The sequence below is a fragment of the Melitaea cinxia genome, chromosome 2 (assembly GCF_905220565.1).
Source record: "Melitaea cinxia chromosome 2, ilMelCinx1.1, whole genome shotgun sequence".
NCBI lineage: Eukaryota > Metazoa > Arthropoda > Insecta > Lepidoptera > Nymphalidae > Melitaea > Melitaea cinxia.
The window spans coordinates 3,803,816-3,947,994 of NC_059395.1; the positions used below are offsets into that span (position 1 = coordinate 3,803,816).

Here is a 144,179-nt window from a genome sequence, read left to right on the forward strand (position 1 = left end):
GTCCATCCCTCCCCCCTGGTGACATGTCGTGAGATTTTATTCAACCCCCTCCCCCCTACCTAATCTCACGTGAGATTTTTCAAAATATAGGTTTCTTACGTAAACGCGTCAAATTGTTGTTGTAAAAAGTAAAAAAATGCTTCGTGCTTTTATTTACGACTAGTTAAGACTAGTAATCAACATTTCTGAGAGTTTAATTATAAGTGTAATAAAAATTTAACAATATAATACTTAAATCGTTACTAATATCTACTCTAATTCACTCCATGGTCTCAAGAGAGACTATTGGAACCAACATGTCCATATGATTTTCAGTAAAATCATCTGCTCCTTCAACTTCGTTCTGATCTAGCCACTCGCCGTAAGCCGTTGGCGTTTGCATACAGTAACTCATTAGCTCGTCTTGTGACATCCGTGAGGGTCGCACTTTGCGAAACATACGCGCTTGCTTAGCTGGTGCAATGTGGGCTGCTCGCTTGTGCTCTGCAGCTCTAGTGCTAGATGCAAAGTAAATACCGCATGTACTGTAGCATCTTTTCTCTAAATCATCACGTACACTTGAGCAATAGAGATTATAAGGCGTGCTGATGAAGGCATTCAGCGGTTGAATCGGTAGGCAGTGGCGTATTAGCAATGGAGCAAATGACTTTCCGTCATGTTCTTTAAAGTCCGGAATTTTCAAATGTCCATCAACCTGAGTGATAGGGTATGGAGGTGGCAGAAAACGGCGCGAAAACTAAGGACGGGTTACACTGTACCGTAAATTCAGATTAAATTGAGCTATTTGGCATAAACGCCGCTTTGGCGCAACGGTTACAGCCATGGATTGTACCTGTTGCGTTGGCGGTTGCGAGTTCGATCCCCGCTCATGAAAAACATTGTATTGGCCATACAGGTGTTTGCCATGGTCTGGGTGTTTGTGCATTCCTTGTGGGTCTCCCCAGCGTGCGTCGGAGAGCACGTTAAGCCGTCGGTTCCGGTTGTTATCATGTACACCTGATAGCGATCGTTACTCGTAGTAGGGAATATATCCGCCAACCCACATTGGTGGATTAAGCTCTGATCCTTCTCCTAAATGGGGAAAGAGGCATATGCCCAGTACTGGGATATTACAGGCTGAAGCGAATCTGGTATAAAACAAATATGGAGGTTTGACAGTCAGTAGGTGTATAACGTCGAAGTATGAATGAAATTATTTTCTTTCGAACGAATTAGTGAATGATCTTAATCGTATTACGATTATGCATAAGATTAAATCTTCAGCATGTACAATCTGGATTAAATGGACCAAAATAGAATAATCTTTTTTTTTTGTTTCAATCAGAAAAAAATTGCGTGATATTTTACGACCCTCTCTCCAACGTAAGATTAGATGAGATTTGACTCGCCCCCCTTAAACATCTCACGTATTCTATGAACACCCCCTTACAAAATACTGTTTGATGGATACATATGGTAATGCTCCGGATTAAAATATTTTGTAAACCTGCAAGTATTTTGTCTTATTTTAAACAAAGTTAAAATGAGGAACAAAGTAAGTTTTCATTGTAGTATGTGATAGAGTTAAGTCTGGAGTTAAGTATATGCATGCAGAAATATATTTTCTGTTTGTTTGTGATAAAGTTTTTCTCTGATTTATGATTTAGTACAGAATATTATTAATGTCTTTCAATTTATTGATGTCTTCATGTTAATTTGTTGCGATAAGTTACTGATTTTCTTTTATAATAAAGAATGCAGAAAAATTGTGATTTTATTCTATACCCTTTATATATATATAACCTTTAATACATTACTTGTATTTATCAGATAATTAAAAACAGGTTAAAGTGACAAATATATTCGATAGATTGATAGGTCGACCAATTTGTAACATCCCTATATGAAAGCTATTTTTAAGGGTCAACAAGTCGACGGCGCGAACTCGTTGGTAGGCGAGGCCTAAATGAATGCTATTTCACCTGACATAGTGTGCGAACGGGAAAGACTCCGAGAAGAGCAGTGAGAAAATATCGCGCGCGTGCATGTGACAAGCTAGCAAATGCGTTTACGATCTCATTGACGACCTCCGTAGCGCGGTGGCTAAACCGCCACCACTATGAGTCTCGTGAGTTCCGAGTCTGGGAATCCTATCTGGGATCCATCTGATATGTAGATTTTTTATTATTATTAGTAACTATATAACTGAAAAAAAAAATTGCGTGTACATACATTTTGGCATTTCATTTTTATTTATATAAAGATATCATAATATAAATAAATGAAATGAAATAAATTAGTACGTATTATCATAGAGAAATAAATAATCAATACCTAATAATAACATTACTGGAATAATCTCAATTCAATCTCAAAAAACATCAAACAACCAGTCACATTATTAGCATTAAATCGCTACATGGTAACCCATAACAAGACTGCTTACTTTAGATGTTTTTTTTTTATTTTATTTTTTGAACACCAATGACAATAAAATAAAAAACATAAAATAAATAATTTGGGGCGCAACGGTAGGTATACCTATATGTAAGTATAAAGCGCGCGTCGGCATCGGCGCGGCTCATTTTTTAGATTACTTACTTACCTATTTCTTTTCAAGATATTTTTGAGATATGAGCTATCACTTTCACAGTATACAACAAAGTCGCTTCGCGCTCTCTGTTTGTCCCTATGTATACTTAGACCTTTAAAACTACGCAACGGATTTTGATGCGATTTTTTTTACTACATAGGATGATTCAAGAGGATGGTTTATGTGTATAATACATGCATAATATAGTAGAGAAACACTGATAATTTTAGAGGTTTCTAATGTGATGTCGTTAATAAACACATTTTTTTGCGCTTACATTGCAAACGCTCGCGCTGGCTGAAGAACCCTACGAGATGGATCAAAATATTGTACTACAGTATTGTAGATCTTAAAAAGATCTACAAAAAAGTCCGCGATGGTATATGTCTATCTCTTAGGGATAACCCACAATAAACCATTTTTTATCCTTTACTTTTTACGAGAAATAATGTCTTATTTACGAAGCAATTTTAAGCAATACAGCATTAATTCTTGTCCCATTAAGTATCTTCAATACACTGTGCATTTAATATAGATCAATATAGCTCTTTACAGCATGTAATTTAAATGAATATTTTCGAAGATATTACAAATTTAAATTGCAAGGACATAACGGTTGCGGCGGTACTACGGCCGGACAGCCGGCGGCGCGTGCCTAAATAAGTAATAATAAAAACAATAGCAAAGACATTCTGTAGTACATTTAGTATCAGCATTGCACCCGTGCGAAGCCGGGGCGGGTCGCTAGTAATGTATAAAATATTACTTACCTACTAATTGGTGATAGTTGAAGTTGATTTATATGATTTGAGGAGTAGGAAAAAACAAAGGAAATAATTTTTGTACAACGTAATCTGTATTAGTATTATTTATCTTTATTGGTCTTATCCTGTCCTGTATATTATCTGTTTTACTTAGTTTGCAATAAAGATTAATTGTATTGTAGGTATTGTATTTGTCAGATCTGATAGGTAGATTTCGAGATTTCAGTTCCAGCCGAACTACTGATATTATGCTATACTTGTACCAAGTATAGTATAATATTATGAAGATATTCCTGTGCTTCATTTAGTCTCAAAGTGTCAAAATTTTCGGAAGTAGTGAGACTACTAACTATACTAAAATAAAGAATAACCTCCCCAAACAATCACACTAACTAAAAGCAAAGGCTTGTGTTATGTTACCATGTACCTAGTGAACTAGGGGTGATCCTAGAATATTCATACATAAATACATACACACCTAGACTCGGAATATACATACTGGACGGTCCATAATCTAAAGTTGTTAGCCTAAATTTTTTTTTGTTGCGCCGTGCGGGATCGAACCTGTGGCTTCACGAGTCCCTCAGCTGGCGACATAGCCACCGCGCTACGGAGGTTGTCAGATGTATGTAGCTAGTAAATAAATTAAAGCTACATAGGTACGCTGCGGTAGGTACGCATTGTCTACAGGATCCTACAAGGATTACAAATTAGGTACAACTAAAGGGAAAGATAATTTACCGCAATTGTAAACTATTTTCTATAAATCACGATAAAAACAAAATTTCGATTAAATTGTTTTTTTTTTTTCGTAGTATTAGGGAAAGCGATGATTTATATAAAACCCTAAATCTCATTTTCCCAAGTGCCCCAAAGATATCATTTAGGTAAATAGTATAACTAATAAATATAGTTTTTAGAATAATTAACTTCAGATTACTTTCTAGTTTATTTCCTTGTAGAACGCAATAATAATAAAAAACACAAAATATTTTTCACACTACTTATAAATTTCGCGCTAACACGAACAATCAACCGTTGCAATGAATAAGAGTATTTATGTTTACGTAAATACGTCTGTCTACCTTTGATGTACCTACTGCCGCGACACGCGACAACGACGCGCCTATTTCTTGTCAAAAAAATATTGTGAACGGTTTAGCAAGGACCACCAATTGTCAGCGTATACCTATATCAGATTCGCATTCGAGGCTATGTTCACAGAATTCATAAAAATTTGCGAGTCTTTTAAACCTATTTAGTTATTGTGTAAAATGTTGCTGGCAGGTTACTAAGAACTTAGTAATCGACTAAAAAAGGTACTTTACTTATTGACAACATTGATAAATAATTGTGTTTGCTCGCAAACGAAAAAAAAAACCGACTTCAATTACATCGACGAGTAATACAACGTAGATCGACGAAAAAATAGTCAAGTAACTATGCGTAATCAAAGATCAGTAGTTATCAGATCTCGATAAAATTTATATGTGACCACATGATAAACATCGGCTTTCGATTAAATTAAAAATTATCAAAATCGGTACATCCAGTATAAAGTTATGCGGATTTTTGAGAGTTTCCCTCGGTTTCTCTGGGATCCCATCATCAGATCCTGGTTTCCTTACCATGGTACCAAACTAAGAATATCCCCTTTCCAACAAAAAAAAAATTATCAAAATCGGTACATTCAGTAGAAAGTTATACGGTATAATACAACGTAGGTCGACGAAAAAAGCATCAAGTAAAAACGCATTATTAGATATAAGTCGAAAAGTAGTTGTTAGATCTCAAATAAATTTAAATGGGACCAATTGACACACACCACCTTTCGATTAAAAAAAAATTGTCGAAATCGGTCCACCCGGTCAAAAGTTCTGATGTAAAATACATAAAAAAAATACAGTCGAATTGAAAACCTCCTCCTTTTTTGGAAGTCGGTTAAAAACTATAGATCAATGATTGACAAGCATTAATTCCGCCGATAATCTGTCACGCAGTTTGGTGGATTATAAAATTGTACTGTATTTGGTCAAATAAAGAATTTATTATAATAATAATAATAATTATTATTATTGATTGTTTTATAGAGAAACAATATACAAGTCACTTCCCTTCACTGTACTAATAATAGCGATTAGCGAGACAAAGTCAAAATTCAAACGCAACGTATGTTTCACTCAAAATGGGAATTCAAAGTAATAATAAGACAGGCAGCAGAACAAGACATTGTTTAATAATAATGTAAAGCCGCGCGCGCGGATGGCGCGGCGCTTGCCTTCCCTCCCACTCCCCGCGCGTAGGTTGAAAGGCACATAGATTCATAACTAAAACGACCGCGTAAAAAAATGTGAATAGACTTTTAGCATAACAGTTATTATAGAAAAACTACTAGATGTATCTTTTCGAAATAAATTTATTTCCGCTTTTGAATAACTAAACTATATCGGTATGGGCTTTATTTTAGAGTTTTCTTTCTCCGTATACTATTTATTTTCGCCCAAAGTTGGGCTAAAATCAGTGTTGAAATACGAAAGTTTAGAACCTTGTATTTTTTAAATGTACACTTTTTTTACGGTTTTGAGTACATACATACATAGATAATGACGAGATCAATTAATATTATCCTTAATTTTGAATGGTCAACGTCGAACATTGTAGTAGTTACTGTTATACGTTTGTATGGAAAGACGAGCGACTTGTTTAACCTTAAGCTTTATTTTTAATAACAATGTGAACATGAGTACCTATACGTCTTAAAAATGTATCCAATTAAATACGAGTTTAGTATAAATATGCGATCATGTTTGATTGTTTGCCTTGTAACTTGTAAAAAAAAATTTTTAACCATAGTCGAGTTTGTTTAATAAGATTATAGGCATGTTATATAAAAACGTGGTCTTCAATGCTGTTTAGCGTTTAACTGACGTTAAAATAGCAATATGATCTTCAGCATCATCATTTCAGCCTATTGCAGTCCACTGCTGGACATAGGCCTCAACGAGTTCGCGCCAAAAACGGCGTGAACTCATGTGTGTTGCCCATAGTCACCACGCTGGGCAGGCGGGTTGGTGACAATGGTGGAATATAATCTTATATAATACAAATTATGTTTGAAAATAATCACGCAATACTGTCTGTAAATTCTATTGCTAGGCAGAGTCCATACTCCTAAAAATCCATGTTGCCAATACCGGTCGTGATTTAAACATACCGTGCATTTAGCAAGCAAACCACACGTTCTGTTCATCATATCTCTGCTCGTGCAAATTATTTCGATAAACCGCTTCATTTTTATAGGTATAAACATAATCATCAATTAAAATTTAAGTAGAAAATAATAAACGAAAGTTAAAAGTAATAATTATTTATTTAGTCAACATAGTGGTACAGGTGGTTATAACATTACTCGTTAGTCACAAGGCTCCCGCACATCATCTTGACTGATTAACAATAGAAAAAGTAATTTCAATATTATAAAAATAGCTTTGCGTCTTTTTATACAATTTATAAAGTTAAATACTACACTTATTACAATACACGACATTGCATGCGTTTGAATAATGAAAGCATTAGCTTAGTAAACGTTTCATTTTAACAAACATTAATGAATAAAATGACATTTCTGTGAATGATGAAAAGAAATGCAAATGAAAAATACTCAAATAGGTATTTTGAAATAGTATAAATGCATTTATTTCAATCAAGACTACAGAAAAGTAGAACCGATGTATTATAAATAGAATTTGTTCTGCTTAAAATCTCCTGCCTATCACGACTTGTAGACTTAACAAAATATCTATAATAAGCGATATAAATAAACAATACCAACTAATTACCCACATTATCAATTATACGAAGACGCGCACTATTACTTACACGATAAACGATGCTTATATTGCTTGTTACAGTGATTAATGAGTGAATTATTTCTTTATAGGTACATGTATGTTCACCCTACACGTTACACTTAAATAATACATCAAAACCTAAGGCAGTTACTGATTGTCGAACGTAAGACTTAGTCTAAATCACAAAGTAGGTACTTCAAACGAAAGTAACATCTCACATCTTACTTGCTATCTTTTAGAATCACCTTTTGTTATCCTCAGTCAGTCATTTATGGAGTACTATGTACACATATACAAAATACTATATTAATATACAAAATAACGAAACGAATTATTATTTAGTAATATAAATAAATGTCAACTTATGAAATAAGATAATTATGTGATTAAGAATATAACTATTTTAAAGTATTATGAAGGTAGTAACGTAATGATTAATGATTTTTTATTAGTTTTATCTTTATTGTTAATATTATTGCTTTTTTATATGCATAAAATAAGTGCAAGTAACACAACAAGAAAGTTTTGTTTTGAGCAACGTAGAATTACAATAATTTTATTTGGCAATCGTATTTTTTTAAATAATATTTATCTGTGTACTTTAAACACAAACGACTTTTAAATGTTCTTTTTACAATTTAACTACGATAGTACTGATAAATAGAAGTAATAATAAATAGCACGGGTAAATTATCTAAAGCTGCCACGTAGGTACTACACTTTACGTGTTGCATCTATGAGATGTCTGAAGTGACTTTGTATGACGTGACGTTGTAATAATATGACGTGACACTGCGTGTGTCCGATCAATCTGTCTCTCTTGTCCGATATCGACCTTTTGAACAAGACAGAGACAAGCAAATGTTGTTTTTTAACTGGGTATAAGTAGACTTTTGTTTTTTTTTTCTTCTTCATTAAAGTCTACCTTTTGGGCGTATTGTTAGGCTGAACAGAAATCTCTATTATACACGCGTCGATTCTTATTCAATAGATGTATTCATTTTTTTTTCTGTTTACGAAACAACAGAACATTTAAGGCATTTTACAAATGACTTTTTTTAAATATCTTATAACCTGATTGTTTGTGTTATATTTTTAAGTATTTTTATTTACTTAGTCATAAAAAAAAAATGCTGACGACAACCTAGTAAATTTAATAATCGTTTATAGAACGTAACATAAGCCCTATGCACAGAAATAATACATAAGTCTGGACATAATGTTACCTCACCACACTGTTATATATGGCAACACAGAAATTTTGGTCCCGTATGGAAAGGGTTACACAGATTACAAATAAAATATATTGTGGGCGAGTACGGAAAACCTGCCAGCTTCAAATAACTTACCAACAATGATATTTAATAATCAAAATGTTTTTATCACATGTATACTAAATGAATCAGAATATTTTTTAAATAATTTGTGAGGCTAGTGATAACGTGTTTATTAATTTACAACTATTATAGGCACATATTCTTGTAACCTTTTCTAATGGTTAAGGAACAACTTATTGCATGAATACATTTTTTAACGTGTATGGATGTGTTCAATTTAAAGTAAAATTGATTTTGAGCATTTGTTATAAAACATTTGTAATCGCTCTGTACTTTTTAAAGAAAATACGTTTTGAATTTATTAAGCCATTATAGTAATGCGAATCGAGTATTATGATTAAAAAATCATAAATAATAATAGAATGATACTTAACAACTTTAGTAAACACACTTGTAATTAATTAAATAATGTTTTGTACTCGTTTTTTAGTCTTAGTTATGTTGCAACGTTGGAAAGGCTCGCTAGCGTGACATTTCTACATTGGACAGGTTCAAACATCTTTTTGTGCATTAAATAGTTCATAATTTTTTCATCGGTGTTATATAAGTATGAATTTGTAGTATAATTTTTATTAGATTAATATTAAAATGTACTCGAATCGCATAGCTATAACATTTGTCTCCACGGCTAAACGCGATGACGCCACATGACCAAATTTTGCCGTATCGTTATACAAAGTAACGTAAACTACAAATCTTTGTTTAGAACAGTCGACATATATAAAAAACAGAATGTTCACGTTTTTGATCATACTCCTCTTTCAATTTTTCAGACATTTGAATTTTCCTAGTTAGTGTAAGACTAAATTCGCGGTCGTTTGTCGTGTATATTGTCGTGCTTAGGTAAAAGACACTAAACATCGAAATCTAAATAAAAAGTTAGCTCCAAGTTTTTTTATAATCTGAATCGAAAAAGAAATGTGATGCCTTGAAATTTTTTACACAAGCCGTGAAAAACGGTTACCGCATACCTAAGCACGGCAGACACGTCCGACTAAGTAAAACCGACTCCGCTGCGGATCGCGTGCGCGTGTAAGACCGAGTAAGGCCGGGTGGCAGCCCGCATGTGTGTGCGACACGTTCGGTCGAGTGCCCGCTGCGCATGTGTGTGTGTGTGTGTGTGTGCGCTAGTCGTCCCACTCGCCGTCGCTGGTTGTGTGTGTGTGTGTGTGTGTGTTTGTGTGTGTGTGTGTGTGTGTGCGCGCGCTAGTCGTCCCACTCGCCGTCGCTAGTTGTGTGTGTGTGTGTGTGTGTGTGTGTGCGCTAGTCGTCCCACTCGCCGTCGCTGGTTGTGTGTGTGTGTGTGTTTGTGTGTGTGTGTGTGTGTGTGTGTGTGTGTGTGTGTGTGTGTGCGCGCGCTAGTCGTCCCACTCGCCGTCGCTAGTTGTGTGTGTGTGTGTGTGTGTGCGCGCTAGTCGTCCCACTCGCCGTCGCTAGTTGTGTGTGTGTGTGTGTGTGTGCGCGCGCTAGTCGTCCCACTCGCCGTCGCTAGTTGTGTGTGTGTGTGTGCGCGCTAGTCGTCCCACTCGCCGTCGCTGGTTGTGTGTGTGTGTGCGCGCGCTAGTCGTCCCACTCGCCGTCGCTGGTGTCGCCGCTGCCCTCGGAGTCGGAGGACTGTATGGCGCGCGCGCGCTCCTGCAGCGCCCGCGCCAGCGCGCCCGCCAGCCCGCTGGCGCCGTCGCCCGCCGCGCCGCGCTCCTCGCCCGAGCTGCTGGAGCGCTGCACCTGCGGGGTCGGGCCGTTTTTATTTATTTTTTTATTTATTTACACTTTATTGTACACCAAATAAAATAAACGAGGAACATTAAAAATAATTTGTAGAATAAAAATGTACAAAAGGCGGCCTTATTGCTTAGAAGCAATCTCTTCCAGACAATCTAGGGCAAAGGAGATGATATATTGACGGTGTAGGTGTACAGTTTAATTTTATAAACAATAATCATGATATACCTTTTTAAAATCCTTGTATTGTGCCCTTCAATTTGATACCCATATTGTAGTATTCGAGAAAAAAATTTTTTTTTAATGTCACCTATCTAAGAACACTTGGGCAGCTAAGACGAACCTAACGATACCTCAATTATGTAAATCCATTCAGTGGTTCTGGAAATAAGAGGTAGTAAAAAATATTACATACAAACATACATACATACAAGATACGCGCGAAAAACATAACCCTTCCTTGGCAGTCGGGTAATAATAGGAAACACCTCAATAAACAGACACACACACACACACACACACACACACACACACACACACGCACACACGAACGCACGCACACACGCACGAACGCACGCACGCACGCACGAACGCACGCACGCACGCACGTACGCACGCACGAACGCACGCACGCACGCACGCACGCACACACACACACACACACCTAAGTTCTTCTACATAAATAAGAAGTTTTTAAACAAGATTAATAGTGACAGAAGAAGATAATCATAAGACTGGAAACCTAAAGCAAAGGATTAAATCCCATTCATTTTAAGTAAGTCTTGTTTAACAGATTTCTTAAAAATGGGAAGAGATTGAGAACGTCTAATTCACAAGGGCAAAGAATTCCAAAGTCGAGCAGCTTGTACGGTGTAGAAAATAGAGGAATGAAAAGGAATTTCAAGAAGTAGATTGTTGTTCGACCGTAAACTACTTTCATGTAAATCATTTAGATATTTAAACCGCTCTTTTAGGTAAGATGGAGTTGCCGGATTAAACATAATGCAGTATAATAGCCTGAGAATGTGAGTATTCCTGTGAAGGCGAATTGGGAGCCACTTGAGTTTTTTGCGAAAATCGGAAATGTGATCATATTCGCGGAGACCAAATATGAATCGGATACATAAATTTTGAATGCGCTAAAACTTATTCGATTGCTCCTTGATCAAGATAGCAAGTGTCGGCATAGTCATAGATAGGTAAGAGAAGACTATGTACGAGCGCAATTTTGGTGGACGTAGGAAGGAAATTTTGCAACATGCGAAGAGATCCCACGGCAGAAAAGACTTTTCGACTTATCTCACTAACCTGTGGACATCAAGAGAGGTTTTGATCAAATATGATTCCAAATTACAAGAGATAATTGTGTCCTATTTACGCGAGGAATAAGTTAGAGCTTTCAATAATGATAGCTTGTGTTTTTCTTGGATTCATTGTTAAGCCAAAAGATTTACTCCATTTAGAAATGGCTAGTAGGTCTTCGTTAATACGAGAAACAGACTCTGGTAGTTCTGTAATGGTACAGTGGGTGTAAATTGATCGTCAGCATAGAGATGATAGTTTGATGATATAACGTTAGTGACTCAGTTAATAAAGATAGAGAATAAAAGAGGAGACAATATGCCACCTTGAGGTACACCAGCACTGATCTCGGTGCAATTGGAATGGGAGTCATTAGCTCTAACTCGCTGCCGACGACCTTGCAAATAGTCGGTACACCAGTCAGTAGCCTTAGGAGATGTGTTAAAGGTACGCAGTGTGTCGATTAACAAATCAAAGTCCACGGTATTGAACGCATTATTAAAATCTAGCAGTGTCAACACCGTAACCTTCTGATTGTCCATATTAGATCGGATGTCATCAGTGATTTTGATCCGTGCAGTAGTAGTACTTATGACCTGGACGAAAACCGGATTGAAAAGGATTGACGAGATTATATCTAAAAAGAAAACGGCTAAGTTGCTGATGTATGAGACGCTCAAGAGCTTTAGAGAGAAATGGGAGAATGGAAATAAGACGGTACTCGGATATAGAACAGGGATTACTTTTTTTAGGAAGTGGAATTACATCAGCATCTTTCCATGCTGACGGGAAAGAACTAGTGGAGATGGAGAAGTTAAAAATAAATGTTATAATGGGACATAGGATATCAATAAGAGGGATAATCATAGTACGACTAATGCTATCTGATCCAATCGAATTGGACTTAACCACGAGAATCTTTCTCTTAACTTCACTTTCAGTAAACTGACCAAAGAAGACAGCAGGAGTATCAGGGATTTGCAAAAAAGAAAGCTGGTTTTTCGTATTTAGTTTGGTTGTACTATCAATTACAACCGAAGAGGAAAAATGGTGATTTAGTGCATTAAGATCAAAATTTTGGAAATTAATTTGACGAGTTTTACCAACTCCTAGCGATTTGAGAAAATTTCAGACTTCACTGGAATCTTTCTATAAATCTTTGTTTTGCATCTCTACAAGATTTATTGCATCGGTTGCGAACCTTTACATACTTTACTCTGTTGGCTTCACTAGGATCTTTTCTATATTTTGCCTTAGCTCGGTTCTTTTTCTCCTGCAATATCTTAATTTTAGGTGAAATCCATGGTGCAGGGAGATGCTTCATTTTTACGAGCCGAACAGGAGCATGGACATCATAGCTGGCCAGTAGTGAAACAAAAATAGCTACCCGATTATCAATTGTACTCGCACAATACACCGGAGATCAATCAATTTTTGATGCATCCTCTTGCAGACGTTCAAAATTTATCAAACCAAAATTTCGCTGCAAAAGAATTTTTGATTTTGTTTTAGGAGGCCTAAGTTTATAGGATAGATATGGTAGGTCGTGATAGGAAAATGCCTCTGGTGGCATTTGACCGTGTTTAGTAACATGGTCAGTTGAAGAGACAATAATTAAGCCGATAGTGAAGGAGAACAGTTAGGAAAAATATGAATAGCAGACACAGGTAAAATATGCAAATCCACTGCTTTGACAACAGAATTAAAACGGGAGGACCGGTGGTCATTTTTTAGCAAGCAGGTGTTAAGATCGCCCATGATCACTGTGTGGCTGTATGTGGCTGTATGTAGGAGTAATATTATGTAACAATATTTCAAAGGACGTGAAATAGTCAACAGAAACACATGGACTATAAAAAACACCGAGAAGCAGTTTGGTATGTGAAAAACCTACCTCAATAAAAAGATGAGAGTCTGAGGTTGCGAAAAGTCAATAATATTGTATGGAAAGTGTGACCAAAGGTAGATCGCAACGCCTCCACCTGATCGACCAACGCGGTCATTGCGGATTAGACCCGGACCCGATAGAGAAAAAGAAGTAGAAGATAGACAAAGCCTAAGCCAAGATTCAGAAATTAAAATAGCCTGAGATAATGCAGTATAATAGCCTGAGATACAGGTCCATATGACAATATGTCTATTTTACCACGACCTACCAACTGTTTAGACATCAAAGCTGGAATATTTAGTATAATAACTATAAAGAAATAACTAGAACGAATGAGACTAGTAAGACTCAGTTTTCGTCCCGCTTTCACGGACAACTTCGAGTGTTTCCAGAGACACGCAATGTTTATTATTTATCTTTTATTATTTTTTTATTAAAACTTTAACACTGTCCAGCCTTTAACAGTCTACCCGGTTCTGCGCCCTCTGAATCCAGCGGCTTCTCGGTGCCATCTTTTGCCGAGACATGTTCGCCATTCGAGAACCTTCCTTTCCCATTGGTTATCGGTTATCCTTCCAATATGGCCTGCCCATTACCTCTTCAGCAAATTTAATGAAACGCTACTTTTCGACAGTAATTGAGGTATTCTATGCAGTCACCTATATCAGCTCTTATAAAAACGAATGAACTAAATGTATGTGCTTACGGATTTTAAGTTGACTCCCTGTCGTATCTCGCTGAGCAGGTTGCTCCTACTGTCGTCGTTCAGTGATGTCTTCGACCCGACCTCCACGTGCTGGATGAAAATTATTTCATTTTATTAAATACCCAGCAATAGTACTTTTTAGGGCAGTATTTTTTTAACATAATTATACTAGTTGCGTCACATGGTTTCATCCGTGTTATTTCCGATACTGAAGGAATATCCGGATAAAAAATAGCCTATATGTTATTCTAAACATCTAGCTATCTACGTACCAAGTTTCATTAAAGTCGGTCCAGTAGTTTTGGCGTGCAAAAGTAATAAACATACATACATGCATCCATTCTCACAAACTTTCGAACTTAAAATATTAGTAGGATAATTATCTGACATACGAAAAACGAATTAAAAAAATGTTGGAAAATTACGATATTGCAAAAAAAAAAAACGGTTTTTACGAATAGTAAATGGAAAAAATGTTTCAAATTTAGGTACCTACTATTTTTTTTACAATTGGCAGCAAAAACCCACTACAGTTCAAATTTTCCTAACGTGTACATTAAAATATTACAATGGTCACAAACAGTTCTACTCCTCTTATTAAAAGCAAGTTTTAAATTTTATACTACGACGTGACATAATTCTGTCGCATTTGACACATAATACATCACATATTCCACAAACGCGGACAACAGCTGTGTGTGTAGAAGTTCACTGACCCGGAGCGTCTTGTTTCCACTGCGGATGCTCTCCATGAGCGCGGAGCGCGGGTCGGGCGCGCAGTCGGCGGGCGGGGGCGGCGGCGGCGGCGGGGCGGGCGGCGCGGCGTGGGCGGGCGGAGCGGCTGGGGCGGGCGGCGGCGGCGGCGCCATGGGCGGGGGCGGGGGCGGCGGCACTGATGGCGGCGCGGCGGCCGGTGCTGGGGAACGACATACGTTCCAAATTCAAATTTAATGTTGTCTGGATCGCTATTTTAAGGAATTGTTGCTTTTGTGTGTGTGTGTTGGCGTAAATGCCACATTAAGTATATACATGTCGAAGACTCTTATAATTTGTGAAAATTACTAAAATAAAGATTATGGCATTAACAACGCTGTTTCTTTGCTCGATTATCCCGCTATTTGCCTTAATGATGTCTGCCGATACTTAAAATAAGTGTCTTCGCATCTATATTAAAATTATCAATAATCTTTTAAGATAATTAGTAAGCCGTCTGTATATATTCAATACAAATGACTTAACCCAATTAAGCGAGTTTAAGGGCTAAATAAGAGACTCATAGAATCGTGGGATCATGGGTAAACACAGGCGTGTATTTACCCCAGGGCCAAAAGTGCCATGGCCCCGGGCGGCAGGCTGCGAGTGGTGGCGCAAGCCGAGCATAACTACACTGCTTTTGCTTTTTTTTCGTTAATTTATGTTATAGGTTAAACTGCAATAGAACGTGGTGGATTTAGCCAAAGACTTTCGCCTACATGGAGAAAGACACTTATATTCAGAAGTGGGATGTTATAGTCTGAATGGTGATTTTGAAACTTTATAGACCCAGGACGGTAAATCTTTAAATACACCACTGGAAAAACAACTCGGTAGATAGAAGAAGATAAGTTAATTAATATAAATAGTAGTCACGTTGCATGGTCCTGGGCAGCGGCGAGGGCGGCGCAAGCCGAGCATACTTACGTTGATTTTGCCTCCGTTAACTTATGGAGCGGTAAACTTTAGAGGCCCGAAACTGAGCAGCTAGATGGGAGAAGATAAGTTAGATAATGTATGTCCAGTACCTAAAGGTTATCTGGAAGAAATCGCTATTTAGCAATAAGATCGCCTTTGTACATCTTGTATTGTATCTTTCTTTATATGTCTGTATTTTGGTGTATATTAAGAATAAATAAATAAATAACTAAGTAACGGTCCTGTCCTTGAGCGCTCGATATGCGGAGGCTTTGTAGGCCACAAAGGCGGGCCTACCGTCGGGGCGTCACAGTTGCATGCTTTAGCGATCCCGTGACGCCCCACTATAACGATACTGGCACCGTTGGCTTTTAGCGGGTAGTCCGTACTCCTTCTGGCTGCACCGGAAGCCCCAGAGCCCCGTCGCCTCCTGGCGGCGAGGATAGTGCGTAAATGCATTTCTCAGCGCTAAAAAAAAGTATTAACGGTCCTCACGTTGCAGGGGCCGGGGCGGCGGCGGGTTGCGGGGCGCGGGGCCGACGGGCGGCGCGGCGCGCGCGGGCGGCGGCGGCGGCGCGCGGGACGCTGCGGGCGCCGGAGGTTATGTTAGGGCCGGTGTTACAAAGGTTTTAAGGCAAACATATTACTACGCATTTATAATATATATGTGGGATTAAATCAAAAAATCCACAGTCGTTAAAATGCTGGTTTAATCAAATGCACAGAGAAATAAAATTATACACGTCTTGCCGTCTTCACTCTCTTAGCGCCACACCCCCACTCTCTGTCACACGTTCGTCTGTCAATGTCAATCATCCTTCACATCATGCATACTCACTCTTACATTCCCTTTCATGCATTCGTCTTTAAAATTACACATCCTACATATATATATATATATATATACATTTATTCCAATCTTAAATTACGCCTCAGCTGGCCGCACTTATGAGACCCCTCCTACCTAGTGTGACGTCACATTTTTACAGTTCTGCACCTACGTTTCGATACTTTTTTTTATTTTCATTTAATTTATTTTTCGATAAAATCAAAAATAATAATCAAATTTTATAAATCAGCCCCTAATACTCGTACAGCGAGTGTCGATTCGCCAAGCAAATAATTTAAACTTTATTTTCCTGTCCAAGTTAATGATTAACGTCCTACTTATTATGCCTTTGTACTTTAAATATCATATAAAAATTCATACAAAACTTTGAACCCCTTCCAATGTGACACTTCGTCGCCCCTAACCCCCGTAACCTAAGTATAAAAAAAATATAGAAGCATAGTAATAAAATAAAATTATAGGTGGGTATACACAATCCAATTATGATGAAGACTCAAAAATTGTCGCCATATAAATAGCGGCAGTGCGAATTTATCATTAAAAAAAACCCCATTAATGTGTGACGTAATTTATACACAGCCCAACTACGAAACATTTAGCTGCTCCATTATAATTGCAAAGATTATAACAAATAATATTAATAAATAATCATTCATTGACATCAGTACATTTTTTTTTTATGTCACTAGGTCGGCAAACAAGCGTACGGCTCACCTGATGGTAAGCGATTACCGTAGCTTATAGACACTTGCAACACCAGAAGCATCGCAAGCGCGTTGCCGACCCAATCCCCAATCCCCCCAGGAGCTCTGATCACCTTACTCACCAACAGGAACACAATACTGCTTGAAAACAGTATTATTTAGCTGTGGTATTCTGTAAGGTCGAGGTGCTACCCCAGTCGGGCTGCTCCATATATTGAGCAGGAAATTCCTGCTGTGCCCTACCTCAGTTAATTTCCTTGTCAGTAACATTTTTTTCTTAAACTATATGTGCGTGTGTGTGTACTCACGCGGCGCGGGCGGCGCGGCGTGCGGCGCGCGGGAGGGCACGGGGGGCGCGGGGGGCGCGGGCGGCGCGGGGGGAGGCGCCGGCCCGCGGCCGCTCTCTGCGGGCAGGTCGCACCATATAACACAGGGCGCTATACGCTTTATTTATTTCTGAAACACTCAGAAACGGCTTATCTGATTTAGATATGGTTTTCTCTACTATATTGTGGTAAGCTTCACATTTAGTGTTGGTTTCATGTCAATCGGTTCATTAATAAAAAATTTATGCCAATTTAAAGAATCACGTTGAACATGTAATCGTATCGTTTGGGTATCCAAACGACGGTGTTTATAATTCAAAATAAACCAAGAGATACATCCAAAAATGTTGTCTATATATATATATATATATATATATATATATATATATATATATCGTTTGGTATCTCTTCTCGTTGAACAGACTTTAGTCACTATTCCACGAGGACGAAGTCGTGGGCATAACTAGTACTTAAATATAAATAGTTCTTTAGTGTCTGTGTCACAGATATTTTTCTAAATTGACCGATTTTGATTTAAACTTTTGTATGGTATGTGCTTCAGTTAGACTTTTGGACGGTTTCAAATTACAATCGGAACTGATAGACGGCGCTGTAATAGCTTTCTAAAACTTTTTTCTGGTAGAACAACATCTCGTTTTTTTTCTGTTTTGATTCCATTTCATTGGATTTGGAAGAGTGCCATTATATAGTTTTAGTCATCTCTCCCTCAGACCTGCTTCTTCTCAATTCCACGATTCGTCTTTGGCCATCCGTCCCTGACTAAAACGTATAGCTTACACAAACTATAACTTTTAGCCGTACCTTTAACCTTGGGCGAGTCGTGTAACTCTTCCTTGACAGCCTCAGCGCCGCCGTGGCTCGAGATAAAGTCGTATATAAACTGTCGAGTGGCATGGTCCTGCAGCTGAGTGTCCGTGATTCCGGCTTTCACTAGGAACGACCTCATCGCCTCCTCAGGCAGGTCAACGTCGAAACCTAACATTTATATCATAATTATTCACCTAAACTAAACTCGATTAAGCTAGCTTCAACCTGTAACATCCCACTGCTGGGCATAGGCATGTTTCTCCATTTAGGAAAATGATTGGGGCTTAATCCACGATGCTGCTGCATTGCGGGTTGGCTGATATGTTCCCTACTATGAGTAGCGCGGTTTATTAGATATTTATAATAACAACAGGGACCGACAGCTTAACATGCTCTTACCGTGCCCGGTGGGAAAGCCCACAAGGCAGACATCCAAACCGGAAAGAAATAATTGTACATGTACAAATATCTATATCGAGCGGGAATCGAACCCGCAAACCGTCGGTGTTTTAGGCGTTGCTCGTTTCGAATATATTTTGATGGAATCATTCAGAGCTCAATATATTTGTCAAAGCCGAAATCAGAGAGCCCACAAATAAACTAAAACATTATAAATATTTGTCTATAGAACGCAAAATATTGCTTTTGAGTGTGATCTATATGTACTTAGACAATATAAACTGGAGTTCGTAGATCGTCGATCGAGAGTTAGTAGTTAAAACATTTTATATTACCAGATATTTATAGGAACTACAGCATTGTGTCACATGCCCTAGTTTTTATATAGAGCTTTGAGCGTATTCATCCATACATTTGGATGAATTCTCATAGTGCCACAGATATTATCGCAGATATCGCGTAGAAAATTTGACAGCAATTGAAATTATTTTTTTATTTAATTACCAGTCTTATGAAATTGTCACGGAAAAATGTACAAAATATCCAGGATATGTAATGACATATGCCAACATGGCAACTTGTCAAAATTAATATTGTTTATTATATAATATACAGATTAAAAAGGATTTAGGAAGAACAATGTTTTACCTTTGTTCGCGTCCCATCCCACATGCGATACGTGTACGAAATTCTTCGGCATACCAATGTCTGCTTTCGTCAATTTTCGTGTTTTCGGCTTTTTGTTCGAGCTCTTCAATGTGTAATCTAGAAATAAAATACCATTAATAATTAACCTACTAAAATTCACTGACACAAAGTTCTTTTGATTAAAAAGCAATGGTCTAAAATTATGAAGGTGTAATAAAAATTCAACTATAACACAAGCATTAAGTTGCTTACTTTAGGAACAGACGACCATGTGTGTATTGTGTATATATTTATTTATTTATTAAATTTTGATCATTTGTGAGGAAATAATAAACTACTCTCTCATTTATCATTAATGATACTCACTAGTTTTCATTTTTATTATTATACTAGCTGACCCCGCAAACATTGTTTTGCCATATATTTAATTAACCTTCTCAATCCCCCCCCCCCATAACTTAGAAGAATGAAAAATAGATATGTACGATTTTATTTTTGTGTTAGATCGAAATTTTTGATATGATGATTTTTATTTTCGGTTTAAGCGATCCGTGGCGTGGTACATCGTTCCATAGCTTAATTGGCTAGAGCACCGACACGGTCAGTCGGAGACGCGGGTTCGAACCCCGCTGGAGTGGTCAATTTTTGATATTATATTCAAAAATGTTTATGAAAAATAGATGTTGGCCGATTCTCAGACCTACCCGATATGCACACAAAATTTCATAATATTTTATTAACCCTCTTACCCCCCCCCCCCCCCTATAGCTTAGGAGTATGAAAAATAGATGTTCGATTCTCAGACCTACCTGATATGCACACAAAATTTCATGAGAATCTGTCAAGCCGTTTCGGAGGAGTTTAACTACAAACACCGCGACACGAGAATTTTATATACTAGATCGTTCAATAAGTCCCGAGACTAACCTGGAAATGGCGCATATATTAAAAACTCTTTTGATTCTTAAAAAGTACTGGCTATCAATACAAGAATATGTGTCAAATTTTTAAAAATGGAACAATAAAATTATTGATTTTGAAACATTTAAGTGACGCTACGGTTGTAATTTCGATACAATGGAAAAAAACGAGTTTCGCGTGTTGATAAAACATTGTTTTTTAATGGGAAAAAATACCGTTGAAGCACAGCAATGGCTTATAAAATGTTATGCAGGATCAGCTCCCTCTAAAGCAACCATTTGTCGGTGGTATGCCGACTTCAAACGCGGTCGCATGGACACCAATGATGGGGAACGCTCAGGTCGTCCAAATGAAGCAGTGACTCAACAAAATATTAACCAAGTCCTCAAAATCGTATTGGAAGATCGGAAGGTAAAAGTGCGAGAGATAGCCGAGATAGTGAAGATTTCAGCTGGTAGTGTTTTCACTATTTTACATAAAAATTTGGCCATGAAAAAGCTTTTTTCTAAGTGGGTGCCGCGTTCGCTTACAACTAATCAAAAGGAACAACGTATCAATGATTCAGAGCGATGTTTGGCCTGATGAATCATAATAAAAAGGATTTTTTACGTCGGTATGTAACAATGGATGAAACCTGAATATACCATTTCACTCCGGAATCCAATCGGCAGGCAGCGGAGTGGAGAGCGGCTGGTGAAAGCCGCCCGAAGCGTCCAAAGACTCAGAAATCGGCCGGTAAGGTTATGGCGTCTATATTTTGGGATGCGCATGGAATACTTTTCATCGATTACCTTGAAAAGGGGCAAAATATAAATAGTGACTATTACATGTGCTTATTGGAGCGATTGAAGTACGAAATTGTGGATAAACGGCCTCACATGAACAAAAAGAAAGTGGTGTTTCACCAGGACAACGCGCCTTGTCACAAGTCCGTGAGAACGATGGCCAAAATTAACGAATTGGGCTTCGAATTGCTTCCTCATCCCCCTTATTCGCCAGACTTGGCCCCCAGCGATTACTGGCTGTTTGCAGACCTCAAAAAAATGCTTCAGGGTAAGAAATTTGACTCAAATAGTGAAGCTATCGCAGCAACGGAGGCTTATTTTGAAGCCAAAGACAAATCGTTCTACACACATGGGATAGAAAAGTTAGAAAAGCGTTGGAGGGACTGTATCGCTCTTGGAGGAGACTATGTTGATGAATAAAAATTAATTTTATAAAAAAGACCTTTTTTTAGTACTTAGTCTCGGGACTTATTGAACCACGTGTTAGAAGATGGGCAACCCATGCCATTTGTATAACATAAAATATTTGTTTGATTATCGGTGTGTGTTTGTTACAAGTTTAACTTCAGCACATGCACTTATAATCATATACCAGATACTCACTAGTTGAGGTGTTCGACTTAGAGGCGAGGGGCGCGGCGGGCGCGGCGGGGGCGGGCGCGGGGGCGGGCGGCGCGGGCGGGGGCGGCGCGCCGTTCATGCGCCGCGACCCCGACACGTCGGAGCCGTACGACGACGCACTGTTGGCGCGCGTCGCGAGCTCAGAGCGGTGCCGTCGCTCTGAAATACGATACAGTATAACACACCACGACACAATATATAATGGCTTAAAACATACTTATTTTTATGTTTAAGTAATTTCATTCATAAATAACCACAATTTGTTCGGGAATGCCTGTCCTTTTCATTAATTTAAGTGTAATTGTGTTTGGTCCAAACTAAAAAAAAACTTCAATTTTCATATCCGTTTTTTTTTTTAATAATAAAATAATAAATTTGGTCCAAACTAAAAAAAAACTTCAATTTTCATATCCAAGTAAAACAACGTACTTCCACATTTAAAATAAAAACGTGGCGTCAAGGAAAATAACAATATACTAACTTAAAAAAGGTGCAAAGGCGCTAATAAGGATATCATACAGACAACCGCTATCTATAATGATTGTGTTTGTTCGCAAACGAAAAAAAAAAACCGACTTCAATTACATCGACCGTAATACAATGTAGGTAGACAAAAATATAGTGAATTAAATACGTAGTGATAGCTCAAAAAGTCAGAAGTCAGAAGTAGTGATAAATCAAATTTAAATGGAACCACACGACAAGCGCCAGCTTTTCATATAAAAAAAAAGAATCATCCAAATCGGTACACCCAGTAAAAAGTTATACGCAGTTGCGCAAATAAAAGAATAGAATCGAATCGTGAACCTCCGCCTTTTTTGTCTGTCGGTTATCTATTGTTACCAGGAAAAGAGAAGATATGAAATCGAACGAAACATTAGTGAATTCGAATTCCAAAATATCACCAAAATAAAATTTTCGAAACATCTTTAACATTCAGAATTAGATCTATCACAGTATACTACTGTATTATAAATATATTATGAAGATTATTTTACAATCGTTCAAAAAACAATATTCCATTCACCCCGTAATGACAACAAATGCGTTTTGATGACACATTAAGAAAAACATTCAAGTAAAAAATTTACAAACAAGTGTATTGTTGTCAGTTGTTTTGACTTTTCTTTATTTATTATAAGAATAAATGACAACATGCTATCAATAGGATACATTGAATGAAATACATATGAGGTTGGTTACGATTATTTTCTAACGACCTGGTCGAGGCAAGAGCATAAAAACTTTAATTATTTGATTAGATACGTGTAATATCCCAGTGCTGGGCATAGGCCTCTTTCTTTATGTAGGAAAATGGTAGGAGTTTTATCTACCATGCTGTTCTACTGCGCCTTGACGAATATATTCCCTACTACGAGTAACGACCTTAACGTGCTCACCGAGGCACAGTAAGGAGACCCATATACAAAAATAATATAACATTCAACCAGACCAGAAACAAGTATTTGTACCAGTACAAATATCCGAACAGAGCGGGAATAGCGAAAGCGGGAATGAAATTGAATCTGCCACGACCGACATTAAAACAATTGAAACTAAAATATCTAAATAATATAATAAAACTGTGTACTTCAAATTGTTTCATACACTCTTAGAAGGAAACATAAAAAATCATATAAATTTAATTGATAGACAAGCAGACGGAACCTTTAATAAAAAAAATTATATAAAATCCGTTCACAGATCCGGCGAATGAGGAACGACGCAACATCGTTAACTATTTAAGTGATTAAGTAAACAATTAACAAGTCGAAAAACTAGTTTTCTTTAAATATTATATAATTAAATTAAAAACGAATAGTATTAATGACTGAGAAACTGTCTGTCGGCGGTGTTATTGAATTTGAAATCTGTATACATATTTATTTATTTGATACTTTATTTCTCATAAAATTTCACTAAGAAAAATAACAATATTTTAACTCAAAAAAGTACAAAGGCGGTCTGGTCTTATCACCACTAGCGATCTCTTACATAATTTTGTCTGTATTCAAACAACAAAACGGGCTTCATTATAAACTGACAAATAACTCGTTAGAACTCGTTCAAATTTAAATGGGATCATATCTTTTTTTTTCGAAAACTGAATTACAAAACGAAAAAAAAAACCGACTTCAATTACATCATAGTAATACAACGTAGATCGACGAAAAAATAGTCAAGTAACTACGCGTTATCAAAGATTACTCAAAAAGTAGTTATCAGATCTCGATAAAATTTATATGTGACCACATGATAAACATCAGCTTTCGATTAAATTAAAAATTATCAAAGTCGGTGCACCCAGTAAAAAGTTATTGCGGATTTTCGAGTTTCCCTCGATTACTCTGGGATTCTATCATCAGATTCAGATCCTTTCCAACTAGGTAGTACCAAACTAGGGATATCTACTTTCTAACGAAAAAAGAATTTTCAAAATCGGTACATCCAGTAGAAAGTTATGCGGTATAAATACAACGTATGTCGACGAGAAAAGCGTCAAGTAAAAACGCATTATTAGATATAACTCGAAAAGTAGTTGTTAGATCTCAAATAAATTTAAATGGGACCAAATGACACATACTACCTTTCGATTAAAAAAAAATGTCGAAATCGGTCCACCCAGTCAAAAGTTCTGAAGTAACTTAAAAAAAAATTGAAAAACTCCTTTTTTGGAAGTCGGTTAAAAAATGTATATACGCGTATAATTTCTGAACGACTGCCCCCAAACTGTATAACTTATTTTTAAAGGACTTCGAAAAAAAGTCGTTTTTTTTTTCTTGATAATTTTTGATATTGATAATTTTTTCGTCGATCTACGTTGTATTATACAGCGTAACTTTTTACTTGTTGGACCGATTTCGATAATTCTTTTTTTAATCGAAAGGCGGTGCTTGTCATGTCTCATTTAAATTGAGATGTGACACGTACTTTTTGAGTTAGCTTTAATAAAGCGTATTTACTCAACTAATTTTTCTTCTACCTATTTTGTATTACTTGTCTATGTAATTGTAGTAGGGTTTTTTTAGTTTGCGAACAAACAATTATCGTGTTCATTATTGCTAGCACCAGATGAGTATTAAAGAAAATTTTATTAAAGCAATCGATGTATTAAAAAAAAAGTAGAATTTAATCATCATCATCATCATCATTACAGCCTATACAGTCCACTGCTGGACATAGGCCTCCACAAGTTTACGCCAAAAATAACGTGAACTCATGTGTTTTGCCCATAGTCACCACGCTGGGCAGGCGGGTTGGTGACCGCAGTACTGGCTTTGTCGCACCGAAGACGCTGCTGCCCGTCTTCGGCCTGTGTATTTCAAAGCCAGCAGTTGGATGGATATCCCGCCATCGGTCGGCTTCTTAAGTTCCAAGATGGTTGTGGAACCTTGTTATCCCTTAGTCGCCTCTTACGACACCCACGGGAAGAGAGAGGGTGGCTAAATTATTTAGTGCCGTAGCCACACAGCACAGAATTTAATATAATAATTTAATTAGTTATGGAAATAGATTAAATGATATAATTAAGTACATATAGTAAGTTCTATTTGAGACGGATTCAGTACTCGTTTAATATTTTTGTACGTAGTGTTTGTTTGTGAAAGCCGTCCTATTATGACATGAAGAACAAGTAATGAAAGCATTCAAGAGTCATCTCAGTGACTTACATTAAGGCTTGATAGTTATTTTTAACCGACTTCAAAAAACGAGAACGTTTTAAACTTGACTCTTTTTTATGTATTACTTTATGACTTTTAACTGGATGTACAGATTTTAATGATACTTTTTATTGCGATGAGAAATTATTTTCTACTCAAACAAGTATGTATCGCTTCGCTCCAGCCTGCCCACTGCTGGGCATAGCCCTCTTTCCCCATGTTAGAGAAGGATCAGAGCTTAATCATCTGGCGTTATCCAAGTGTATATAGACAATACTTATGTCAAGGAACAAAACTACTTCTGAGTCATATTGATGACGAATTTATAACACTTAAGTTGTATGACGTCATTAGCTTAACATTTATTTAAATAAATAAAATATTCTTAGGACCTGTTTCATCGGTTGTGGGCAGTCGTAGCGAGGGGGCAACATGCCCCAGGCACTACTCATAAAAGGACGCCAAATATAAATGGTTCTCGAATGGGGAGGGGCGCTAAAAAGGTATTGTGCCCCGGGCGCGAATTAAGCTCTCTAGGTCACTGGGTGTGGGTAACGTTTATCCAGCACATAAGTTATGAATAAAAATTAACAGAATGAGGTAGAATAGGCCATTAGCGAATATTTTCACATTTGCGAATGGAACATTGCCATAAATATAATGGAACTCGATGGTGAACAATAATAATATATCAGAAAGTTTGTGGATAATGTCATCCGTCAAAACAAGTCCTTAGTATAACCCTAATTACAAGTTTATGGTACCAAGTAGTTAAATCTACACAAACCTGCCCTTCTCCGTTTTCGTAATTCAATTTTTTCAATGAGTATATTTCGTAGCGTCCTCGCTTCATCTTCATTCGCAAAATTAAATGCTGTCATGTATTCCTGTAATATTGAAATATTACATTAACGAAAATAGTTACAAAATATTTTCAAGCACGCAATAACTAATTAAATTAATTTTGCTATGAACGATTTTTAGGACGATTTCCAATTTTCATTAATTAAGATTCATTTTCGGTATATACATCTGTGCGATTGCGATTCATGCGATTCACGAAAAGAGGTGAATTATAGGAAGTAGTCATGAAAGGGAAAAGTATTTTCTTATCTATATTAATATTAATATTACTAGCGTACGTCTTAACTGATGGTAAGAGATTACCGTAGCTTATAGACGCCTGCAACGCGAGAAGCATCGCAAGCGCATTGACGACCCTATCCCCAACCACCCCAGAAGCTCTGGTCACCTTACTCACCACAGGGACACAACTCTACTTGAGAGGAGTTATTATTTAGCTCTGGTCTTCTGTAAGGTCGAGGTAATTCCCTAGTCGGACTGGTCCAAATTTTAGGCAGGATATTTCCTCTTGTGCCCGTACTTCGGTTACTTTCAACGCGCTAAACTACTTTTATTTTGGAGAGCTCGTTTATAGAATAGGCTATAGTCATAAAAACACGTTACGTCCAATATGAGCGGAGCATCAGCGAAAATTTGCAAAAACGGCGACAATTTATTCCTTTTGATAGAATAATATTTCAAAGTTCTATGTGAACGAAGTTACGGACAATAGCTAGTCACTTATAAAATAATAAAAAATATATATTATACATAATTATAATATTACCTCAGCCTCGAATGTATGTAAGTACGGGCGTGGACTCTTGTAATCTATTTGCAAATAGACCTCGTGTTCCCATATCATGGCTTTCCTGTAAAGGCAGTAGATTCGGAAGAAGTATGATCGCTTGCTGTTGTCCTTGATGAGGCAGAGCACGCCCGTGTCTTTCTTCTTCCATTCTGAATGTGCCGGCCCTTCTGTTGTGAATAATTGTACTACTGCTGTCGCTAAGCTCTGTAATTTCAATATTATTTTATTAATATCGACAAACCTGTGTTATTTATCTACTTAATTATTTAACTTAACGTTGTGCTAAGGACGGACTTAAAGCTTATCTAGCCTTATCTACTATTAGTTACATTTTTATCAAAAAAAAAAAAAAATTCTAGAAACATTTCTCTAATCAAGTAAATTATATTTGAAGCTATTTGGTTGATTGGTTCAAAGGCTTTCAGTTATGCCATTGAAGTTTAGTTGATTCCGCCAATGTCACTTAAACTAGAGAAACACTTGAACCTATGTATTTAAATCAGTGTACTAAGTAAATAAAGGTATCATTTTAAAAATCAAGGAATCAAAAAAAAATACAATCATTTATAGGTATCGGCACGAATATTGAGCGCTCGGCTACAGAATCTCTTTGAAAAAAAAAAATCGCTTTCGAGCATCACGAGCGCAATCAGAAAATAGTTTTGTTCAGTACATAATTAAAATGTAAATATTTATTAGTACTAAAACAATACCTACATACATATTTTATTTAAAACGCTATCAGTATTGGTGGTAGTCATTTCGTCATAAGTAAATTCATTTAAATATTAAAAAAGGATTTTAAAGTAAAAATTCTTTACGCACGCTTGACTTGGCGAGTAAGCTGGTGAATCCGTGACGAAAGCGTTACGAAAAGTGTTATCGGGCGAGTAGATATCGAGATAATATCAAATTACTACATATGTAAAAATTTGTTTAGTAAAAAAACAAACGAGTGCTTTAGACCACACAACAGAAGTAAACTTCTGCACAATAGGTCTGCACTATGTTTTAGATATACGAAACGTAGCTGGCTATGAGAGAAAGAAAATGTGTACTCGGACCTCTCTCTTGCTCTGTTCGCGTCGCCCGATCACACTTTTCATAACGCTATCGTTACGCATTCACCAGCTTACTACTTACTGTGTAAAGAAATTTTACTTCAAAATGACTAATAAGTACCAAAGTATTAGCGCCCCTAAAGCAAGAGAAAGGAACCAATTATTAGTGGCAGTTTTGGCGCGAAATGCGACTGACCAATCATTGTACGATAATATGATTATCTCGCCCCTGTGTCTCAGTTTTATCACCAAAAAGACCCAAAATTTCATCCGTGCCGGTAACAAAAATCAAATTATCCAAAAACGACTTTCCTCAAGCACTTTAAATAAATTCAAACAAAAATTTAATATTTGTTGCATGTGGCTGTTTGTCCCAGTTCTATTGATCTCAAAAATAGATATGTTGTGGGCTCAATTAAAACATTATTCTATAAAAGGATCTGTATGCAGAACTGCATTTTGATTAAGTTGATAGTTGACACTTGTACGTACGGTACACAAAACAAGTTAAGGATTATTACTTTCACCTCCTTATAATACAAAGGATTGATCTATACAGGCTATGTTTCCTGTCTTACCCTATTTAGATTATAAAATTATTTACAAACACGGTCTATGTATCATGATGTTTATATCCTGTAGTGCAAATAAAAACCTCAAATAATTATTTATTTTTTAATTAAATTTGGTAATACAATCCTTAATAATTGATATTTAGACAAAATCGAAATTATAAATTTGATTATTTTTAAAAATTACATTTTTACAACAAAATAAAATTTCTCGAAATAGTAATAACATAAAATTAATCAAAATTAATATATTAAAAGTAATTTTACCAAAAAATAAAAACTTCAAAGTTAATAATATTTAGAAAACAAAGCACTTTATGTAATGTAGAGAAAATGCTGACCAAGATTTCTATTTTCATTATGCAATGATCGTGGCAGACAAGGAATAATTCATTGTCTCTATGTAGCACCAGTTATGTGATACTCACATGTGACTTAACAAGCTACATAACTTAAATAATTTTCCAACTAACAATGTGGTCGGAATGCACAATGAGCTTTATATTTTTTCTTTTATAATTTTGATCTTGAGTATTATTGTCGATTAAGTAAAAAAATTGGATGAGCATATTTCGTTTATATACTTAATTTTTATTAATGTTTTCTCTATTGATAGGGGTTGTTTACAAGTGATCTCTTTCTTTGACTTCAGGCTTTGCCACTTTGTTTTATTAGAATATTGTTATTTTCTATAATATAATGTTAAAATGTGTAATAAAGTATGAAATAAATAAATAATAAATTATATTGAACCCTAGCTGAGCCCTATAAAAGGTTAAAAATGGTAGATGTGATGTAAAACAAGTTTGATATTATTTCTCTACAATAGTCTTTAGAATATTAACTCAAGTTCTTGACGGTGTATTAAGACAAAACCTACACCAGATTTTTAGTTACATCTCGATGAACACTCATTCAATTTCGTGTAGCAAAATTTGTGATACTAAAACAGACATACAGACAGCCAGCAAGAAAATTTTAAAAGTAATTATTGTGATTTCTATTGCTCCCATAATAAACTTTCCATTTTATGTTTTTCCCCTAATGACACTTATCACAGATATTAAGGGGTTACTGTTTTGTTAAATCTATAGATTTTCTTAATGTTAAATAATTTTAAAAAATTTTTTTGTCCTATATCATAATTAGAGTTTAAGTTCTTGCTACTTGTTTTTATTTTATCAGATAGGTATGAAAGATAATTCATATGTTAGTTCATGTGCTTTTTCTGATAATGGCATAAATAAGTTGCAATGACATAAATAGTAGATATTAGTCATACAAAATTTTGTATGACTAATATCTATGATAATAAAAAAAAAGTATGTTAATTTAATTCTCATTTAGTTATAGTTACCACTGTAAATAATTTTTTTAATTTTTATTTTTAATTTCTTTTAGTATTAATTTTTTTTTTTTGATTATTTAAAAACTTGTTTTTATTTTATTTTTAATTTTGTAGTATTTTGAGGTTTGGCCCTTTGAATATGAATGAAATATATCTTAAAAATCTTACATGTGATCTGGATCTACGCATATTTTGCGCTTTTCTTCAACTTATTAATTAAAGAAAAAGAAATTTATATTCATTACAAATATCTAAAATACATAGAAATTTATATATATCAAGTAAGAAACAGCTATTTTGGCACACTTGTAAGGAGCAGTTATTTTCACACTTCAATTCAAATATATCGGAACGAATTAACATTCTCATAATAAATGTACCAGTTAATTGCTAAATTGTTGATTGCTAAATTTCAATTCTATAAGATTTAGCGCGAGTGATTAAAAATTATCCATTTTTTAAATGAAATCCTAAATGTACAATAAGTATTGAATAATTGATGAGATGATTGAGTAAATAGATAAAAATTATACTTTTATTCTTGTCTTAAACATTTTTAAGCAATTTTATCCTAAATTGTTATTTGCATCCCTGAAATGGTGTCTCTTTATGCCAAAATCATAATATTGGTTCAAAATCCTATTTTACTTAATTTTTTTAACTTCTTTAAGATGGTATAGTTAATTTTTAACAGCATGAGAAACAAAATTTAATAAATTGAATATAGTTCTCTTGTTCATCTGTCTGTTGTGGCACAACCATGTACTAACACTAAATCGAACAGAGTCATTTTGAAAGTAATCACAATTATTTAAGTAAAGGTTTTATGTTATTTAAACTATTGCATTACTTTTTTACGTTATATAAGTACTTAAGCAGCTTAATTTGTATTTAGTTCTAGATATTATATGTATTTCTTCTAACTTATCTTTAATGTAAAGATTCCGCATATTGTATCACCATGAAAATGTCGGAAATTGATGAAAAATCTTTTCGATTAATGAGAAATAAATAACATTTCGACTTATATAACAACAATTAGGTTATTAAACGTAAGCAAAGGTGATACTTGTTAATTTTATTTACATTGTTTTTATATATATTTCTTAAGAAAATGTATGTATTAAAGAAAAGACTGGTAAGTTAAAACTACATTTATTGAAGACACATTAGCGTAGCAGTCACTGCACTGGTTTGTGAATGCTGCACTCACAGTTGTGGGTTCTATCTCTGAAAATCGCAAACATTTGTATTAGCCATACAGATGTTTGCTGCGCTCGGGCATTTATGCTTGTGTATGTTTCCGGAAATTATGCCGTTAAATGTGAGGCATATACATTTTTTTTAAAAGACCTTATACTTATTTATTTAAGAAATTTAATTTAATTAGTAAAAAATATATATTTTTGTTAAATTCTAATCTTAAGTATTTAGTTTTATACTACAAGGGTAAATTATATTCATCTTTGTATTTTAAAAAGCTATCAGCAGGCCATATAAGAACAACTATTTGAATATAAATGGTACATTGTTCGACGGTTGGTTACATCATTTATTTATAACCCACCAGGTCCATATAACTGGATGAGTACATAAGATCATACAATAAGAAATTCATACAGCTTTTTCTTCAACTTAAGTATATTGACCTACATATTTTGGAGGAAAAATATTAAATAATAATTTATTTTCCCTTTTATACTTGTAACTATATTATAATTAAAAAGATATAAAGGCATTTCATAATAAATCTAACAGGTTACCGATAAAATTTTAGAAAAAATTCAAATTTATCAAACCTATGTCATTCAGACGATTTATCAGTTAAACAAAACTGATAAAGCACCGATACACTGATATCCTTAATCTGCTGAACACGAATTTCATCGAAGGCCAACGAGCGCTCGAGGGTAACTCACCTGGCACTTCGGCCCGATGAGACTGAACACCTGGTCATTCTCATCTCGAGACAACAGGACGCTCGTTCTATTTTCTCCCCTCGGCATCCTGTTCAACTTGCACAAAAACACTCATAAAATCACTTTAAATAAGCACGAATTGATGTGTCAGTCATCACCATTTCTAGACATTCTAATGCACTAAGTTTACTTTTTTGGCACTTGCGATTAAACAACAGCGACGACACGAGCATTTCTCACAACACGATGGTGTTTATTCGACCATTGGGCGAGAACAAATTAGTAAAAATATAAAATTACTTTCTCTACACCCGTGCATGAAACATCAATCATCAGACTAGTGTTGCTAGTGATATAAATATGTAGATTCTAGTTGTCAGTTTACTTTTTTTGCTGTTGACGTCATTATTTTGGCACACAAGTAAAAACGGTTTTTATTTAAAAACTAATTCAATGTTATAATAATTATTGAGATAACAATAAACGAAGTAAAACTTATATATTAAATTTATTTTTCCTTGACATTAAAGATAAAATTCTTAGTTTTGAAAATGATTGCTTTACATATCTATATATCTTGTATAGCAGTCAATCCTATTTATTTATTTATTTTTAAGTCGAAGTTTGCCGATTCTCTTTCGAATGGTCGATGTGCATCATTTATTAACGGATACTGTTCTTATTTAGATGAAAATGATGATGTTTGTTATTGTTGACCAATTTATTTAAAATTAAATTTAGTAGTAAACAATTTACTCTTGTGAATAATTTGTTATCCACAAATTTTAATAACAATAATTTACTTTAAAAAATCATCACAACAATACTTTGCTTTTTTTTCTTATACACTTGCGTTTTTATTTATTGACATGTAATTCAAAAGATTAAAATAAAACAAAACTCAAATAGTTTATTTTTTTATTTAAATTCAATACATATTTACACAGCCAAAAAACGAAAACAATTATAGTGAACATACAAAGTGGGAAGATTTACAAATATATTAAACGTTCTACTGTTAAAGTTCAAGTGAATAAATCAACAATACTTTAAGATGTCTCATCGATATTGCACCAATTTAAAGATATTTTAATATTTATTAAAAGAAATAAAAATTTTCATTTACTATTATTTAAAACAAGTGCTTGGTAAAAGAATATGAAATATCTATAAATCAATTTTTACCCAAAATATCTATTTCAGCGGGAAAATATATTCAGTTAAAAGACAAAACTAACAGATCAATACTTATTGAATTTGATTACAAAAAAAAAGTCTAATATGCTCATATTTGGAGTCATTTTTTAAACAATAAAATTAAATTAACAAAAGTACATAATATAAAAAAATAGGATCCAGTAGGATTTTCTCCTGTGTCTGGGGTCCGGAATCACACACAATACACAAGCACAAACGCCCAGACCACGACAAATATCTAACAGGCCAATACAAATATCTGTCGTGAGCGGGGAGCGAACCTGCGACCGCCAGCGCAACAGTCAGCTGTGACCGCTGCGCCAACGTCAAGAAAAAAAAATGTGCGTTGTCAATACAAAAATATTTATATATAGTATGTTTTTTAAGTACGAATTCGATAATAAAATTGTTCTTAATAATTTGCATGATAAAGGGGATATTTATCAAGTTTGTTGTTTATTTTGAGTTATTTGAGTCGACACTATTACGAATACCGTGTGATGTGTGCCATGGATGCACCATTGGTTATTAAAAGCACAATGATTTTGGGTCTGTAATATTAGAGATGCTATGGTAATGGTGAACTTGTGTCTCGTTAAATATTCCGTTTTACACATAAATCATAGTGACTGAAATTTTGAAAACATATTTTTAATAATAATTGTACACATCCTAAGCATTTATTACCGCCATTATATAAACGTACAAAATTTGTATTCTACTAAAATTGTAAATTACATTACAAATAGATCTATTCTACATACAGCTTTTGTTAAGATGATACATTCAATTTGAAAATTTCTAAACATTTTGCTTCACATTTTATTTAACAAATTACAGTCAAAATGAGTCTATTTGCCTTGTGAAAATAGTGATTTATCACTGTCACTTAGCGTGCAAGCCCCCATGATCTATTAATACATAGTAAATTTGAACGAGTTGTCAAATTGACCAATTTAAGTAAACCATCCTTACAGGCGTTATCAAGGTTCAAGGGTCGAGGCTACGCTAATTGACAGCTATGATTCACTATTTTCTTAACGCGATAGTCTATAATATTAAATATATATTAAATAATTAAAAATATTGTCACAAGTAACAAGTATTTAATTATTGCATTAAAAATCGTATTAATTTAAATAAATTTTCAATTAATTAAACGCGATTAAACTACATAATTTTAATTAATAATTTACGTATTTGAATACAGTCGAAAAGTCTAAATAAAGGGATACATCGAAATAGGAAACGTTGATGAGAATTCGATGTTCGTAAGATTTCAAGGCAATTAATTATTTTTTTAAGACGAAGATAAAAGTTTGTTCTATGTCTTATCTAATCATAAGATATAATAGTTCTAATGGCTACAATTGTCTAAATTTATTATTACGCTAATACATTTATTACTATAATTTACTGTATCAATTTCGTCAAATGTAAATAAAAAAAATTTTGAACATTATCACGAACCAAGAACAGTAAATCAATTTTGATTTAAAACCGATATTTCTAGTTGTATGTAGATATGTGAGTTTTTAAAATTGTACATATTGTTAATTTTAAAAATTAATAATTGCTGGTGTAAAAAACACAATGTCAAAGATTAATAAAAGGATAGTGTTTGATAGTAGTAAGGCATGTAAAAATATCAACTGCATATTTATCATCTAATTAAGTAAATTGGCAAAGAAATTGTATGTATGTAGTATTAGTAGATTTGAAACATGTTACAAAATTGTATTGATATAGTTTACATAATTATAGTAATAATTTTCATTTTATATATAGGTACTAATTGAACTCAAACTATTCTATACATTGTGTGGTAAAACATATTTTGTGCAAAACACATAGTTGACAACTAAAGTTAAGAATTTTAAAGATTTTTTTTTCCTATGATTTCAATCTTCTTTAAATACAAAAACTAACTCAATGTTAGAAAAATTATCTCACACGAAAATCACAAATAAATTGTACTTGTTAGATTAAAAAAATATTATTAAAAATTGTTTACAATTGGCGAGGCGTGCAGTTTAGTAATATTCAAATTATCTAAAATATCTACTTTACCTAGTCGATAAAAAAAATAACTACAGCAAAATTGACTTTTAAAATTGCACATATCAAAAAAGTCCAGTCAGTATACCATAAGCTTCTTGTCAACGATTTGTAACCAATAACTTTGTATGCTATACTCGTATATTTGACAGTTGCCATTGTCAAGTTATAAGCAATCAAATTGTTAGTCAATTGCTTTTAACATTTTGACGTCTCCAAGGAATACTAAGCAAATTCGATTCATTTTAAGATATACAGAGGTTGAGATATTTATATAGGACCTAGATAAACAATTTCAATAATTAATCTACATCACTCAGGCAGTTTTAGTAATAATATAGATGTTTAGTAACATAATAATAGTACAGACATAATATTAACACGTTTTTGACTACTTTTCGCTTAAATCAGAGAATATACTTATTCCTTGGAAATGTCAATTCGATAAAAGATTCCGGTCATTTTTTTTCGGGCTGATATAACTCGCGTCATGTAAAAAGAACGCTGAAAGAAACTGGAGCGAAAGAAAATATTAGAAATACCTGTGCGAATAATTCGCACTAAATAAGTATACTAATTATCACTTTACATAATTACATTTTTTTAAACAAAAGCAATAACAAATTTTTAGTTATTGAAATGTCATATTCAAAAATATTAATAATCTGTACTCTCGATATTTATATTTTTTATGTGTTTAAAATGGTTAATTGATATTTGTTTTTAGTAAAATAAATAAGTAAATGGAGTTTTACAAATGTCCGTAAGCTAATGTGTTGTGAAAGTGAGTGATAAATGCGGAAAAATCATGAACTACGACTGACAGGGGTTTGTTTACCAAATAAGACTTCCAAAAAAGTGGACAGCAGGGAAAAGTTTTTTCCAGAGTTGGCAACACTGTACCTTTGCGCATCTTGACAGCCAGCGTTGTTTTAACATGACGCGAATTATACGTTATAAATATATATTTTTTCACTTCTCTATGTAAAACTATTTCGTATTTTAAAACTTTTGTGCGCGATAGTATTATTACTTTAGTGCGTAATAGCACACCGGCAAGCATGCGGCGCGTGATATACACGCCCCGCGCCCTACCTCATACCACCAAATAGACCGAACAATCGCCTTAGCGCAGCTTGAAGGCCAGCATTCTTTTTACATGACGCGAACTATACGCACACATAAAACGCTGAATATTGACAATTGAAATTATATAAATTTTATTTCAAAACCAAACAAAATTTTTGTATTATTGATATATTTATTATTTTACACACAAAGCAAAAAAAAAAAATACTTACACAATTTTTTAATTAAAAAATCTAACTACCTACTAAGGTTGGCTAAGATAGCATAATCTACTATGTTTGTGCGTTATAAGAGTATATATACCGAAGAGTATATATACAAATATATCTTTTTCAAGTGCCATAACTTTACGCCAGTACAATTCCAGTAATATGTAATTATAAACATCACATGTTTATTTACTGCTAAGTAAATAACATACGTATTAACATATACTAGATATATAACAAATTAAATAAATTACTAGCAATGTCTTGTGTCACATTGGAATAATGGATAAGAAAAAAATATACATTTTCCATTATTACTTCATAATTCCATTTATGTGTTAATTGATATTAATAGCTATGTCTAACGAAATTTATTATTACAAAGAGTAATTCCACTTTGAAAATACATAATTACAGTAGTTTAAATGGATAAATAATAACACTGTTAGTTCATTTGCTCATCCTAATCACAAACATGTTCTAATACATTTGTAAAATTTTGTCCACTAGCTATACCAACAATCGTTTTTACAAACCCATTAAAAACACACAAATTATTATGCAATTAAAAATAATAAAAATTACTGCAAAACCCTTAATAGAGAAAGCTTTCAAACGGTTACAGTGTTCAAGACAAAACAAATAAATTCGACAAAGCCCGGTCTCACAAAAAAACGTATAGTACGAAACATACTGTCGGACGCGATTTAGAGTTGCGACTACTTTACTAAAGTTACTAACAGACGTGATTTTGGAAACTTTAACAGGTCATGAGCAAAACAAATGGTATTTTTTAAATATAGTAAACGACTTGACTAATATTTGCACGCCGTTTGGACAGTTTTATGATGATGTATTGCTCAAGGTCACATTCTCGATTAACCGTTGTCCATTTCTTACGCAATATTATTGCTCATAATCTTCAGAGGACGACGTCATTGCATTACGTGGTTGAAAATAAGTTTCACAAAGCCGCAGTGACTAACATCTATCACATGTTATTCTATCAAATATTCATACGATTTTAAAACGCCTAGCCAGTTGTTGAACACACCCTATCTGTTACTACAAATTTTATTGTCCCGATCACAAAATTTACCACACATTTACCACACATTTAAGACATTTTTTCAACAATCATCTCTAGTGTTTGTTGAGTCACCCCTATAAAGTTTCTACTGTGGGAAACGCGTCAAAACGTCGCAGCTATCGCGTCCGATAGTGTGTTACAATCTTAATTCTATCGTATAATATATCTACATTCTCGGACAGGGCATTAGAGCTATACACGAACGCACCTAGGCGTGTCCTACTCAGTGCTTAATAATACTATGATACCTGATTGAGATTACGTTAGCTTTGGGCAAGTGTCCGCGGGGACGTTGAGCAGCTCAACTGCAGCTGTCCTTTTTCCCCGTCTCGTCCGCTTTGTTCGGATCTAGTTCAGTTTTCGACGTTCCCGGCTGTGGGTTGTCTGGATCTGGAAATTATTTATTTATATCTCAGATACACCATAAACATGTACACATATCACTTCTCACTTCAGCCTAATACAGTCCATTGCTGGATATAGGCCTCGATAAATTCGCGCTAAAAATGACGAGAACTCATGTGTTTTGCCCATAGTCACCACGCTACACATATATAAAACTATATTTACGATTCGCGTGTGTGTCAATCTTCCTAGCAGACCCGAGGGCCTTTCTGGGTATGGGCATAGAGGATATTCCTCACTACCCTGGCTTTCCTCACCGGGGCACGTTATCTCCGGGAACACTCTATACAGGCTCGATGTACCATGGTCCTGTGACCTTTGAAGGGGAGATTAGGATCCGCAATGACACAAAATTTTAAAACTTTAAATCTTAGTATAAAATCTGATGTAGGTACCAATACCACGCTAAAAAAAAAACACCATCTATGAAAAACATCTATTTGGCAAATGCAAATATTTGTTATGAACATTGAACCAGCGAGTGCTATCACAACAACCAGGTGCTGGAACCACTGCTTAATGCTAAAGGCAATCTCTATCAGCCAACTTTAGGACGCACAAGAATGGACTTTAAATGTTTGCCAAAATCAGTACCTAAAGTAACATTTACAAAATAAAAAAGACGAGCAATAAGTACCTAAAGTATACACATATAAGTACATAGATAATCGCATATAATATATTATATGCAATATATATTTAGCATTTTTGTCATCATCGATTGAGAATCGCACGTTATCTGACATCGTCACCGCATAAATTGACGTAAGAAGCTTAGCTTATCATTAAAATTAAGTACATATTTCTTCCAGCACAAGAGCAGACGACGTACGTTTTATTTCTAGTATCTATTATGAGTCTTATTTCCGAAGTCATAAAATCTATTTAGAGTAATGTATTAGGAAGAGATAATCAACATAGAGGTGATAAAAATAATGATTAACTTTCAAGTCATAATGGAATCATTCGTTGCTAGGTACAAGCTTGTTAACTGGACTTCGTCTGCTTGTTTTTTGTTTTTGAGTGATATTTCCACTTTTAGATTTACACATCGTTAGTGTTACCGAGGTGTTGAATTTTAAGCGTTTATATATTAATGTTTACCTGAATTGTTTTGTCAATATTTTTATCATCATCCTTTATCTTAAGTGTATTTATTAAGCCATAAAATAAAATCACATAACGTGTAAGTTTAATGATAAATAATAATAATAAACGCTTCACACTCAACGATCCCCAGTACAATTATCTCCTGTGTCGGGGGTTCGGAAACACAAGCACAAACGCCCAGACCACGAAAAACTTCCGTATGACCAATACAAATGATTGTCATGTACCCGCGACCACTAGCGCAACAACCAGCGATGTGACCGCTGCGCCAACGCGTCGCCAAAAATTTCGTTAATTGAATTAAAGTAGACTACATAAACATTATGTACTTCTTATTATTACCATTCCATTATGCATAGTTAGTTACTGTTACATTACTGTACAATAAACATTTTACTAAAACACATAAAAAAGTATTTATTGGTCTTTGTTTGTATAAAGTGTATATACATTTTTACAAATTACGAAATTGTGCTTATTTCATCTATACACATCTAATAGCCGAAAATGTGCGGATATCCGGATTGTATTGACGCAGACATAGAGAAGGAAAACACCGAGTTAGTCATATGGAAAAAAAGTTGACGAGCTTCAAACATTCCACTATTTGCTTTAGTACACCGAGAAAATATAACAAACCATTTATTTAGTAACTGGCTGACCCTGCAAACGTTGCTTTGCCATATATATTATTAAACCCCATAATCCCCCCCCTTAACACTTAGGGGTATGAAAAACAGATGTTGGCCGATTCTCAGACCTATCCGATATGCACACAAAATTTCATAAAAATCAGTCCAGCCGTTTTGGAGGAATTTGGTGACTAGCATTGTGACACGAGAATTTTATATATAAGAAGATTACATAATATACTACAAGCGAAATAGAAACTTTATTAATTATAAGATCAAAAATAAAAGCTAATTTTCTGCTAAATGTTATTCAATTTATTTAATAAATAACGTCAATTATTATAGGTTTAGCAAGTAAAATGATCAGGAAATTGAAAAATAGGAGATATACAAAGCTATCAAAAACACACTAAGTTCTAGATAAAATTATTTTGCTAATACGTAGGTCAAATAATTGCTTACTCGCAAGCGAAAAAAAAACCGACTTCAATTATTACATCGACAAGTACAACAATATAGTAGTAAGTAGGCGAAAAATAGTCAAGTAAATACACGTCATCAAAGATTACTCAAAAAGTAGTCATCAGATCTCGATCCAATTTAAATGAGACTACATGACAATAAAGTTTCGATTAAAGTAAGAATCACTAAAATTGGTAAACCCAGTGAAAAGTTATGCAGTATAATAACAAGGTAGGTCGAAAAAAATGATAATATTCAAGTATTACGCATTATTAAATATTACTCATATAACTTTGACGACGCGTTGGCGCCGCGGTCACAGCATTGGCTGTTGCGCTGGCGGTCGCGGGTTCGATCCCCGCTCACGACAGATATTTGTATTGGCCATATAGATGTTTGTCGTGGTCTGGGCGTTTGTGCTTGTGTATTGTGTGTGTTTCCGGACCCCTGTCACAAGAGATAATCCTACTGGGGGCTGTTGAGTGTGAAGCCTTTATTTATTTATTTGCTAGCTGCCCAGACAGACTTAGTTCTGTCAAAAGTTGTAACTAAAAATTGTTTAAAAAAACTTGTTATCTCAATTAACAAAATTTAAACAAGTGTATTAAAAATCAAATTCTAAATTTTAGGAGAATTAAGGAATAAGTTCCTACTTTTTTTTTACTAGGTCGGCAAACAAGCGTACGGCTCACCTTGATGGTAAGCGATTATCGTAGCTTAGACACCTGCAACACCAGAAGCATCGAAAGCGCGTCGCCGACCCAATCCCCAATCCCCCCAGGAGCTCTGGTCACCTTACTCACCAACAGGAACACAATAATGCTTGAAAACAGTATTATTTTGCTGTGATCTTCTGTAAGGTCGAGGTACTACCCCAGTCGGGCTGCTCCATATTTTGAGCAGGAAATTCCTGCTGTGCCCTACCTCAGTTAAAACTTTATTACGGCAACGATGCAAGAATACATGTTAAAACTTTAGTTTTGTTGCAGTTGACTAAAACTAGATTGAGTTTTTAGACAGATTTGCAAAAACCCGTAAATTTTTGCAGGAAAATTGACACTTTATACTTAATTTAGATTAGGGTATTCCACTATGTTTGAAAAAGTACTTCAAAATGTTGATTTTACAATATAAAGCCCAAAAAATATATTTCGGCGAAATAAACACGCTTTCATGAAATAAAATTAAACTACATTTTAAACCTATTTTATTTCCGCGAAAACGCTATCAGCCATTTTGGTGACGTAATATGTTTAATAGCAACAGTCGTGTATGACGTATGTAAGACATGTAAGAGAAAAGTATAATATATATAATATATATTACTAGCCGACCCGTGTCAACTTCGTTGGGTTTAATTATCATTATATTAACCAAATAACATACATACTTTAAAGAACAAATAGCACTTAAATAAATAATATGTAGCTCCCGTGTATTTATTATTTTAAATTACAGAACCAAATAACATACTTTAAAGAACAAATTTTATAGCACTTAAATAAATAATATGTTGCTCCAACGCCATCTATCAAAAATCGAGAAAACGTCGTCGATAGACTAAAATAAGACTAAATTAATAATGACAAAAGACTAATAAATTGTTTTTTAATAGCGATAGATGGCGCTAGTTTATTTACCATTTTGGTATTATATTTTAATCTTTTTCTTATTTACTGAATTTTTTATTCAATTACAATAAAATATAGCCTATATCACTCCTGAATAGTGTAGCTTTCTGTTAGTGAAAGAATTTTCATGATCGGATCAGTATTTGCGAAGATTACCCCCTACATACAAACACAGTTATAAAATTTACCTCTTTATAATATTAGTATAGATATATATAAGTAATACTTACAAAGATGTTTTAATATTCCGAAATTCGACAGAACAGAAGTCTGGGTAACATGCAAAAAACTTCATTGAATCAATTTCTGGCAAATTCTTACTATCTACTTTTACAAAACCTTTTTGCATTTTATAATAAATAAATAGCTTTATGAAATGCACTAACGAAAGAGCACAACTATTACTCCTTGAAGTTAAAGTTGATAGATAATTATATACCTAGCTGTTTACAGCACTAACAGAATTGTGTTTTTGTCCGTATGACGTCATACCATGGCAGGTCGTGTTTTAGGTCACGTGATATACAGATTAAAATAGACGACTTTTAACTTCAATATAATAAAACAATAATGTGCTTTTATGATGCCAAATCAGAATATTGAAGTGTATTTCTACATAAATTTTAATTTTTATCAAATTTTATTATTTATTTCTCACTACCGAAAGTACCCTATTGACATCTACGGCTTATCTTCTATCTCGTGATCAATAATCATTTATCAGTTATCACATGAAAAGGGTGAGACACTTTCCTAGAAATCAAACTTCAAAATTTTATAAATTTTGAAGTACAATAAAACCTTAATCCGAATATTGGGTGTAAAAATTAATTTGGTGCGTTTTTAAAATATGGCTTTGGCTGTAATGTATATTGTTTAGTGATAGTATATAATATCACTATATATATTTTAAAAATAACACTTTTTTACACCCAAACAAACGGATATATTCTGCTTAGTGGGTATTTATCTGATTTCAGACATAGCTATATGACATAAGTATATCTATATTCAAAAGATTAAAAATTCATGACATATTTTACTTTTTTGTCTTCAAAATTCACTGTCTCCGTAATATATTTCATACGAAACCTGTTAATTCAAAGGTTGTAGATTATTAGATGAGGAAACATGTTCTAACGGCCTGATTACCTCCTAATTATGTACATTAATGCATTATGTACAAGACCAAATTTATCAGCACCCGGTAAAACAGGTTATTGTCTTTCGCTTTCATATACCTACATGAGAATTGGAATAGTTGTCTCAGAAAGCCGAAACTCTATTTTACTTATTTTAAGAAATTTTAGAGCAAACGGGAACGCATCTAAAAATCAATACCCAACGAAAACAAACCAATCGTACCTACAACATACTTAAACGTAAAACAAAATGTAATCACATTACGAACTTACCATAGTAGGCTGTTAACCAACTTTTAATGTCAGCAGTTTATGTATTAATTTTCATTTACAAGCATCATATTACTGTAATAATCGGCTTATTACCTATTAGTAATCAGATTTGTGTCATCATACGACGTCAAAGAGATAACAAATGAATGAACCTAGCACATCACTGGCGTCATAATAGCACGTTGTCAGCGACCGACACTAATCATACTTCGTAAATTTACATGCGAAATTGGACCTTAGACATATGTATTGAGTTCCAAAATTGATTGTACATGTTTATATTAATAGTTTGGCTATGCATGCCGAAGTAGCAAATTGGATTAAGATAAGAGATCGTTGCTACAGAGATATATCATAGGACGTGTCTGCTTTGGAATGCTTGATGTGTAGCATTATTTATTACGGTTCAAAACCACACGCGGTCGCCGCCACGAGCAATGCCCTTGATTGACATACGACGTGTTTCCGAGATACCAATACATAAAACAATGATACCTAATATGTTTATAATATCTTTGTTGTGGATGTATGGGTATGGATGGATGAGTAGATGAAAACGATATTAATTTATTTCAGACGTTTTCTATTGGAATATTTGGAGGTAGTTGGGAGTCTTATAAAACAGAAAATCTATTTACCGATGGAAGCTATATCTAGGTCTTACAATAGTTGAAAGAAACGCATGATAACTGCGCGTCGTATGTTATGATAAAGCGAGAAAATAGTAAAACGAGACGTTTTGTATATAGTAAAATTGCAGTAAAATTTAAATAACACTTTTCTTGTATTCATTTGTAATACAAGTACGTTTACTATGCAAGTATTCTACAAGTCTTGTTATTCACTTGGTATCCTATAAAATATTTAAATTACAATAAAACAGATTCTTAATAAACATACTTAAATCCTTCTAGAAATCGTTTATTTATGGACGTAGTTGTTGACAACACATCGACGAAAAAATGCGTAGGCATTTAATAGGGGTAAGCCCTTATTGAGCTATGTTGACGCTTTAAGCTCTTTACGTGACGTTGGTCTTGGGATTGCTCGCCCTATTTTCCGTATATTACGATTTTCTTTACGTACAAAAAGAAAAAAAAAATGTAGTGCTGATTAGAAAAAGTATTTTAAAAGAAATTGATTTTTTTGGGAGAGTAGTGGTTTTTGAAAACATAATATGAAAATATAACAATGGATAGATATCTTTCATTCTGTTAGTAAAAATAATTAGGACTTTTTCACATTTCTTCGATAAATTTATTTCGAACCGGAGCACTGGCTACGTTACCACAGGAACAAAACATTTGAATATTACAATAATATTTAGCTGTGATCTTTTGAAAGATTGAGGTACCATGTTGTTAAATATAAGAAATCGCATATATATCTATCTATCTATAATATCTATAATATATATAAACGCGAAAGGTCACTCATCACGAAATCTCCAAAACTATAACACCTAAAAACTTGAAATTTGGCAGGTAGGCTCCTTATAAGACGTAGGCATCCGCTAAGAACGGATTTTATGAGAAACGACCCCTAAGGGGGTAAAACGGGGGTTGGAAGTTTGTATAAAAGTCCTATTTTTTTGAAGTAAGAGACTTGAAATTTCAAATGTAAGCTCTATAGATGGTGAAAAGGTCTCCAAATAATGTATCTTTAGAAATCAATCCCTATTTGGAGTTAAAACGGGGGATAGTAGGTTGGCTCACTGATCACGAAATCTCAGAAACTATAACAGTTACAAACTTGAAATTTGGTAGAAAGGCTCCTTATAGGGCGTAGACATCCGATAAGAACGGATTTTGCGATATTCCACCGCTGAGAGGGTTTAATTGGGGTCGAGAGTTTTACTGGAAGTTTACCGGGAAAACGTTGTGACACACTGATTTCAACGCGGGCGAAGCCGCGGGCACTGCTAGTAGTAGTATATGCGTGTGTGTGTGTCAAATACACGGTAGTGTGTGTAATGTTTTTTTTTTTATTGCTTTAATGTAGTTTTTATGCATAATTAAAAAAAAACCTAGTTTTCTGCACTCCTTCTCTATATAAACTATGTGTGCGACATTTCACACTTCTACGTCCGCGCAATTTTCGTAAAAAAGGGGTACAAATTTTTTGCTTCACGTATTAATATTATTACTCGTTTTAAAGTAACTCACCCGTAGTGACGAGTTGCTGCAGCCTGGAGGGCAAGTCGGCCGTGGTCACCTCCGCGCCCTGCGGGTGCAGTATGTCGGGCATCGCGTTCCGGCGCCCTGTCCGCCCTGTCTCTAAGAACTCCCTCGGTACATCCTCACTGTTCCTGTCCTGCATTATTGCCATCATTCTCAGCACTGTAACGATAAATTTATATTTTATAGTTGTTTTTTTTTTTAAATTAAAACTTCTTTGACTTGGGGAGTAAGTGTGAGATGAAGTGATCGGGCGACGTTCGTCTCGCAGCAAGAGACAGAGAGGGTGCGAGCACACTTTTTCTTTCTCTTTTTCTCTCATAGCCAGTTAGTTACGTTTCGTATATCTAAAGCTGGCCATTGACGATCAGTTTTTTTGCGTCAGTTAAACTGATCAGTTTTTTGCGTCAGATAAACTGATCAGTTTTACGCGTCAGTTAAACTGATCAGTTTTTCGCGTCAGTTGAAATATTTTGACTGGCGTCACTCCGGCTCTTCAGTTTTCAACCGACCGGGCTGTTTATAGGACGTGTAGGAACTACCTATTGTTGTTGCAAAAAAAAAAAAAGAATTCTGATTCCGAAGAAGAAACATTAATTCCTAAAGCGGGTACTGTTTGTTGCCATATACTGGTCTACAATGGCCTATAATTCTATATGAACAGTTTTTATTATTAGTTGTACCTCATCTGTAATAAGTATGACAATGGTCAATCGATCATGCACAGTGTCGTTAATGCCATTAATAATAAATGTAAGTGTGCCATTAATAATAATAGTAAGTATTCTTTATATGTATTATTTCTTTATATGTATTTATAAATAAAAAAATTACCTATATCAGCCGGCAGTTACCTATAGCACAACCATTACATTGCATACTGTAAGAAAAGACGACTGTGTGTATATGTTATAAATATAAAATAATAATAAAAATAAGTAGTGTAAAATAAAACTTTTTGTCGGTGCTGTTTAATTTTATATTTTTTGTCCGTTACTTTCCACGGTCTGATTTTTATATTTTTCAATAAATTTTGTCATTATGACACGTATATGGGACACCGACGCTGACATTTTAAAAACAAAAACTAAATTTTAGTGCACTCTCAATCACCACGGACGCTGCGAGCAAAATGACGCGATTGGTTGGAACGACGATTACACACACACACAAACACACGGGCAGTTCAGCGCGACGCGCCGCGTTGGATTTTCGTAGCGCGTCGTCAGTTAAAACTCTGGAGCGATGGTTCGACACTCACGATCAAATTTTGGAGAGCGCAAAAAACTGATCAGTTAAACTGACGCGAAAAACTGAACGTCAATGCCCAGCTTAAGAAACAGTGCAGGCCTTTTGCTAAAGAAGTTTACTCAGCCGTGTGGAATCTTGATATCTACTATATAGTATTGTTTTGCCCATAGTCACCACGCTGGGTAGGCAGGTTGGTGACCACAGGGCTGGATTTATCGCACCGAAGACGCTGCTGCCCGTCTTCGGCCTGTGTATTTCAAACCCAGCAGTAAGATGGTTATCCCGCCATCGGTCGGCTTTTTAAGTTAAAAGGTGGTAGTAGAACGGTGGTATCCCTTAGTCGCCTCTTACGACACCCACGGGAAGAGAGGGGGTGGCTATATTCTCAATGCGGTAATCACCCATCAATCTCGTAATATAGTTAAACTTTTTTAAAGCATATTAAAATCATCGAATAGCTACATAAATACATAACTTTTCTTTTCAATGTGATTTTAAACGATGTACAGATTATATCAAAGCATAAAAACGTCAGACCACATGTAAACCATATCATAATAATTACGATACGATGAAATAATCCGTCGGTAAATCTCCCAGTACCCCTGTAGATAGAACTACGTCAGCTAATCAGTTAATTCGCAATTATAATATCCAATACTCTATTGATTATCGGTTTTATCGACACTGTTATCATATTGCTTTGTAATACCAATAACTTTAAGCTTGGGCGGGAAAACGATCTGTCATACATATACATGTGCTCATACAGTAATGGCATCCAAACATAGAATAAAATTTTTCCATTGTTTTGGATTCCTAGCATAGTATTCATTAAAAAATTCTCTAGACAAAATGTAAGATATTATAAATAAATAAATACGTTAATAAAAGGAGAATAAAAAATTGCATGATTTAGCAAGTAATTAGTCTTTGTTTAATCTTGTACCGATATAAATGTAATTCGTGCTAAGCCTTACTTTTGTTCCGTCTTACTTTACATTAATACTTTACTAGTGAGTAATATAAACATCAGCACGTTTGTTTCAGATTTTGTGAGTTTGCTTGTGATTTTGCTTCTGTTGTTAAATATTGAAGAAAAACGTTATAAAGTTTTCTTAAACATGTGAGATTCAAAAAGTACTCTAAAATGTGTTCTAAATTTGGAGAAAAGGCTCAACGGCCCCCAGTAGAATTATCTCCTGTGTCAGGGGTCCGGAAACATAGATAAAACACAAGCACAAACGCCCAGACCATGGTAAACATCTATATGGCCAATAAAAACGTTTGCCATGTTCAAGGATCGACCCCACAAACGCCAACCGTCACTAGCCAGTGCTGTGACCGTTGCGCCAACGCGTCGTCAAGAGACATAAGCAAAGGCTAATCTTAGGCTGTACTTAAATGTTGTGTACTACAATAATAATACATAATTTACAAATTATTACTGTACAGTTACATCGCACAATCGAGTATCAATTTCTATAGTTTAATATCCACTACATTTGTTTACATAGTTCGTATAAACATAGTATCAACGAGTAGTTTTGATATTAATTGGCTTCCTACGCTGATTAATTCGTTAGCACTTATCGGATATAATATCAACGTTAGTTCAACTGGAACTGTCTAAGGGTATCCATTTTGCTAAAGTTAAATTAATAGTCTCCTATTGTTCTGCTATGTCATAAGAGGCCATGTCACTACTGAATAATGTAGCTTTCTAATGGTGATAGAATTATTCAGGTTCCGTGTTCAAATAGTGTCAATAGGATGCGTCACAATATATTTTGGACTGTAATATGAAAACAGTGGAAATTTTCTTAGCTGACTATTAGTATATCAATAAGAACTAACAAATTAAAAAGGTTCACCACTAGTAATAGATAACAAATGTTTTATGTGTTCGAGTTTTGTTAGAATAATTGTGTTTGCTGGCAAACGAAAAAAAAAACCGACTTCAATTAGATCGACAAGTAATACAACGCAGGTAGACGAAAAAATAGTCAAGTAAATACGCATTATTAAAGATTACTCCAAAAGTTATCCTATCCTCCTATCATATCTCGATGAAATTTAAATGTGACCACATGATAAACATTGGCCTTCGATTAAATTAAAATTTCCAACAAAAAAAAGAATTATTAAAATCGGTTCATAAAAGACGAAGTTATCTCCGAACATACATAAAAAAAATATATATACATATTTATATACGGTCGAATTGAGTAACCTCCTCCTTTTTTGAAGTCGTTTAAAAAATATATAAAAAGTGTCATAGTAAACAACGCGTGTACAAACCGTCTTAGGGCCCCACATAAATTGCGGATAGGATTTTTCAGTACGAGGTAAAATAAGTCTTTAGGCCTGTTTCGTCTCTACCAATAAACTAACACTTTTCGATGTATAGGTTATTAATAGAAATATCCAACAGATAAAATTGAGTTCGATGGAAAAAATGTGTACCCACAAAATGCTATCCCTTGGATACAATTAGACGTTATACATATATTTTTATCAACAGTGAAACGTGCCCTTACTGTATTAATTGGTGCACTAGGCTGGTTATTTTAATTATATTTCTTCCATAGTTTTGACAAATAAAAAATTTATATTATAAAAGTGGCTTTAAAAACCCCCTAAGAATTGCAAATGACAGTTATTTCCCAGAAAGAAAAAAAACTGTATCATTATTTCTTATAACCAGACTCTCAATGTCCTACAGGGCAATAGCCCTTTGAAATCGATAACAAATTAAATAATAATTCGTTACTACAGTAAAACATTGAAATAACTGAACGACCCTTTAGCCATAATTGAAAATTCCAGAAGGTACGAATTGGTCTCAGTTTGTATTGTGATACTTCTAAATATACTTTTACTTTTTTAAACATCTCGAATGAAATGGAAAGGCATACGAAGGTTGAAAATAATAATGTTGGCACAGGCGGACACGAGAAATTTCCAGTCATAACAAAATTATTATAATTAAATTTATCAGTCCTTGCAGAAACTACGTAAGCCCGAGAATAGAACTCGTAACCGCAAATGGTTAGCGATCAACGCAATCGAAGCAAAGATTACTAACAACTCGTTTATGACCTCGAAATTGCCATAGCTAGTTCTTATGGCATAGGGAAGGGTTGACGCAGTCTATAAAAAAGGCTAGGCCAGTATCACAACAACAAAACATTTGATAGTAGTTTTATTACGAATTGAAATTTACGAAATGGGCGTCACCAAGTACAACGAAAGTTGTTGAATTTTTCTTCGTATTTGTTTCATTTTGGTACAAATTAAAACATACTTGCCACCATCATAAATTTACGAGAAATTAATTTTAAAGAACTATATTTAGATACTTTGGAAATGATAAAAACCACTTACATACTTTCTAAAAAATGTTATACAAGTTATAATTACTTATATTAAACACTTATGACACTGTCTATTGACAATAATTATTTTTAAAATGAAATATTATTAGAAAATAATGAGTAAGACGCTCACAGTCAAGCAGCCGTCATAATTGCTAGAGTAAGCCGTGATTGTTATGCTAATGGGGCACTGTTTCAAAGCATTAAACCAAGTTTCCTTTCACGTCCGAGATAATAGCCACCTAGAGGCATTTGAACAATTGACGTAACATTTTCGTATCGCAAGATTTACCTGACTTAGATTGTTAGTTGAGTTATGACCAATAAAACTTTCATTTTCCCGTTCGAATGATATAAAGTCCATGCAAAAATACCACGTGCATGAAAAAAATAGATACAACGATTAAGAGCATGCTCAACAAAATAAAATTATTTCAAGTATCAAAATTAGTAAATCCACATACATCATAATCATATTACATATACAACAAATATGTTCATTAGTACTTATAGAATAAATCTCAATCTAAAGAACTTAAACATTGTTTTGTTATTTTAATTTAACATAGAAAACCAATTGTCTCCTAAGTTATGATGCTTGAAATAATTTATGTAAATTAAAACTAGAATTAGGATTCATAAGACCGATTTAATTTTTAAAGCAATAAAATTAGTTTTCACTCAAGACTGTATGAAAAAAATCTTGAACATGATAAATTTTCTTCATATCTAAATAAATCATAAATCTAAATATTATATAACTTCAAAATGATATCTAAAAAAGTGCATATTGCATGTAATTTTACCACAGATTTTTTTTCTAACTTATCTAATTTTGGTCTAAAATAAACTAATAATATAAATAAAAAGCATTTTATCTCACCTTACAAAACATTAATTTTGACATCCACAAAAAAAGTGTATCATGTCCATGGCCAAAACATTTAAAAAATAAATAATAATACAGATTAAAAAAATAAATCTAGTTGATATAGATAAAAGAAAAGTTAAAAGAATGGTTCTGTACCATTTCATTCCAAAGATCTTCGTCCTTGTAACCTTGTGTCTTCATGAAGGTTATGTGATCATCACTTTATTCTCATCATGCACCTTAATTTCCTGGATCAATGTAATTTAATGTTAGTATAAAACAACCAAAATCACTTGTTAAACATCTTAAAGTGATATGTTACTTGTATGAAAGTTTAATAGAATTTTTATTTGCTGCCTTCAGTTTATAGCATGATTAGATATATTTAATTTATTAAAGGAAACTAAATATTTACATTAAGAGTAGATTATTATATATATTTGATTTTATTAGTTTAGTTTATTTTTCGTGATTTAAGCATTCAAACTTACATAAATGAACAAATTTAGTTCTAATGTGTACCGATTTTTTAGCTTATATAAACTGAGATAAAAACAAATGTTTTGATTGTACATTCATCTAAGTTATATAATTAACTGTTTTTTTTTTTTTTTGTATACTACAAACTTCAGAACTATCTACCAAAGTTTTAATAACTCATTAATTTTTCCTTTAATTCTATTACCAGGTATATTAAAATTACAAACTTTTAAGAAGAGCAAAAAAAATGTATACTAAAACAGCCGGGTTATATTGAGTTACTGTTATTTTATTACAAGCAAAAACAAGTCAGATAAATCTGAGCAAAAATAGTGCAAATTTTCTAGAAAATTTGTAAAAATATAAAAAAATATTAAAATATCAATACTAATATTCAATTTTCTAAAATTTGTGCATAATAAATTATATACCATACAAAATGTTCTCAGATCAGAAGGTAGTTGAACCAAAAGATGTGTTAATTCACATAAGGATTTTTAGAGCCTATACTGGATAAAAAGTTTGAACTCACTTTTTTCCTTTTTTTTCTACTATATACCTATTTCATATACAGCAGCAACAGAAAATGATGTTGTCATGATGATTTCTACTAAACTAACAATGTCAATTTGTAAAGATATAGTTATGACAATAATATGGGTTACAACTTACAATAAACTTTGTGACTTTTTTAAGATCTAGGAAAATTTATTTTATTAAATATATGGAAACCTATAGTTTGTAGACGGTAATTATACTTTATAGTTTTTGGTGGTTAAACATTGACTTTAAAAGAATGTTTATTTCTACGTGGTGACACTGGCAAAATCGACAGTGCCCTCTGGCACAACTGAAAGCCGTTAATCCCAATAATAATAATAATTAATACTTACAAATATTATTCAAGAACCTGACTCAATAAATTACTCTTAATAAAATTGGCAACTTCAATTGGTCAAAAGTTATTTTTCAGTTTTGGGAATAATAGCCATGGTGTGCATTTAACAAGAGAGACAACAAAAATCTTAATTTGAATATCAATTATTACATTTATGACAAGAAACTCATTTTGTTGGTTTTTTAATAATCGTTGAACAGTCAAAATTATTATTTCATCTAATAAACTTTGGCAGCAAATAAATGTGAATAAGGAGCCCAATAACGATATATGTATCATTCAAGCACTACTCTATCAAAAGCAAGCGTAGATCATGTTCACAGTCTTGGCAGCGGCGGCGAAGCCGCGAAGCACCGATATGCAAGCTTTCTATTACCTGATCTAGTCTTAACGCGGTGCCCTCTTCGGCGCTTAGGTACGCGGCCGGCGCGCACTCCAGTCATTTTAAACCAGGAAAGATGTCACTAAACAATTACCATTCAATGAAAAAAATAGATTGTTTCTTCAGCTCGTACAAACGAAGTATATTTTTCTATTATTACGAAAATTGCTAGTTATAATTTACTATTTATACACAGCAACGTAGAATTATTTTCACTTTCACAAGGTGCACAGAAATCACTTTAACACGGCAGATGAGACTTGGATGTGACTTGGACGAGACAAAGACGTTTAAAGCGAAAGTTTAAAGAAAATATGTGACAAATACGACGTTGCGAAGTGACATTGACGTGCAAAATACCCACCCATCTCGGCCATCTCTTCGTTTAATTTAATTGTATAATTTTGTAACTTTACATTTAAAATTATAATTTTAAGTTTTGAGTAAGTTATCATTAAACAAACTTATATGTAACAGAAATTGAAAAAAAATATATACAAGAATGTTTAAGGGTTTACTGTTCGTGCTTTCGTAGTATCCGAATAAATTACATAATGTCATATCAACTGTCATTAGAAGTCACTCGAGCAGCTGATCTTCGAAAAATTTAGTTACAAATTGTTTTTATTTATGTAACTAATTCGATTATTATATCTCTTCAGAGGTAAACATTTTAAAAAGTTAATATATTATCCATGTATTTATTGATTTCGTTTTCCTGTACTTGTCTACTATAAGTATTATCTTGTTTTAAATTATAGATGATTCGTAAAGTTGTTATTGGATCTGGGTTAGTGGCGTTGGTGCCAAGTGTTAGTGCTGCAACACCTGTACCACCATCTGATGAACCGGTCCGCCCTCCGCCTATGAAACCTTCTGAATTACCCATATATGAAGCCCCTCATGCTGAATATGGAGAGTATGTGTTTTTATCATTATCATTAAGAAATAATTGATAAGTAAATTTGTGTTATCAAATCTAACTGGTTAACTTCAGTCAGTTTTATTTTGATTTTCATGTTGCATATGCACTACATTCTCAGGTATTTACAGTCAAAAGCAAATGAACAGAAGAGTTCATACTTAAGATCAGTGCTCCTCCCACCAGTACAAGCAGTGCGAGAAAAAGTTCAAATCGGATGGGCTCACACCGAGTCACTTACAAATACTGTCAAAGATAATTACTCAGAGCTACACGATAAAACTGAGTGTAGGTATTCCTCAATATGAAATATTAAGGAATAAAGCAGTCAAGTATTAATTTAATGTAAAAAAGTTTAATTAATTATTATTATGAGCTAATTTATTATTAATTATATAACATCAATATTTCTTTGATTAAAAATAAAATATCAAAATTAATGATTATTTTGTCCCATTAAAAAGATATAAATGAGTCTTGACTACACTGTGATCAATGAAGAAACTTAGTATTCAGTTACTCTAAAGTCAACTAACTATATTTATTTTAACTTTTTTATATTACAATTGTATTATCGGTTTAGGGATTGTGCAATATTTAAGAGAAGAGGAGAACAAACAGATTAGGTATGGGGCGGTAGCTATGGGTGGTCTCACTGGCTTCATATTTGGCCTTCGAGGAGGACTTATCAGGGTATGATTGATTAAATCAAAAAAATTACCTCGTATAAAAATAAAGCTAAATTAAAAACTATAAAAATGTTAAGAATACTTTAATATATTTTTTAAAGAATAATTGTAGTTTGAAGTCTTTTAAGTAAAATTGTTGATAAAGATCACAGAATCGTAGTTAGTAAGTTATTACTATATTTATTTTTTTAGAGATTATTCTATGCTGGACTAGGAACAACGGGTATGGGCTACATTTGTTTCCCTGAAGAGACTAAACAGATTATGAATGACAATGGAGTCTTTGTAAAACAATATATTAATATTGCTTACAACTTCTTGTATGGAGGTATGTTTCTAGTTTTCTTCATTCTCTATACATTTTATAACAACCACTCTGGTTTAGTGGTGTGTGTAGACGCCTATAACACCGACAGTTTGTGGGTTCGATTCCCCCTCGGGATGGATATAAGTATATATAAATGATAGCTATTGTTACTCATAGTAGGAAGTATATCTGCTACCCTACAGGGGAACAGTGTGGTGAATTAAGTTCTAATCCAGCTCCCGTATAGAGAAAGAGGCCTATGCCCAGCCCTGGGATATTACAGGTTGAATCCTATACATTTTATAAAATTTGATTTAAAATTTTTAAATTGGTGGAAACTGCTGGATTTGTTACTATTCATTTGTGTTAATGTATTTCGGATTCGGATTAGGTCTATGTTAGATTAAAACTAACATTATTTAATGTTATATAGTTAAACCTGGAGACCCACAGCTGGAGGTGAAATTCCCTGAGTTATCTTTTCCCAAAGATTTCTCAGAATTTCTTGACTTAACAGTATCTTTGGCTTCATCTGTCAAACAAGCTGTTATGCCCCCGCCTTCTAAAGAGTCAGACACTAAACCATCTGAACATAAAGAATAGGTATTTTTGAAATGATTTATGCATGTGTGGTGTGCTTTTGTTTTATGTCTCTTCTTCCATAAATTGTGTTACAATGTGCTTGATTTTTTAAAATGTTTCTTATGCTTATGGTACTTTTATCTATTACAAACATATAATTTTCATATTTTGGTTATCCTTTGAAACACCATTTTCAAAACAATATTCTTATTGTGCATTTTGGCCTGAAATGTTTATATCAAAATACAAGTTTTTAAACCTTACTGGTCACTAACATTATGATATATGGTTCCAATGGGATATTTATTTGTTCTTGGTCATTTAAATTTTTCGCCGCTAACTACATTTTGATTTAATGTATTCCTCCAGATATATCAGAGAACCATAGTCTAATAATACAGATTTTTAAGAACAAAAATAATTTTGGTTTATTTCATTGATTGCTTTGGGGCATGTAAAAATATATTACAATATTATGTTTACTTGTGCACGTAGTGCTAAGCATGCTATAGTTAATGCTTTAACCATTACATATACACTGTAATGTAAATATTAAGCTATAATATTACAATATGTCTAAAGTGTATATTCTGTTTTACAGATTATTTAAATGATGATGAGCTAGATCAATAAACAACTAACAAGTGAGTATTGTTAAATATAGTCATTTTGATATTAAACTCTTTCCATAAATGTAAAGAAAAAATGTGCTATTCATATTCTATATTCGACTAGACATATCTACCAGATTCATTGATATCGGTGTCTGCCTTATTCCTATGAATTGAAGAGATTTTTTATGTGCATATTCTGGATATCCAAACCTTATTTTGTGAAAAATTAATTTAATTATTTTAGCAATTTTAGTTTACCATTTATAAAAATAGAAATAAATCTATTTTTTACCGATTTAAAAAAAAAGAGATTCTCAATTCGATTGTTTTGTTATGTGTACCTCATAACTTTTTACTGGGTGGACCGATTTCGATGATTCTTTTTTTAATCGGAAGTTGGTGCTTGTCATAAGGTCCGACTTAAACTTGACTGAAAATTGATGAGTACTTTTTGAGTTATCTCTAATAATGTGTATTTATTGACTATTTTTTCGTGGTATTATTTGTCAATGTATTTGAAGTCGGTTTTTTTTCCATTATTTAAAAGTAAACTTTCTCTTTTCTTCTTAGTCTTAAGTTCACTTTCTTTTTTTTCAGCGTAAATGAATGGTGATTCAAGGAAACATCAAATATAAATAATTTTCAGAAGTATACAAATGTACGTATATTTATTGGAATAACAGTGTAATTTATTCTATAATTGGTAAATAAAAAAATATTATAGTTAACATGAGGCTTTTATTTCCATTCCTAACACAAATATAATTAAGCAAAGATCATTTCTTCTCTTCGTTTCTTTGTAACGACTGTACCAGGTTTATGTTGTGCCTCTGGATGGTTCATTAATTCTGGTGGACACGTAGATACAGAACTTGCCAGTAGAACTTGTTTAAGATCGTAGTATATAGCGGAATCTTCTTTAGTGACAAATGATATAGCTTTACCAGTTTTACCTGCACGACCAGTACGACCAATACGATGCGTGTAATCCTCAATTGATTTAGCCATATCGTAGTTAATAACTATACTGACATCTTTAATATCAATACCACGACCAGCGACGTCCGTCGCGACGAGTATGTCCTTGGAACCATTCTTGAGAGAGGCCAAAGCAAAGTCACGTTGTTCCTGCCCTTTACCACCGTGCAAAGTGCACGCGTTGAAACTAAGTTTCTCCAAACCTTTGGCAAGAACGTCTGCTCCTTTCTTTTGATTAACGAATATAATGATTGGCGGTTCAACACCGCGTTGTAAAATTTCAGTAAGCTTTCTACGTTTTTCATTTTCGCCTATCATGTATACAATTTGTTCTGTCCTGTCAACTGGCTTACCAACCGATCCTATGTACACTATGGCTGGTCGACGCAAATAGCTACGAGCAAGTCTTTCTACTGCTGGAGGCATAGTAGCTGTAAACATCACAGTTTGCCTGTATTTCTTTTTCGTATTGTAATTAGCAAGTAATACAGACGCATCTTCTGCTGCATCTGTATCTGGTTTTATATTAGAAACAGGCATATATTCAAGAATTTTTTGTACATCAGGTTCAAAACCCATATCAATCATACGATCTGCTTCATCAAGTACAACGTAAGTACAGCGATTCAAAACTAAATATCTGTTTTCTAAAACATCGATAAGACGTCCAGGTGTTGCGATTACGATTTCACAACCCAATCGCAGCTTAAATCCTTGTTCTTCTCTTGAAAGACCACCGACAACCACAACAGAAGTAATGCCAAGAGGAATACCAAATTTATTTGTTTCTTCCTCAATCTGTTGAGCCAATTCTCGAGTAGGAGCTAGAATTATAGCATATGGACCTTGATCAGCGTCTTCCATCCGCTCACTCTTTGGTAGTGATTGAATCCATGTCAGTAAAGGAATAAGAAAAGCAAGAGTTTTACCGGACCCAGTTTCAGCTACACCAATAATATCTCTATTTTGGAGACCAATTGGAATAGCCTGTCTTTGGATGGGTGTTGGGCTTTTATAACCAACTTTGTTAATGATTTCCATAATATCCTGATGGAAGCCTGCTTCCTTCCAAGACCGAATGGGATTTGGTATTTTTCCTCCTTTTATAGTGATATTGTAGTCTTCTCTGAAAATTCGCCAGTCCCTTTCTGTCATTTCTTCGTGATCCTTTTCTGACCAGTGTCTGTCATCCCACTTTTGTTTATCTTCCTTCTTTTTAACTTTCTTCAGACGTAACTTCTCTTGTTCCTTTTCTAATTCAGTTCTACGCTTCTCCAATAAGTTTCCGTAGAATTTGCTGTAATCTTTCTTTTGGGATTTAATGTCAATGCCAGCAATGTGTCCTCTACCAAAAAATTGAACTTGATGTCTCTCTTTGTACAGAGTATTGTAATCGTTTGAAGTATCTTCAGAAGCATCCCAATCAAATACAAACTTCCTATCGTTCAACCTTCTAACTCTACGCTTTTTCTTTACTATTCCTAAATATCTGGCTTTGATAGCTTCCTCCTCCCTTTCTTTGTCTTTAGTCTTACTGTGTTCTTCATTTCTGTCTTTTTTATCTTCCCTATTGCGATCCCCTCCAGATTTTCTTTCCTCATACTTGCGTTCCCTCTCTTTTTCTCTTTCACGGTCTCTTTCTCTTTCCCTGTCCTCCCTATATTTTTTCTCATCATCTTTTTTAGATGTTCCTGTTAGATCTATTGTGGCCATCGTAGGTTTTTCAACATTAGCTCTCATTGCTTCTACTTGTTCCCGACGTCTCTCTAATGCAAGAGCGGCTCTCTGTTCTTTAGTTAAGAAAACTGGTTTACTACGTGCTTCCTCTTCAGCTTTCTTCTTTGCAAGTAATTCTTCTAAAGATAACGGTTCTCTTTTTACCGGTTTTGGAGGTTCATCTTCCATTTTTGTTTGTTCATCATCCTGTTTATCTTCTTCTTTTTTGTACCTACTTTTATCTTTGTCATCAAGACGACGCTCCTTATTACTGTCGCGTTTTTTCGGACTCCTGGATCGACCACGGTCTTTTCGGCTAGGACTTCTTGATCGTTCTCTATCCTTTCTAGGGCTACGAGAGCGCAGATCATCTTTTCTTGTGGGACTGCGAGATCTTTCGCGTTCTTTCCTCGGACTTCTTGATCGATCTCGACGCTTTACTTTATCTCTATGACTTTCTCGATCATCGTATCTTTCACGGTCTCTTTCGTGTCGTTCCCGGGATCGTGACCTGCGACGTTCCACACCTCTCTCACCAGCCATACTTCACAACTTCTGTCTTAACATAAAAATTAGTAATCCTTTCGAAAAACTAAAGATTATTGTTTTTCGCCAGATTTACGGCGTTTACTATGAATTACGCGATATTAATTGTCAGTTTTGTCACTAGGTCACTAATCAATCGCACAATATGACACAGATGAAAAATACTGTAGTGTCTATGATAAACAACCACAAAAGTGACAAAAGCGTAGATTGTCTGGGCAACCTCTTATAGTTTTTCATTATAATTATATGTATGTATATATTTAAATTTGTTATGTTTCTGTCAATGATACACACAAATAAAATTAAAATGCTACACAATTTATTTATAACTTATGTTTTTCACTTATTTCATATTTCCTTTATTACAAAAAATATTTTCACATTAAAGGTTCCTTTTATTATTTATGTATGACTATGTTTATCAAGTATTATTTACGAGCACTTTATAGCACATTAGCTTATCGTTAGTTATAGCATATTCATAACAGTAAGGTCGATTAATCGGTTGTAAATGTTGTAATGAACATTCATAACTTAGCTTCTAATCAGTTTATCACATCTCAAAACTTAACTCATTTTATTTTTCGTGACTAAAACTAAGTCACTGTACCCCCTCGGCATTAGTTATAGTTTTTTATTAATTGATTGATTGGTTTAATGGGTAGTTCTTTATACATAATTATCTCTACGTGACATTGGCGGAATCAAACCCCCCCGCCCCCCCCCGGCACAACAGAAAGCCAGTTCAGTTCTTTGCTTGAAATGGCTTTTAGTAGCGTCAGTTTAACACATACCATTTCGCCAATGTCACGTGGGATAGAGAACACCAGTAAATCAATCAATACGTCATAACAATGTAAAGAGAAACAAGGACTGATTTTGGTTATTGCAACAATAAGTTTTAGCTTGTATACCTTTATACTAAATTTACTGTAACATACTAAAAACATGAACTCCTTATTGAAATTAAATATAATAAATTTTATCTCTACTGTTGCTTAAAAAGCGATTACAATTACATCGACAAGTAATACGACGACGTAGGTAGTCGATAAAACCAAAGGATAAAACAGTCTTTTACTTAAAGAGCAATACGGGGGGGAGTAGCCATAGCGTTTTTTATCCATACCACTCTCTGTCATTTTTTTGCGGGGGGAAATCACTGACACGCACACTTTATTTAATTCCCACACAAAAACAATTGTCTCACATTGGGCAATTTACAATATTGTATACATCAAAAGATATAGGAGTTTGAAATTATTGATAAATTAATATTTTTCAACGACTTTTTTGATTTTTAAATTAATAATTTAAGGTGGGCAATTTAAAAGGACAACGTAGTTGAATTGAGCTATTGAAAATCGATCGATTAGTATTTTTTTTATTACAAATATCATCATTTTGCAGGCTGGGGTAGGGTAGGTTATCTACTTTCGTTAGCCAGACTATTTGGTCCTACATTGTACCGTACAGATTATTAATTATCTTGTTCATAGGACTAGTCTATGGTTTGAGGTTAACGAAATGTCAGTTTAAATTTAAAATTACCGTTTCCAAGTGCAAAATAGCCGACTTGTTTGTTTACAAGAAAGACACTAGATTTATAAATAAACTTGTTATATTTTAATTAGCTATATTTTTGGATACTTGCGTTAAATTACCTTATATAAACACAAAACATGACCAATACGAAGCAGTTGAAAATAACCAAATTGTTTAAAAAAGGCGGTTAGTATTAATGATAACAATTTTTATATTCTTGTTTTTCAATTTTAAGATGAACACTTTATTCTAAAAGTATATATTTGCTTATACTGTATACAGAAATAGTTAATTGTGATAAACAATCCCCGAAATTATTAAATTGATTTTGTAAATATTGGTTAACAAAATTTTTTTATTACGTTACTGTATTATAACTAATCATACAATAATTGAAATCAGTAAAGTTTCCAATAAGTTGATTTGTAAAATGATGATTCAATTGTAGTTTTGAAGCCTACTTAATAATTTTTAATTTTGTCGTCGTTATCAAGAAATATTATAGATAATAATGATAATAAAAACTTTATTGTACACCACGAGTGCGCAAAATTACAAAAATAAACACAGGATATAAGTACAAAAAGCGGCGTTATCGCTAATGAGCGATTCCTTCCAGGCATCCTTTGGGCAGAGGAAATGGTATATATGTAGATGATTTAGGTATACAGTTTTATCTAAACACATACAATAATTTAAACAAATACATAATGTAAAAAAAAATAAAAATAAAGTAGATGTACAAAAGTACGTACATGGCATATATAAATGTACAGATTATAGGCTTTAAAATATTACTCTACATCTAAACTTTCATGTATTATTATTGAACAGCTACAAAAGTTCCTGATGACAATGAAGAACTTCAAGATGAGATAAATGAGCTAGAAAATAAACTGAAAGAGAAACAAAATGAACTGTTTCAAATCCAAAGAAACAAATACAGGAAAAAAGCTTCTCCGATTGGTAACAAAGAGGAAATATTTGTTAGGCCACAGGTATGCTAATAATATAAAAAAGAAAGTTATACAACAATCTAATATATATATCTATCTGCTAATCTTATTTATAAGTAATTTCCCAAAAGTAATAAATTGAAGGCTTAAGCTGAGTGATGATTTTTACATATACAAGCAATTGTCTGTTTAGTAGGCAACTTAATATTTGTGTTTCAGCATATTTTTATATACATTTAAATGTACATTATATGATATACATAAATATAAATAAACAATCTTTGTTAGTTAGTCAATATGAAATGTAGTAGATATACTATAATATATATATAAATATTTTTTGTTTTTAAGAAAATAATCCTAACCAACTCAATAGAAAGATTAAAACGGAGCTTAGAACTGATGTCAATGCTGACTGGTATGGAAGTACAGTCCTATGTCACCGATGATCACTGCTGTATTGTCTATCACATGCAACACAATTCTGGGCATATAGTCAAACATGGACTCAGGATTGATATGAACTCAGGTAGGTGGAAACATTTTGAAAATGTTTATTTTATTTATGCAAGGGTGTTTGCGCTGGTAAACCCTTGCGTATAGCATATCTGTATAGGTCATAGAGATGTAAGTTGTCGTCAGAGGGTTTTTTTTGTGTCTTCTTACTCCTGACAGCATTCCTATCTTATTAAGCGGTAGTGTGAGGAATTTATTTATTATTACAAAATAAACGTTTGGATTATATATCTATTTGTAACAAATATAATTTAATTTTTAAATTGTTAGTTTTATAAAGCTTTTAGTCATTCATTAGAATTACTTTTACTAATGCTATAGTGCAGACAATTTTACTAAAGAGGTGACATATATGGTTGAAGTAACAGTCGCAATAGAATTTTGAGAATTTATTGAAGTTTATTAAATGGTGCAATTACAGGTGGTAACATGATATCAAAATCATCACTACCCGTTGGGTTTAACCTAAAGGTTGTGTTGGATAGCTACGATAATGTCATGGTGCCGGAGTGTCTTTGTGCTATCAGGAAGGCTCTGGTTGCTTATTATGATAGATTACAGCAATTTGAAGCTTTAAAGGTGATTACAAAAGTGGATTTATGTCTATTGAATATAAATTGATATTAATTATTTAGTGCTTATTGATTTGTAAATCTTTTCATGGTAGTGCAAATATTTATTATTACAAACTGTTCAATTTCAAACATCACATATTTGTAATTTTTGAAATTGATTGGTTTGTGAGCGAAACTAAGGTTTTTTTTTTATAAAGATTGTGTAAGTTTGTACTGCCTATTCTTTCAGTTTTTTTATTTCAAATCATCAAATGAGTAATGTGATCCATTAAAGTTTATATATTTTTTATAGAAACTCCTTAACATTGAAGCAGATATGTTTAAAATACTAGATGGGTCACACATGGAGATATCGTTCTATTCACAAAATCAAGAAGAAGATGAAGAGCCGTTTAATATTACCCTAATGCTGGATTATAGGGTCTACGACATAAGGCCAAAAACGTACAGTTTTAAAGAAATTGGTAAGCATTCGTAGATGATTAAATGTATTTTTTTTTTATAGTGATAAATTCTTTTTTTATATATTTTTTAATCATTACATTACTATACAAATGAGTATAATACACATATGCCTAGATAAAAAATTTGTTATATTAAATCCATATAAATAGTAATGTTTTTTTACTTTTGTTGCAAATGGATGTGACTGAATTCCATAGTACAATCTAAATATCATCTCAGAAATATTTTATATTGCAGATTTACCAGAGGACGCTTCAGAAGTTCTAAAAGATCAGTGTTTAATTTTTAAAAAGAAGCCATTGCATAAAGCTTTCAAAGACGCATTTATGAATGACATTGGAATCTACAAACTTGTACAACAGGTAAGTGAACTCATACGCATTACCTTCAACTTAGCTAGGGCACAGCAGGGTAATATCCTGCTCAAAATCTGGAGCAGCCTGACTGGGCAAGTACTTCAACCTTACAGAAGATCCAGCTAAATAATACTGCTTTGGAGCTGTGTTTATATTCCTGTGGTGAGTAATTCAGGTATTGCAGGTGTCTAGAGGCTATAGATAATCTTTTACCATCAGGTGAGCCGTATGCTTGCTTGCCGACCTGTTGGTGTCTTAGCTTTTGTCATTTATATTGTATGCTTTTTGGACTTCAGACATCGGATTCACATTCCTATTAGGGGCTGTTTGTGGAAAGTATTTATCAATCACATATCAGAATTTCTTAGATCATTATTCATCACTTCTTAGACCGCATTTTCACTTATCATCAGGTGAAATAGTGGGCAAACGCAAGCCTATCATTGTATAAAAAAATAAAAAAAATAAATAAATATGTAGGTAGTATATTACATTAAGACATGTTGGTTAACATAAAACTAAAAGTAATTTGTTTTAAAGTAATAGGCAATAAAGAAAAATCGAAATACAAAATTCATGCTCACCATATAAAATAATACTAAACTTGCTAATAAATCTCTCTTGTAATGTTATTCAAATACATTTCAGCTCGGTCCTAAAAATACTAACCAAGATAATGCAAAAAGAAAACCAAAGCGATTTAGACCAAACAAGCATAACTATAAAAATGATGACACTTTCTTGCCAGAAGACTGCTCTGATCAGGGTGATGACGATGGAATGGAAGATTAGCTAAAAATATTATTTTCTGGTAACTTGTTCATAATAAAAATTAATTTGTTAATTATTATCAATGCGGTGTAATGAATTAGTTGTAAATATATTATTATTACGTTAACTATTTTTTATTTTTATTTTCATATGCCTCTGCAAGTATCACTTAATGATGTATTAGTATATTTATTTATATAATCTTCTATAATCTATCCTCTTTTGTCTTGGATCTCTTCATATTTAGCCAACAGACGCTCATACGTAGTTATCAAAGGTCACAATTCTCTATTTTATCTCGCTGTGTCTGGTGTTCCTCAAGGCTCAATTTTATGACTATTACTATTTAATATTTTCATTAACGACATTACTAATTGCATCAAGAATTCCAAATGTTTAATTTATTCTGACGATTTAAAGCTTGCTAAAGAAATTACAAATAAGCACGACGTTAAGTCTTTACAAGAAGATATCAATAGAGTTTTCGAATGGTGTAAGTTAAATGAAATGGAGCTTAACCGTTCCAAATGTTCATATATTACTTTCACACGTAAACGATTTTTTGTTGAGGGAAAATATTTTATTGGTACGCACCAATTACAGAAATTGGAGTATGTTCGCGATTTAGGTATCACTACTGATGCTAAGTTACGTTATAATGTACACATTGATAACATATGCAGGTCGGCACGCAAGATGTTGGGGTTTATTTTTAGAAATTCTAAACAATTTAAAAAACTTAAAACCAAAAAAATTTAATTCACTACATTAGTAAGGAGTAATCTAGAATATGGAACGCTCATTTGGAACCCTAACTACCAGACCCATAAAGATAGATTGGAAAGTATACAGAGACGGTTTACGCAATTTTATTCTATTGGACAGGACAAAAGAATGCCCTACTACTCACGGCTAAATAAGTTTCGGTTAAACTCACTCTCTAACCGGCGCAAGCTACTTGATATGGTATTCTTACACAAACTAGTGAATGGAACTGTGGAAAATTCAGAACTCCTAAGCAAAATTTCAATTAACGTTCCCTCTCGCATACCACGATATCTCCTTTCACTATTTGCTTATAAAACCCAGAGAACAAACCTCGGTTATTATTCCCTTATCCCTAAAATGAGTAGGCTCTACAGAGAATTTACAGTTAAAAACAAGTCATTAGACATCTTCGCAGATAACTTAGCTGTATTTAAGAAGAAACTATTAAAGTCATTTGATTCCTCAAATCAAAAGTTATGTAGCACTAATATTAACTTATCTTAATTTACAATAGTAATAGTTATGTATTTAGTTCTTTATTTTGTATGTATTTTTTTTAATTTAAATCCTATATGTTTAAAATCTTTTGATGCTGATGGCTCAATTGTCTAAAGCGCATGCTGTAACTACCTTTAAGAGGAATTATATGTATATATTTAATACCTTTGCATATATCTAATTGTAAATTTTTTAAACATGCAATTCTGTTGGTGGTTCTAATTAAATAAATAAACACATAATACACCTTAAAAAATTATTAAAACACACATAAATTTAATATTTTATTTGAAATAAAAAAATGATTTTTACAACTGTATTTACCATTCATTCACAAGATTATAGATTATATTATAATTGTATAATTTTAGTTTTCCAATTCCTAATATTCTTTAACAGAATTTTACACGAATTTTGTGCGATCGTTAAATTGTTATTTTTGAAAACGAAGATATTTTGTTATGCAAATTATTTTCTTTTGAAAGAACATTTTCATTATTCATTTACCTATTAAATTAACTACTACATAGACAGCTATATAAGGCAGTGCAATGGAGTTATACATAGTTATAATTAATCTGCACATTATCAATGAGATTAAAGTTGTTACACTCATATTAGTTATTATTTCAACCTAGTTGGAGTGAAGAACATTGCATAGCAATATTTGAAATTGCAAAGGTATCTAAACCTTTATAAAATGTAAAAATATTTATTTTTATAAGTAATATTTAATTATTTAGTTTAGTTTAATTACAAAACTTTCAATTTCAGGTATTTAAAATTTGTGACAAAATTTTGAGAATAATTAATAATTTAAAATATAAGTCTTCAAAGGTATTGTAAACTTTGATAAATTGACAGTCAAGTTTCATACAAATTAATGTTATTACCATTTACTAAATCCCAAGCAAAATAAAAACTTGTTTCAAAGCGTTAAAATTAATTTTTAAATATATATTACATCACATAATAGAGTGAAATATTTTTTCCTACTTTGACTAAACATGCATCCGCTCAGCTTTTCAAAACTAAAAAAAGGAACATATTTTCATTTCAAAAACCGTAACTTACGCGAAATAGAGCGCAAATTACTGCGTCGTTAACTACAATCACGTGAAAATTTACAGCTACACAGTTCCAAGACACTGGAGAAAGGAGTATCAACGTGACTTGCAACATTCCTGCTTGTGCTCCTTTAACACTCACACTTCTCAAGTAATCCTTTAATTACGCTTTAATTTTTATAGAGTTACTAAGATTTTTGACCAAAAGTCCGGATGAGGATGGCAGACATAGGTGGTATATTATAGTGTGTATTTGAGGAGGCCTCCAGTGGCAGTCGATGCCACGATGCGGCCACGATGATTTGACCTGTCTTCAAGGTCTTTTTAAGTCAAGTAGTGACAGTCACACAGTGCTTGGGTTTGCTCAGCAATTTGAGATATGATATGATTTTGTTTTGTGTTCCAACTTTCTGAGCGAAAAAGTTGGCAGTGTTTAGTTGGAATATATAGTATCATCTGATGATAAGTTTTAAAAAGTTATGTAATAAACTAGGGATCAATTTTTTAAAACGAAGATGATTTCAGCCGGTCTTCCAGCTCTCTGATCTAAAAAGTTGTTTAGAACATCCTCCATTTAAGTTTGGATGGTCTTTGGTAGCAGATAAGTTTTAGAAAAACTGTGTGGGAGCACATTTGAGGTCTGTCATGTTTGCTCAAAGGCCGCGGTTGGGCAGCGGCTTTACTTTGTATATGCGCACGAGCCAATGCTCTGTGGTGTATGCTTCTTCTAGCACATCAAGGTTGAAATCTTTGTTTCCGATTTCCGCGCCACGTACGCGATCGTAGCCAGGAGGCCGACCTACAGACAAAATTAAATTAAATTATTTGATACTGATTGTGAAACAAGACTTAAAATAAGCACACTCGGCGTGACATGTTGTAAATTCAAAATCGAAAACTTTAGATGTTGATGGACTTAATTACGCCGCGTTGGCGCAGCGGTTACAGCCATGGATTGTACCTGTTGTGCGTTCGATCGGTTGCGGGTTCGATCCCCGCACACGACAAACATTTGTATTGGCCATACAGGTGTTTGCCGTGGTCTGGGTGTTTGTGCAGTCCTTGTGGGTCTCCCCACCGTGCCTCGGAGATCACGTTAAGCTGTCGGTCCCGGTTGTTATCATGTACACCTGATAGCGATCGTTACTCATAGTAGGGAATATATCCGCCAACCCGCATTGGAGCAGCGTGGTGGATTAAGCTCTGAACCTTCTCCTACATGGGGAAAGAGGCCTATGCCCAGTAGTGGGATATTACAGGCTGAAACGGACTTAATTAAATTGTCTTTCAAGTCTCCCTTCCAAGAACTCGCCCGAGCCCGTGTAGTAGTGGACGGCGAACGTTACCTCCTTCGGTGTAGACGAGGCCGAACTTGTAGTAGCTCATCTTGTACATGAGGCAGTTGAGCAGCGTGGGCGAGCCCTGCGCGTCCACGCGGAACTCGCCCGAGCCCGTGTAGTAGTGGACGGCGAACGTTACCTCCTTCGGTGTAGACGAGGCCGAACTTGTAGTAGCTCATCTTGTACATGAGGCAGTTGAGCAGCGTGGGCGAGCCCTGCGCGTCCACGCGGAACTCGCCCGAGCCCGTGTAGTAGTGGACGGCGAACGTTACCTCCTTCGGTGTAGACGAGGCCGAACTTGTAGTAGCTCATCTTGTACATGAGGCAGTTGAGCAGCGTGGGCGAGCCCTGCGCGTCCACGCGGAACTCGCCCGAGCCCGTGTAGTAGTGGACGGCGAACGTTACCTCCTTCGGTGTAGACGAGGCCGAACTTGTAGTAGCTCATCTTGTACATGAGGCAGTTGAGCAGCGTGGGCGAGCCCTGCGCGTCCACGCGGAACTCGCCCGAGCCCGTGTAGTAGTGGACGGCGAACGTTACCTCCTTCGGTGTAGACGAGGCCGAACTTGTAGTAGCTCATCTTGTACATGAGGCAGTTGAGCAGCGTGGGCGAGCCCTGCGCGTCCACGCGGAACTCGCCCGAGCCCGTGTAGTAGTGGACGGCGAACGTTACCTCCTTCGGTGTAGACGAGGCCGAACTTGTAGTAGCTCATCTTGTACATGAGGCAGTTGAGCAGCGTGGGCGAGCCCTGCGCGTCCACGCGGAACTCGCCCGAGCCCGTGTAGTAGTGGACGGCGAACGTTACCTCCTTCGGTGTAGACGAGGCCGAACTTGTAGTAGCTCATCTTGTACATGAGGCAGTTGAGCAGCGTGGGCGAGCCCTGCGCGTCCACGCGGAACTCGCCCGAGCCCGTGTAGTAGTGGACGGCGAACGTTACCTCCTTCGGTGTAGACGAGGCCGAACTTGTAGTAGCTCATCTTGTACATGAGGCAGTTGAGCAGCGTGGGCGAGCCCTGCGCGTCCACGCGGAACTCGCCCGAGCCCGTGTAGTAGTGGACGGCGAACGTTACCTCCTTCGGTGTAGACGAGGCCGAACTTGTAGTAGCTCATCTTGTACATGAGGCAGTTGAGCAGCGTGGGCGAGCCCTGCGCGTCCACGCGGAACTCGCCCGAGCCCGTGTAGTAGTGGACGGCGAACGTTACCTCCTTCGGTGTAGACGAGGCCGAACTTGTAGTAGCTCATCTTGTACATGAGGCAGTTGAGCAGCGTGGGCGAGCCCTGCGCGTCCACGCGGAACTCGCCCGAGCCCGTGTAGTAGTGGACGGCGAACGTTACCTCCTTCGGTGTAGACGAGGCCGAACTTGTAGTAGCTCATCTTGTACATGAGGCAGTTGAGCAGCGTGGGCGAGCCCTGCGCGTCCACGCGGAACTCGCCCGAGCCCGTGTAGTAGTGGACGGCGAACGTTACCTCCTTCGGTGTAGACGAGGCCGAACTTGTAGTAGCTCATCTTGTACATGAGGCAGTTGAGCAGCGTGGGCGAGCCCTGCGCGTCCACGCGGAACTCGCCCGAGCCCGTGTAGTAGTCCGCCTCCCGGATGTGCGCGCCGCGGTCCGTGCTGCCTCCGATACGCACCATCCACAGGAACTTGTTGATATCTGAACAACGTGTTTAGGTTAACACTGACGGTTCTGAGATGAAAGAATTCGTGACTCACGCGATTTATAAAAAATAACTAGCTGACCCCACTAACGTTGTTTTGCCATATATTTTATTAACCTTCTCAATCCCCCCCCCCCTCTCTTATAACTTAGGGGGTGTGAAAAATAGATGTTGTTCGATGCTCAGACCTACCCGATATGCACACAAAATTTCATGAGAATCGGTCAAGCCGTTTTGGAGGAGTTTAACTACAAACACGAATTTTATATATCAATGATTATAATTGAATATGGCTTGGAACTAAGGACTCTCAATTTGTCCTGATTTAAATAAAATAGCACGCTTTCAGTTTCCCGGCTCCATTAAAGACGATAAGTATATCCAAAATAGCCAGCATCAATACAATATTGTACACGCAATAACTTTTTCTTCTAGGTTATATTACATTCCCATATTACTCATATACCATAGCTTATTTGACACAATATAAAAGCAAATGCTTACCATCAGATGAATACCCCACGAGTCCTCCAAATATCACAAGTACGTAGTCCACATCCAGCTCCCTCATGATTTCGTAGGCGTGTTCTTCACTGGACGCCATCGCCTGCCCCACTCGAGATATGTGCGTGTTATTCCAAGTGTTGTTATCCACTATGACCGTTCTGTTCGCCATAGCCGTTATCTGATACCCGTAATCCCACCACGACATTACTTTTGCATTCTGTGGAATTAAAATAAACATTTTATGAATGAGTTTTGTTTATAAATATAGTAACACACTTGTGCCTGGATGAATATTTGTCTCTGTACATCTTTTTTGGGACTCCACTAAAAGGTAACCTATTTTGAACTATTAAGAGAGTTACGGATACATCTTTTTTAATATGTGTATTATCAACACACATAAATTGTATTTTTAACTGTAAATTATGTTATTTAGTACATTTGGAGTGGTATTTATATTGCACTACTTTAAAAAAATGAAGGTATACAACGCTGAAGTGGAAAATATATTTGAATTGAGCAAATAATTGTCAAGGCTTTAATTCGAATTTTGATTAGTTTAGCCTTTTATATATAGGCTATAAAATGTACAGGCTATATAATGTACAGGCTATATAATGTACAGGCTATATAATGTACAGGCTATATAATATATATGCTTTATAATGTATAGGTGAAATTATATATAGATCAACAACAAACCTGTGGTGTGTTCATCTTCAGCCACGTGTAGGCCTCGCGGAAGTCATCGAAGATAATGCGAGCGCCGTCATGGGCCCGCGCTGACAGAACTATGGAGGGCGATGAATAGGCCTCTGACGTCACCCACGTGCAGTGGAACACGTACGACACTAACAGGCAGCCCAGCACGCATACGAACATCGCGCCCACCTGCCATTCAAAGGACTCTTATCAACTTCGAAAAGCTACCGGTAGAATTGTTTCACGTCAAACTTATTTCGGTTTTGACCTATAATTTACAATCAGCTAGATAATCACATTACTACAGTACTTTTTCTCTCAGCATGATGCTATAGATTGACATTCTCTTACAATTTTTAAATAATCAAGCAATTTTGATAATGAAACATTTAATATGAGAGCGAGGTGGGATGTATTTGTGGCACCTATTTTTAATAGACACGAATAAAATGTATATTAAAATGTATACAGAATGTTCGATTCCTAACTGCGTTTAATCAAATGGTGTTGGTGTTTTAGATCACGTTCCTTGTGGAAAAAAGTCCTAGCTTTTTTTTTAAAATTGTACTTCTCAATATATGAGATACTCTGGCAATGTACCTCAGCATAACTTATGATAATTTACTATGAATAATATTCTACGAGGAAAGAATTATTTCCAATACGCAGTTCTTTAGTTGTATTCCTCAATTAGTAATAATTTCGGCTTTAGAGGGATGTTTACGTGCTCAGGAATGGTATCTTGTAGAACAAATCCGCCAAAAAAGCTCGTCTATTTAAACAAAGTCAAGTTAAAAATGGGCTAGAAATTTATTTTCTACGTAGAACGTGATATATTATAGTTACAAAACACCAATTTGAAGGAACACAATAAAAAAAATTATTTATTTAGAAAAAACGTTTACATACATGATACCGTTGTTGGGACATCCTTTTAAGTAAGAGTGTTTCACTTGTGTCAGGATGTCCCGCCCTTCCATATTCATACTTATAAAATAGTGTTGATCATTCTGTGTATGTACTATTAAATAAGCCAGCAAGCAAATAATTTTTGTTTGTATAAAGAGACAAGTCAATAGAATTTATAAACAAATCATGTCTTACCTCTGATCTAAACACCAAATTGTTTTCATGCTTCTTCTTCTTATCATGTTTCTCGACTTTTGGCTCAATATCTTTAACATGTAAACTCAATAAACTAGAAGCCGCTACTCCGGATACGATGCACATAACTGGCGCAAGTACCAACATAAGACGCACCATCACACCCTGTGGAAAGTAACTTTTCTTACTAAAATGGATGTATTTGAGAATAGTTCCAATAATTGCCAAAGTTTGTCAGCGATCAAAGTGTAAGGTTCATAGCGCGGAGCTAACGGAGGTTGCTCGACGTTTGCTCGACACACTCAAGCTTCGTTTTGTCATCATTATTAAAAAATAAAAAAAATTATGATTTGTTTTTTGAATTTGTTGATTTTCAAATATATATTGTTTGAAAAGTACGAGTATCTATACTTAATTTGCAAATCGACTGTGTTACAGTATAAATTAATTTAAAAGTCTATAAAATTATATATTAAAAAGAATTTATGACTAATGTTGTTAGACAGAAAATTGTTCATAGACAATCATAGACTATAGTAAGCTGCATTGCAAGCTATAGGAATAATCATTTTATTAAAACCTAATCATACTGATCACATTGATTCTATAGGGATAAAGCTATGTAATGAAATTTTAAAAGATCTGAAAACCCTAATGGGGGTAATAAATAAATAATCCACAGTATGTATCAAGTTCATCTCACCGCAAAGTAAATGCTGAGAACACCATACAATATGATGAATATGTTAGCATCGGTGAGGCGTGTAAAACAGAAATACAATCCAGCGGGGAACAGGAACACTAGAACTTGCAGGTCGAAGTAGAATGATGACCACGACGTCGGCTGGTGCTCAGATACCGACGCTGGAAAGAAAAAATATATACAGGTACAGACATTATGCCCATAGTCACCACGCTGGGCAGGCGGGTTGGTGACCGCAGGGCTGGCTTTGTCGCAACGAAGACGCTGCTGCCCGTCTTCGGCCTGTGTAGTTCAAAGCCAGCAGTTGGATGGTTATCCTTTAATCGCCTCTTACGACACTTACAGGAAGAGAGGGGGTGACTATGGGCAACACGCATGAGTTCATTCCATTTTTGGCGCGAACTTATGCGTGCTTATGGAGGTCTATGTTCAGCAGTGGACTGCGATAGGCTGAAATGATGATGATGATGATGATGATGATGATGATGATCATGACAGACATTAAATACTAGGCGGAATTTGAAGAAAAGATCTGATGAGTCATAGGCCATATTATATACACGAAGCAACTTGTGCAACTTAAAATTTCAAGTCTTATTGACTGAAAATATACATCTTTAGACACTATATTGAGTCGAGGCCAAGGAAAGAAAATATCTGTAGGAGCATAGGCTGTATTATACATGCAAACCGATATGTTTTTAATCTTGATTCTTTTCATATATATATGTTCGTAAACAAGGAATTGTTTATTGAAAATAGGAAACGTCTTAAAACTTTTGGTTGTAAAATACATACCAATGATGGGGATGTGGTTCTTAGCATATGAAGGGTCGAGCAGAGAGTAGAATCTGCCAGTCCATGGTGAAATTTTACCTAAAAATATAGTTAGATTATTACATAGAAAAGTGTATTTTTTTTAGTAACAAAATTATTTTTATATATTTAAATTCAAAGACCATAATTTTTATTTTATTTTATTGAAATACAGATATATAACAGATTATTCTGTTTGAAAAATCATATAACATACCAGTGACAGTCAAAACAACAATAGCAGTGCCAAGAGTTGCAAGCAGTGTTGTCAATAACGCCTTGAACAACAACTCAAAGTTGGCCGGAGACAAGTGTTCACGCAAGTACTGAGTGAAGGCGTACAGCTGGCACAAACCGAATGTGCCGAGTGCCTGTGGAATTTACAATTATTAGAAATTAATTTAGATTTGTACATGTTTGTGTTATTTGTTTCTTTTATCTTTTTTTTTTTAATTTTTTTTTTTTGTGAACAATAAAGTATATTTGTACTATATTGTACTGTTTCCTAATTTTCAAAAGTTATCATCTCGATATTAATTTTTTTTAGATGCTGCTACTGAGGAGATTGGAAAAATTTAAACCTTTTCATAAAAATATAATGAAAATTCCTAAAAGTAATGTAAACTTTGCATTTAGAAAAACAAAATTCATTATATCTAAGAATGGGATTTTCTTGAAATTTTAATAGGTAATTTACTAAATTTGTTTATTTCTTTTTGGCCATAAAATTTTAGTCAGTAAAACTTCCCACCTGTACAATTATTACGTTCCAATAAAATTTATCAATACTTACAAGCATATGCTCTGAACTTTGCACCGGTTGAAATCCGACAAAGGATATCTGCATGGACAAGATTGTGCCCACACAGTACAGGGTACTGTAAGCGACGTACACTCGCGCTGAGAAACGACCCAGCAGCATTAAAGCCAATACGTGGAGAGGGATCAGGTTGATCAGGAAAACATAACCACCCCATGATGACACCTGTATAGACAAATTGATTAATATTAGTATTATGAGAGTATTATGTATGTGTAGTATGAGTAGTATTTATGAGATATTTTTCTAATCACAAAAATGAAGCTAAAAACTATTGGTTATTAATTGAAGTGAAACAGGTCCTAACGGCCTATCCTACCTCCTGCTATTAAAGTCTAATAGTATCTTATTTGCAGGATAAACTTTATACACTATTGGTGAAACAGGTCCTTAGCAGAACAGCCAAAGCTGCATTTCTTTTTTGAAAAGTTTGTGATATATGTCTTTGTGAATATTATAAAGAGATGGTCTGTGGTCAGACTCGGTCGAACTACAGATTTAAAAAAAAAAAATAAAAAAAAAATTAGCATACATTTAATTATATTGCATTTGTAAGTTAAATAAAAGTAATATATATCTAATTAAAAATTTAACAGTATAAATAATTAAAGAATACTGTATGAAAGTGCAAAAACAAAAATGTCATTAGAACATATTTGTGTGAATCTTTCATCTTAATGATCTTTGATTGATTGTATATCATTGTATATTTATATGCAATGATTATTTGTTCACTGGTGTACAAATTATCAATCAAATTTAATACTAAATATATTTTTTAATCACTTTCTAGGTCAAAATGAGGTTCTCAATTCGACTGTATATTTTTAAATTTTTTGTGTGTCACCTACCTCATAGTTTTTTAATGGGTGTTCCAATTTTGACAATTCTTTTTTGTTCGAAAACTGATGACTATCATGTGGTCCCAGTTAATTTTGAGTGAGATTTAAGGAGTAGTTTGTGAGTTATTCCTAATAATGTAATGTAATATACTTGTTGATATAAATTAATGTTTTTTTAGACACCAAATCTAAGAAAATAATAAAATTTGTAACAAATTTGTTGGTTCTATATATACTTTCAAAGATACATTTTATTATCAGTAGAATAAGAAGTTAAGTTCTATCATCGACTTTTGTATCTCTCTACGTCATGGTACCTATGAAAAATATTAAAGCTAGGTAATATTATTATTTAATTTCATAATTTTTTAAAGAAAAAAAAAATACATACCATGTAGAAATAAGCTAGAGCAGTCATTGTAGCCCACAGGATAGTTCCAGTATTAACTGCCTTTATCCAGAAGTAATACGTTAGTAACATGCAGAAAATAGCAATTCCCTCATTGTCGTAGCTTCCAGCAACTGAACGGCTAATGTATCCTGGGACAATTGCAATCATAGCCGCAGCAACGAGACCCGCTCCTTCATTCTGTGATATAAAACATATATGAGTTTACAACGGACTGGCCATATAAAGGGTGTCCAGCGGGAATTTTTCAACTTTAAATCAACGTTACTCATTTGTAAGCGGGGTTAGGGCCGCGGAGGGGGTGGCGTTAGAAGCGACGTTTTTGCGGATTTGTCAGTCGCCATGAGTCATTGGTCGGGCGCGCACCGCGCGTACGCGGTGGAACAATATTTGATGAACGGTAATTCGCCTATTCGAGCGCGTCGTGCTTTTTGTTTGCATTACAACATTCGGCGATTAAGCGATGGTCCGAGTACGCAGCTTATCAGAACGTGGGTGCAAAGATTTCGAGAAGAAGGGACAATGATCAATAGGCCGCCACCAGGACCGTCTACGTCGGCAGCAACACCAGAACGAGTGACACAGGTGCGTCAAGAAATTCTTAGAAATCCAAGGAAATCAGTAAGAAAGATTGCCGCCTCTACAGGCATTAAGAAGTCAACTGTGCACACGATTTTGAAAAAAAAAACTAAAGCTTCATCCCTATAAAATGCAAATTGTCCAAAAATTGAATGAGAACGATTATGTTTCAAGGGAAAGGTACGCCAGAACGGCTTTGGAACGATTTCGAACCCCCAGAACACTTGGAAACATATTGTTCAGCGATGAGGCACATTTTCACATCGGGGGTTACGTAAACAAGCAAAATATGCGTTACTGGAATCCCAACAACCCAAAAGAACGTCATCAGAAAAGTTTGCACTGCCCTAAAACCACAGTATGGTGCGCCATCTCAGCTCAAGGAATAATCGGACCGTATTTTTTTAATGAGGGGGAAACTGTGAATTCCTCTGTATACTGCCGCATGATTGATGAGTTTTTGGTGCCGCAATTGCAAGTTTTTCCAGGGCGCAACAATAGGACACATTTTCAGCAAGATGGGGCAACCCCGCACACTTCCAGGGTGTCCATGTCGAAGTTAAGGGACATTTTCCCTGGAAAATTAATAAGCAAGTACGGAGACATAGCCTGGCCACCACGATCGCCTGACTTGACGCCCTGTGATTTTTTCTTGTGGGGATACCTCAAGTCTAAAGTGTACTGTAATAATCCCCGCACCATATCTGCACTGCAAGAAAATATCCGGCGTGAAATTGATGCAATCCCCCAAGCACTGTGTTGGCGCGTATTCGCCAATATGAGGGTTCGCTTACAAGAGTGTGTTGCGAGAAATGGACGTCACTTGGAGGACATTATTTTTAAAAAATAAAATCCGCAGAAACGTGCTTTGTTTTAAAAATATAATAAATATTTTGAGTTTATTAATATGTTTTTTATTTAAGTTTATAAAACAAAATTTTCCGCTGGACATCCTTTATTTATTTCTGAACGAAAATATGTTTAAAAAAATAATTCAAATATTTCATACTTTAACAAAATTAGTCACCAGTATTAACAATGTATTTGATTCAAAATATTTACATTCATAAAAGTTTTTTGTTGTGTGTCTATTTCAAGATTATTTAAAATATTAAAAAAAAAAAAAAATCACATCTAACTTAAAAACAAAGTTCAATATTGATTTTTTTTTCCATTTTTACTAAACATAGACTGTTTATATTGTGTATTTATTTTGAGAAAACTTTACTAGAAAGACTGATATTTGTAATGAGTATTTTTATTACTAAAATTAAAACAATAAAAAAATATTTAAAGAATGTGGATAAAATAATAGCCATATTAGTTGCATGTTGAATTAAAATCCTTCGCCATCAATTAAAAAAAAACGCATTCCAATTATATTATTATTTAAGCATCTACTGTATACTATTATTTATACCTTTGCACGTTTTTTAAATAAAATATTGTCAATGTCTTTTGTAGATACAGTAATTAATACTTTAAAAATAAAATAAAGAAAATTGGAAAACACAGTGAACAAAGTTAGATCTAAATATATAATAAAAAAATGTAGTCCAGAAACGAAAACTCAGACTAAATAACATCTATATGCATTTCATAAATATTTGTTACTAGCAGACTTTGAATCCACAACAACTTGTTAGCTGTAGCTTGTTGTTGAGCACAGTAGCCAGGGCTGTGAATTGCCTTAATAACTACAATTGCCATAAAAATAATCACATTTAGGCTTGTTGCACCAGTCATAACTGGATTGGTTGCACCAGACATAACTGGTCCTTTGATGGATGACAGTATCTGACAGTGAAAAGTTTTTGATTTATTATTCTTTTTTACCATCAAATTCTACTATATTTATGAGACATTTATATTTACATATAGTACTTTTTTTAAGATGTAGTTTATTAATTGAGGAGAAATAGTTTCTAATGGCCTACTCAACCTCCCCCTGTCAAAGAGTATTTGTAAGTTATTTGCAGGATAAACTTTATGTAAAACAGTGAAACTGGCCCTTTTTGTATATCTCACCTTTAATTCTTTTGTGAGTAAATATGTCACAATAGTTGTAAGGGAAGAGAAGAATGGCGCTAAGAATACGCAGACATTTCTGATATCGATTGTTATGTTAAAAAACTGCATAATATTGTAAAGAGTAGCAGACGTCACCATCAGGCCAGGGTAAATTGTCCCTGAAAATGATTATTTAATTAATAATATTAAATTCCTTATAGATAACATAATTCTATTAGGATTATAGTTATTATAGAAACAAAAAAGGCTCTAAAAACATTTGTATGGCATGTACAGATAGATGAGTAAATTAAAATTATGATTTGACAATATTTTTTTCCCAATGAATAAATTATTTATTTTAAAAGCTGAAAATAATTTAAGATCTAAGTAGATATAAAATAGCATTATATCTATTTGAAAACATAATTATTTATTTTTATTTTTATTGAGGTACTAATTACGAAGCACTGTGCAGTATAAGTATTGTTTAATAATTATTTTTAATAAATACACAAACATTAGAACACTCACCACCAATAATACGGCCTAAAGGGTACCATGCTCTGTCATCAAACCAGTTGTGGAACTGATAGAAACCTTCCTCTGTGAGGAAACGAGTTGTTCTGTAGTTAAAATAAGGATCAAACTCGTGTATCACGCTTTCGAAACGTAGAACGGAAAAAAGGCGTGTTGCAAAAGCTAAAACAATAAGTGAATATATAAAACTTATGCTATTATCATGTAAGTTTTATGTGTATGTACTCATAATAATCAAAAAACTTTTCCTATTTGTAGATAACTTCGTCAGCACGTGAATGTTTGTCGCCATTCGCGCTTGCAATCAAACCACGTCAGTGAAACAAAACAATAACAACTAGCTGTTTCTAAACGATGATAGCTTTCGAACGGACCATTCAGTTATTATTCATACAAGAATAAAAGTAATTCTACTTACATAAAATAGCTGCCATCGATAAAACAGCCAATTTTATGAATGTGAGTTGTTTATCAGACGTAAGCTGAGACAGCTTCGCCTTACTCGGTATTTCAACAGTCATGTTGTTTGTTTATCCTAATATCGTATTCCTAATACATAAATAAAAACTTATTGGTATCTTACAGTAATACCAAAAATATTTTCGCCGGCAACCTAACTCAGATTTACCGACGCAGGCAGCTTGAATTTTAGCTGATTTGACGTGACAGTCAATTCAATTGACAGCTCATTAACGGCGTGGCACAGTGTTAACGTGTTAACACTCAAGTTTGCCATTTTAAATACCTATATAAGATGGTATTTTATCATTGTATCTGTGTGTTCCGTACAGCAGAAGTTTAATGACTTGTCTACCGCGGAGTTGAATTCAATTCCAGAATATTTATCTACGCATATGTCACGATCTCATAAGTCTTTCAATGAGAGTTTATTTCAAATCGTCCCCAAAGATGTTTTCGTCCCCACGTATACATATGCTACATACATTTGACCAGTAATGCGAAAATATGTGTATATGATTTAACACTTTTTAGGTTTAAAGATTATTTAGTCTCATAAAGACAATTACATCACTTACATGAGAACACAATTAAAATAAAAACAAACAATTAACAGACATTCACTGTCGTACTTACAATTTCCATGGAGAAAATAACACACAAATCATTAAAACAAACCAGATAGCCGGAATCAATTTTTAAAAAAAAACAACATAAACATCACCATGATTTGAAAACCACTATTATTCCATTCTACACAGACAGATGTTTTTGCAATAATATAATGAGACAGTTGCTTTTTTAATATATCGAACGAGTCAATACTCGTATTTTTGATCTTGTTATAAAGACGCGCACCATCATATGTTATTGCGGTTTGACCGAACTTGGTAGCAGTTTTAGACAAAACAATGAGACTTGTGCGTCGATTGCAGGGGTGTTCAAATTTTTTGCTGCTATTAAATTGTAGTTCGTTGTGGACATTTTTATCAATAGTTTTACGTATGAAAGTGCTGTAATTATATAATTGTTTTATGCTCATTAATTTATTTTCGCGATAGATTTTTTTAAAAGATAATATTTTAAGATACATATCATTCTCAAGCCGAAAAATTGTAGTAGGAATAGATCACAAGAGCAAATTCAAGAAAGAATAAAATTACGCTTCAACCTGTAATATCCCACGGCTGGGCTGTAATATCGTAGGCCTCTTTCCCCATGTAGGAGAAGGATCAGAACTTCACTCACCACGCTGCTCCAATGCGGGTGGGTGGATACATTCCCTACTATGAATAACGATCGCTATATGCGGTAGGGAGACCCCCTAGGACTGCACAAACACCCAGACCACGGCAAACATCTATATTGCCAATACAAATGTTTGTCATGTGCGGGGATCGAACCCGCGACCGCCAGCGCAACAGCCACAAACCACACAAAAATCTCGAATATTTGCGACTTGCTGCATTCGTATTAGTTAGTATAATGTAGACCGCACATAATCTTAAGCTATAGAGCTTATGGAGCTTATATACTACTATTCTCTATGCCTTATATACTTGTTCTGTCAAATAATGACTATGACAGATGACATCAAACCAAAGTTGCTAAAAAAAGCTCGGTTCTCCTCTAGTCATCTCATTCGCCTCGCTGAGTAGGAATAGTTGTATTTAGTAATAAGACTGATTGTTGTTCAATAGATCACGGATTTTGTGGGTAATTATATAAAACAAAAAAGTATTATTGTTGTGTGTTATGTGTAACGTCAACATTATCTAGAAATTATTATTTGTCGCTCTTTTTGAATGGTGACTTTTCGTCTTGAAGTCGAAGACGAGGAGCATGATAAAAGCTTATTAATCGAAATATTTAGTGCGGTATACAGTGGTGTGTCGTGAAGTGATTTGTATGTAATGTCTGACGGAGATCCTTCTCTCGAAGAAGATACCCCGAAGCCTTTGTTGGAGAGACCGGAAGAAAATGTGTTTACGCCGAAGATAGCGACGCCGATCTTTTCCGGAAGTGTGAGGCTGCACCACAAGCCATCCGACGTTGGAGAAACGGAGTCTTTTCTCTCTGATGCTCAACGAAATGAACTCGCGTTCCAACAACTGTTCCAAAATGGCGATGGAGAACTTGAGGAAGTGAGTGTGTACTGTATTTTTATTCTTTAATATATAATGGTAACTTGTGTCATCAAATGTCCGCATTCTGATATATATTAGTAACACATTTTTCTTATTCTCTTATTAGTTAAAAAGTATTTAAAATTTCATTAGCTAAATACTTAAACTTATAATATTACTTATAAACTCTGGTCTAGTGCTTGATATAGTAAAGTATATTTGCAGTCTTACAAATAACGGTAATTATGTACAATCGAGGAGTGTAATTTAACCCTAACCTATCTAACTTAAGAAGTACAACATTTAACGACAGTTTCGTTTAACAAAAAAAAAAAAAATAACCCAAACCTATCTAACTTAAAAAGTACAACGTTTAACGACATTTTCGTTATACAAAAAAAAAAAACCCTAACCTATCCATACACTCCTCGATTGTACATAATATCCCAAATAACAAATAAGAATAAAATTGGAGATATTTAAGTATTCTGTTTAAAAAAAAACTTGTTGAAATTTTTACAATCTGTATTAACTTAATGTGCTACGTCAACAGTGCATACATTGAAATAAGGAAATGAGTAATGCAATAATCAGCTACATAAACTTAGACAACAGTTTATTGTTTATTTGCTTCATCTGATGGTTTTTATGAGATAAAATAATATCCATAACTTTTACGTGTTCAACATACTATACTTAGAACAATCACAATTTTAATCTCCCATATATCCAATATAGGACCCAATTTTTTTTTTCTAAGAAATTTTTAGCCTTTTCTGAAATGTATATTTATAAATGATATAAAAATGTTTTTAAAAGGCATAGTAAAACACAATACTACCATTAAAATCAAACAAATTATTTGCGATTGAAGGAGAGGCCTATGTGGATATGGTGAATAATAACAATGCTAAAATATTTAATAAATGTATCAAATAATTAGATATTTATTTGACAAAATGTAGTTTCTCAGATTTTACATATAGTGAGAGTATCTCAGATATTTATGTAAAACTAAGACGAAATATGATTAAATAATTAATTAACAATATTTATGTAATATATTTCACAATGTGTGTTGTACCACTGGGTCTAGAAAATCATCATATAATTATAGCATGTTTCATCTAGGAATTCAAAATAAATGTGTGTTAAGTCTGTACAGACATTGCAACACATAATACAGTTTTAAACTATACAGATAACAAACTATAGTATTGAAAAGAATTAATTATAGGGGAAAAAAAGTACTCATATTTTTTTAATTTTTATTGTTCCGAGTAGCTAAGATGACCCAGTAGATAAACTCATAACCTTAACCCGAGAATGTAAACTGAAATACATTTCAATTAACCCTGAATTTATAAGCCTTTGCTTTTCTAGTAACAACTTAACATGTGTTACAATAACACAAATATTAATCTATATAAATCTTCATAATTGTTTTTTTTTTTTTATAAAAAAAATCATTTTATATAAAACATAATTTCTGTAAACTACATTATTTTTTATTTTAATGACAATTTTCTTGATATGAAACATATTATAATTTTTTTAAATACCTACTCTAATTAATTGTTTCAACATAAAATTTTCTAATAACTGCTCTAACTAATTTTATTCAATTAAGCCTGTGTAGTAAGCCCAAAGGTGATTAACTAATGAACATAATGTTTAAGGTATAACTATTTGTAGTATACAATTTGTAGTGGTGTGTGTGTTGACAAAATGTTTCATATTTAATTTTAGTTAAATAGTCACCGATATTCCTTCAAGAGGACGTGTCGTAATAAATTCGCGCGCTTTTACGATTGTTTAGTTATATTACAGAAAATTAAACTTCGATTTGCATGGAGATAATAATGTGTGTGTGTGTGTGTTGTCAGTGGTACAAAAATTGAAAATAATAAAATTCAAAAATTTATATTTTCGTGATTAATTTTTTTAAATAATAGTCTCAATAATCGTGGCTAACAGCGACGTAAACTTTTACAAAACTTCTTTCACTGTATGTCTGTATCACAACTATGAAAACGATGACAGTCTTTTCTTGAAACACTAATGAGATAGATCTTTAAATAAGTGACATTTTGTGAAAGTAAAGTGATTACATAATTGGAAATAATATATGGTGGATAAAATTACAGTTCGATTCGATGGTTTAAAATACAGTATATAATGTCTATCATTAGGTGTATAAATGCTAATCAAATACAGATGAATCAGACTCGGCCGGAGCCTCTGTGAAACGACCAAGGTCAGTAATATCTTAGGTTTTTCTACAAGTGTAGTGTAGTCTTGTAAATTGAAGTTTACAAAATGATCGCGAGGAGCGTTATCGAAGTTTTGTGTTACGTTCTCTATGATAGTAATAGGAATAGAGTTTTTAGAAGTCGCGCGAGAAAGGTAATCTGTAAAGTATGGTATTTACTTGTACTTATTTGTTTTTTGTTTGATGTACAGCGAAGCGATGGGAATGAGTGTTTAATTTTTTTTAAACATGATAGATTTTATTAGAAAAAAATGTGCTCCAAAAAGTTTAGTGTACATAGTCGTACGTAATGATTACGATATTAAATGTGAATATAGAAATGAGAAATAATAACGAGGTCGTTCACTAAACTAAATGAATATACTCGGCAATTTAATACAGTTGCGACACATTTTAAGATAGCGAAGGTAAGATCACTGGCAAGTGTGATTGATATTGATATATTGTTTGGGTCAGACGGAGAAAGCGGCGCAAGAGAGGAGCGCCGATCTGCACGCCATGTCCGTGCTGAGTACGTACCAGGATAATCTCTCGCAGGATATGAACACCGACCGGTGAGTTTAGATGTTGTGCACAAGTCCGGGGACGGAAATATATTTAGGCCCGATTTCTATATTAAAAAACGACCCCTTATACTTATAAACGTTAGTTATGATAACGAAACGTTTTTGTTTAATATAGGAACCGGGATTTTTGTCCTTTATTCTAACCGTTTTGAATCCAATCCAATTTTGTGTTGTCACTCATGTCCCCGGACCTCCCGGTACCGATGACATCGCAACGAGTTTTTCACTTAATGCCCACACCTTGACACCAATTTTTAAAAGATAATTACGATTTACTAAACCGTTTTTAAAGGTTTAGTAGTTGGTACTAAAATATTACATGTTTTTGTTTTTCAAATTTCAAAGTTGAATTACTTAATTTATAGTCAAGGACGTATGTAAACATTAAAGTTATTTTTTACAATTGCTGTTGTCACAATTAACATAATAATATCTTGTGAACTTTTTTTTTATTGAAAAAATTGTTATGATGTTTTTAAATAAGTACACGAATTTAAAATATTTGTTTAGTGATAAAGTAATTGTAAACTTGTTTCATGATAGTAATTAATATTTACAATAACATTAAATAAATGTTTATATATTAAAGTTAATTAATAAAGACATACAATTTTTTAAGTGAAAACTCTTTAGTATCGTTCTGTTTTGAAACTCGATGAAATTAATATGCGCCACGGTAAAGAAACAAACAGAAATGTATAGATAGGAGAATTGAGACAGAATAAATTACACAGTACAGTATAACTGAGGTAGGGCACAGCAGGAATTTCCTGCTCAAAATGTGGAGCAGCCCGACTGGGGTAGTACCTCGACCTTACAGAAGATCACAGCAAAATAATACTGTTTTCAAGCAGTATTGTGTTCCTGTTGGTGAGTAAGGTGACCAGAGCTCCTGGGGGGATTGGGGATTGGGTCGGCAACGCGCTTGCGATGCTTCTGGTGTTGCAGGCGGCTATAAGCTACGGTAATCGCTTACCATCAGGTGAGCCGTATGCTTGTTTGCCGACCTAGTGACATAAAAAAAAAAGTATTTTATATTCTCGACTTTTCAGAAGATTCACGCCGTGTGTGAATTGCACACTCACACTTTCTCAGTTATGATTTTGATGTCAACTTTATTGGTGTGCAAGGGTGTGATGTCATTGGTCATTTTGTCCTGTGTCCGTAACTCATACGCATGTGGTTTTAACAAAACGTTTATTTTATCGATTCAGAATTATCGACACTAATGAGGTGATAGCAGAAATAATTGAAAAATAAAGTATAAATAGGTTTAATAAAAATAATCGTTATATAAATTAATGACTTGTTTATATGTGTTTAACGGAAGTGTTGGGTTTCAGCCATTATATGGTCTATGTGTGTTTTTAATGGTGGTCTAATTGGACGTTGTATCTGTTGTCTATGTTTGTTATTTTAGAAGGTATTTTTTAAAACTAGTCAAATGTCAGCGCTCCGCACAGCGCTTCCTCCAAACCGACTTCGTTTTAAGCCGGTCGGACATCCCGAGCCCTCCTAAAGGGTTCCCCCTTTTTTTTACACGGCTCAATACCCGGCCACCCCACCCGGTGACGCTGTAAAGGCCGATAAGGCCAACAGCAATACACAATCTGAAAAAAAAAGATGTTAAATCCATTTTTCCATAATTCCACCTAAGTAATTGAATTTCAAAATTTTAAGTAAACTCGTTTGAAATAGGCTCTTTTGGAAATTGATACTGTAAAATTATGTTTTAGGAATTTACGGTACATTATACTTGTATTGAAAAAAGGTAAAAGAATTCCCATCCCCAGTAGAAGCTGTAGAAAATTTTATCAAAAGTTTTGATTTGAGGATCATACTTTTGAAAATGATAGGAATTTGAAGTATTTATCATTCATTTATAGTTGTTTTAAGAATTTACATGAAAATTTAGCCAAAGATATGCATTTGAACCAAAGTTATAATACTCTCTGAAGACACCTGCCTCGAAAAAATGAGATCTTACTTCTTCTACGAAAACAGCTGATTGGCTTTTCTGAAACTAAACAAACTGGCGGCTGGCTGTAAGCATACATGAACGGAATGAACTAGGTATTATGAAAAGAAAATGTTGTAAATTGGCTTTTTGGCTCACTTCAAAATAAAATATATCGAATTTCATGTATTATTTTTTCAACTTTTGTTCCAAAAAGTACTTAAAATTTTGGGGTGGTAATAGATCATTACGTGCGTCTATATATGTTGAATCGACCACATAAGTTTGAAGTGAAGCAGCCAATGAACTCTGAAGAAAGAATGTTTGAAAAAAAAAAAAAACGCAACGCTATACGCGCTTGAAGTTCAGTTATGGCTATAAAAATTCAAGTACAGTAATGACTATAAAAATTCTAACTTACCTTCTTATCTAATCTGCGATAATCTGTCTGCGATATTTGATCCATAGAGTACATTTTTATAATTCTTTTGAAAGTCTTATATCTCATTTGATTTGAGCGAGATCTGACTAATAAATTTTGAGTTGTCTCTTAAAATGCTTAGTTTTATTTTCTTTATATTTCTGCTTTTTCTGCATTAGATGTTGAATTTTTTAGTGACATCACTGGCGCTTCGTTCGAAGGCTAAGATCCGCTTTTCGTCAAGTTTGTCTACGTAAATATGCGCTTTCCGTCCAGTAAGGTTGATTGTCATTATTTTTAAAATAAATTGGGACCTTTCATTGTATATTATGACAGACAAAAACGTTGTAATTTAAAAGGTTTTAGGGCGAACGTCACGTCTTTACATTATTTATATATTACATTATCAGAAAAAGAGAAAATAACAGATGCAATCCTAAAATACAGTAAGCAAAACATGAAGCGATGGGAACCTCCATGACCATGCCGTGCCGTCATGGAGGTTTTTTAGCATAAGCGTACGTGTATTCTTTATCCTTTTGGGTTGTGAAGCGGTTTGGAATAAATTTTCGTTTTTTATTACGACCAGTGAAAACATAATAAGTTATGCTTCCCTTTTATTAGTGGGTAGATACTCATTTTGTAAATAAATAACTTATATTTTGATCACAAGTTTCAAATTAATTTTTTCAATTAATGAAACAGTCCCCCCGTGACCATGGTTGCTGTAAAGTATCCGAAACGTCGGGAATCAAAAGATAATAATAAACCGCGATAAAATCCGAAAAAAGTTGTTTCATTAAATGAGTAAAATTCGCGTAAACATTAGAAAACAATAGTTTTTTCAAGCTCTGAATTTGAACCAAAACTAAAATAAATTTCACAACGTAAATAACTACGTTACGTTGTCGTCGCGTTGGTGCAACGGTCACAGCCATGGATTATACCTGTTGCGCTGGCGGTTGCGGGTTCGATTATTTTTATTTGCCATACAGGTGTTTGCCGTGTCTGGGTGTTTGTGCAGTCCTTGTGGGTCTCCCCACCGTGCTTCGGAGAGCACGTTAAGCCGTCGGTCCCGGTTGTCGGTATCATGAACACCTGATAGCGATCGTTACTCATAGTAGGAAATATATCCGCCAACCCGCATTGGAGCAGCGTGGTGGATTAAGCTCTGATATTACAGGCTGGTGCTGTGTGGCTACGGCACTAAAGAATTTAGCCACCCCCTCTCTTCCCGTGGGTGTCGTAAGAGGCGACTAAGGGATATCAAGGTTCCACAACCATCTTGGAACTTAAGAAGCCGACCGATGGCGGGATAACCATCCAACTGCTGGCTTTGAAATACACAGGCCGAAGACGGGCAGCAGCGTCTTTGGTGCGACAAAGCCAGTACTGCGGTCACCAACCCGCCTGCCCAGCGTGGTGACTATGGGCAAAACACATGAGTTCACGTTATTTTTGACGTTAGCTTGTGGAGGCCTATGTCCAGCAGTGGACTGTATAGGCTGTAATGATGATCTTTATTTCTGTAATAATTCAACTCCATACGAGTTTATACCAAAATCAATCTCTTCTAATCAATATCTAAGTAAAATTAGGGATAAGTTTATGAGACTGCCCTTAAAGTTGTTATCATAGACACCTCTCGTGGAAGGAAAATTATCCTCAAATTTGCAGTTCTGGATTAAGTTACGAAACTGCTTTTATATAGCAGAGGCTTTTCCCCAACAGTGGGATGTTTTCAGTCTGATTCAGTTTAGTTCAATACAATACTAGTTTTTAAGTGGTCGCGTTTATAGACTTTGAGGAAAATAATATTCAGGAATTCTATTGTTGTGCGCGCTTCTTTATTTTTCGTATAGGAAAATAACAATAGATGAGCAATTACTTAAAAATTATAAATAACTTATTTTATAACATTACAAGCGACCCGCTCCGGCTTCGGTTGCTAAAACTATCAGTGTTCCTCTATTATATTATGTATTATACATATAAACCTTCCTCTGGAATCACTCTATTTACTAAAGAAAACCGCATCAAAATCCGTTGCGTAGTTTTAAAGATCTAAGCACACAGACAGCAGGAAGCGACTTTGTTTTATACTATGAGTATGTAATGATTAAGATTTAATATGGGCCGACTGGAAGAGAACTTTATAATCGATAAGTTCGCCTTTACTAACTTAGGAGTATATTGTATTTGAAAATTTATGTGCGTCTGGAGTGTAATGAAGAATAATGTAAATATATACTAAATATTGCCTAAGCACGTAATGTTTTGAGTCATAATTATTATAAATAAATTATGTTATACCTAAATGGCTATAAATACTAAATTTTTAAATTGTTAATAGTTGTTTAAATTTCGATAAAGAATATCTTTACATAATTATATAGCTTTTTACAATTCTGTGATCATATTTAAAAACGAAATTCACTTGTAATCTTATATATAAAATTCTCGTGTCACAATGTTAGTTAACATACTCCTCCGAAACGGCTGGACCGATTTTTATGAAATTTTGTGTGCATATCGGGTAGGTCTAAGAATCGGCCAACATCTATTTTTCATACCCCTAAGTTATAGGGGGGGGGATTAAGAGGGTTAGTTAAATATATGGCAAAACAACGTTTGCGGGGTCAGCTAGTATACATATAAAGTTTTGGTACAGATTTTTATAGACAAAAAAAAAACAAAGCTTAGGCAATAAAGGCATTTAATTTATTCTAAAATATCACTAGTTTAACAATTTGCTTAGTTTTCTTAAAAGTAATATTTTTATTGAGTTTTAACAAAACAGTTCCTGCCCAAATTATGTTTCACGGAAACATCTCGTCATAAGTGCATTACCCTCGATCGATATGGTAAACAATGACGTCGTCAATTGGCTTCGGTTAGTGAATTGCTAAATGATGATTGATTCAATGACATACATAACATATGTTGAGTATTTTAAAAATATAACTATGTGTAACTTTTTAGCGCTCCCCTCATTCGAAAACCGTTCATTAGTTTTGCGGACCAATTGGCGCCCCTTTGTGAGTAGCGCCCGGGCATGATGCCCCCCTTGACCCGCCTCGTTACGCCACTGGATACAGGACACACGTCTTTTGAAATAAATTTATAAATTGATGAATTGTCGAAAGTTAAAACTTCATTGGCAATCGCAATCAAGCAGTAACGCAACAAGTCCCGAGTTCACCCGATCGAGCATTTCATCTCAGAGCGTGACGGATCAGCCTAAGTTACTACCTACAAAAAAATGTGTGTGCGGTGCGCCAAAAGAAGTTTTCATTTCAAAAATATAGATAGCTGTGCGCGCGATTACGTCCGCGTGGAATTTAAAAAAAATATTGTTCAGTTCGCTATGTTACAAAATAAATAAATTTCTAAAATAAAAGTAACCTAAATTACTAATTATTACATCAGCTATCTGCCAGTAAAAGTCCCGTCGAAATCGGTCCAGCTGTTTCAGAGATAGCCGGAACAAACAGACATCCAAAAATTGTAAAAAATGATTTTTTAGTCTATGTACAGTGTACCACATGCATTTAGTAAAAACCGGGTATTTTAATATTACAAACAGACATTCCAATATAGATTAAGCTTCAAATTATTCAGAATATAATCTACATCGCTATTTTAAACGTTATAATATTAGAAATATATAATGTTAGAAACATCGAAATATAAATATACATTTAAAAATACCGCTTTTTACGTGTAGGTGTTTAATACCGTATTTGTGATGCGCCAAAAATAGCTCATTATGTTTTGAAGAATTAAAAATAAAACTTTTTGCGTAGTGTTTGCCGAAATAATATCTGTTGACAAAACAATAACAATCAATTTAATAATTTTTTTTAATCTTTATTTTTTTAGGGACTTTTGTCTACACAGACATGCCAGCCCCATCATACCCTAATTCCTCACTATGTCTAAGAAATGGAGAAAGAATCATTGATGATGTAAGATCATATTAACTAACAAATTTGCTGCATAAGACAAAGGTTCTTTTAACACAGAAAAAAAAAGTACCCATATCAAATTTATTTATACTAAATCGTTTCATCAATGATTCTCTTTCCGTTTCGTATTTATAACATTCACATAGTATGTGGTGTACATCATCTAGCAGGCCGCATGTGTCACAATAAGGGGATTCAGCTTTTTTCATTAAAAAGGCAAACTTTTTGGATGGAAAATGGCCTGAACGTAATTAAAATAAATACTTGCAATTTAAGCGCAAAAAAAGTGTTTATATACGACATCACATTAAAAACCTTTACAACTATCAGTGTTCCTCTACAATATTATGCATGTATTATATTATACATATAAACCTTCCTCTTCTCTATTTACTATAGAAAACAGCATCAAAATCCGTTGCGTAGTTTTAAAGATCAGCATACAGACAGCGGGAAGCGGCTTTGTTTTATACTATGCAATAATTTGTGTTATTTACATATTTTGCTATTCATCTTGTATATAGTGCTGTAATAAATTTTATAATATGAATTAAATGAGATTTATTAAACTTATCTCATTGTCTGTGTGCCACATACTAAAAATATTTAAATATATCTTTTGCAAGAGATAACGACGATACAGCTGTCGGATTTTAATACAGTAGGTTATTATTCTGTTGTCTATACATTTATATTTATAATCATTAAATAGTATAAAACAAAGTCGCTTCCCGCTGTATGTATGCTTAGATCTTTAAAACTACGCGACGGATTTTGATGCGGGTCTTTAGTAAATAGAGTGATTCCAGAGGAAGGTTTATATGTATAATATAGTAGAGTAATACTGATAGTTTTTGCAAACGTGCGAAGCCGGGGCGGGTCGCTAGTTTTATTATAATGCTTTTTCAATTATTACAATTTATTTAAACTTTCCAGTGTATTAAAATATAATATTCAAAAAAATTATGTACCTCAAAAGTGGATTATACTTGATGTTATTATATTTTTTTTCACGTATTAATACATTTTATTTTGTTTTATGTTGGTGAATAAATTAAATTGAAATATTACAACAGTAGAAATTGACATTATTTGTTTCGTATTCCTAGTTTACAAATTACGACGTCTCCTAATTATGTAGCCGCCGATATTGAATTTCGTGTTCAAATACGAGGATTTACTGCATTTTCCGGATTCCTTATAAGCGTTCTAACCTACCAAGCGTTTTAAAATTTAATGTGTAATAAAATACTAATTTATGTGTAATAACAACGTGTGATAACAAACGTGTTCGTCAAGTTATCAACCAGTAACATTTCGGTTAGTTCAGTATTAGGTTTTTGCATACACTAACGTTGCAGGGACAACGGTAGCGAGGCGTCAACACGGCCCGCGGAGGAATATGGTTGCGGAGACGTCCGACCAGACGTAACCAACAATAATGGGAAACCGGTGGCAAATCATTGCTCGTGAGTAGAGAAATAGCGAAATTCAAGTATGCACAGTAGAGAATGATGCACTGCTACTTGCAGACGTATTAAAATGCTGTTGATGTCCATCTTTAAAACACCCCACAAACTCTAACCAAAAACCAGCTCAGATAGAGAGGTTTACTTTTGTCTTTCTTCTATTATATCAAAAAAAAAAAAAAAAAAAAAATTATTAATCGTTAAATATCGTAAAATATTTAATTTTTTTTTTTTTTGCATGGATGGACGGTCAAACAATCTCTTGTAGTAAAATCGGTTACGATTAATCGTTGATTGATAAGCTGTTTCATAAATTTAACATAAATTTAGCATAAACTTAGCATTTAATACGAAATAAATAATTTAGTTGCTTGTCAGTAAAGGAAGTGTCATTGATCTATTTCTAAAAAGTTACTCATTCTACACTGAACTCGTAAATAATGTATGAATCATACAGACTAGTGATTTGAATAAACGAATGTTTTTTTTTTTTTTTTTTTGTAAATATAAGCATAGTATCGAAGTTGTACTATGAGTTCTGGTGTTGGCAATGGAAAATGAATTAAAATTTGTAGAGAAATATAGACATGTACTTTTTAAGAAAATCGCTTTAAGAAAAAAATAAAATAAAAATAAACTGTACACACATTTTATTTTAATTATTAATTAAAAAATATTATTACTTTGAAACATTGAATTGTTTTAGTAATTATGGTGAACGTATAATTATAAAAATATGTAATATATGATCTGGCCCCAAGCGGCCAAAGCCGCTTTTCACCGCCAATTTGTGATAAAGAATATATAAAAGTCTAAATTAATTAATTTAATTAGTATAACCTAAGGGAAAACTACAAAGGCTATATGTTCATAATTTGCAAAAAAAAAAAATGAAAACAATAATTTTATTAAAAATTGTAAAGCTAAAAATTATTTAAGTAAGTTTATGTTGGGGTAGATAGTTTCGCTATCGCCAACTTTTCTCTAAATGTTTTCGGAGTGTAATAATTCTTAAGAACATACATATCACTTGTAGCACGTATTTAATAAAACTAAGAATATTATTTTTGAAACTTAGGAATTAACTTATGTATGATATGTATTGGGAAAAATACCTATCCTTCCTTCAATATCAAGCTTTCAAATTTCCGCTCAAAAATCTAGGCGTATATAGGTATGCAAATTATTAATGTAGTGTAAAAATATGTTATTATAATCTGTTTATGTGTATTAGAAATTATAATGGGTTTGTGTCTAAAAAAACACACACACACACACACACAGAAACCCCCCATTTGAAGGAACACACACACACAGTCAGAAGTCGAACATTCTGTATATAGATGAATGCCTAAAATAATGTTTAATGTTTGCGTGTAATTTTTGCTCGCTATATTATTATGTTAGGTAATAAGAAAGTAACAATATTCTTGTTTTAAATAGGAAATCATATCGCGTTCAGAACAAGTTATATCTTGTTATTCCTGATGTTATTACATACTATTTATTTAGTTTTATTTGTATAGTAATTTAGTTTATTTTCGTTTATCGTGGTAAAATGCACGTATGATACGGATTTGTTGTTTATTATAGTTTTTATTGATTGTTAATAATCAGCTAACGTGCAGCGGTAAAGCGAATTTAGCTTAAAATTGAAATAAAGTTTTATAAAACTAAATTTTATATGTATTAAAAATGTTCAAATTTAATTAAATAATATAATAATTTTAATATGTTTCTTGTCAATTCTTATCATGAAATACAGAAGTTAAACAACTTGGAAGATTAAACAATGTGTATTTTACAAAATTATGATAATGGTTTTTTTTATATATTTATACTATCGTTCATCAAAGAACTTTTTCAAATATTTATTAAAATATATAAAAATAGTCAAGTTCATCCAACTGTGGTACATAACAAGTCAAGTTATACATACACAGTTACCAATCAAGTCTGTTCTTCGCTGGTGTGGGTTTAGCGTGCGTTGGATTGTTGCATCAAAACATCGGCTTTTTGTTTTTCATTGCTTTTGTCAGAGCGCTGAGGTGATTGTCTCATATATCTTTTATTTTACGTTGTGTACGTAATTAAAAACTAACCACCATTGTCATGCCACTAATGTACTAAACACGTAATCTTTACTTACTATATTATTTTGGCGGTCTTCAAAATTATATTGAGATTGTAATCTCGATTGAACCGATCAATCTCTTTCGTGTTCTCTCCATTATATCCGACATTTTTCGAATCATCCGTATTATCTTGGCAATAGTCATAGATGGCTATAAAAAATAAATAAATCAGAAGGTGTTATTTCAAAAATTTGGTATGACTTAAATTATTGAAAATTTTCGTGTTCAGGATAATAATGGACGGTATTCTTAACAATCCATCCCTCACGTTCAACGATGGAGTGCGATCAGTTGACTTCGTGTTGGTGTGGGAGGCGGGTAAAGATGACGCGACTACCCAAGAGGCCTTCGAGCACAGACGGATATTTGAACAGAACCTCGAAAACGAGGGCTTGCAACTGGAGAGGGAAGCACCAGCGAATCTCTACGGCTTACATTTCATAAAGGTATGGTAATTATGGAATTTTTATACTATCACTTGAAATTAGGTCAAGATTCAAAGAGGAAATATTAAAATTATAAGAACTTAGGTGCCTCCTGCACTTCATGACCTTAATGGTAGTGGTGATAATTCAGATTTTTTTATTGTCATTAGTACTATTTTGCACCAAAGTACTGTAATAACGATTGATTGATTGATTCATTCATTCATTCATTCTTTAAAATCCTACTGCTGGGCATAGGCCTCATGTAGGAGAATGGTCGGAGCTTAATTCACTGCGCTGCTCAACTGCGTATAGGCCGGTACTATACTAATGTTGAGTATAAATATTACGTTCCGACGTTTACACGTATGATGCATCTGAATTATTTGTTATAATAACATTTATTTTAGAATATTATTGATTGTCGTGTTGAAGTTTTCTCATATGGCAATACTAATGAAAAGACGATCAAGGTAATTGTACATACAATTACCGTGATCGTCTTTTCATTAGATGAAATAAAATCGCTTGATTAGAAAATAACAGCCAATTTAAGACCAATTTATCTTATTACCGTTTACAAATGCCTCATTTTCTGCCCGTAAATATAAATTCAGATGCAAGTCCATTGCGAGAATTATGTCAATAATAATGTTATTATTATTTTGTCAAAAGAACTATTGTATATAAATGAACTATAATATAATATATAAATGAAAATCATGCTTAAGCGTACCTAATACGAAATTTAGACTGAGAGAGAAAAATTTTTTTTTGAACAATTTGCTTCATTTGAAATTTTGGATACGATTAAAATAAATATTCTTAGAATACTACTAGCGACCCGCCCCGGCTTCGCACGGGTGCAATGCTGATGCTAAATATACTACAGAATGTCTTTATTTATAGTATGAAGCTAGCTTATAGCATGGTTATTAACATAATAACAACATTCAAATATGCGTTGTTAGATTACACGTTGTTACAGAATGCGTTGAAGAAATAAGGGTTCACTGCTCGTTCCCCGTAGGTGATAGCGTGATAATTTGTAGCCTATATGTTGACCTGACTTCTTAATAATATTCGTGCCAAATTTGAAGTAAACCCATGCAGTACTTTTTGAGTTTATCCCGGACATACTTACAGACAAACAGACAAAAATTCTAAAAACCATATTTTTGGCTTCGGTATCGATTGTAGATCACACCCCAAGCATTCTTTAAAAAAAATATTCATTGTACAGTTTTGATTTTCCTACCATTTTATTATATGTATAGATTATATTTATTGAAGCGTTAGGGCAAGTAAGTTGTATATTTAGATGATAACATTGATTCTGATATCGCAGTTCAATGAAAGGACGATAGTTGAATAACACGCTGTATAATGGTAGTAATAAAAGCTTAGGGTGGATCGGCCGCTAAGAGGATTTTTTTTTTGTAAAGAGTGTGTGAACTTAGTGAATTGTATGTAAATATAGGTGTCATTGAGGTAAGGTATAGCAGAATATATCCGTCTCGAAATATGAAGCAGCCTGTCTGGGCAAGTAGGTAAGAACTTTTTAAGGTAACGGCTATATTAATCTCTGTTAATATTCTAAGTGCTCCTTTGGAGAGTTAGGGTTGGGTTAGCAACGCGCTTGCGATGAGCTTGGTCTTGCAGTGGTTCAAGCCTACGGTAACCGCTCACCATCAGTTAAGCCGCACGGTTGTTTACTCGTCGTACTTGGAGCGGTGTTATTTAGCTGTGATTTTCTGTCAAGTGGAGGTACTTCGTCAGTCGGGCTGTTTCAAATTTTGAGCAGAATATTTCTTGCTTGTGTCCTTACCTCAATGGAAGTTTAAAAATAATATTTTTTTTTATCGCTTTAAAGTCAGTTTTTTTTTAGATTCACGCACCATTGTCTGTGCTAAGAGACTACAGTGAAGTGCTCAAGCTTAGGATGCCAATGAAGGTAATTTTTTTTTGTAATTAATAATTTACTGATAAATAAATATTAAGAAGCAATGTGATGATAATCTTTAGAGAAAACGTGACTTGGAAACTTGTCAGTGTAATAGAAAATGTTTAGAATGTTATGTTAATTAACCTAACCCATTAAAGTATTGCTTCGATAAATATCTATAAATCTTTACCTCTTTTTATAAAAATATACAATTTATGATATATATTTTTTATGTTTTGAATAATTCAATTACTTTAATTTATTTAAAATTTATTAAGTTAATCTTATTTAATTAAATTTTAAATTATCTTTCGATTAATTATGGGTGTGTAGTTAAACTATTATAGCTTAAAATTGTTTTATAAATGCTAACTAGCTTTTGTTAAGTCGGGAAGGCTTTGATATGAAATTGGTAAGCACATGTTATATAAATTTATTTAAAAAAAAGCACTATAACTAAATAAACGTTCGTAGGACTGCAGTAAGATACGCAAAGGCGGTCGAACGAATGCCATACTGAATGCTGCGATGTATATGTCGAAGGTATGCAGCTGTCGTCGCTAAGATGCGTACACGCTTGTCTAACAGCTTGAAACATTCCATTCGGGGAAAGAGGGGGTCATGTTGGCGGGTTTGGTGGGGGCTACGTTTGGGGAAGGGTGGGTGTTTGTGAGGAAAAATAAAACAAGTTTTTTTAGTTGCTTTTAAAGATATATAGCTTGAGTGCTTGGTTTGATTCAATGTTAATATATCGCCATAACCAGTAACATTTAGTATTTCTAATTAGGGTGGTGGTTAAAATAAGTTTATTACCATATTTGCTCTTCCTATAAAATAATTTGGTTTATTTATTTTGTTTTTCTCTTTAAAAGCGTAAGTTTAAAGATAAAGAGTGTATTGTGTAGGACTAACGTAAACGCATGTGGTACATAGCCAGCAATTCCGGCAGATGTAACTTGGAATGAAAGACTTGGTATACTATCTAGAATTAATCTGATAGTTTCTCTGTGTAGTTATAGGCTTTATTCTTGTCATCTAATTCATGTATCAAGGTTGTTTAAAACAATTCGAGCTTTTGTTTTGTAATGCTTTCTCTGTGATTGTTTGCTTTTTAGTAAGTGATAATACTTAATTAATCTGAGCTTAGGACGTGTAAGGGTAAGTAGACGCGATGTGACGAAATGTGTTTTAATGTAACTTTGTAAAATTTAATTTCCCACCACACCAATATTTTTATCAAGTATTTTATTAATTTACATACATCAAAGAGCTATAACCACAAGTGGGCGGTGGTGTGTCGGTATTTGATAAGTCGGAAACCATTTAAAAGTCGACATAGTTCATGGAAAAAAATCATTCACAATATTAATGTAATTATGCGCTTAAATCTGTAGACGCGCTTTTTGATTAATTTCGTAATAATAGTCTAAAAATCTTGTTGTAACTAAGACCCAATCAATTGCTTTATACATATTACATATAAAAAATTAAAATAATACAATATTTAAATGAAAGTGGAAGTTTGGGCATTGTACTAAAATTGTCTAATTTTTTTTTTTTGGCCAATGAAATATAACTTTACTAGCAGACCCGGCAGACGTTGTCCTGCCTAGAAAACAGGCACCAAATTTTATTGCTTACATACCGATGGCAGCGCCACCTACCGAATCAAATTGAGATAAAAACTACCCCATCTCCCAAGTTGGACCAAATTACAGATGCTTACAAAATATTTATGATACAAATTGGTTCAGTAGTTATAGAGTTTATCGCTAACATAGATCGTGACATGAAATTTTTATACATACATATACCTATATAGATTTAGATGAATAATATTCCTGACAAAACAAAAAACGTCATTTAAATTGGTAATATTAGCGCTGTTATTAAATGGGCGTATTAGGAACTTATTTTTTGCATTTTGTTAGTAGATTTAATTTAGTGGGTATAATTTTGGTTTGATGGTTATATATATGGGATAATGGTAGTAGTTGTTGGTAGTGGATTAAATTATTATTTACAATAACACAGGTACGTGTCGTAGTTTTCGATGCTGTCATATCATGTCACATCATAATTATAGACAAAAAAATGTTCGAGTCAACGAAAGGCGTCTACATATATATTTAAATGTTTCTTTAACTGAATGCTGGGGATATTAACTATAGCTAAAACTAGTGAAGACACTAACAAAAAACATAAAAATTGTGTTTTATTACGACATCAAACATGAACAACACTTAAACCATCTTCCATAAAATAACTTTAAAATAAGAACCACGTATCAAAAATAAAATAAAAAAGTTGTCTTCCAGTTTTCAGCCTTAAAGGACGTCCACGAGAAAACAAGTAGTCTAGTGGACAAAATCGACAATTGTTGGGACAGGCTTATGTCAAAGATCAGAGTCGATCCGAACTTATTCCCCGAAAGAAAATATCGGTTAACTGCGATATATTCGAAGGACAAGGAGTACTTGTAAGTAGATGGATTTTATACACATCAGTTCAGCCTATCGCAGTCCACTGTTGGACATAGGTCTCCACAAGTTTGCGCCAAAAATGGCGTGAACTCATGTGTTCTGCCCATAGTCACCACGCTGGGCAGGCGGGTTGGTGACTGCAGGGCTGGTTTTGTCGCACCGAAGACGCTGCTGCTCGTCTTCGGCCTGTGTATTTCAAAGCCCGCATTTGGATTGTTATCCCGTCATCATTCGGCTTTTTAAGTTCCAAGGTGGTAGTGAAACTATGTTATCCCTTAGTCGCCTCTTACGACACACACTGGAAGAGAGGGTGTAGCTATAATATTTACTGCCGTAACCACGCAGCACATTTTATATACAAATGCGTACAATAAATATCGAGTCCAATTCTGTAAATTAAGTAACTAAACAATTAATAAATAGACGAGGCTTCCTACGTCTAATGTGCACAAAATCAGATATTTTGTGCTCTTGAATATTTTAAGAAATTTTCGTTTGTGACACAGAAATATCCATATATGCTCGTATTTATACTAATATATAACTTAGGCTATAAAAGGTCGGCAACGCGCCTGCTAATTCTCTGATGTAGCGGGTGTCTATGGATGTTGCTTTGACTTAACACCAGGCGTACCAAAACAAAAAAATCACGCTGTAAGCTAGATTGGTTGAACATTTAATAGTTTTTTGATGTTAAAATTTTGAAGTTCTACATCACTCAGTCAGAACATATGACTATCTTTTTACTTACGAGACATATTTTGCGAATTAGAGCAATGAAAAAAATAAGATGATTATAAGCGAAAAAATAGTGCAAAAAATTAGTTGTATGTAAAGTTGGTTTATGGACGATAGTTAAACGTGACAACGTCATAACAAAACATCTCCTAGGACGCATAGGCCAATCAAGTGGAAGAGAGATAAATGCCGCGCAAGCGTACAATGAGCATGACGGGACAATGAGCGTAACGTTACAATGAGGGTAACGTTACAATGAGTCATCCTTTTTCGTGCATTCAGCCGGCGTTCATCGATTCATTAGGCGTTGTCATTTCAAAAAGCTTTTTTGCGAAACACATTCACGATAGATACCTATTTCCTATTTATTATACCATCCCATACTGTTATTATATATCTATTCTCCACACCCCATATTGAGAAATATTAAAAACCTTCAAAATCCAATAAGCACTATTTAGACCAACTTTTATTATTAATGCTTATACTCCAATTTGTCCTAATTGCTACTTCTATTCCTCAGATTCGACACAGCATCGGAATGTTTTTGGACGCCGTCTATCAGGTCTCGTATAGTGCAGTTCATTCTCGACCGCAAGAAGTTCTCAGAAGCTGCAAACGACGATTTCGCTTTCGGTATCGCTAGACTCATTGCTGATAATACCTACAGTGCTGCATATCCTTTACACGATGTAAGAAAAGAGGTTTTAGTATTAAAAGTTTTATTTTATTGTACTAAATATGATCAATAGAAGAATTCCAATTTTTTGCTCAGCACCACAATAATATATATAGTCTTTATTATACACGAGAAAAGAAATACAAAAAATTGACTGAAGACTTGGATGTCTTAGGAGAAATTCTGCAGTGATGGACTATTTGGTCCAAACACTGGTATTAAGTTAAAAGATGTTTCCAATAACATGAGAAAATAATTTTGTCCATTATAATAAGAAAAGGTCCATTGTATATTAAGTATATTATTAAATTAAATATATATATATATATATATATATATATATATATATATATATATATATATATATATATATATTTTCAGGGTGACCTCAAGACTCCAGGATCAATGCGATATCTTCTGTACACGGAATGGGCAAGCGTTTCTAAGTGCATCAAGTATCAGCCATTGGATTATGTTAAGGATTATTTTGGCGTTAAAATTGGTAATAATATCAAAATATTTACAAGAATTTTTAGGTTGGTGGTGTTTTCTCCGTGTTGTCTGGTAGTGTAGCTCTGTGGTTGAACTCCATTTAGGTACTGACTAAAATATTCATCCAAATAAAGTTAATGTTTTGAGACCATTACAAGACTTGTTTGATCTTAAGTCGGAAGAATTATTTATAGTTTTCAGTCGCTTCTTCTTTAGCAAAACCTGCATTGCAATGCATATTAACTACATTATGTTATTGAACAACGACAAAAAAAGTTCTTCTAGACCTATTTGAATTATTTTTTTTTTGCATAAAGTTAAATGTTTTTCTTTTTAAGTTGATATAACTTTAATAAATATGGTCTAAATTTTTTTTCAGGATTATATTTCGCGTGGCTCGGCTTCTATACTCACATGTTAATCCCTGCGTCTGTTGTCGGTCTCATATGTGTCATATATTCTGCCGCGACTGTGTACTCTAATGTGCCCAGGTAAATAATCTTTACTTTTTACAATACTATATCTATAATTTAGAAAACATTCTGGTGACATTAAGGTCAATATTTGTTAATCATTTTCTGGCCGTAAACTGGATCTGGCTGGAAACTGGTTTCTAATGTGGACGAAATTGACCAAAACATGTACTTACAACTTCCTTTTGTTGTATTATTGCAACTGCGAAATAGGTTACAGTCTGGAATGGCACATTGCTTTCTTTGTGACCGAAGTCGCGGTCTTGTATTACATAACACTTGACTTACATACATTAACTTGGGATAACCTTCATTGTTTGTCTTGCAGCGAAGAGGTATGTAACTATAACTCTTCGATAAAGATGTGTCCGCAGTGCGACCACTACTGCGACTTCTGGGACCTTAAGTCGACGTGTTTACAGTCGCGCATAACGTACTTGTTCGATAACCCTACCACTGTGTTTTTCGCGATATTTATGAGCTTTTGGGGTGAGTAAATAATAATTAATGCTTGCTCAAGATTTGACCTCAAACAAGTCTTTGAAAAGTTTATTCGATTGTATCAATTAATTTTTCTTCCAGCGGCATGTTTTTTGGAGCTTTGGAAGCGTTACTCGGCGGAGATGACTCACCGCTGGGACCTCACGGGCTTCGACGTGTACGAGGAGCACCCGCGCCCGCAGTACCTCGCGCGCCTCGCGCACGTCAAGCGCACGCAGGTACCGCACCCGCACCGCCACTTGTTGTCACTGTGAGCTGACCATTTTTTTTTTGTTCGTTGTTATGTTCCATGCTAAGCGTTATTCTTTAATAAATAAGTACGATGCTATGGCACAAATTGCCTATAGTTGGCCGAACGTGCGCTCATAATTATTTTACTAATTCAATCGAACATTGCATATTTTTAAATGTTTGTATTTGTTATCGAATTTTTTATTGTTTTGAAATTGTACAGCTAAACGTGGTGACGGGTGAGCGGGAACCGATGGTACCATTCTGGCGCATGCGACTGCCAGCGGCCCTCATGTCCTTCAGCGTGGTGGCTCTGCTCATCTTGCTGGCACTAGCCACGGTACTGGGAGTGGTGCTGTACCGCATGTCGCTGCTGGGGGCTAACTTCCTGAGACAGCAGGACAACGTGCTCATCACCTATAGCCCCATCATGTTCACCACGGCGACTGCGGCCTGCATCAATTTAGTTTTCATCTGTATCTTCAACTACGTGAGTTGAAAAACTTTACCTTACTAACCTAGATAAGTAGTCGGCATATGGTAGGATTGTTGTGTTCTTTTCGAAGAACATATTTATTATATTCTTTATTGCACTTAAAATAAGATACCTTAATTCGTATATAATTTTAGTTAGCAATGGTATATTACAGCAAGAAGAGATCTCTTGTCATCCAACCCGGTGGACTCATAAAATAAGTGTGAACTAGTGACAAGCAGATTAAAAAACGTTAAGAGCCATTTCACAGAAATCGGTAATAATCCGCGAAATTGTAATATTTTTACGTCGTTAATCTCAGTATTGGATGCAAAAATGTAATTTATATTTTTGAAATATAATAAAGCAACCTTTGTTGTAGTAACATAATGAATCAGGATTTTGATTTATATTGTGTGTACAAAATTATTAACCTTTTCATCAGCCGCCTCTCTGGGTAAACGGTCGAAATGTATACATTTTTAGTCCTATTTTTCAATAACCTTTACCACAAAACTGTATACAAAAAATATGGTAATATGTGGATATGTTTTTGTTAATACATAATGTAGTTTTTTTTCCATTTGTATCCGTTAATCAGTAATAAAATTTTAAAGTTACGTATATTTTCCAAATGAGTACAATTTTTAAAGTAATATTTGGAACTATATATACCAAAGTAAACTTACACCATTAAGGAACATAAAAAAAATATTTAAATATTTAATAAAATATAATAATAAAAGATAGTCTATAATACCACGCATCAAACCCAGTCAATCAGTCGAGCGCCAGCGCTCTTAGAGGTAAAATCTATGACAAATTCCGCGCAGCCGTCTCTTTCGCTCACACGTGCCAAGTGACTGTTGTTATAGTGTGATAAACCGCATTTGATACTTTCATAAAAATAAATAAAATATATATGCGAAAATTACTGTTAAATAATATAATGATAATTTCTTTAAACAAATATATAATTTAATTTTTTTTTCTCTAATTATCAATACAAATAGGCATTTAAATCTGTTTGTCTTGTTATTTGTTGATAAATCTGTTTGCCGGTGTCATTGAGTTTATAAAAAATTAAAGCCGGAAAAATTTGATGGTCTACTACCACCCAAAACTATGCAACTCACATTCACACTCAGATTTTCTGGAGCACAATAAAATGCTTTTTTATTTATATCGTAAATATTCGATTCATTCGTAAACTCAAAAAAATAAATCAAATAAAAAAAACTGTTTCATAAAATTAATTTTTTATTTTTATTTTAAATTGATTGACTGTTAGTTATGTAAAAAACATTTTATACCATAGTTATTAATTTTTATTACACATTAGAAAAAGATCAAGATGGTTTTTTTCGCGGCTCATACGACTCGCGCAATGTGACCAAATTTACATAAATTCGCAGTGCGAAAAATTGTGAAATAGTTTTATTAAATCTTGTGTTTGCCTCATTTTAGAAAACTTTGAAGTCTTTGAAGTTTAAATTAATTTTAATTTTAAATGTTTTAATAAGGTATTATCTTAATTTAGATTTTGTAACTAAGTAAATATATACAAGTTTCGAAATACGCCTTTGGTTGTACATTAATATTGTTTTCTTTAAACAGATCTACCAGTTTTTAGCAGAATGGCTGACGGAAAAGGAACTTTTGCGAACTCAAACGGAATTCGACGATTCGTTAACTCTTAAGATATATCTCTTGCAATTTGTGAACTACTATGCTTCTATTTTCTACATCGCCTTCTTCAAGGGCAAGTTTGTGGGTCGACCAGGGGGCTATGTCAAGTTCTTTGGTCACAGACAGGAAGAGGTGAGTAGAAAGTAGGAATAATAATGTTATAATATCAAAGCAAATCAAAGTAAGGTATGAATATTTTTGAGAATTATTAAAAACTCACTGTTCCCTTAGTTTGAGGGGTCAATGGACCCCAGTCGGAATGAAGTTCCTTTCGCTTTTTGGTAGACGTTTGCTGTACAGTCACAGATAATTATTGTTAAATATTATTTGAAAATCATTGATTGAAAAAATTGGTGAAATTGGTTAAATCTAGTTAATACCTTCAGTTACTTACGAAAATTCTTGTTTTTCCCAGTGTTCTCCTGGTGGCTGTCTCCTAGAACTTTCTATCCAATTGGCTATTATCATGATTGGAAAACAGTTCATCAACACTGTTGTTGAAATGATGATGCCGTATTTGCTCAAATGGTGGAACGTTATAAGGACTATAGGAAGAAAGAAAAAGTAATTTCAATATTATTTATATCTTTATTTATGTAGTTTTCTATACATTAATATGACGTCATAATATTATAAATAATTTTCAGGATAAAAAGTCCACTTCAGTGGGTGAAAGATTTCAAATTAGTCGATTTTGGAAACATGGGATTATTCCCAGAATATTTGGAAATGGGTAAGTTGATAAATGAGTGAATAAGTGAACTAGTTAAAAGTCTACGTAATTTTTATAAAAATAGACATTACAGGCTAAATAAAAAAAAATTTGCAAAAGTAGAAATCTATAGATATTAAAAGTATTTATATTATCGGTAATCACCAAATTTTCGTTACCTGTATTAGTGACATTATATATAATATCTTAAATTTTACACATGCTTAAAATTGGGAACATTGATTTGTAATGTCCACTTTGAACTCAATATTTTCTGCTGAATTTAAAGTTCCAGTCAAACTCACGAGCGTCAGTAACCTTGCGGACGCTCACATATATAACAACACGAACGGTTCGCAGTCAGCTCACCCGCTATGTCGTGTCGCAGTGCTGCAGTACGGGTTCGTGACGATCTTCGTGGCGGCGTTCCCGCTGGCGCCGCTGTTCGCGCTCATCAACAACGTGCTGGAGATGCGGCTGGACGCCAAGAAGTTCCTCACGTGCTACCGCCGGCCCGTGCCGCAGCGCGTGTGCGGCATCGGCGTGTGGTACCGCATCCTCGACTCCATCGGCAAGCTCAGCGTCATCACCAACGTGAGTGCCGCTCTCTCGCTCCACCGGACCGTACTGTGTCCTATGAGCTCCTCTTGATTGTTTGTACTGGACCCTACTGCACTTTACTGGACGTAGGGTCCGTGGGAGACGTGGGTCTGCATTACGAGACCCTACTGTGCTTAAAATACCCTGCTGTGCCTTACAAGACCTTACTGTTCTTACAAGACCTTACTGTGCTTTACAAGATTTTACTGTACCTTACAATACTCTACTGTACCTTACAATACTCGACTGTACCTTACAATACCCTACTATGCCTTACAAGACCCTACAGTGATTTCCAGGCGCCTACTGTTGTGGAACCTCATCTTATTGTAATAGTAGTAATAATAGTACTGTATTATAATGGATTTGCATTGTATTGGACCTTATTGATTTATACGATATCCTATTTAGTCATATGGGACTATCTTGTTTTGTATTTTATCTCCTCCTGCTGTATTTTCTTTTAAATATACAACTAGGTCGGCAAACAACCGTACGGTTCACCTGATGGTAAACGATTACCATAGCTTATAGACGTCTGCCACATCAGAAGCATCGCAAGTGCGTTGCCAATCCTATCTCTAATACTCCCCAGGAGGTCTGGTCACCCTACTTACAAACAGGAACACAACACTGCTTGAAAACAGTATTATTTAGTTGTGATCTTTTGTAATGTCTCGGTACTTCCTCAGTCGGGCTGCTCCATATTTTCAGCAGGAAATTTCCTGCTGTGCCCTACCTCAGTTTTGATATAAAATTGCCGTGTTATATGTCACAGGATCCTACTTTATAGTACTAGACTCCATTGATCCTTACCTTATAATTCACTCTTGTACTCTACTACAGTACTATATAGTACTATAAGTTTAGATTACAGTACAATACCTTTCTTTCGGATGCCATTTTATATTCTAACATGCTCTACAGCGTCCCAGTACTTCACATTAATAATTAATTAATTTATTTCCAGTTTTATTGTATATTCTTGATTTTTAAATGCTGACCAACATAACACATGTAAACGTGTATATACACAGGGAAGTAATCATCCAAATACTAATCCAAATATTTGTTTCAGGGTTTCATAATAGCCTTCACGTCGGAATTCATACCTCGTCTGGTTTACCAGTACACGACCGGCTCTCTGAAACAATACGTTAACCACACGCTGACAGATTTTAATATAACCGTGTTATCAAATCTGCCACCAACTTCGCAATACAGGGAGACAATGTGCAGGTAACTGGCCTTTGGTTATAGAGTTGAGATCGTATTTTAAAATGATATCAGTATTTCTGTTTGAAGGAGGCCAATAATTCCCAGACTATGGTATATCGGTATAATGTCATACAAACCCTAGTTTTTTATTCCAGCTATCCTGGTTACTGGTATTATAAAGATGGAGACGATTATGAGCACACGAATTGGTACTGGCATGTGATGGGAGCGAGGTTGGCTTTTGTCGTCGTTTTCGAGGTACGTTCATATTATTGTGTTGATGATGGGCTAGACTGTATTACAATATACTCGCCAATACATAAAAGTAATTATTTGTGATATTAATATAAAATAACGTACTAAAACACAGGTTAAAGTTTTGATTAAAATATCTGAAATTTTTTGAATGTCTGTAGTTTTTAAATTTCGTTATATAACTGATTTTAGCGACGAAATAAGTTTGAACAAAATTCAAATTTCGAATAGAATCTATCAAGAAAATTTCTGCCTTTTTCGTTTGAAATTCAAATAACTCGATTCGAATTTCGATAAAGTTTCGCGTTTCCGCCGCAGAACGTGGTGGCGCTGGTGATGATAATCGTCCGCTGGGCGATCCCGGACATATCGGTGGAGCTGCGCGACCGCATCCGGCGCGAGGCCTACGTCATCAACAGCTTCATCATGGAGGAGACGCGCGCGCGCTCGCTGGCGCGCCGCTCCACAGGTGACGGCCCCCCGCCGCTCTAGCCGCACCGGTACGCGCCGCTTCTGACTCGTGGGCGGCTCGCTGGTGGCCGGTCTCCATAGAGCGTGGATCGCTTTGGAACTAGTTTCTCTGGGCCGTTTGTGCTCACTATTTTATATACAACTAGCTGACCCGGCGAACTTCGTATCGCCTAACACAAACTTTATCGTATGGTATTAAAGTTCAAATTGACTTTTAAGTATTATCACAAATCTTTTGTATGGGAGTATAGAAAAGTGTTGTTTTTAGACTTTTTCAGGAAATTTAAATTTTTTTTTTTTTGAATTTTTCTCTCCGTAAGAACCATTCTCGTACTTCAAGGAATATTTTAAAAAAAGAATTAGCGAAATCGGTCCAACCGTTCTCGAGTTTTGCGCTTAGCAACACATTCAGCGACTCATTTTTATATTATAGATTAGGTCGGCAAATAAGCGTACGGCTCACCTGATGCAACACCAGAAGCATCGCAAGCATTCTGCTGTGCTACTGCTACCTCATTATATTACTTGGATTTTTTATCATATTTTTATTTTTTGGTCAAATTAATCTTTGAAATATTTTTTGGTACGAAATGGGAGGATAGCATTATCATTTAAAGTAATAAAATATAAAAAAAATGAAATAAAAGCGATGAAATGTCCTAATACTTCCTTGAAATATAAAGGTAACTGTACAATTAATGTCAATGTTTGGTATCTTTTAGATTGTATTTTATAGTTCCGAAATGATCTACGAACATAATTACAATTTTTAATATTCAAATTACATATAAAATTAATCGTGGCATATTATTACCGAAAATACCAGCGAGCCGCGCAATTCTAAGACTGTGTTGTGTGTGTTCTGATACACTGACAAGATTGGTTATATTATTTTGAATTTTGGTAGAAGACGTGTGTTTTTACAAGAGTGAAGACTAATCAGAATTTTACTAAATCTTATAGATAAAGTGACTCTTCCTTGTCACTTAACTTAGCCACATCACTTGCCCAATTAAATCGTAGTAAATTAGAATGCATGTCTGAAGAGCTTCTACTTGTTAATTTGAACACGGCTTTTTAATTTATTACGATTGGCTAAGCGAAGTGGCAGCGATGAGTTTTTAATATTTTTAATGCGAATGAACTATAGTGGACAACAGAATGAGAGCTTCTGATTTTAATTGAATTTATAGGAAATAGAAAACTTTGGTAAAAGGTGAAAGGCTGAGAATGTTGCTTTGGTGCAACGGTCACAGTTATGGACTGTACCTGTTGCGCTGGCGGTTGCGGGTTCGATCCTCGCATATGACAAACATTTGTATTGGCCATACAGGTGTTTGGGTGTTTGTGCAGTCCTTGTGGGTCTTCCCACCGTGCTTCGGAGAGCACGTTAATCCGTCGGTCCTGGTTGTTATCATGTACACCTGATAGCGATTGTTACTCATAGTAGGGAATATATCCGCCAACCCGCATTGGAGCAGCGTGGTGGATTAAGCTCTGATCCTTCTCCTACATGGGGAAAGAGGCCTATGCCCAGTAGTGGAATATTACAGGCTGAACCGTTGCTTATGGATTTAATGGTTTTAGCTTATGATTAATTAACGATAGGATGAATACTCAATAATGAAGAGATAATCAAAAATGTTAAAAAATAGCTGAATTTTTTTGACTGATTTTTTAAACTAGTTCAAGTTGGATAATTTTATGAAGTTTTTTGAATCCGGATTAAGTGTTATTGTATATTTATATATTTTTTTTCGTAGTAAATTTATTATCTGGAAAAAACAAGGAAGCAAAATGGGACTGCACTCTTGGACACATTTAAAGTCGTTGAAAAACATTATAGATAATTGTTAAATTTCGATTGCATTAAATTTATTATTTACCCATTGTGGATCTATCACAACAAAATATTTAAAATGTAATAAAAAAATTACAAATGTATGAAGTACATACTGCAGATAGAAAAGTAAAAAAATATATTGGAAAAAGCTTAGTGGTATAATTAACGCTTAGCAATACGACGGTAGCTTTAGGTTTTAGCTTTGTATGCTCAAATAGCACAGTCAGTGTATTATACATGTCCAATGCAGTCTTTACTGTGGCAAGAACATCAATACATACTGACGTAGCCGACCCGACAAATTTTGACCTATCTTTCAAAATTTGAAACGCGTGAAGTTTAAAAAAAATGTCATGTTTTCTGAAATTTTCAAATTGTCTGCGCAATTTTCTTAATTTAGTAAGAACCTCCTTTCAAGTTATGGCGTGACAAAAGGAAATAAAATTTCAATGGCATATTATATTATATACATATATACGAGTAGATTATATGTAACAAAATTCTACGGTCGTCAACTAATACACACGGGCCTCCAATATGGAATACCAACCTTCGTGATCTTGGGACCTGTACAATTTTTCGGTCTCCAAATCTCCTGGCGAGCACGCAACGTGCTGTTTTTACTTCAACCCCTCGAGGCCTTGATGAACATCGGTTCTTCGAGAATCACGTTTCCCGCCCTGCCCGAATTAAATTTTCGGTTTTGGGTAGCGTTGAACAATGTCTTTTACTCCAGTTTTCTTCTGGATCTGGTCATATATCATAAATAATCTGATATTATATTTATATAAATTAAAATATCGCGTTAACCGAGTCCAGAATAGAGTTACTGCTCATTATTCCAATACCAAATAGTAAAGACTAATATTGTCTAAGCAATTGTTGATGTTCTTGCCCTACTACTAAGGCCAGCTTCGAAATCTAACATAGTGGATATAACGTGTATGCAAGTTCGACGGGGTTCGAGCGTCCGAAACGTGTGAGTGAAACTGATATTACGAAATAACAGCATGAAAATTTGTTTTTGAATAAATGATATGTTTTATACTAATCAAGAGAAAATTCAAATGCATGTGATAAGTTGTGGTGGTTTTAAAACGCTTCTGCTATTTGCTCACCCGTGATTATCAACGGTGCTAACTTTGTCAGTTTATTGTAGTTTGGGTACATGTTTTGGGTGAGTGGTTTCAAGGATACTTCCAAAAATTTGTCTATCGTTGACTGTACTCTATAGATATAGATTTTTGACACAGATTTTTTTTAGAATTGTGTCAAAAAGTTCTGGTCAGCAAAATGAATTGTTGAAATTACAAAACTTTGGCAAATATGGCGACTTGCGAATATCATCAGAGTCTTGCAAAGTTATTGATATCAGATGTAAATGGTTTTGATGTTTTGTGTATGTAAATTCATGACGTATTCTGTATGTCTTATAATATTTAGTGGAAAATTTTATTATTAATCGCGCTAATATTTTTACTAAACAAAAGATCAGGTCGAAAAAAGTTTTGACCAATTATTTGAATATTAGCAACAGACAAAAACACTATGATGCCAACCGGCGCAGTTAAATTTAGAAAGAAGGACTCACGCGGGTTTATACGCTTTGACTTTATTACTTAACAACACATTTTAATTACTAATAACATAGAGTAATTTTGACGACTTATATCCATCTAAAATAATGATCCTTTAATATACAATTGAGAAAATTTTGGGAAGACGTCTTGTTTTTTTTAAATATAAGCTTCATATTTGGCACAAAATTTACTTCCCTTCATTAATATTGAAGCTATGAAACTATCTGTTCAAAAGGTTTAATAGAAATATCAAATTTAAGCTAATTTATTAATTTTTCTCAAATTTGCATCACTAACCACTAAAAATGTTTTTTAAGCATTACCAATACTTTATAATTTTTATTATATAGATTCACATCACAACACGTAGTATTTATTTTTGGAAAGAAATTTATTTGATTTTTGATTTACACAAGAGCAGTATTAGCGTTAAGCTTAAACATAATTTATATTGGCATTATTTGATATTGCTTCAAAGTATGTAGTTAGGCTGACGCTTCACACTATTAACGAGTTCATAAAATAAAGTATGATTTGTATGTTTGTCACTAGAATTCACAATTGTTAAGTTAATTTGTCATAATTTAATAAGTTGTTAAAGATTATTAATAATTTACAAATAATACATTATTAAAATTAATTTCTATTTAATGTAATTTTCAGTAGTAAAATTTAAATTAAAAAACACTCAATATACAAAAAAAAAAAACATTATCCTCGACCTTATCTAATTATATTAATATGATTTCAGTTGGTGATGAGGGAAGCGAATCAAATTGGAACCACATCGCGTCTTTATCTGGTTCGGACTTCGATCTCGCGGCCCACGGTGAACATCAAGATATACGGGACTTGTCGAAACATGTCGTAACACAACCGCAAGATGGCGGCCCTGGACCGGAACACGTGTAATTGGGGTCATGAGAACCAGTATGTTTTAGTATTGATAATCATTGACTTCGAATTATTGAGATTATTAATAATCAAGATTTTGTATGATCGTCTTATGCTTGTCCACAATACCTAATAATAGTATCACGTTACTAATTCATGAAGTAGCTGAGATTATTAATAATGAAGATGATTCTGAGTTTAATTTTGTAAGTTGGGCTCAAGTTTGTCCACTATACTATATAAACTGCACTGGCATAAACAACAAAGTCGAACAACAAAGTCGATTAATACTGCATTATAAGATAATTGAGATTATTAATAATCAAGATGATACAATTTTATATGATGGGCTTAAGCTTGTCCACAATACTGTATCATTTCATTGGCACAATGGAAAGCTAATCAATACTGCACAATGAAATTATTGAGATTATTAATAATCATAAATTTGTATGAAGCCCTTAAGCTTGCCCGCAACACTAATATTTCTCTTGTACAACTGTAAGCCAGTCAATCTATCAATACTGTAACATGAAAAGTAATGATTTGGTCTAGGTTGGTTCTGTTTACCCAGAATACTTACCCTAAAACAGTTTTTCATAAAATAAATAACAAAGTTACGATCAAAATAGTGTCTATAGAAAATAATACAGTCTTTTTGCTGTGTTGAAAACTTGGTATAATAATTTTGATGTATGTGTCGTTACAATATCAACGATTATATGATATGACCTTGGGCTAAGTTTTAATAAACGTACAAAATCCAGTATACTTTTTTTCATTCGTTTTGTAATAGGTCTCTCTGGTTCTTATGACCTTAATTCTAAATATTTGACTGAAAATCATTCAAAATATCATTATATGTATTAAAGTAGTCATTAGTCGAAAGTCGAACTCTAAAATATATTTGAAATTTTCTTAATTTATTTTCGCGCTTAAACCAAATCACGTAACTTATTGCAAGTATATTTTCTGAGTAAACTTTTGTAATAGACCAATTTATAAAAGAGTTAATATTTTATTATGACGAATGATAAAGAACGTATTAAATCATATTTGCTATATCTTATATATAACCGATATTCAACCGACCGACGATCAATTCAACCAATGTTCAATTTAAATGTATTATTTTAATTGAACAGGATTTAAGGTTACTGGGCAGTTTATGTTCTGATGCAGTATTTGGAAAATATTTTCTTAGTTACAGTGCAGCAAAATATATCAAGCTACTAGCGGATCCGCCAGACGTTGTCCTGTTCGGAATACAGCTACCATGTTTAATTGCTGATATACCGATAGCAGCGCCACCTACCGGGTCCAATTGCGTTCTCAAACCATCCATGAACTCATAGAAATGCACGTACGAAATTTTATCAAATCGGTTCAGCCGTATAGGAGGAGTTCAGTGACAAAAAATCGCACAGAAGCAATATGTATATAAATATTTACATTTTTATTTTCGTTTAATGTTCATATTTCACTCAGTATTTTTCTAAGTAAGTTTAAATATTTTCCAGTTTTACTAAGGATAATTTGTTACAGACGTACACAGGAACTGTAGATCTAATTTTATTCAATATCTAAGCCTAATAATTTTAATCAGCTAATTCCTTTTATTTGTCTCGATTTTTTTTATATTTATTAAAGTTAAATAAACTGCTAGTCTTGATGAAAATATTTCTTTGTACTTAATACAAACATATCTTGAAAAAAAAAGAGAGATGTAGAAATGTTTAAAGCCTTATCAAAGGCTGTTTAAATGATTAAAATCATAAGCAAAATTTTAGTACATAGGGAGTGTAATTGCAAAAATGAAGATTAAATTCCAATATTTATTTAAAACTTGAAGTAATTTTTCGTATATAAATTTTAGGTTTAAAATTAAATGAATCTCAAAATTTATTTCGTAATATATAGACTGCATGCAAACGAGACGTATTAATTTAAACCACAGATTAAACTACATACCATTTTTAAGCAATATACAAATAATCGGTCAAATAAAAATAGTTTTAAGTTTATTTATTTATTTAAGCATACGATAATATACATATTTTTACATTGATATAAACATTGTACAGGAAGGTCCTTAATAAGTAAATCAACCATTTTTTTCAGCTTACATAGCAGAAAACCAAACCATTAAATATTTAAAAAAAAAAAAATACAAAAAGAGAATATTATTTAAAAAAAAAAAATAGTTTTCTTTTAAACATATTAAAAGGATCAAGTTTCATTTTAAATCGCTCCTGTACGTCCGCTACTGCTGGTATTTGATTATTTTTTTTACACAAGAAATGGTATGTAGTATATTATTAAATTAAAACCTCCCGCTTGTATATAATTTACAATGGTTATTATTTATATGAAAATAACCTTGTGATATGTTAAAGACGTTTATATAGAAAATTTCGTCACGAAATACACTAAATACGTGTTTGTCCCTTTTCATTCGAAGCTTGAAGGATTTTGAATAAAGAAATGAAAGCTAGAAGTGTGTAATCATAGTGTTCATTAGAAACAATAATATGTATGTAATTGTAGTCGTCCATTTTGTACGCTTTTGCGCTTATAATACAAGTAGATTTTTTTTCACGTTCTGAAATTAGTATACGTATACTAATAAAGTTTTATACACCTTGGATTCGATATAGAAAATGACAATTTTTCATTTGAGTGAATATCAGTGACAAGAACTTTCTGGTTGTATTTATGGCGTAAAAATATTTATATGAAATTTTAAGAATTCATACAAATAATCCTTATTATTACATTATTTTTAATGCCCTGTATTTTGTAAAACTATTGTCAAAAGATCTTGTCATATTACACCAATCATTTCGCGGTGAGATAACTATTGCTTTGTAATAAGACATAGTAAAATTTTAATTTATAAGATTAGGCTTAAGAATGTAAAACATCCAAATTCATAAGGCTTTGTTATTTATTACAAATACTATATAACAAATGTATTATATATCTTAGATTTTATGTTGCGCATATTTAATATATATATATATATATATATATATATATATATATATATATATGTATATTGTTAAATATCTTTCTTTGGTGCTATATACTTCTGGTTCCGCCGGAAAATGTTCGATTTAAAAATATAGTTCCGAGAACGTAAACAAATATATAATGAAATGATATTTCTAGTTAACACTTTATAGTAATTATTTTTAAATTTTAAACTTTCAAAACAGGTCGATTTTTTGGTGTTCATGTAAAACAGGTATTGGCCATATCTATAGCTGTAATGAATAGTAAAAAAATATTCAAACAAGTTAAAAAAAATCAAAATCTACAAATAGATTTGTTTTTCTTTTTTATTATCTTCGGTATATATATTTTGTAGGCAGTTTTTTTGTTACTACTTCTAATTCGTATAATTTAGAAATTGGCCATCTGTTCCTACTTATAAACATTTTTTTATATAATAAAGTTCATTAAAATAAATAACCCTGTTGTTGCAATGCCTTGTTATCATAAAATGTAAGTCTTAATATATAAAAACTGATCTACAGTCGCACAAATGATGTTTTTGTTTCTATAAATGTAATGGAAACAAGATAATACCAATGATTTTTTTATAAATTTTCATAAAGAAAAATCTATATATGTAAATATATTTGTTTGTAATCGCCAAGTTACCAAATTAATTTTATTAGAAGGTTTATTTTCTTATTGTAGTTGTTTGGCTGTGTTAATTGATGATTAATGATAAGAAAAAAATGTTTTAGGCGAAATGTAATACGTATTTGTTATCAAATCGAAAATATGCAGCGATACTACAGGCCCGGACTTAGGAGGGGCTAACAGGGGCGTTTGCTCCGGGCGAGTTTCATATTATTATACAGTTGATTTTTTATATTGTGGGGTAATTTATCCGAAAATGTTTTTTTTTTTTAAATCTCAAGTGTCATTTTACACCCAACAAACGTATTTTCGTTTGCGGATTTTCCTAAGTTCCTAATCGGACTGCAGGTTTTTACGATACGTATTTTTTACATTTATTTGTATATAATGATTGACAGAATATATACCTAACCTTACTTATCATAAACTAACGTTCCTTTTTTAATAATAAATAATTTTAATTTTTTAATAAAAGGTAACTTTTGACGTATACACAAAACTATTCAGCCACTTTTCTTTCTGCATTTGCAAAAAATATATTTCGTAGACTAAACAAAAATTTGGCGAGTGTTTGTTTGCATAAAAAGAAAAAAAATAACAATTTAAAAGTGCCAATAATGCCATTTACTATTTCAAATGAATTGTACTTTTTTATCTAAAATAAAATAAAAGTTACCTGTGTTGATCCGAAAACTTTACAAATTTTCAAGAAAATGGTAGGTTAGTCAGTGTTGTCGTTTAAAAGATGCTTTGAATGTTAAGATAAGATTCGAACCATTTATATCAGCTCTGTAATGTGAAACGCTTGTATTTATAAAGTTTATACGATTATATGGAGAGTTTACTGATATTTGTTGTTTTATTTATTATTTACCTTTTATTAGGATTCATTAGAAATATTTTCAAAGTAAGAATAAGGTAACGTAATGACGTATTGAAGTTCATTGAGATACATACACACAGCAGAAAATACTCTGTTAATCTAAACAATCTGAAAAATCTGGAGCAGCTCGTCTGGGGACGTAACTCAACCTTACTGAAGATCACAGCTAATAATACTGCTTTCAAGTATTGTTGTGTTCCTGTGGCGAGTAAGGAGGCCAGAGCTTGATCGGAGGTAGGGTCAGCAACGTGCTTGCGATGCTTCTGGTGTACAGGCGTTTATAGGTTACGGTAACCGCTTACCATAAGGACCGTACGCTTATTTGTCGACCTAGTTGTATGATAAAAAAAAATTAAACGGTATTTCCGACCCGATACGACCTAGGAACCTTCAAAAAAGAGCATATTCCTATTTGAAAGGCCGGCAACGCGCCTGCTAATCCTCTGATGTAGCGGGTGTCTGTGGATGTTATTTTCACTTACCACCAGGTGAGTTAACTCTCCGTTTGCCCCCTCTTCTATAAAAAAAAATCTGTCTGTAATTGTGTTGCTGTGACCGTGTCTAGTATGTATTGTAGATTTCATATTTCTAAACAAGTTTTTAAAAAACTTCTTTACGTACGCTAGACTTGGGAGTAAGCTGGTGAATGCGTGACGAGAGCGTTACGAAAAGTGTAATCGGGTGAAGCGAACGGAGCAAGAAAGAGGTGCGAGCACACATCCAGCTACGTTTCGTATATCTAAGACACTGCCTATTGCTTAAGAAGTTTTACTTCAGTCGTGTGGTCTAGAATTCTAAATCAGCGAAAACCCTTGTTCACACTGGACCACTACCTCTTCAGCGCCATATATTTTCATTGCGAAAAGCAACAAAGCCTGATTTAAAATTCTTGAAATAGTAATAACAGGCAAGTTGTATCGTTATCTCATCAATACCAGTAATAGTTAATACAATAATAATCAATCAATAGAGATTATAGTAATATTACCACTTTACTACGAATTTTCCTGTAACATAATTTATTTATTAATTCATCATCATCATCATCATCATTTCAGCCTATTGCAGTCCACTGCTGGACACAGGCCTTTATAAATTCGCGCCAAAAATGGCGTGAGCTTTTGTGTTTTGCCCATAGTCACCACGCTGGGCAGGCGGCTTAGTGACCGCAGGGTTGGCTTTGTCGCACCGAAGACGCTGCTGCCCGTCTTCGGCCTGTGTAATTCAAAGCCAGCGGTTGTATGGTTATCCCGCCATCGGTCGGCTTTATAAGTTCCAAGGTGGTAGTGGAACTGTGCTATCCCTTAGTCGCCTCTTGCCACACCCACGGGAAGAGATGGGGTGGCTATATTCTTTAATGCCGTAGCCACACAGCGTGCGTAGCCACATGGCATTTTTATTAATTACAAGCTGTTTAAAATGTTTTTTTTTTCGTGAATTTATCGATTATTTTAAATTTTCTTTTTATACAAACCTTGTCCTGACAATAAATTAAAAGAAAGAATTATCCAACTTGGTACAGGCGATAGTAGGTAAATAATGTGCGTTCATACATTTCGGAGATTGTATATATATTATTATATATTTGTCATCATTTATTGTTCACATCATCCTAATCACCTTTTTTAGCTATCAGTTAATCTTAAGCATACTGTTTGGGCTGCCCCTTTCTCTATGCACAAGATATGCGCATTGTTTACGCATGGTGATGTGAAAGCAGTCGGTTCTTCCATCTGCAAACATAACAGAAAAAAATAACTAAAATTTACTACAACGTAACTTGTAAAACTGATGTATAAATATGTACAAATTTAATGTTAAAAAATAAATAAGCATAGCTAGGTAATAAATACACTTAGACTCAAGGGATCGACCTCACAATCATAGAATGAATAGCAGAGTTGTTGCCAACTGCGCTAATGGGCAAGTCCTAATTACTTAATTCCTAAACTAATATAACGTCAAGGCTAGCAGTAGTGGCGACGCGTTACTAAAAATAGCGTTGTTTGATAATAATAAAAAAACATCCTGCTTGTATGAGATATCTTAAGATTAGCTCTAATTAAATACTTTACCACCGAATTCTCATTATAATTATATAGGCGAAGTATGTTATAATGACGATCACAGCACTGGTTTGTGCCTGCTGCGCTGGCGGTTGCGGGTTTGATCCCTGCACATGACAAACATCTGATTGGCCATATAGATGTTTGCCGTGGTCTGGGTGTTTGTGCAAACCTTGTGGGTCTTTCCACCGTACCTCGGAGAGCACGTGAAGCCGTTGGTCCCGGTTGTTATCATGTACAGAGAGTGGGAGAGATCGCTCTTTTAGCGATAAGACCGCCTTTTATATGTCTATATTTTCTTTTCGGTGTAAATTGTTTTTTTTTCTCTGATAGCGTACAATAAAGAGTGTTTGTATTGTATTGTATTGTACACCTAATAGCGATCGTTACTCATAGTAGGGAATATATCCGCGCACCCGCATTAGAGCAGCGTTGTGGATTAAGCTCTGATCCTTCTCCTCCACGGGGTAAGAAGTCTATATATTACAGGCTGAAGCGAATGTTTAATATCGCATTGCATCACTAAATATAATAATGCTGATTTGTCTATGATAACGTTTGTTAACAAGAATCAACAGAAAGTCAACCTAACATAATTTACAGAAAACAGACTAGAAAATTTCTCTGTTTATTGTTAAGGCTCATTAAAGTATGTTTAATGCATTTTTCTACGGTTTCAACTGTAATGAACGGTTTCTAAGAAAGGTTTCATGTATGAAATATAAATAGATAATACGCATGCACGCATTCACGCACACTCCATCGATTCGTTCACCGTTCTCAACCCTCAACCCTTAAAATCGGATGAATACTAACAATAACTTTTATTTTCGTAGGACACTAAGAGGGTCGATGTACTAAATTATAATTGTTTTTGTTTATTATTTACGTTACTAAAAGGCGAAATGCCTTAGTATATATTTGTTATTATTTAGCCGATACATTATCCAAATGCTTCAACGGATAGAAAATACATACTTTACAAAAGACTTGTTATTTCAAGTCGACCAGCAAAGCTAAGTTTTCTAGTACAAAACAATATTAAAGGAGTACAACGCGAACCGCCTCTAAATTTCGGCATCTTTTTTGTAATATTTACGTAGTGCAGCAGCACAGCCCTATGGAAAAAATCTCATAAAACATGGACCAATGCAGATCAAATTCTCATACCGAGTTATGAGAGCATAAGAGATCTCGTAGACTCTCATAACTCGGTATGGGAATTTGGGCTGCATTTGTCCGTGTTTTATGACATTTTTTTCCATAGGAAGAAGCTAACAACTTTGTCTTCTTGATCTAAAATTAGACGGAAAAAGAAACCTTTCAGTAGCGTTGGATGTTTTAAGGCTCTATTAGCGTCATATAACTTGGTTTCTTTCTTCAGTTACTTTCATTCTGAAACTGAATAGACTACATACAAAACTTTAAGACCTATGTGGTGATCTTGGAAGTCTAACGTAAAATGTTATATGGGTTCAACGTCGTAGCTAAACATTCCTGACTGTATCAGTTTAAAAAAAATACGAATAATAGACAATTGACTAATTTTATTATAAATGTGGACTGTTTCATTTAAATATCGGTCGCCAGATCTGCTTATTACTTTAATGGCAATTAGAGAATTGTCTTCTAGTCTAAGTGCTCTGTGACTTTGTATAGTAATTAAATTAGATTCTATTTGGGTACCAAATAAGTATCAGTTTTATGGTTGAGTGAAGCTTTACATAAATTAGTAATGTTATTTTGATTTAAGAGTATTATTATTTATAATTTAAAAATTAGATTCTTAATACGTTTTAAGTAACACAGACACGGGCTATAATACCCGAGGACATACTTGCAGTCAGAATCAGCGCGGGGTGTTTAATAAATTAAAAAATAATAAATACCACAACAACTGTTGGAACAGTTTCAAGGAGGAACGAGTTGTTCCCAATTCTCGAGGACAAGACAGGAAATTGAGGTAGAGCATAGTAGGAAATATTCTGTTCAAAATCTGGAGTAGCCCGACTGGGGAAGCACGAGACCTTACAGAAGATCACAACTATTTAGCTGTTGGTTCTTGGTTAGTTAGCGAGTAAGATCACCAGAGCTTGATGAGATGACCTGCAACACCAGAGGTGTGGTGCTCTGGTGTTGCAGGTGGCTATAAGTTACGGTAATCGCTCACCATCGAGTAAGTCGTACGTCAGTCACTGTTTTTGAGTGTAGTCTGTAGTAGAAATGTATGTATACATTCAAGCGCACTGTCTGCACGGCGGTACGCCTACACGTTAAGTCCTTTGCGCCTATATCATATAATACACGAACGAGTATTCAATATTGGTAAATAACGCACAAAAATTAGGACACTTCTTCATTTACTGAATCAAGTGACATCAATGGTCTCGTTACATTTTCCCCTGAAAATAGTTTAAAGTCAGTCGAATTTATTTCATTCAAGATTTTAAGCATATTTATACTAAATTAAAATAGATTGGAAAGTTTTTAAGGTGACAAGGTTTGTGGCGGCAGTTGTATTTATGCTGCGTACTGTGTTCTGTATAATCCGCATGTACTGTATCACATATGGCTATCAGAGATAAATACCATAACAAATACAAGGAAACTATAAATTTCCTCCTTTTTGATGCTAGTTAATAATGTGTATTATGGATAAAATAATAATACAGTTAAAATGTAATGGTAAACGGATATTGTTATTATTAAGTCATTATTATGTATTGCCTGAACGACCAGTGCCAGGCCACAATAATTGGTTATCAAAAATAGTAAATATTAAAATTTAAAAAATATTAATTACACGTCACAAATTTCATTATACTGGGGTGTATTTTAATATTTTTTAATCTAATAAAAGTTAGAATACTTTTTCTAAGAAATCGAAATAGAAATATTATATAGAAAGAAATAATAATAATAACGAAAATATACTCGGTTATACAATTTGTGATCCATTTTATACTAATTGACATAACTGTACCGTGTTTTGTGGACGTAAATGAAGATTTACTGAACGAAGTTGACAGACGGCTGAACTCCGCCATTCTTTTTAATATCAGCAAGTTTGATTACGTGCCTTCACTCTTGCGTTTATGGAATCAGATACTACTTAAATGAGTAAGTGAATCGAAATCAAAGAGGGTTCATGACTGACTTTCTCGGCGTAAAAAATAACTGATGTCTGCTAAGCGTTATTCATGATTGACAAGTTTGAGTTAGCGTGGTATGGTTTCTACAATTATCTATAAATCTACACAAATAAATAAAATTGGAGTGTCTGTTTGTAATATTAAAATAACCCTTTTAACTAATTTATATGCCTGTATACACGGTATAACCAAAATAATACAATAAATATACCAAAATAACATTTCTTATAATTTTTGACTGTCTGTCTGTCTGTCTATTTGTTCCGGCTAATCTCTGAAACGGCTGGAACGATTTAGACGGGACTTTCACTGAATAGCTGACGTATTAAGTAGTAACTAAGGCTACTTTTATTTTAGAAATTTATTTATTTTATAACTCTGCGTACTGAACAACAACTTTTTTGTTAAATTCCACGTGGATGAAGTCGTGGGTACAGCTCGTATAACATAAAATTGTTGTAGCACTTTACATAGTTTCGCGTATTTTCTGAACCAGTCGGAATGACGGGATTAAAAGTTAATCAATGCTTAATTTTAGATCCCTTAGCTTCAATCCAATACCAAGTTTATCACTTCTTTCAGAAGTTTTTGCGTGAAAGAGTAAGAATCATACATTCATCCATCTTCACAAAGTTTCGTATTTATACTATACTCGTTTGATATTACCTTATAAAAAGTATAAATACAATAAAGTTGTACTATTTTCTACTACTCCTTAACTCCGCCGTTGCCGGTCCCAAGCCCGGATGTGAAAGGAGGAGGGTTCGTGAGAAGAACCACTCACTGGTAAAAACCAGCGGTTTAGGCTACCAGAAGCCTTAGGTCTCCCTAAAAAGACTGGCCCTGTGAGCACGGTTGCAAAGATGGCAGCCCCGTCACCGTGATCGGGATGCTGTGGGCTAATCACCTGCACATTCTTAAAGTAACAGATTGTGAAACCCTCAAAGAGAAATAAAGACCGATCCCCCTTATTACCGATGACCTTTAGCGCGAAATTACGGACACGGATTGGATGTTGGAATGTCAGAACCATGACTCAACCTGAAAGGCTTCCGCAGGTAGCCAAAATCATGCGGGACTACAGCATTCATATCCTAGGATTAAGCGAAACGAGATGGAACGGATTTGGTGAAATAACGTCTGATTTTGACTCGACCCTTCTGTACAGTGGAAAAGAGGATGAGAACGCAACTCGGGAGTACGGCGTGGGGCTGCTCCTAAGCCGTAGCGCGAAGAACAGCCTTCTGTCCTGGAATCCGATATCAGAACGAATCATCACAGCTCGGTTCTCATCTAGAGTCAGAAAAATCACTGTGATCCAATGTTACGCCCCAACTAACTCGGCATTGCCGGATGAAAAGGAGAGTTTTTACGAGCAGCTGGAGTCGACCTTGAAGAGCACAAAGAAGCAGGATATAGTAATCCTGATGGGAGACCTGAATGCCAAGATGGGCTCAGACAACGAGGACCGAGAGCATTACATGGGACGCGAAGGGGCCGCCGGAGTAATAAACGAAAACGGAGAACTCTTCGGCGACCTGTGCTCTGCACACGATCTGGTGATCGGAGGAACCCTGTTCAAGCACAAGGAGTGCCACAAAATCACCTGGATTTCTCCTGATGGTGTGACCCGAAACCAGATCGATCATATTGCGATAAGCAGAGCATGGAGAACATCGCTACTCGATGTTAGGAACCGTCGCGGCGCGGATGCGGATAGCGATCACCATCTTGTTGTTGCTGATGTACGTCTCAGGATGGCAGCAGCTCGACGTAAGGTTGAGAAGGCATCCAAAAAGTTCAATTTGCAGATCCTGAGGAGCGAAGAAGGAAGAAAGGAGTTTATTATCTGCCTTCGCAACCAATTTGAACTTTTAAAAGACCTGGAAGACGAGGACATGGACGAAGCTTGGGAGCGTATGCGTACTGCCTTCACTAAAGCCGGCGAAAAAGCCCTAGGCTATAAACACTCCAAACAAGAACCTTGGATGTCCCAGGAGCTGTGGTCTGCAATAGAGAAAAGGCAGAGTATAAAGCTAGACCTGCTGGCCGCTAATAACTTTACCACCAAAAAGACCCTCGATGAAGAATACGCAGCCATACGTCTCCAAATTCGTAAATTGGCTAGACGCGACATACGACGCGCCGCCGACGAGCTAGCCGACCGGGCCAACGCAGCAGCCAAGGTATCAAACATGAGGGAGTTGTACGACGTCACTAAGCGTTTGTGCAACAAGTCACGTCCCTCCAAAAAGCCGCTGAAGGACGCCACGGGACAGCTGCTTTGTACTACAGAGGAGCAACTTAAACGATGGACCGAGCACTTCTCCAACCTATTAACCCAATGCCAAACTCAACCGACGACTGTTCCGAACAGCCCAGGACCACTCCTGAATCTGCCAACGACTCCACCTACATACGCAGAAGTAGTCGCTGCCATCAAACAGCTAAAGGCAGGAAAGGCGCCAGGAGTGGACAACATCAACGTGGAGCTCTTTAAGGCGGACCCGGCTAGGTCAGCCGAGATACTCTGTCCCCTCTTGCAGCGCGTTTGGGAGACGGAGCGTGTCCCCTGTGAATGGAAGCAAGGTTTGCTCGTGAAGGTACCGAAGAAAGGTGACTTGTCAGTCAGCGATAACTGGAGAGGCATAACGCTCTTACCAACTGCTACTAAAGTACTGGCAAAAGTACTTCTCAACCGTATGGCCCCAGAGATTATGAAAACACTTCGGGAGGAGCAGGCCGGGTTCCGTTCTGGGCGTTCATGCACTGACCACACGAACACCTTGCGCGTACTCATCGAATCGTGCGTGGAGTGGCGAGCCGAACTTTTCCTGGCTTTCGTCGACTTCGAAAAAGCCTTCGACTCCGTGAAGTGGAGCGCACTGTGGTCCAGCCTCAGGCGAAGAGGAATACCGAGCAAGTATATAGGTATAATCCAGTCCCTATATAATGACAGTACTTGCAGAGTAGTGCACGACCAAGCCCTAGGGGAACCAATTTCGATGACTGCAGGAGTCAAACAGGGCTGCCTCCTGTCGCCGCTGCTCTTCGTCATCCTGCTCGACGACGTCATGCGGAAGGTAACCGAGACACCTAGAGGCATCGCATGGAACGATGGTTCGCACCTAGAGGACCTCGAATACGCGGACGACATAGTGTTGATCTCGTCTTCACTGCCCGATCTACAAATGAAGCTGAACTCATTACGAGAGGTAGCTCAAGATAAGGGGCTACGAATCAATACTAGGAAGACCGTCGAAATGCGTGTTCAGTCATGCGACAATCGCTCCATCACACTCAACGGTGCACCACTGGAAACTGTCACGAAATTTGTATATCTCGGCAGCACCGTGACCAACAGCGGGGGCTCTGATGACGACGTCGACGCGCGAATCAAAAAAGCGAAAGCCACCTTTGCCCAATTAAAACCGGTCTGGGATTCGAACGTGCTCACCCGGCGGATCAAGATTTCCCTTTTCGATTCCTTAGTGAAGTCTGTCTTGCTCTTCGGCTGCGAGACATGGAAAGAGACAAAGGGTCTGACGCACAAGCTACAAGTGTTCGTCAACAAATGCCTTAGGTTCATCCTGCGCAAATTCTGGCCGAACACTATCAGCAACGAGGATCTCTGGAATCGATGCCACCAAATCCCGATCAAGCAAGAAATTGCTCAGCGGAAGTGGAAGTGGATAGGACACACCCTCCGAAGACCAGAGGACAGCGCCGCCAGGGTCGCGTTCACGTGGAGGCCGCGCGGGAGTAGGAGGCGGGGCCGGCCGGCGCACACGTGGCAGCGGACTATCGACGCCGAGCTGCGAGCGGCCGGGCTTAGTTGGAGGGACGTGGAGCGAGAGGCACAGGACCGGAGCGGATGGAGACGTCTCACGAGGGCCCTTTGTACCACTGGGGTACCTTAGGACAGCAACAACATTTTCTACTACCCATCAATGATGTAATAAGAAGTAAAGCCTTAATCTCATATTGTAATATAACTAATGTTGTACCACACTGATTGCGTCGCTAAAATATTACGATGCATCTGAACATACGCTCATCTTTTTCACTCCCATTTGTCTCTACATGTACTCTACATATTACATCACTAAACAAAACATGTGTAATTTTTTGACTCAGTCACTTGCATGTGCCGCGACGGGAAACATGTGCAAATATTGTGTAAATACCTTAAAATATTTTGATTAAGAAAAATTTTAATTTGAACATTTTATTATATGTGTATTATTGAAAAATTTTAATTTGAACATTTTATTATATGTGTATTATTGAAAAATTTTAATTTGAACATTTTATTATATGTGTATTATTATAAATATTTCTAGTCGTTTACATTAAAGAATTTAGTTAATTATTTAATACTATGCCTGAACGTGATTGGTTTTGACTGTGTGTACTTAAATAGTGCTCTGTGGTGTTTTGTTTCCTATATTACATTAAGATAAGGTAAGTTATACATTTTATTATTTATAAATACTCTCGTTTTTTACTGCGTCCTCTCACAAATTATGTTGAAGTTAAAAGTAGTGTAAACGATCCTTTTTTTTGTAATTTTATCAAGTCACTCTTATTTGGAAAAATATATCTACATGTGTTGATAGTATGTAGATATACATAAGTTTTGTCTACTTTTGTAGCTTACAGCACTGGTTTGTGGCTGTTGCACTAGCGGTTACGGGTTTGATCCCCGCACATGGCAAACATTTGTATTAGTCATACAGATATTCGCCGTGGTCTGGTTGTTTGTGCTTGTGTATTGTGTTTTTTTCCTGATCTCCGACCCAGGAGTTAATCCTAGTGGCCGTTGAGTGTGAAGCTTTTATTATTTTATATATTTATTGCAAGTTTATTGTGAAGAATTTTTTTTTTCTAATAATGTTATTGTTACCATCGGAAAGTAAAAATTTATGAATATCATAAACCATACACAATAATCGCTCGGGTGTATGGTGCGAGTAGTCGCCTAAAACACCGACGGTTTGCGGGTTCGATTCTCGTTCGGAATGGATATTTATATTTATACAAATATTTTTTTCCGGTTTGGATATCTCTCTTTGTAGGTCTCCACAACGTGTTTCGGAGAGCACGTTAAGTTTTCGGTCCTGGTCATTATTGTAAATACCTGATAGCGATTGTTACACATAGTAGGGAAAATTTCCGCCAACCTGCTGTGGAGCAGCGTGGATGATTAAACTCCGATCCTTCTCCTACACGGAGAAAGAGGTCTTTACCCAACATGCGATTAATAAGCCGTACATGTACCTAAGTATATTACGACGCTACTGATAAGCAATCAACCATTAATCCATTGAAGTAACTAAAAAAAATCCTAAAACTACGCTAAATAGAGTTAATTTTTATTCTATATCAAGTCTTTATTACTTTCAACTTATTTTTAATCTACTTTTATGGTTTCCTTGTAAATAATTATCTGTAACCAGATAAATCCTAACACTAGACAAACTTCGCGGTTTTATTCTCGTAGTTATATATATGTGAAATCGGGTAACTGATGATCGCTTAACGCAGTAACTCCAGGATGTATTGAGCTAGCAATAGCGGTAGTTCGATCATCAGACAAGGCAAATTTTTGTATGGCCATACAGATGTCTGTTGTGGCCTGGGCTTTTATGTGTGTGTGTGTGTGTGTTGTGTATTTCCCGAGTCCAGATACAAAAACTCACTAACTACGGATGTTAAGTGTTAGGGGCTTAAATGTAAATCAAAATTTCTTCATTTAAAGATGCTTCAAATGCACTTTTGAGGGCACATTTATTGTACGTCGTAAATTAATGGAACGGGTTCATTAATAAAAGAAAATATATAATGGATTATAAAAAATATTAATTGCAAAAGCTTTTAGGACTGGTATATAAGAGGTATTAGCGTGTACAAATAGGCAAACAAACTGGCGTTATTAGTGAAGATTAGAAATGCTAAAGTGTGTCTGTTATCACAGTTAGAAACCCGAACTGATTAAAGTTAAGTTTAGATTCGTAGATAACAAGTTCTCAAATAAAAAGAGAGATTAAAGCATAATATAAATTCACTTACTCATGAACACTTGAAATAACTCTTTGGCATATTGGATTGAGAGTTAAGTAGGCTTTGTAAATTAATTTACTTTTTTTTACATTAAAAGGATTAAAGGTAATCGTTTACCGTAACCTGTGGACGCTCCACATCAGGTGCATTATAATTTCTACAAAATCTTTGCCTGCTTTAGACATCAAAGGGACAGAAAACTACTTGAAAGCAATGTTATTTTGCTGTGATCTAAAATGTTGTGGTACTCGCCCAGTCCTGATAGCAGCTCGGCTCCTTGCCTATACTTTTTTTTTATATAATTAAAAATATAAAGTTTTCAATAAATAAAGTTTCAAAATAATAAGTTTTCAAAGTTTATATACATTTACCAACTGTAATGTAGTCATGTAGAGAAGTGCGATGAAATATATTACAAAACTTATTTTTATCTCGGAGATTTCTAATAGAAATGGAGTCAGTCTGGCAGTCGAAATGTGGGCTGATATATACATACTTAAGGAATAAACGAATATTACACACTTTTTAAATCAAATTGACTCTATTAATAAGCCCCGGTTCAATTGTTTACTAAAGGTTAAGTGTTATTAGCTATTTAAAAGACTCATCCTACGTGATTATTAGCACAAAAAAAGTATGTATTTTAATATTCTTTTATTGTGCAGTATAAGGTCTTAAAAATGGTTACACTAACACCACTAAGAAAGCATTTTACCCATTCCATTATAATTTATTTTTTATTAAAAACTAGCTGCTCGGGCAGACTTCGTTCTGTCAAAAGTTGATATAAAAATAAAATTTATAAAAAAAATAAATAAATAATAATTTAGTATTAAAATCTTCCATGGGTTTTAAGGAACATACAAAAAAAAATACCGAATTGGTCGAGCCATTCTCGAGTTATGCGTTTCGTGACACTCATTTTTATTTATATAGATAAATAGATACTGAAATATACAATAAGATTTGTTATTTTTAAAAAATATTGCACTACACTTTTCAAATTCGACTGTCATAAAAAGTACAGAAATATTTTAAAAGGTATTTTATCACTGCGAAATAAAATATTATACGACTGTCGTATACATTCCGATAAAGTTTTTTGTATGTTACAAGTACAGAGATAAGTGCAGGAAAATGTAATAAATTACTCATCAATATTGACGGTTCGAAGTTCAATAGATTTTCCCATACGAGTGTAATACGTTGTAGCGGTATAACTGCGGGAATCGCACTGATAAACGTTATTTAAATTAAGATTATAATTGGTGTTGTTGTTGCAGTTAGCGTGTGATTCACGCTTGCTTTTTAATTTGTTAAACACTAAATCTTATTATAATACTAGCTGTGTCCGCGAATTCGTCCGCGTGGAATTAAAAAAAATATTGTTCAGTTCGCAGAGTTACAAAATAAATTTCTAAAATAAAAGTAGCCTAAGTTACTCCTTCATAAATGATCTGCCAGTGAAAGTTCCGTCAAAATCGGTCCGTTATTGTTTATATGCACGGTCACAGCACTAGTTTATGGCTGTTGCGCTGGTGGTTGTGGGTTTAATCCCCGCACATGACAAACATTTGTAGTGGCAATACAGATGTTTGCCGTGGTCTGGGTATTTGCGCAGTCCTTGCGGGTCTCCCCACCGTGCCTCGGAGAGCACGTTATGCCGTCGATCCCGGTTTTTATCATGTACACCTGATAGCGATCGTTACTCATAATAGGGAATATATCCGCCAACTCGCATTAGAGCAGCGTGGTGGATTAAGCTCTGATCCATTCCCCTACATGGGGAAAGATGCTTATGCACAGCAGTGGAATATTAGAGGCCGAAGGCGAAGCGAATGTAAATATATCACAAAACATATGTATATACTTATATATACTAGTCGACTATTACAGTTACCAGACAATCATATTTATTTAATTGCTCAATAATTAATATAATAAGCAAATATTCAAGTATTTGTGATGTGGAACTTGTGGAAGTCGTTGAGACGACGATATTTAGGTTAATATTATATTATACCAAAAGCAATTATTTTCTGAGATAATTGATTGAGATACTCGAGTAATGCTCTAGATGTTCTGGATTCTTCTGTCGAATATAATATTTTGTTTTGCTGTTAATAGGTTTTTTTATTTTTATATAAAGAATATGATTAATTTATTTATAAAGAATATGATTACGAATCGATAAATTTAGGAAAGTTGTAATAAGTTATGAGTTTGAAATGCAAGAGTAATGATAATAAAATATAATAATACGTGTTTCTCCTCACAAATACAAGACCAGATGATATAAAAAAATCAAATTTAACTCAAAAAGAGTAAAAAAATTGAAGTCTTTATTTAATTTTAACAATTTAAATAATACAAATTAAAAGAAACATAAAATTTTCCTTCGCATCAAATAAGCATTACTACGGAAAAGATAACGATGTGCCCGAGAGGCGCACAATTTCTACCGATACTGATTTACTTACAAATTAAAATAAGAAATATTTAACTTCAGATAAATTTCACGATATTTTTTTTTTTTTTTTTTTTTTTAAATAAAGTTATGTCCACAGGCTTAAAGTGCCCATGCTTTTGTTATTCCGATTTTTAGTTTTATTACTGATCGTTTACTTGTTACACTACTGCAGCTTACACTAAGAGACCTAATTATTCTATCTTAGTATCCCTAATGCAGACGTGAGTCCACCGACCAAAATTATGCTAAACTTAATTAATTTTAGACATACATTAACATTACATTTTAGACATACTTAAGACATAGAATTATATTACGCCTTACTTTAATTATTGTTGTCACTATTATAATAATTATTATTATCTATGTTTATATATACACTTACTTGCTATCTATAATATATGTACACTTATTGTCTAGCTAACGTATATGTACACTTATGGCCTACTTGGCCTACTTACAATATACACTTAACCTATGTTATTATTAGTATTTTTTTTTTTTTTTTTTTTTTTTCTTACTCCTAAGTTTTTTCCTTATACAATTTATTCCTACAAGTAAGGTGTGCTACAATTTTAACATTTCGAGCACACCCTCAATGACGGCGGCATCCCTGTGGTGAATCGCCATCCTGAGGCTGTGCTCGAGGATGTCTTTTTCAGAAGTTTCCGCTGCCTTCGTCACAAAGCGACCAATTGCGTCGTCACGGTCGTCGGTGTAATAGACACAGGTGTTGGTATGCCTAGTCACCGCGACTACAGCGTGCGAGACGCTGTCGTGAATCTTGAGCCTCCTTGTCTTCGTCTGGAGGACAACGACGTCCTCATAGGTCTGGCCCTGCGCCTCATGGATGGTTAAGACGCGCGATCCCTCACCAGACCCGTATCCCTGGTCAGTCAGCAATCTCTTCTCCTCTTGCGTAAAGACCAGGTACAAGGTCCGGTCCCTTCCTACAGGAATGCGCGCGCCCGTAAGGCTCTCCACTCGCAAAGATCGGATCTTTGTGCTTGAGCTGTACACGGTCTTGTAAACCTCACTGATGGCAAAGGCGACGTCTTTGGGGTTACGATGCGTGCATGACAACTCACATGAGATGGTTGTTAACAGGTTTGGTCTGCGGTACCGCATTTCGAACAGGTTGTCCCTGTCGATGTACGGCAGCTGATTTATATCTCCAATGAGGACTACCTTCTCTGCTCCCGATAGTCGGGCGGCCATTACTATGGCTCCGAAATGGTTCATGAGGGCTTCGTCCACCGTTAGGCGTTTGATTTTTGAGCCCTCACGGAAACCATTTACCAGCACGGATGCCATAGTGCGCACCTTTTGCTTGGCCTTGTTGCCATAGCGGTGCGCCAGTTTTTCCTTTAGGTCTTTGGCCGCCTCGACTGTGGTCGTAATCACGACCTCCGTGTCCTCATCGAAGTCCCTGACTATGCGAGTTGTCTTACCGCATCCCGGTACACCGTTTATCCACTCCAGCGATGGTAGCCCCCAGGTCACGGACGGTAAACCGGCTTCCCGGTCGCCCGAGATGGTTTTCGCCATCCGCAGCATCCGGTCGCCCAGCATTACTTTCGTGCATCTGGCCACTACCACCACCGGGTCCCCTTCAGGTGTGTCGAAGGTTTGAGACTCCTCGTCACTCCCCTCAGACTCGACCGCGCTCACAAAACCTGCTGTGGTGTTATATGCAGCCATATACCTACCCGACATCTTGCCCTTGAGTATTTGTCGGGTTTTGCTGTTGTATATGGCTGCTTCGGCTTCCTCGAGTTCCACCTCCAGTAGCCTTTGGTGATCGTACTGGTAGGCCTGCATGATCTTTTTGCAGGTGGCCAGGCTTACCTCGCGGTTTGCCTTTATTATGGCCAGGAACTCGATTAGGGCGTTCTCTGCATGTTGAAACGGTGTGGACGCAGGTCGAAGTCTTGGTGGTTCTACTTGTCCCATATCGGCCCTAGTTCGAGCGGCGAGTGACGCCTCCGGGTGCCTCGGACTGTCGTCTTTGGTGAACCCGCTCAGCGTCCCCGATAGTCGCTCTCCCTGTCCAGCCTTTTTGGGAGAGGGGTGATGCGGGAGCTTACCTTGTTTCGGGGAGATGGTTGCCTGGATAAAGGTCGCCAATGACATCGAGCTCGGCTTAGACTCAGGTGCGGCCCTTGCTTTGCGTTGTTCAACCTTCTGGTTCTCGATCTTTTGTTGTAGGCGCTCCGAGCCACTAGGTGCGGGTTCGCTGACAGTCGGCAATGCAGGGGATGAAGGTGTTTTGGATTTCGGTCTTAAGTAACCAAGATCCTCCCCCCTGTCTTCGTAAACAATGACCTCACTGTTCTTAGAAGCCATTAGGCAACCGTACCTATCCGATACGTTGCCTCTATCATAACCGACTCTCATCGAATCGACACTGATTCTTCCGGGGATTCCCCCGGGGATCTCGCCCAAGCGCTGTAGCCACAAGCTGGACTGCGCGAAGGCGGACGTCTCTCCCCATTCGAAAAGTGCGATCTCTTTGTTTTTCAACCGCAATAAACGATAGGTCGGGTCGCCCTCCTGCTCTTGCGCTAGCGCTGTGATTTTTGTGCGCTTTATGCTTGTCTTTTGGGTGCTACCGTTTATCAGTAAGGCGAGCCCCGGCGAAATCGCCAGCTGATTGCGTTCTTCAGAGCGACAGAAGCTTATCCCCATCCTCTCCGTTTCGCTGTCCATGAATAGAGCCACGCATCTGGTCCTAATACCAACTTCTCCACTTCCGTTCACTTCACTGGGCGAGGATTGTGTCATCCTGCTCTGAGTCGGTTGCGGAGGTGCGTTTTGGTTGGCTCTATTCCTGAACAGGTTCTGCAGTGAGGAAGACATGGTCCTAGTTATTTGGCCCAGAAGGGTGCGGCCAGGAGACATCCGCGGAGCCGTGATGTTGTCCTGCTGAGTTACTTGTTGGACACGGTTTTGTTCTATTTGTGTTTGTGTGTTGTGTGTCTGAGTGTGTGTTGTAAGAACGACGGTGTTGGCATTCTGCGTAGGTGTTAAAGCCAGTGGTGGAGAAAGCGTGCTGTTCCTCTTTGCGGCTGTATTGACGGCCTTTCTCGCGAATGTGAGGAAGGACGTTCTGCTAGTCTCGCTCTCCAGGATGGTATGGAGCGATGGCTGGTCTAATTTAATCTGGAGTTTGAGTTCCAGATCCAGCCTTTCCTTACTGAACCTCGGGCAGCTCAGTATAATATGCAGAACTGTCTCCTCACAATTCGGGTCGCAGACGCACGAAGGACTGTCAGTGATGTGGAATCTGTGAAGATACGCCGCAAATCCTCCGTGGCCGGTCAGAATTTGTGTGTCGACAGATGTTGGTGCCGATTTCCTTACCAGTCTGCGAGCGGTCTTTACATCCGGTAAGAATATTTTCGTGACCGAGCCAGTCTCCGAAGAATTGTATCTGTCTTGCCACACCCTGGCAGACGCTTCCCGTATCTGCCTTTTGACATACGAGAGTGGTACTCTGTCGTAGTCAGGTGCCGTCTTTTTCGTTCGTCTTTTTCGTAATTTCACGATATTAGAAAAATAGATATAACAAATTTGTAACATAATTATAATTTATTTATTTTTAGAAATCATGTTACAATTTACAAAAAGTAACAAATATTAGAGTATTTATAGTAAGAATCATATTTTAGATATTTTTCTTAAAAAAATTGGTGACATTTGTGGTATTTTGTCGCTCGCATCAGCCTGTAATATCCCACTGCTGGGCACAAGTCTCTTTCCCCGTGTAGATCAGAGCTTAACCTACAACGCTGCTCCAATGCCAGTTGGCGGATATTAGTAGTATTTTGTCTTAGTAACTATCACTATCACTTCAGCCTATCGCAGTCCACTGCTGCATATAGGCCTCCCCAAGTTCGCGCCACACATCCCGGTCTTCCGCAATCCTCATCCAGTCTTAGTAACTAATTATGAAAAATACTGGAAAAGTCAATAATTACAAACTGTTGTTTCATCTAAATTTTTATGTGCGCCACACGCGGTCTTTCTTATATCTTTTTGCTGTACATAAGCCACAGTGATGCTGAGTTTGGCCTTAAGAGAAAGTAGGAAGTAGCAATTTGCAATCTAGATCTTATCCACGGTGTAGATTTCAGTGGATAATTTTTACATACAATATCTCATCATTACAGCCTATACAGTCCACTGCTGGACATAGGCCTCCACAAGTTTACGCCCAAAATAGCGTGAACTCATGTGTGTTGCCCATAGTCACCACGCTGGGCAGGCGGGTTGGTGACCGCAGTACTGGCTTTGTCGCATCGAAGACGCTGCTGCCCGTTTTCGGCCTATGTATTTCAAAGCCAGCAGTTGGATGGTTATCCCGCCACCGGTCGGTTTTTTAAGTTCCAAGGTGGTAGTGGAACTGTGTTATCCCTTAGTCGCCTCTTACGACACCCACGGGCAGAGAGGGGGTGGCTATATTCTTTAGTACCGTAGCCACACAGTACACATACAATATCTAGAGTTTAATAATTTTTCTTGTTTTCACAAAACGCTGTAAGTGTAAATTACATGAGAATCGGCAAAAACTATATTCAAAATACCATAAAACTTTATTGTTGGCCATCTATTAGTCTTTCTAGAAGAATACAGCGAAGAACAACAGAGTTGGCAGAGTTGGCAAATATTAGCTTTGAAACGCATCGTTAAAAAGATACAGCGATCTGTTTTATGTGTGCCTCGAAGGCCTTAAATACCTCAGTTAATAATTGTTATTTACTAACATTCTAGTTCGATAACGTTTGATATTTAAACTCAATGTATTTCTAGTATAATGTGTAAACGTATTAAAATACAATTACGTTTTATGTTTCTTACCATGTGGACTCTAATTTACATAAAAAATTAACAGGTCCAATTGAAACATTGAAATTTTTAAACGGAACCTGTAAGATGTATTCATTTTTAGATTTCTGCTTGTTTCTTCGTTGTATATAACCACCAAATGTATTTCAATAAAACTGAACACGATATGATTTTGTATTACATGCTAGGATCGCTTGGAAGAGAAGATGAATTGAAAATATTTCATAAATTATTTAAAAGTCAGTAACACAAATGTTTTTTTTTTTAAATATTTTGTCGTAAATAATACAAGACCACCGATTTATTACTTTTAAAATGACAGACAACATTAGGTCCTAATGAATGAAAAGTACCCAGTACAGAAACCTTGAAAAGCACGGCTTAGCTGGCGTACATAATTTATTTTATAGGTTTAATGAAAGGGGTGGCAATCACGGGTACAGCTAAATATAAATAGATAAAGTTTTTTTGGTGATAATGAAGTAGAAAAATAATTATATATGTATATATACAACTTATCTTTTATATTAATAAGAAATTTAACAAACGATGTATACGAAAAAAAAAAAAGTTATGGCTGTACCAAGTTCGCCAGGACTAGTTTTATAAATATCCAAGTAATGAATACAAATAACATATTGAAGAGAATATAGTAAATTACCCGCCCCGGCTTCGCACGGTTGCAAAAACTATCAGCGTTCCTCTATTATATTAAGCATGTATTAAACATATAAACCTTTCTCTAGAATCCCTCTGTTCCGTCAAAATCCGTTCGAAATCCGTTGCGTAGTTTTAAATATCTAAGCACACAGACAGCGGGAAGCGACTTTGTTTTATCTATGTAATGATAATTGTGTTTGGTCGCAAAAAAAAACTGACTTCAATTACATCAACAAGTGATACAACGTAGGTCAACGAATAAATAGTCAAGTAAATAAGCATTATTGGAAATAACTCAAAAAGTACTCGTCAGATCTCGATGAAATTTAAATGGGACCACATAATTATCAAGTACCTACCATCTTTCGATTAAATTTTTGAGTTGGTTGGGACTGGATAAGGGTAACATACTTACATAAAAAAAATGCAGTCGAAATGATAGCCTCCTGCTTTTTGAAGCCGACTAAAAAGTGGAGAGTGCCTATGTATGTGTATTCTTGCGGAAATAAATTGAGGGGCACTTGAGTTCTTTAACAACTTCAGAAAGATTGACGAAGGCCGATATGAAAGAATTGCAAAGTATTTTGAATAGGTTTAGGGATGCTCATAGGCTTAAGCTTAGGGATGCTCAACAAATTAATTTGTATCGATACATCGTATCGTAAAGTATCGCATGCGTTTGTATCGATACACGATATTTTCAAATCCTTTTGAATCGATAACATCGAAACACGATACTTTCAATATTTTTATTGTCACGAAATGAAATATATAAAATTATAGCAATTAGACAAATTATAAGTTTAAAAAAGAAAAAATACAAGGAGAGAGAGAGCCCAACGAGCCCGGAGAGACTTCGTTATCTCAAAAGTTAATAGTAAGAATTAAATTTAATAAAAAAGAAAAATATAAAAAAATAAGAAATCGCTGCAATACAATATGCAGAGATAAACGACGTCACCACATTCACAAGCACGTGACTGAGGAAGTCGATCCTTCTAAAGTCTGGAAATTTCTACAAACGCTTGGAGTTGGTAAAGCTAAACAAAACATCGAATCCAATAAATTAGACTTCAATCAGCTTAATCAGCATTTCTTAACTTCTGATTCTATTGATGGATCGATCAAATTAAATACACTTTCACAAATTTCAGCTACATCCACTCCAACTTTCCCCTCATTTACTTTCAGTCAGTTCACTGTACATGATGTTAAGAGGAATATTTTAGAAATTAGCTCTAATTCTGTTGGCGCTGACAGCATAAGCCGTAAAATGATCATGCCGATTATTGATGTTGTAGCTCCTATTATTACATCAATCTTTAACTTTTCTATCCAATCCTGCACCTTTCCATCTGTGTGGAAAGATGCTCAAATTATCCCTCTACCAAAAAAGCTGAATCCCTCTAATTATTCTGACTATCGTCCTATAGCTATTCTTCCCTTCCTTTTAAAAGTACTTGAGCGACTTATTTACAAACAAATGACTCCTTTTCTTCTTCAACACAACCTCTTCAATCCTATGCAATCTGGTTTTCGGCATGGTCATAGTACGACTACTGCTTTAGTTAAAATTACAGATGACATCAGATTAGGTATGGACAATCAACTCGTCACAGTATTAATTTTACTTGATTTCAGTAATGCTTTTAATGCTGTTGATTTTGATTTACTACTAGCCACACTTAGTTCTCTTAACATATCTCCTGAAGTGATTGACTGGTTTCATAATTACTTGCACAATCGTCGGCAGCGCATACACATTGATGGTCATTCTTCCAACTGGTGTATGAGTAAAGCCGGCGTGCCGCAAGGTGGCGTGTTGTCCCCTCTATTATTTTCGATTTTTATTTCATCTGTCACTAATCACATCTCTTCTCTCTGTCATTTGTACGCAGATGATCTTCAAATCTACTCACAATCTAATCTCAGTGGAATCTCGCAATGTATAAATTTGTTGAATAAAGATCTTACATCTATTCAACGATGGAGTAAGTCTTATGGTTTAAGGGTTAATCCTATAAAAACGCAGGTTATTGTCGTCGGCAGTCAGAAGTTGATTTCCCGTATCAACTGGATGCAATTACCGCCATTAATAATTGATGGGGTTTGTTTACCGATAAGTGATAAGGTTAAAAATTTGGGAGTTACTTTTGATAAATATCTTTCTTGGATTCCTCATGTTAATGAAGTAAGTAGGAAATTGTTTGCCTCGATGAAATTGCTAAAAAGGCTACGTAACTTTCTCCCTATTTCCACTAAAATAAAGATAGCGCAATCCTTTCTGCTTCCCATTCTTGATTACGCCGATACGTGCTTTATTAATCTAAATGAGGAACAAGTAAATAAACTTGAGCGCCTACAAAACCTCTGTATTCGATTTATATTTGGACTTCGCAAATATGACCACGTTTCTGAATTTCGAAAAAAACTCAAGTGGCTTCCTATACGACTTCGAAGGAATACTCACATATTGACCCTTCTTTATACTATCCTCTTCAATCCTTCTGCTCCGCACTATTTAAAAAATCGATTTGAGTTTCTCAGTAATTCTCACGAACGGCCTCTCCGTTCGAAAGAAAGCCGGATATTGAAGATCCCTGCACATTCTACATCCTTTTATTCTAAATCTTTTACTGTAGAAGCTTGTCGTCTTTGGAACTCATTGCCACTGTCTATAAAGAATGCTCAAACATTAGAGACATTTAAAAAACTCACAAAAGAAATGTATTTATCGTCTTAATGTATGTCAAGCAATTTTATTTTAATGAGTACTTTATGCTATGATGTTTTGTCTGTCATTTAAAATTTATCAGGTTTTTTTTTACTATTATTGATATATATGTATTTGTGTATGTATGTGTATGTGTATGTATATGTATGTGTATGTATATGTATGTGTATGTATGTATATATGTATATGTATATATCTGAATGTATGTTTATGTAAGTAAGTATTATGTATATGTAAGTAAATGTATTTGGTGTACATGTACGTTTGTGACTATGTACATATGTAAGTTACATAACATTTTTGCTCCCCATCCCACACTTCTTATTTAGTCCTCTGCCCAAAGGTTGCCTGGAAGAGATCGCTGTATTAGCGATAAGGCCGCCTGTTGCAGCTGATGCAAATTTTATTTTTATATTTCATTTGTTATGCTGTTAAAACCTTGTATTAGTGTGCGAAAGTGTAAATAAATAAATAAATAAATAAAAAAGAAAAAAAATAGTATTAAACCTTCCATGGGTTTTAAGAAACATACAAAAAATAAATTAGCCGAATTAGTCGAGCCATTCTCGAGTTAAGCGCTTAGCAACATTCATTTTGATTTAAATGAAGAAATGTAGAATGATATCAAATTTTGATAAAAAAAAAAATAAAATGAATCTAGATTTGCCAGAGATATAATCATAGTGTAACATACACACGATATAGTATTTATTTCTCTAAACAATTTATGGAATCTTTTTTGAACATTTTTGAATATCATATCAAAAATTGACCGCTCCAGCGGGGTTCGAACCCGCGCCTCCGACATACCGTGTCGGCGCTCTAGCCAATTAAGCTATGGAACGATGCACCCGCTCGAGCGAAATTTTCGATATGATAATTTTTAATTTCGGTTTAAGCGAACCGTGGCGCCGTCTATAGTGAGCTCTTTACAGAAACCCGTAACTATTCAAAGTTTCATATTACAATGAAAATCTTTGACAGGAGACGACACCGTGCTATTTTTAATATCTAAGATTATATTTTTGTGTTACCCACATTAGGAATTCTAAACATTTTTGAATATCATATCAAAAATTGACCGCTCCAGCGGGGTTCGAACCCGCGCCTCCGACATACCGTGTCGGCGCTCTAGCCAATTAAGCTATGGAACGATGCACCCGCTCGAGCGAAATTTTCGATATGATAATTTTTAATTTCGGTTTAAGCGAACCGTGGCGCCGTCTATAGTGAGCTCTTTACAGAAACCCGTAACTATTCAAAGTTTCATATTACAATGAAAATCTTTGACAGGAGACGACACCGTGCTATTTTTAATATCTAAGATTATATTTTTGTGTTACCCACATTAGGAATTCTAAACATTTTTGAATATCATATCAAAAATTGACCGCTCCAGCGGGGTTCGAACCCGCGCCTCCGACATACCGTGTCGGCGCTCTAGCCAATTAAGCTATGGAACGATGCACCCGCTCGAGCGAAATTTTCGATATGATAATTTTTAATTTCGGTTTAAGCGAACCGTGGCGCCGTCTATAGTGAGCTCTTTACAGAAACCCGTAACTATTCAAAGTTTCATATTACAATGAAAATCTTTGACAGGAGACGACACCGTGCTATTTTTAATATCTAAGATTATATTTTTGTGTTACCCACATTAGGAATTCTAAACATTTTTGAATATCATATCAAAAATTGACCGCTCCAGCGGGGTTCGAACCCGCGCCTCCGACATACCGTGTCGGCGCTCTAGCCAATTAAGCTATGGAACGATGCACCCGCTCGAGCGAAATTTTCGATATGATAATTTTTAATTTCGGTTTAAGCGAACCGTGGCGCCAATTTTTGATGGTGGTGGCAATTTTTGATATGATATTCAAAAATGTTTAGAATTCCTAATGTGGGTAACACAAAAATATAATCTTAGATATTAAAAATAGCACGGTGTCGTCTCCTGTCAAAGATTTTCATTGTAATATGAAACTTTGAATAGTTACGGGTTTCTGTAAAGAGCTCACTATAGACGGCGCCACGGTTCGCTTAAACCGAAATTAAAAATTATCATATCGAAAATTTCGCTCGAGCGGGTGCATCGTTCCATAGCTTAATTGGCTAGAGCGCCGACACGGTATGTCGGAGGCGCGGGTTCGAACCCCGCTGGAGCGGTCAATTTTTGATATGATATTCAAAAATGTTTAGAATTCCTAATGTGGGTAACACAAAAATATAATCTTAGATATCTTTTTTGAAACTTGTATGTATTGCGTTAGACTACCTAAGTGTGATCCATTCAAAAGTGGCTATATTAACGGGTCGTGAATTTTATTTGTAATAAAAATATAAGCTTTAGGTTAAGAAGCATACATTATTCATTAAAAAAACTAATAAAAATATCTTATATTCCTTTGTTGGAACAAAGAAATTTTTCTTTGCCTGTATTTTAGTGCCAAATAAAAAATTCGTCGTTTTATTCTTTGTTTTCACAAACACATTACACAGTTTAAACTTTCCACTGTTATTCGCTTTAATAAAATAACTCCAAATGGTTGACTTTACTGGTGGTGCCATGAAAAAAAACGCAAATCGGTATTAATCGAACAGAAACACAAACAATGGGCTTTAAATTTTAACATATCTTTCGGTATTATTTTATAGAGATCACAAATAATAAAACATACCGACAAACTGTAATTAAAAATTAGACTCGGGGAGTTACCTATTTCATGTTAAGTTACGTTACAAGTATTATAGTAACAATGTCTAGTATTACTAATCATTACATATGGATGATACGGGTCGGTGCAGTCAAGTGTGGTCCACATAAGTTTAATTATGAACAAAATATTGTCATAGTTCGATGTGATACCTCAATACAGCGAATCGGGTGGCTGTAATATATCGTATGGTGCTATCGGTATTTCTATATATCGTATCGTATTAGGCATCCCTACTTATGCTTATTAAGTTGTTCTTGTCCAAGATCAATTTGCGTGCAAGATTGCGTATGATGGACAATCGGTACAAGTACCTTTTATTACATATAAAATTAAAAAAATAAAATAAAAATAAGTTGCATGTTTTATGTGTTAATGACATATTAAAATTAAAAAGGGTGATTGTTGCTGAAAATCTTGTTCTAGTAAGAACAAAATTGTTTGTTTAAATTTGGAATGATTTAAAAAGTTTTCTTTTCTAAAGCCCTACTTTACATTTTCTTTGTTTTAGAATTGAAAATATTTTCGTTTCTTCATTAAAGGATTCAGTATGTGACTTAAATATTCTGTTTACGTCTCAATAAATCCAAGTACATATAACGCGTTGTTACAAGATACCACGAATCGCTGAGCTTTCAAATTGTCTGTCGTATCACGAGATAACCGAGGTATTGATAAAAACATTGATGTAGTCAACCAATATCGCAACCTTGTTTTTAAATAGATTTTTTTTATCACGGTGATGGCTTGTTTTCTATTAATATTTATTGTTATATTATTTTTAAACGACTTCAAAAAAAGGAGGAGGTTACTCAATTCGACCATATATTTTTTTTAATGTATGTTCGGGGATAACTCCGTCGTTTATGAACCGATTTTGATACTTTTCGTCTACCTACGTTGTATTACTTGTCGATATAATTGAAGTCGGTTTTTCTTCGTTTGCCTGCATACACAATTATTTGAAGTTATACGTTCTTCTTTTGGCGCGGTAGTTGTTATTATTGTCATTCTTATTTTTAGCTAGATGACTCAGCGAGCTTTATATGTTAATTATTGTATACCTAAACTAAATTTCAATTTAATTTCTAAATTCAAAAATATAGTTTTGAATACAAGTCAGTGCTATACGATTATAGAATTGTTAATATTTTTTCAATAGTCATTAAAAGAATTAATAGATCGCTATATATCTAATATTGTAAGCGATAGAAATGAAAGTTGCACAGATTGAAGGGTTTATTATATTAGTCTAGCCAACGCGCCGCAGCCAGACAAAATTAAATGTGAGCCGACAAGATACTTCATACAAATTACAAACATGAACGTAACTCAAGAAAACAACCGCTAATTTATTATACTAATGTTTCTAATACTATTAGGTAGGTGTTTTCCTTTGGTGTGAAATAAAAAATTGAATTTTTTCATTAGGCTATATTATTTTTTGCTTGCTTGGCTGTTCAGTTGTATGTTTGTGTTATTTTTGTTAAGAGCCATTTCACAAAAATCGGTAACAATCCGCGAAATTGTAATATTTTGACGTCGTTAATCTCAGTGTTGGATGCAATAATGTAATTTATATTCTTGAAATATAATAGAGCAACCTTTGTTGTAGTCCATAGTCAGATCAGAATTTTGATTTATATTATGTGTATAAAATTATTAACCTTTTCATCAGCCTCCTGCTAAACGGTCGCAATGTATACTTTGAAGTCCTACTTTTCAATAACCTCTACGTTGAAACCATTTTAAAAAAATATCATAATATGTGGAATATAATTTTGTTGTCCACTATCATAGATTTTTATTCCATTTGTATCTCTATTAAACGATAAAAAAAATTTAAAGTTACGAATATTTTCCAAATAAGTACAATTTTAAAAGCGATATTTCTCTTAGAAAACTAAGAAATTTTAACGAACTATCTTCATCAAAGTAAACTTACATCATTAAGGAATACAAAAAAAATAATTAAAAGATGTAATTATTTTTAATACATTTTATATTAAATAATAAAAAGATAGTATATATTGCCACGCATCAAGCCCGGTAAATCAGTCGAGCGCTAGCGCTCTTAGAGGTAAGGTCCACGCCAAATTCTGCGCAGCCGTCTCTTTCGCTCACACGCGCCAAGCGCCTGTTGTTATAGCGGATAAAACGCATTTGATACTTTCATAATAAAATAAACATATTACGAAAATGACTGTAAAATAATATAATGATAATTTCTGTAAACAAATGTATAATTTAATTTTCTTTTCTCACACTATCAATACAAATAGGCATTTCAATCTGTTTGTCTTGTTATTGGTTAATTAATATGTTTGTCGGTGTCGATGTCATTAAATGCTTTTTTATTCATATCGTAAATATTAGATTCATTCGTAAACTGAAAAAACTAAATCAATTTAAAAAAAAAATTGTTTCATAAAATTGATTTTTTTAATTTTATTTTAAATTTATTGACTGTTGTTATATAACATACTTGAAATTTTTAACAAATTAATTATGTAAAAAACATTTTATACCATAGTTATAATTTTTATTATACATCAGAAAATGATCAAGATGGTCTTTTGGTTGTCACACTATACCTACTAGCACAAAGATCGCGCGGCTCGTACGAGTACGACTCGCGCGATGCGACCAAATTTACCTAAACTTGCAGAGCGTAAAATTGTGAAATGGCTCTTAAGGTTTTAATGTATAAAATGCCCATAAAATCCACAGTCGAGTGTTTTACTTGTATTGTAAAAAATAACTTTTAAATTTTTTGTTTTAATTTGTTACGATTTCATGTTAAATACACATTTATATATATAAAAATGAATGTTTATCTATATGCCCTTTATAGAATCGTAAACTATGCATTTGATCATGTCATGAGATTCAGCAAAGTGTTGTGCATAAGTCCACTAAGGTTTCTGAGTTCTGTTGAAAAAAAAAATCGTAGCAACGCGCGCAGGTAACAGCTAGTACCTATCTTATGTAATGTAACTTACTTTTCGTTATCTGGATATTGTTTTTGAAGTAAAACTTCTTGACGCACGCTTGACTCGGGGAGTAAGCTGGTGAATGCGTAGCGAGAGCGTTACGAAAAGTGTAATC

At 34.6% G+C, this 144,179-nt stretch overlaps 7 protein-coding genes across 7 annotated transcripts; 3 read left to right on the forward strand and 4 right to left on the reverse strand.

Annotated features, from left to right (window-relative positions):
* Positions 1-10,084: 10,084 nt before the first annotated feature.
* LOC123667142 (neural Wiskott-Aldrich syndrome protein-like) lies at positions 10,085-32,461 on the reverse strand. Its single transcript, XM_045601120.1, has 10 exons — positions 32,112-32,461; positions 27,188-27,415; positions 26,345-26,444; positions 19,569-19,685; positions 18,523-18,689; positions 17,676-17,769; positions 16,309-16,398; positions 14,859-15,058; positions 14,143-14,232; positions 10,085-10,249 (listed from the first exon to the last, which is right to left on the reverse strand). Exons 1-10 carry the CDS (start codon positions 32,196-32,198, stop codon positions 10,085-10,087), a joined length of 1,338 nt encoding a protein of 445 aa, XP_045457076.1. The 5' UTR covers positions 32,199-32,461.
* A 5,594-nt stretch (positions 32,462-38,055) lies between these two features.
* Positions 38,056-52,941, reverse strand: LOC123659781. Its single transcript, XM_045594957.1, has 3 exons — positions 52,840-52,941; positions 45,575-45,748; positions 38,056-38,144 (listed from the first exon to the last, which is right to left on the reverse strand). Exons 1-3 carry the CDS (start codon positions 52,904-52,906, stop codon positions 38,056-38,058), a joined length of 330 nt encoding a protein of 109 aa, XP_045450913.1. The 5' UTR covers positions 52,907-52,941.
* Positions 52,942-53,400: 459 nt separating this feature from the next.
* On the forward strand, positions 53,401-56,687 carry LOC123663063. The gene is made up of 8 exons (XM_045597804.1): positions 53,401-53,509; positions 53,607-53,764; positions 53,889-54,055; positions 54,351-54,460; positions 54,649-54,784; positions 55,197-55,366; positions 55,947-55,989; positions 56,557-56,687. The coding sequence occupies exons 2-6, from the start codon at positions 53,607-53,609 to the stop codon at positions 55,364-55,366; spliced, it is 741 nt and encodes a 246-aa protein (XP_045453760.1). The 5' UTR covers positions 53,401-53,509; the 3' UTR covers positions 55,947-55,989; positions 56,557-56,687.
* On the reverse strand, positions 56,681-59,379 carry LOC123663056 (probable ATP-dependent RNA helicase DDX23). Its single transcript, XM_045597799.1, has one exon. The coding sequence runs from the start codon at positions 59,194-59,196 to the stop codon at positions 56,725-56,727; it is 2,472 nt and encodes an 823-aa protein (XP_045453755.1). The 5' UTR covers positions 59,197-59,379; the 3' UTR covers positions 56,681-56,724.
* Positions 59,380-60,710: 1,331 nt separating this feature from the next.
* On the forward strand, positions 60,711-64,480 carry LOC123659791. Its single transcript, XM_045594967.1, has 7 exons — positions 60,711-60,933; positions 61,582-61,745; positions 62,055-62,232; positions 62,641-62,798; positions 63,087-63,258; positions 63,497-63,621; positions 64,264-64,480. Exons 1-7 carry the CDS (start codon positions 60,885-60,887, stop codon positions 64,405-64,407), a joined length of 990 nt encoding a protein of 329 aa, XP_045450923.1. The 5' UTR covers positions 60,711-60,884; the 3' UTR covers positions 64,408-64,480.
* A 2,775-nt stretch (positions 64,481-67,255) lies between these two features.
* Positions 67,256-79,274, reverse strand: LOC123659802 (dolichyl-diphosphooligosaccharide--protein glycosyltransferase subunit STT3A). Its single transcript, XM_045594976.1, has 13 exons — positions 79,172-79,274; positions 78,748-78,915; positions 78,232-78,392; positions 75,607-75,804; positions 74,347-74,538; positions 73,771-73,924; positions 73,536-73,613; positions 72,738-72,898; positions 72,035-72,199; positions 70,931-71,119; positions 70,226-70,445; positions 69,529-69,717; positions 67,256-67,518 (listed from the first exon to the last, which is right to left on the reverse strand). The coding sequence occupies exons 1-13, from the start codon at positions 79,272-79,274 to the stop codon at positions 67,373-67,375; spliced, it is 2,124 nt and encodes a 707-aa protein (XP_045450932.1). The 3' UTR covers positions 67,256-67,372.
* A 1,564-nt stretch (positions 79,275-80,838) lies between these two features.
* On the forward strand, positions 80,839-113,984 carry LOC123663073 (anoctamin-5-like). Its single transcript, XM_045597815.1, has 21 exons — positions 80,839-81,356; positions 84,067-84,164; positions 91,884-91,991; positions 94,356-94,572; positions 96,440-96,505; positions 96,971-97,039; positions 98,815-98,975; positions 100,241-100,409; positions 100,778-100,898; positions 101,268-101,379; positions 101,690-101,850; positions 101,944-102,080; positions 102,317-102,583; positions 104,186-104,389; positions 104,673-104,821; positions 104,905-104,990; positions 105,358-105,563; positions 106,648-106,808; positions 106,943-107,045; positions 107,361-107,511; positions 111,688-113,984. The coding sequence occupies exons 1-21, from the start codon at positions 81,126-81,128 to the stop codon at positions 111,846-111,848; spliced, it is 3,138 nt and encodes a 1,045-aa protein (XP_045453771.1). The 5' UTR covers positions 80,839-81,125; the 3' UTR covers positions 111,849-113,984.
* Positions 113,985-144,179: the final 30,195 nt, after the last annotated feature.

Coding starts and splice junctions, on each gene's coding strand:
- LOC123659781 (XM_045594957.1), bottom strand. CDS start 52,906: ATGACTGGAGTGCGCGCCGGCCGCGTACCTAAGCGCCGAAGAGGGCAC. Junction 45,749..52,839: donor CCGCGTTAAGACTAGATCAG/GTAATAGAAAGC, acceptor TTATCGTTACAG/TGCTGAGAATGATGGCAATA. Junction 38,145..45,574: donor GCAGCAACTCGTCACTACGG/GTGAGTTACTTT, acceptor AATAATTTCCAG/ATCCAGACAACCCACAGCCG.
- LOC123663063 (XM_045597804.1), top strand. CDS start 53,607: ATGATTCGTAAAGTTGTTATTGGATCTGGGTTAGTGGCGTTGGTGCCA. Junction 54,056..54,350: donor GCTACACGATAAAACTGAGT/GTAGGTATTCCT, acceptor TTATCGGTTTAG/GGATTGTGCAATATTTAAGA. Junction 54,461..54,648: donor TTCGAGGAGGACTTATCAGG/GTATGATTGATT, acceptor TTATTTTTTTAG/AGATTATTCTATGCTGGACT.
- LOC123663056 (XM_045597799.1), bottom strand. CDS start 59,196: ATGGCTGGTGAGAGAGGTGTGGAACGTCGCAGGTCACGATCCCGGGAA.
- LOC123659802 (XM_045594976.1), bottom strand. CDS start 79,274: ATGACTGTTGAAATACCGAGTAAGGCGAAGCTGTCTCAGCTTACGTCT. Junction 70,446..70,930: donor TGAAGATGAACACACCACAG/GTTTGTTGTTGA, acceptor TTAATTCCACAG/AATGCAAAAGTAATGTCGTG. Junction 67,519..69,528: donor CCTCGTCTACACCGAAGGAG/GTAACGTTCGCC, acceptor TTTTGTCTGTAG/GTCGGCCTCCTGGCTACGAT.
- LOC123667142 (XM_045601120.1), bottom strand. CDS start 32,198: ATGCCGAGGGGAGAAAATAGAACGAGCGTCCTGTTGTCTCGAGATGAG. Junction 19,686..26,344: donor ACGAAAACGGAGAAGGGCAG/GTTTGTGTAGAT, acceptor TTTTATTTCTAG/ATTACACATTGAAGAGCTCG. Junction 14,233..14,858: donor GTGGAAACAAGACGCTCCGG/GTCAGTGAACTT, acceptor ATTTTCATCCAG/CACGTGGAGGTCGGGTCGAA.
- LOC123659791 (XM_045594967.1), top strand. CDS start 60,885: ATGACCAATACGAAGCAGTTGAAAATAACCAAATTGTTTAAAAAAGGC. Junction 63,259..63,496: donor GTACAGTTTTAAAGAAATTG/GTAAGCATTCGT, acceptor TTTATATTGCAG/ATTTACCAGAGGACGCTTCA. Junction 63,622..64,263: donor TCTACAAACTTGTACAACAG/GTAAGTGAACTC, acceptor AATACATTTCAG/CTCGGTCCTAAAAATACTAA.
- LOC123663073 (XM_045597815.1), top strand. CDS start 81,126: ATGTCTGACGGAGATCCTTCTCTCGAAGAAGATACCCCGAAGCCTTTG. Junction 101,851..101,943: donor GATATTTATGAGCTTTTGGG/GTGAGTAAATAA, acceptor TTTTTCTTCCAG/CGGCATGTTTTTTGGAGCTT. Junction 105,564..106,647: donor AGCTCAGCGTCATCACCAAC/GTGAGTGCCGCT, acceptor TATTTGTTTCAG/GGTTTCATAATAGCCTTCAC.